Source organism: Erithacus rubecula, assembly GCF_903797595.1.
Source record: "Erithacus rubecula genome assembly, chromosome: 23".
Taxonomy (NCBI): Eukaryota; Metazoa; Chordata; class Aves; order Passeriformes; family Muscicapidae; genus Erithacus; species Erithacus rubecula.
In genome coordinates, this window is record NC_136675.1 from 4,140,346 (window position 1) to 4,275,881 (window position 135,536).

The 135,536-nt window shown below is 48.4% G+C and overlaps 1 protein-coding gene across 1 annotated transcript; it reads left to right on the plus strand.

Annotated features, from left to right (window-relative positions):
• Nucleotides 1-9,428: 9,428 nt before the first annotated feature.
• On the plus strand, nucleotides 9,429-115,945 carry GRIK3 (glutamate ionotropic receptor kainate type subunit 3). Its single transcript, XM_079325591.1, has 16 exons — nucleotides 9,429-9,846; nucleotides 68,166-68,342; nucleotides 69,113-69,370; nucleotides 70,595-70,776; nucleotides 74,049-74,102; nucleotides 78,257-78,430; nucleotides 81,953-82,096; nucleotides 84,268-84,375; nucleotides 87,891-88,004; nucleotides 90,896-91,099; nucleotides 98,894-99,117; nucleotides 104,400-104,518; nucleotides 106,265-106,482; nucleotides 112,687-112,909; nucleotides 113,480-113,730; nucleotides 115,593-115,945. The coding sequence occupies exons 1-16, from the start codon at nucleotides 9,732-9,734 to the stop codon at nucleotides 115,785-115,787; spliced, it is 2,760 nt and encodes a 919-aa protein (XP_079181717.1). The 5' UTR covers nucleotides 9,429-9,731; the 3' UTR covers nucleotides 115,788-115,945.
• The last annotated feature ends 19,591 nt before the right edge of the window (nucleotides 115,946-135,536 follow it).

A 135,536-nucleotide genomic window follows, 5' to 3' on the forward strand; every position in this document is an offset into this window, starting at 1 on the left:
TTCTCATGAGCCTCCAGAGAGGCTCCTCCAAAGAGTTTATATTTATTGAAGGGCCTCCAAGGTACATTTAGGGCAGAAAAAGCCCCTCAGGGGCCACACCCAAAATGGACAGTGGCTCACAGGCTTTCACACTTTTATAAGTTTGGTCCATTTGCATATTGGGGGTTAATCTTTCAATTCCAGCTTCAGGTAATGAAGTCATTCACCCCAAGTTTGCTCCCCCAACTCACTTTTGTTTCCATCTCTCAGGGCCTGAGGCAGTGAGGTGTCCTTGATTCCCAGCCTGAAGAGGAATTGTTGTGTCTGCCCAAAATGGGAGAGCAGCAGCTCACACTGGATATGGAGTTTAGAGTTACACACTAAAGAACTGCAGGATTTCAAATAGATGAAGAATAGAAAAACTAAAATCTTAAAGCATCACGGGGGTCCTGGGGGTCACTCTGCCTTCCCCAGCCCCTTCCCCAGTGCTCTGCAGCACCTCCAGCCAGAGCTGGGCTGCTCTCTCTCTCTGCCTGCTCCTCATTCAGCCTCTGAAGTGTAAAGCCTTATTAAACTTGTCCTCAGTCACTCCAGAGTGGCAGACGAGGCTGCCACGCTCCGCCAGCCACTGATTTATTAGTCACTTCTGCAAGACTTTAATCTACTCGAGGGTTTTTCCTTCTCTTTTCCCAATTCATAAATGGGTATCTTTATATTTAATCTCTAGTCAAACTACTCTGTACTTGACCTTTAAACTGCTACATGAGGGTGTGTAATTGCCTCTCTCCAGGCCACATCTGCCCACAGGAAGTGGCTGAGCCCCTGGAGAGCAGAGCTGGGATATTTTGCTCACCCCCACTTTCATAGTTCACTAAAATATTATATGAGAATTGTGATGGTTTTCCTGGAAAGAGATATATTCACTGATAGTCAATGCAGAAAGGCACCTGACTCCCCTGGTGTCCTAGCTGGGATGTAGAAATAAGTGCTGAAGGATCAATTACGTGGGATTTAGCCCTTCATTTATTAAAAAACAGCCACCCAGCCCCAGTCCAGCACCAACCTCCCCCCATTCCAGGACAGAGTGGACATCACACCCCCAGCTGAGCCTTGGATGCAATGAAATGCTTTGGGGATAAAAACAAAAAAATTAAAATTGTGCAGAACACATAGAATTTCAGCAAGACCTTACTCTCCCTTCCCTCAGGGAATGCTTATAAACCAAAAATAGTTATGCAAAATTATGCTTTTTTTTTGCTTTTATACTGTAAAAAGCTAACACAAACTGCTTCTCTGTGTACAAATACTTTAAATATTGGGTGCTTACTGGACACAGTTCTTGCTTTTCCTTTAAATTTGAAAAATGCAAACGCCTCCCATGGAAAAATTATGGAAATAAACCAGGAAGAGAGGCTTGTTATTTTTCCAAGGGATTTTCACACCAAGTTTCAATATGCAAGTCACGCTCCCACCATGGAGGGCTGTGCACAGATACAATCTAGTGAAGATTTTGTGTGCACTGTGTAAAATAAAGCCACATCAGCTTCATTTTGCTTGTGCTAAGAGCTGCTTAAATGTATTATTCTTCTGCCTCATCACCAAACAGAAACAACACATAGAAACAGCAGCAAAATTAGATTAAGGGATTTAGCTTCCAATTTAGAGCCACGAGAAGAAAATGTCCTGTAAGAGGCACCTCTGCTGGGGGATCTTTGAGTTCTGCACTGCCAAAAGGAAACATCTGGAAATGGTTTAAAAAAAAACCAAAACCACACCCTCAGCTTGGCCTGAGGCACATCATCTTCCAGCCTCTCCTCCCCAGGGATGTCAGCAGCTGCCCAAGGTGCTCAGTGGCACCAAGTGCTGGAGGGAAAGGTGTTTCCCAAAAGCAGCAGCCATCCCTGGCAGCCTGTCAGTCCCCAGTGTCACTGGTGTGACTTGGGAGAAGCAGGAAAACCAGAGTGCAGCACATTTTTAAAAACCAGTTTGTTTTCCATCTCTTGAAAATGATTTTCCCTGTTTTCCTGTCACTATTAAAATGCCAAATAAACATCAGATTAAAAAAAAATATATATAAAGAGCAGCATTTCTTTCTTCCTGTGAATAGTAATACACATGGGAAGCCTCCCACATTCCCCTTTCAATCTGCAAATCCCCATGTGCTGCAAAATCTCCTTCCCATGGGAAAGAATGTGAACTTGCTCATTGCTAGCTAAGATGAAAAGTGTCAAAATTAACCTGGTGCCCAGACAGTGGCAGCTGGGAATAAAAGGGCTTTAACTGATACAATGGTCTGGTTTAGGAGGAGTCTCACAGCAGCTTAAAGCAAGGCCACTGGAAATCCATGCTCCAGAGGTTTCTCACATCCCATGATCTGAGCTGGGAGGGAAGAACTGGCTGATGGAGAGGTTCTCCTGCTCCCAGACTGCCCAAGGTTTCACTGTTTGGCCACAAACAAGCCTGGAATACCAAGCAGGGATGTATTTAGGGGTGGGTTTCTGCACACCCCTAGTGCCCATCAGACCTGCAGGGTCTGTGCTTGTCACTGCCCATGGCAGCAGAGACCAGGCACTGTCCTGGGAATTGCTATTTCATTATCCAGGCAGGACAGTGGGAAATGTGAGCTCTGGAAATCTTACAGAGACTGGTGTTTGAAGCTGAAATTGTGGGAGATGGTTGCAGGTAAGGACAGGCAGTTTGGTGCCAGATGAGCACAAGGATCAGCCCAGCCCCTGAGTCACCTCAGGGCAGGACATGGCACCTCCTCCTGCTCTCCCTCACCCTGCCCAAAGCTGGGACCCTTCCATAGCTCAGGCTCAGGTCATTTTCCTCCAGCAGACACAGAATTTTTGCCTCCACACATTTAACACTCCTCAGGATTCCACAGAATCTCCTGTGGCCAGCACCCACTGCCATGGCAGAGCTCTTTCTCCAAACTCCCTTCTCAAGGCAGGGATCCCCACACATCAGACCAGGTTTTATTCCCAGTAGGTACAGCCAGATCTATCCACAGCTTCTCACCCAACATTTAAACTTCCTCTGAACAGGCTAGAACAACCAAGAAATTTGCTGTGAATTGGAAACAGGCCAGAATTTGCAGTGATTGGGCAAAACAACTGGCTGCAGCTGGCCAAATTAATTCCCAGCATAATTCCACTGAAGTGGAATTTAACAGGCATTTGAAATAATGTGATCTTTTCTTGCCCTTTGCATGTGTAGAAGTAAAAAAAAAAAAAAAAAAAAAAAGGTACTAACAACTCATTCCCAATCTTTGCATGGGTAATTAGCCATGTGGGGAGCAAAGAGCCCCGTGCACTCCCGAGCTGGCAGGTGCCCAACCTTCTGCTCTGCCAGTTGGTACCTTTGTTCAGGAGAAAAAGGAGCTGCCCTGGCTGGGTCTGCACAATGGACACGGGCTGAGGCTGGCAGGTCACAAACACGTCACGTGAAAGCTGAGCAGAGCACCAGGGGCACTCCAAGTTTCTTTGTAAACTGGTTCCATGCAAAGATAATAGCGAGCAGAGGCTAATTCTGCAGTCTCTAATTTTCTTGTCTGACTAAGCAGGCATAATTTACACCCATCAGTTGCAAATGGCTTCTCCCACCAATCCTAAAGATAGAGGACTTTTTTTCTTTTAAAGGGGACTTTTTTATTAAAGGGAAAAAAAAAATAGAAAAAACATGATTTCCTACCTCTGCAGAAAGAAGATGAAAAACACATGCAAAGGCTGTCTGACACAAATATGTATTTTCACTCAGCTAGTTCAAAGGTATCATCTTGCAGCCCAGAAAAAGGAGACCTTGATAGAACCAACTGGCCAAAACAGTTTCTTCTGTCAGATGTGAACACAGGGGGTGATGAAGACAATAATTTGAACTGGTCTTACTTAGTCATTTGCTCCCTGTTGCCCTTTTCAGCCTGTATGACACACTGCAATTGTACAAATTCAGCTCTGCTGCACCAGGCTGACAATCAGCTGGGATGCACGTGGCTCCATTCCACAAACCCTGGGGGATCTGTCACCACTCAGGTGCCAGGACAGCTCAGTCCCTGCTCACATCACATCCAGAAAGGCCAGGCAGGTCTCTGCATCCTCCCATGGTCACCATCCTGGGGTGACTCTGTCCATTGGGAAGTGTCTGGTCCAGACTCCCAGAGCACCAGCCCATCTCCAGATTCAGACCAAGGTCCCTCCAAAGGAAGGGGTGACAAAGGGGCAGTGCCAGGAGTGCCCTGTGAGTGTCTGGCTGCACAGAGAGCTGGCAGGGATGGAGTTGCTCCAGTGCCAGGGTGGCTGAACAATCTCCACAAACTCCCACCTCCCAACACCACCCAGGGGTCCCACATCCCCCTGTGCCCTGCCAGGGGGGAGCAGCCACACCTGCAAGGTCTGAGATCCCTGCTGGTGCAGAGACCCTGCTGGGTCTGAGCCAGGTGTGTGACACCCTGTGAGCCTGCAGGGCACCACAGGACAGGGCAGTCTGCACCGTAACTGATTACAGATAATAATTCACAGCCTGTGTTGTCTCATTCAAAGAGGCTCAGTTGGCCTCGGTTACACCAGCTCCAGGCAGGGAAGGCTGGTAAAATTCTCTGGCCGTTGTTTGAAGGGTCGTGCACTCCAACACAGCTCTTGTCTCACCCCGTGTCTGCTTGGCTGGAAAGACGCTGTGGAAGGAATCGGTGCTGCAAATACCACCGGGGGAAGGAAGAGCCAATTCTCATTTCCTGCTAGCCTGGGGACATCGGGCACAAAATCTCGTAGCATCCTCCACCAGCTCTGGTGCTGCTGGGACCCGCCGGGTCGCAGCTGCCGCTGCTGCGGGATGGGGTTTGCACGGTGGGGGCGATGCCAACGCCCCAGAGAGCAGCGACAGCGCCTTTTGATCAGCTCAGGCACACGGGCCCCACGCGGGGCTCTGATCCCAGCTTCCTGCAGCCCCGGGCCCCCGCAGCCAGCCCAGCCAAGGAAAGGAGTGCCGCACTTGCTCCCGGCCCCCTTCCCACTCTCCCGTCGCTGCTCTCGCTTTGACAGGAGCTCGCGTTCTCCTGACTTTCACAATAATATATTCAGCAGAACTGGATACATTTCAAACCAGCTATTATACCACAGTATGTTCCAACACAAATATATGCAGCGTAGTGCAGCAACAATTCTTGCGCGAGTATCGCGCAGATTGCAGAAACCCCGCATTTCCCCGCCCGCCCCGGACAGAGCAGCCACACCGCCGCAGCGGGAATCAATTAGAGGATAAACTTCATAAAAATCCAAGTGGGAAACCCCCCCACCTTCAAATTTTTGTGTTTATTTGGCATTAGCTGCCCAGCGTCACAGCACAGAGGTTCGCAGCAGCTCGCCCTGCGCTGGCCCCACAGAGGTGCCGCTGCCTCCATCCCAACCCCAAAAACCCTGCCCGTGCTGCAGGCAGGGCACGACAAACACATTCCATTCCAGATGGAATGCCGAGTGGGAAGTGGGGATCTCTCCTCTTCCCTCCTCTTCACAACAAACAAAATGGAACACAAATCGCAGTGAATTTGCGGGGGCAAATGTGGATAGTCGGTGTTTGCTTTTACACGAGCTGCTGGAGCGTGGTGGTGGCGTCACCCCGGCTCATCCCGGTCCATCCCGGCTCGTCCCGGCTCAATCCCGGCTCCTGGCACGGGGTTAAAGCCTCTCCCAGGAGCAGGCACCGAGCAGACCCAAACTCCCCGGGCAAAGCCGCTTCTCCCTGCAGCTCTGCCGAGCCCAGCCCTCAGCGCTCCTCAGTGCCATCACAGCTCCCAGATGATCACAGCCAAAGGAATCCTCCTTACACCATCTAAACTTGCCATTTAAACCGGGAAATCCGCCGTGGCAGAGCTGCAGGAGCCAGAATTAACCAGAGTGTTGGAGTGCGGGATGAGACCGGGGAGAAAGGAAAGGAGGGATCCTTCATGATGGACCTGAAATCACAGGCTTCAATTCAATTTAGCAACCCATCAATCAAGCTGTGGGTGTCACAGCGAAGGGCCGGAGCTGGGACGGTTTCAGTAGAGGGCACTCAAGTCCCAGAAATCTGCATTTCCCAGGTATATTCCCTCGGATGCTTTAGGAGCCGACTTGAGCACATGAATCTCGGTAATGCGAGCACTGAGCCTCATAACTCAGATTGATTGTGGTTCTATTAGACCTGATGCATATAAATCTAAACAAAACACATGTGGATGGAGCTAATTCGAACGAATCAGTTTAGATACCATTACAGAAATAAAGAGAAGGCTCTTTTTCTTCATTAGTATTGAAAAATGCTATAGCTATAGAAATGCTTATGTCTCTTTCTGCCAGGTTCATAGCTCTGCTGCTGCTCTAAAGCATTAGTCTGATTTGAAAATGTCTTTTGTCAATCAGCGTTTTCCTCCAGATATTAATAATCTCAACACTATTTTCTATTTTTGCAAATGGTTCCTTTCATACTCAAAAATAAGAAGTCTTTACATCAGTGACTTGAGAACACCCATAAACCTACAGCTTTATTTGTAGGTGAAAGGACTGAAATATTTATGTATAGAAAACTCACATAGGATGTACACAATTCTGAATCAGATCTGTGTAATACCTGGAGCTCTAAATACTACAAATATTTATTGTAAAAACAGCAGCACGAAAAAATATATCCAAATACCTTCACAACAAACTCAAAATAAAAAATCGACTTCTCCTCACTGGTACACTATGTTCACAAGTTATAAATACACCAGAGTTTGCATTAATTGATACACTCTTAAATGATGAATTACCACATTAAAGCTATTTTCACAGCACTTATGAACTGGGCAAACATCTTGTATTTTTAGCATCGCTGTTACAAGTTGTCCAAAGCCAAAGCCCTTCTGCTACCTTTGATTATCCTTCAAGGCAGAGCCAAAGATTCCTGATGAGAATCCTGACTCAGCTTGGTGTAAATCCCACTCCCAAGGCCCAGCATCCACAGGGCAGCACTCACCTGTGCAGCAGCACTGAGCCAGAGCTCTGGGCTCATGAGGAGCTCTATCAACCTTCCAGGTCCTTTGTCCAGCCATCCTGTCTGTGCTGTAATTATCCATCACAGCCTGGCTCCTGCTCCAGTGAGACTGGCCTGGTGGCTGAAGGTCATTGCTCACAGGTCTGGGCCCATGCAGCCACTCCATGGGCATCAGGTGAAATTGAGTCTTTGGTCAGGGTAAAAAAACCCCAATCAGATATGGTGCAACACCTAAAAGAAGATTTAAAAATGCCCTCTCAGGGTGCTGCCCAGACAGAGGAGCATTGCCAAGTGAGGGATGGGCTGGGGGCAGTGTTGGAATCTGGGAGTGCAAAGGAAGGGAGGCTCAGCTGTGCTGGGCTGTTCTGCTGAACACCTCAGCTTGCTTTGGGAAGGAGAAGCCATGCAAAGCCCAGTCAGGAGACAATCATGCCTCTGCCTGTGCCCAAACTCGACTGCTGTGGTAATTTTGGTTCCTGTCCTGCCCTCTCTGACCTACATGCATGAGACAAGGACTGTCTGTGACCTCCACACACCCATCTGTCACCAATCAAATAATGTAATGCAAAATAAACTATTTGTGCTGTCCCTGCAGTAGGATCAGTGGCTGAAGCTGAGGTTGGAGTTTTATCATGCCTGGTATCAACAGAAAGATAGGAAGCAACATCCCAAACTAACAGAATATTTCCTCCCAGTTACAGTTTAATTTAAACACTCCACAAAATTAAACCTCTTCTCCGTGTGCTGGAGTCTGCAAAGAGCAGAGAACAGCCACAGCTGAAACAGCCCTTTTTACCTGCTCCCTCCCAATAGCTTTGTGGGGCTTTTTTATCTCCAGGTGCAAAGAGCCACCAGGTTGTGACATTTAATTTTATAGCAAGTTCACAGAAACATCTGTCCTTCGCTTAAGCAGTATGTAAAGAAATTTTCTTCCGTGCCCTTTTGCTAAATCTTACCCATTTTGGTGTCAGGAGGGATAAAAATATCGCTAACACGAGCCACTCTTTTCTGTAACCATCTTTGGCACAGGCAGGAAGGTTCAGGCTGGGATTGGGAGCTGGCCCTGCCCACAGCCAACACCAGCAGCCCTTCCTCTGAGACAGAGCAGGGCTTGGGGGAGGCTGAGCAGCCCCTCTGCCCCTCTGGCTCCGTGCTCAGGTGTTCCCCCCACCGTGGCACGGTGCTGAGAGCCCAGGCCAATGTCAGCAGCCCCTTCCCATTGCCCCAGCAAGGCACCAGTGACACCGCAGCATCTCTGGGAGGGGCTGGTCCTGCCCCGGGTGTGTAGATCTGCCAGAGACTCTTCCAGTTTTTCCTTCTGATTCTGTGTTGATGACGGCTGTCACATTCCCTGGCCAGTCCCTCATCGCTGTTCCTGCACAAGCAGCCAGAGCACAGACACCCCTGCAATGGGCACGCAGGGAATCCCTCGCCTGTCCATCTCTCTGCAGCTGTCCCGTACTCGCTGCCTGCTGGCAAAGGCGACACCCAGCAACTTCTCCTTGAGTTGTAGATCAGTAATGACTCGTAGTGTTCCTCCTGCAGTCCACACACCCGGAGGCTGCTCCGGGATGGGTCTCTGGAGCAGAGTGCAGGACGGCCATCAGAATTTCTCCCAGCACGCCGAGCTCGCTGCTGGGGAAAGCGACGGGCAAAGAAAATTAAAAAGACGAACCGATACAGAGTAATAGTATATTTGTAGGAAAATTAAAGATTTGCTCTTCAGCTGTTCCAGGCTGGAGTTAGCAGACAGCTGGCAAATGGGAACGATTGGAAATGATGGAATAGTTCAAATTATTTAAATGAGAAAAAAAGAAATTCGCCCTAGCCTAGCCTAGCACGTTGACAAAGCAGCTCCCGGTCCGTGGCATGGGCAGCCCTTTGTCTCTGTCACCGAGGTCATTAAACTCTCGGCTGCGGAGCGCGGGCCGGGCGCCCGTCGCGGTACCGCAGCTGCAGCGGCCCCGGCCCCGGCCGGCCCCGGCCCCAGCCCCAAACCCCCAGCCCCAGCCCCAAACCCCCCACCCCGCCTCTGCCGGCGCCTGCCGGCGGGGACACCAGGGCGCCCGGGGTCATAAGGGACCCCCGAGAGCTTTGGGGACACCGGGCACCCCGCCATCTGCGGGATACAGGTCCGTCGGGGGCAGAGGGAACAGGAACATCCAGCGCTGCCGGGACCCCCGGGACCCCCGTGGCATCGCCCCCCGTCCCGCGGTGCCACCGAGGGTCCCGCCCCGCGCCCGCCGGCGCTGCCCTCGCCCCGGGGGAGCGGGCGGGTGCCGGTGCGTGCCGGGCTGTGTCGGGGTGTCAGCGGCGTGTCAGTGTGCCGGGCTGTGTGCCGGGGTGTGTGTCGGGGGTGTGTGTCAGGGGGTGTGAGTGTGTCGGTGTGTGCACGCTCCACTCCGGGGCTTTGCGCGAGCCGCGCATCAGCGGTAGGAGGGGACAGAGCCGTTCCTGGGGCGCACCGGCAGCCCCGGCTCCGCAGGTGCCGCCCGACCGGCACCGGCACCGCACGGCTCGGCCCGGAGCGGAACGGCCCGGCTCGGCTCGGCTCGGCTGGGCGCGGAAGGGAGCGGCCGGAGCTGCGGCTGCCGCGGGACGGGCCGGCGCGGCCGCTCTAAGATGTGCCATGAGCCGCCCGGCCCCGGCGCCGAGCGGCCGCTCCGCCTGAGCCCCGGGCAGCAGCCGCCCCAATCCCCGCTGCCCCTGGGGCCGTAGGGCCGCGCCGGCCCGCGCCCTCCCCAACGATGCCCCATCTCTGGCCGGCGCTCCGCCGCGTCCTCTGGGAATACTGGGCAGCGCTCCTGCTCGGCGGCTTCTGGGGACAGAGCTCGCACGGGATGCCGCATGTCATCCGGATCGGTAAGCGCCGGCGGCGGCGGCGGCGGGAGAACTTCGGGGCCGGGGCGGAGAGCGCGCTGCCCGGGGGATGCGGTACCCGGGCTGCGGGATGCGCTGTCCGATGCCGGGATGGAGGCTCCCCCGGCGAGGGGTGCCCTGGCCGGGGCTGGGGACGCGCTGCCTGGTGCCGGGAGGAAGGCTGTGTCCCAGAAGGAGCGGGCAGAGCTCTCGGAGAGAGCAGCAGCCCCGGGCGAGGTGCGATCGGGGTGCTGGGCACCTTGCGAGGAGGAGAGGAGAATGCTGTCCTCTGGAGAGTGAGGTGCTGATTTCCCGGAGAAGGGGAACGTTTTGCTCTCCGAGAGGGCGAATGCTTTGCCTCTGGAGAGGGAGGATGCTGAACCCCCAAAGACGGGGGATGCCGAGCACCCAGAGAGGGGGGATGTTGATTCCCTGGAGAAGGAGGATTTTTGCTCACAGAGATGGGGGATGCCGAGCTCCCGGAGAGGGGGGATGCTGAGCTTGGAGGAGGAGGGCTGCGGTACCCGGTGCGAGGAAGGCTGTTGAGCCTGCGGCAATAGGGTGCTGTGCAGAGGCGCTTTGACCCAGGGCTGGATGTGCCCAGCACAAGGGACAGACAGCCCGGAGGGGGCCCGCGGCACCGAGTCCCACTGCCTGGAGGATGCCAGTGGGCTGGCTCCGCTGCAGCTGCTGCTGAGGACCAGGCGTGTTTCATTAAATTGCTGAGGTTCTGGGGAAAATTAATTTTTAATAATGTTACATAAAGTAATTGCACAGATAACATCCTGGGAATGAGTCTGCGATCTTTCTTTTTCTAATTAAACGAGATAGTTGTTTTAATCATGTCATGTAAAGAACGGCGCTGGTTTCTGTTACATCCCATGCACTTTGCCATTGGTACACATTCCTAGGGATTTGCTGTCTGCCCACTAAAAATTACAAGGACGGGTTTACCTTTTGAGGGTTCGAATTTTAACTTAGAGAAACCAGTGAAAACTGAATAGATTTTTGAATAATTTTTACTGTGGGGAAAAAAAAGGGTCTTACTTATGCCAGTGCACAGCAGCAATATGAAAGCCAGAATGAGAAAAATGCTGGTCCTGAGGGACAGGTGCTTTTTGAAGAGAAACACTGTCACCTCCAGCACAGCTCGGAGTGGCTGCATGGCCCAGATCATCTCATGGACAAGGACTTGATTCCTGCAGAGTGAGCATCTGGTCTCGCCCAGACTTCTGTGAATGGGGACGCTCCAGGCAGATGTTATCCCGTGCACATTGTAGTGCCAGAAATATTGGTGGAAAAGGTTAATGGATCTGCCTTCGGGGCTCGGGGCCCTGGCGGCTGCTGAACTTTCACCAGAGCCAAGCTGCTTAGTATGCTCAACCTCCTCCTGGAACAGCTGGAAATGTTTTGTGCCACACAAACGCACTCCCAGGAACGCTCCGCTGCTGCTGACAGGGCGCGCTGGGCTCCGCCAGTCCCACTGCAGGAGCGGGGAGGAGGCGTCCTGCTCCCAGCGCTCCCCCCCCGTCTGTCACCAGCCTGTCCCCACCAAGAGCACCGCAGTGCTGTGGCGGAGTTTCCCCCCCGGCAGGTGCCAGCGCTCGGATCCGCTTTGGGACCGTGACCGTGTGCGGGGGAGCTGTCGCAGCTGGGCTGCCGAGCTGCCTCCTGCCTTCGGCTTGGCAGCAGCGGGCCCGATTCTTGGTGGCCAAAGCCACCAGAGGCACCAGAGGCGGCTGCTGCCAGGCTGTGGCTCCGAGGAGGAGGGCAGGGGCAACTGCGGCTGGGGCAGATGCTGGCGGCGGAACGCTGGGGCTGGCGGGTGCTGAGACTCCAGGGAATACCCGCCTGCCTCATGGGGGATATTCAGACTCAGGAGTATCCCTGGGGGCTCTGTGGAAATGTTTAACCTCGACTCTCAGTGCCTCAGTTGTCCTGAAAATGGAATTTCTAGGCTCAAAGCAATGCACAAAAGGACGGAGGAGATTTCAATGCAGACACTGCTGCCAACCCTCCACGAAAGCACTTGGGTCTGCTGCAGCTCTGCCTCCCTTCAGCGGGCAGGAGGGTGGGCAGCCAGGAAGGCGGGGAGGGAGGGAAGAAAGGAGGGATGGAGGCAGGCAGGGATGGAGGGATGGAGGCAGGGAGGGATGGGGCAGAGAGGGAGGGATGGAGGGAGGGATGGAGGCAGACAGGGAGGGATGGAGGCAGTGGAGCAGGAAGGGAAGAAGATTGCCCGCTGCAGGAGCACAGCTGTGCCACTGGCACTGCCGTGCCTTCCACAGGAACGGTCTCGCTTTACCTGCTGAGAAATCCCACAACTGTCAGCCCCTCATCGAGCCAGCTCCTTGATCAGTAAAATAAGAAACTTAAAAGATTAGAAAAAGGCTTTAATCGGGGCTGCAGGGAGATCTGTGTTTACCTTCACTCTCAGCTAAAACTGGCATCATTTTGTGACCTCTTTTTCAGCCCACTGGAAAACTGCAGCTTCTTGCCCTGCATTAATTTGTGCAAAGCTGCCCTGGCTTTCAAGTAATTATTTTAATTATTAGGTTATGCCAAGAAGTGAAGAACACTTAAGTAACTATTGGTTTAGCGCTGAAAATCAAACCAGAGAGAGAGAGAGAGCAGGTAACTTCTCAAAGCTCTATTTTTTCCCTGTGAAGCTGACTATTGAAATAAATACAGGGAAAGATTTTTAAGAAAGGGAAGGAAAAGCCAAAAGCACTCTTTCTTTCACCAGTAAAATATAAATATTTAATCTACACATCTAAGCATAATCTATACATGCACCCGTACAAAGAAAATCTGTGCCTTGTTACTGGATGGGTTTTTTAAAGCAGGAGTTTGTGTCTGAATCTTATTCAACAGCTGCTCGGTTATTACGCAATCTGTTAAATATTTGAAAATGCCGTATCAGAAAACACCACCCGGAGCTGCTCCAAGTGCTTAATTCAGCTCGGAGTGACTCTGGAATAGCGAGAAGGGCGGCGGTGTGAGGAGCTGCCCGTGTTTACCCCGGGGAGGGACCCTGCGCTGCTGCCTCACTGCGGCTGAGCTCCGGGAGAACACACCTGGTGTGAAGAGCTGAGCATTCGCAATATCGTGCCCCTCGTAGCTGAAAGGAGTGAGAGTGAGGTGGTTACGGCACCGCCGAGAGCCCATTTGTCGAACCTTTCACTTGGATTAAAAAAGCGATGGTTTTTAGGAGCGTCCTTCAACGACAGACAGCCTGATGCCATTTTGTAGAGCTGATGGCACCATCCCTAACAAAGCAGGGCGGGATGGCTGGGATGGGTGGCGCAGGTAGAGCAGGACTGGCGGCTCCAGCAGTCCCTTCCCAGCCTCCTGCTTTGCTGAAGTACCATCAGAAATGACCCCGAGTGATTATTTTGAGAGATGATGTTAATGAGACACACTTGCAGATCAGATGCCCGTGGTTGAGATCAGTAAATTGCAGACCCTCAGGGCAGGGAGCAGAGCTGGGTTTGGGGGTTCCTGAGTGGGTTTGCACTCAGGTGCTGCTGAGAAGGTGACACCATAACCACGGTGCCCTGCTGCCATCACTGCCTTTGGCCACCAACTCCTCCAGGAGTGCAGCTGAAGTGGCACCTGCCCCCCTCTGTGGGCAAGGGGACAGGCAGGGTCCCAGCCCACGCTGCCCTTGGGTCACCCCAACCCCAGCTGTGTGCCCCTCTGCAGGAGGAGCGTGCTGGGCCAGCACAATGAACCCAATTCATTTTCCTTGCTGCATTTTAAAGGACATCACCTCCATGTCTGGGTCCTCATTTTTTTGCTAGGTTTTTCACTAAGGTTCTATTCTGCTGATATTTGTGGCAATAATACCACTTCAGGCTTGTCTGACAGCCCTACTCCTGTATCTCTGAAGTTGCTGTGAGCAGGATCAGTCTCCAGCAAAGCTTTTAAACAAACAACCCTGCATGAGGAATTTATCGGATTTTATTTCTTGTAGTGTCTTTCTAAGCTCTGTTTGCATAGAGAAGGGGTCAGGCCATTGATTGTTTGTATGATTTGCAAGTAACACAGAAAATACAATCAAATTGAATTCTGTGTGAGAAAAATATCATTGATTATTTTATACAAATACATAGAAAACAAATTCTGTGGATAATTATCCTGCTCTGTGTGATTGGCTTTTCTGAGGCTTATTATGCCTGTCAGGAACTTTATTTTGCAACCACCTTCCCACACTCTGCAAATGAAGTTGCATTTTTAAAAATAAAGGCAGAAACAGGCTTTTCCAGGCTGAAAAAGCAGCACTCAAGGGCTGGGAGCTGCACAGCCATGGGGGACATGAATGCTGGAGTGGGAATCCTCAGAAAGGCAGCTTGAGAGCTTTTCTGCTCAGCTCGTGCCTGGTGAACAGAGTGGCCAGGGTTCTTTGGGGAGGCTGGCAGGGGATGGCACCAGGGCGTTTTTAAATCACTGCTGTGATTTTGTAGCTTCTCTTGCCTTTCCTTGGGCATTTCTGTGACCGTGCACCCACTGCTCAAGCATTTAACGGTTGATAAAGTTATTTCAGGTCATGAGACGCTTTGTGTGTCAGATAACACATTCTGATAATTTCAGCAGGATAGGAGGGCGGCAGTGTAAATTGTTTGGTGGTAAATGACTTCTGAATACATTTGAATAACAATGTTAACTCTTTATCGAAGAATAGTCTAATTATTTGATCTTGGCATTCTCTTGAGAACTTCATACAGGAAATTAAGATCAAACCACATAGCAGAAAAGAATAGACTCTCATTTATCACGAGGCAGGAGAGACACCAGATCAGACAGCTCGGTGCTGGGCTGCTGCCTCGGGCACTTGGACAGCGCTGGGGCTGGAGGCAGCAGGGGATGGGCACAGCTTGGGGGTGAGGGAGCCTGAATGGGCACTGAGAGAGGAGGATGCTCATAACCTGACACCGGGACATACTGATACACACTGGGACACAGTGACACAGCCCGGGACACAGTGACACACACAGGGACACAGTGACACACACAGGGACACAGTGACGGACACAGTGACACACACAGGGACACACTGATACACACTGGGACACAGTGACACAGCCCGGGACACAGTGACACACACAGGGACACAGTGACACAGCCCGGGACATAGTAACACACACTGGGACACACTGGGACACATTGTCACACACCGGGACACACTGACACAGTCCAGGACACAGTGGCACACACCGGGACACAGTGACACAGCCCGGGACACAGTGACACACACTGGGACACAGTGACACAGCTCGGGACACAGTAACACACATTGGGACTCACTGGGACACACAGGGACACACTGACACAGCCCAGGACACACTGACACAACACTGGGACACAGTGACACACGCAGGGACACAATGACACAGCTCGGGACACAGTGGCACACATTGGAACACCCTGACACACACCAGGGCACACTGAGACATCCCGGGAAACACAGAGACACTGGGACACACTGACACAGCTCGGGACACAGTGACACACACCGGGACACAGTGACACACACCGGGACACACTGAGACATCCCGGGACACAGTGACACAGCTCGGGACACAGTGACACACACCGGGACACAGTGGCACACATTGGGACACAGTGATACACACTGGGACACAGTGACACACACCGGGACACAGTGACACAGCCCGGGACACACTGAGACATCCTGAGACACAGTGACACACACTGGGACACAATGACACAGCTCGGGACACAGTGATACACACTGGGACACAGTGGCACACATTGGGGCACAGTGAGACACTGGGACACACAGACACTGGGACACACCGACACGCACCCGTGGCAAGGCAGCCACCTCTCGCACTGCAGTGTCACATCTGGTTTTATAACCCGCAGGTGCAAATTTCCCTCTATGAACTCAATCTCTCCATCTCTGATGCTTTTATTAATGACACCAAGCAGAGGTTGATTTGTGAAAAGGCTCCTGCCAAGCAAGGAGCAGCACTAAAGTCATTCTGTCTCCGGCAAGCCCGGCTCCCTTTCTCTCCGGGAAACGAAGCTCTCCGTGGGCACAGAGCAGCAGTTGAGTGAATTAGCGCTCGGGAGGAAACCCAGCTCCCCCGGCTGGCTCCGAGCCGGGCCCGCATCGGCAGAGGGCAGTGCCCCGCCGCGGCTCCGCACCCGCTCCGCACCGGCCCGCGGCTCTGCCCGGGGACCTGCGCTGCTGGAGCGCCTCGTATCAAACCCGCGCTACAAACCCGCCCGGAGCGGTGTTTATAGCCGGCATTAAGCTTCCTAATCCTGTGTTATGTGCCAGAAATGTCCACCGGTTTCGCCATCTCCTTCCTCTCCTCTTGGCTGCAGCTTTAACGCGATGCTGCTTAGGCGGCTTTTCCCTTTGCGCACAGAGGACGGGCGTGGAAGTCTCTGGGAAAGGCAGATAGTGGAGCTGAAAGCACCAGAGCCATGGGCGAGTGGGATAGAGGAAATGTTGAAAGGAACCGAGGGCTGAAGGAGAGGATAAGATCTACAGCAGTGCTGCCGGAGGGAATAGATGTGGAACTCAAGTGCTGTGTCCCTTGGAGAACCCAGCTTGGTTCGCCAGGCAGGGATTGTCTCAGCATGGGCCGATGCAGAGGGGATCAAATGGGTTGGGGACTCCTGCATTGGTACATTGATTCGTGTTCTTAGCAGTGAAAACAGGGATGATGTGCTGCTATTTCTCTCTTGTAATAAAGGCTAAAATAGATGCAGGTCCTTAGCACAAGCGAGAGCTCTTAAAGCAGGTGGAGGGCTCAACTCATTGCTTTTTCTTTGTTCCTGCACCAGCTTTTCTTTGTGTTTGCATTTGTTAACCCCTTGTTAAGTCCTTCTCTCACCCCCCTCGCTGTGCTGCCCCCGGGGAACCCACAGCTTCACTGCTCAGGTTTGCACCGTGAGACCACGCCAGCATTACCTGGTTCCTTGTGCTTTAAATCTGCAGTGAGGCACTGACCAGGAACACACAAATATGGATGTGACTGCTCTGTTATTTCTGGCAGGGAAGATGATCAGGAAAGCGTGGTTCAGCTGCAAACGGCTGAGGAGAGCGTGGGGTACCCCTGCGTCAGAGGCAACCCCAGCGCTGCTCTGAGCTTCCCCCACACTGCTCAGCTCTGCAGCACTGCCAGGAAGAGAGGGAAGCAGACACCAGCCTTGGCCACCACACAGTATCTGTATTATTTAATACTTTGGTCCAGTCCTCGTTAGACTTCAGCTTTATTGCTGTGCCGCAGCCAACAAGCAGCACCCCACTATGTGGGGTCAGATTTAGGGAATAAAAATCAGAATTGGGAGCTAGTAAAGGAACGACTGGCACATTCTGCATCAGCTTCTTGTGCCTGGGACATTCAGCAGAGCAGTATGACCTGGAAAGCAGCAGGGGGGACTGGACTTCCAAAGGCACGGGTGGCACGATTAGAGAAGTTTTTAAGCAGACAGATAAACCAGCTAATACCAAAGGCACAACCAAATATTTAAAATTACAAAAGTGTTCCGATAAATTATTGCACTTTGCTCATTGCTCTTGGAAACTGGGCATCCCCTCTAAGGGGTACCCTGGGACTGGAGCACTCAGTGCTTTTGAGACAGATTCCAGTTTCATCCTTGGCACCTGCAAGCAGCAGCTTCAGGAGCATCAGCGGTGGCCCTGCAGCAGCCGGGTGGAAACGGTGGTTTCTGCCTCCAGTAAGAACTGGGATGAGCCACTGGCTGCTCTGACAGAAGCCACCGGGCGCTCATTAGCTGGTAATGAGATCTGATGGCTGCAGCACGTCCTTTGTTCACACTGGGGACTTGGAGGTGAGCAGATCTCTGAACTCACCAGCTCCCAGGTGAGTAGGAATGTACAGCATTCCCAAAATAACAGGGCTGTACTTACTGCAGATTCCAAAGTCGATTAGAGACAGGGAAGTGTACGGTGAGAGAACCAGCATTGCCGTGGGCGGCTCCCCCACTCTAATGAATAGACGGCTGTCAGCTCGCACTTTTCTCCCAGGATGAAACAGTAAATAAAATCTGGTAAAACCCACAAATTTAGCTGAGTTACGGCTGTCTATTGGGACTGAAGTGTTAGACTTGCTGGTTAGGTTTGCAGTGAATTCAAAGCTCTCTGAGGGAAGTCACCGCAGTGATTTTAAATTCCACCCCCTGTGAGACACCGTGCCTGCCTGGGCACATGGGCTGAGGGGGATTTTTCCTGGCTGCAGCAGAAGTTTTATGTTGGGAGCAGGGTGGATTTTGTTCTGAATGGAACAAACATCCACAGCACCTGCTCAGCAGAGGATACAAGGCTGGATGTCAGAATCCCAGAATGGTTTGGGTCGGAAGGGGCATCAAAGCTCATTTCATTCCACACCCCTGCCATGAGTATGGACACCTTCCACTATCCCAGGCTGCTCCAAGCTTATCCAGCCTGGCCTTGGACACATCCAGGGTGGGGCTCATGTCACTGCAGGGCTCTGTCAGATCACCCTGCCCACTGCTGGAACAGCCCCTGATCCACGAGAGGGATGCTCCCTTCCTAGAGAGCCTTGGGACAGACACCACTTCTTTAGCACAGAAGTCCACAACGATTTTCTTTTTACCAGATGTGCAGCAAAAGGTACATCATAATTAACCTTAAAAACTTAAGCTTTTTCTTTGCCTGTATGAGATGGATTTATAATATTTCCTCTTTCTTTTTTAACACTGGATTCTTAGCACAGACAGCGATTTATTGAACAATCAATTTCCTTATCTACGTAACACATTCAAGTCATCCATCAACACCAGATAATCAATCCAGTTCAGGATTTTAAGTGTATATATGTATACTTGTATATATATTTTCCTGCTGTACTGCTGTCAGGCCAAGTAATGTCTCCCTTTCTTCGCTCCTTTCCCAGTGACTTTTGTTTATGATGTGTAAAAGAAACCCCCGACGTTATATTACACCTTGTAAGTTTTACGGTACTTGAGAGGTTTATGTGCTATGAATGTAAAGGGCAATGCAATAACACAAAGGGCAGCGAGACATTTTTAAGCTCAGAAGGATATACACAGAGCTGAGGAGATAAATCTGGGTGGATAATCGTCCCACTGTGTGTCTCCTATTTATGAGAGGGAAAGACATTCACTGCAAATCATGCTTCAGGTCACTTGTGCCCCAGTCTCTGCTCTGTGCTGCATTATTGGCTGCTGTAACTGCCCTTAATCTGCTCTGGGATCTCTGTCCTGGTTTGGAGCCGTGTCCAGGCACAGCAGAGGGGGCTCAGCCCAGGTGGGATGTGGTTCCCCATCACAGGAGTGGTACTTAGTTCTTGTGCAGCTCAGGGACTGGGGTGCGTGGAAGATGATGTGTCTGTCCTCCCTGAGTTGGGAACGAGCTGTAGGAGGAAATAAGAGGAGTCACAGCTGCCAAGTCTGGAGCTTATGGGTGGTTTAGCCTGGGTTCAGCCTCCCACAGTCTGGGTGTTTGCTGCAGGAAACTGTTTGGAGAACAGGTCTGGGAACTTCAGCAAACACTGTTACTGCAAAGAGAGGAACTTCTCAGGGGCACTCAGATCTCTGAAACAACCAAGCCATGAATCTCTCTCAAATGTGAATATTTAGAATTCAGCATTTGCAATTAGCATTAGAATTGGAGACAAAATGCCATTACTTTCAGAGGTCAAGATAAGTTGCATACAAAGGTCACTGTTCCATGTGCTTCATTCAAAATCCAATTTGTTTTGTGGGCTTATGATGGCAGAAACGCTGATGATTTGCTATTGCCACATGTTAGGTACTTTCTGTGCACAGATTTTGCCTTTATTACTTCTAGTTTTAACTGTCTGGCACAGAGAAAGGATTTTCCTGCTTTGAACCATCTCATCAAAAGTTATGAACTTACCTTTCAGCTGAGACTGAAAACTTGGTGATGTGGCAGAGCTCCTTGGAGCTCCCAGCAGCAGGAGCTGGTGGCCAGTGTCCTGCTCCCCATGGTGACAGCAGCTCCCAGAATGTCCCTGGAAGGGAGGAGGGCAGAAGAACCTGCAGGAAAATCCTCTGGACCCCTCCCATCCAAAAATTTCTGCAGAGCCCAGCAGCTCCTGCAGCTCCAGGTGCCAACACCAGTGATGTTTGTTTCAGCAGTAATGCTGTTACCATTTTAAGCTGAACCAGGGACTAGTAAAAAGGAGATTCTTGGTTTAAATCTCTGGTCTATAAAATCTTAAGGACCTGCTCTTTCTTTATAGGGAAAGAAAACCATTTTCTTCCTCATTTTATGCGCTTTTCTTCTTGAGATTTTTTTATTTCTGCAAAAGCAGTTTTTGTCATCTTTGCTTGGATGAAATTCAAAATGAGACCCCGGATGTTTTGCTTCAGGGTGGTGTCGTAATTTGGTTTATAATATTTGAAGGGAAATAGGACCTGTAGTTTTCTTTCCTATTCATCTACATCACAGTGAAAGGGTTGTCCAGAATGGGTGTTGCATGATCTTAGATGAAGCCAATAATATTTTTAAAAAATGTAGGGCTTGTCTCTGCACAGTTTACCAAATTCCCTTTAGGTTAAAGTTACAAATAAAGTGTTGAATACAGGAAATTCTCTGTTCTTTGAGCAGCTACCTTCTACCCTGTAGTGCAAAGTGCAATAATTGGTGTATTCCAATAGCCAGAACTGACTTTGGAAATTACTTTGCCCATCTATTTATAAAAGATTAATAAATAAAATAGTTAGAGCCATCTTTACTTAATTTTCTAAGACATTAATGCAGTGTTTTTTATTTGAGTGATTTTCTTTTCTGCAGTGTAACTTCATCTATGAAATGTGGCAGTTTCAGTTGCTGGATCCATTTCCTCCAGCTGAAGGGAGAGCAATAGCACACAACACCAGAATCCAGCCTGAGCTGCAAATCCTCCTCTTTACATTTTGGATTTGCATTTATTTTACGATTTTCACTCCCTTTCCTTCTCTCTCTTACTCCAAGGATTACTCACATACACTTGGTGTGAAGAAACAACTTATCCTTAAGGATGAGCCACCACCAAACCCTGTGATCCTTCCTCAGGAATGACCCTGGCAGGTGTGACCTCACTCCCTCTGTGACTTTAATCTCAGATGCTGAACTCCCCTCCTCATCCCTGGCCCTCCAAAGTGGGGGAAGAGATGAACACAGTTGAAATCCTGAACAAGCTGTACTTCCTGGTATTTTAAGAAAATGCTGAATTTTAAGAAAATGCAGAGTTTCCTCAGCAGCTGGATGGGATTTTTGCTTATCCCCAGTGCTTGGGAACAGAACCCTCAGAATGTTCCCAGCTTCCTGAAGATCCTGTGAGGTGCCACCAGCCTGGGTGACAGCACTGGTGACACTGAGCACCCACACTGACCTCACCACCACATGCACATGAGTTAAATTAAAGTTTCCCCCAAGCCTGGTGACCATCAATATTTAGTGCTGGCCCAGGCACCTGCTCTCTGTATTTTGCGTTGTTATGGCCATTCTGTGTGGTTACACAACTCTTGGTGTTTTGTGAGTGTTTGTGGGGAAACCCATTTCCATATGAATTATGGAAGTTGATACCAACAGGGCTGTAATTCGTAAATTGTTCTGACAGCAACATTTTGTAACAGAACAGAGAGAAACCAGGGTAATAAAACTTGCCATTAAGGGAGTGGACTTGTGAGTCCTAGAAAGAAATCTTGTCCAAGGATTATTTATGATCATTGCACACCAGAATGTGTTTTTGCATTTTTATTGCTGGCAAATTACTTGTAAACCCACCAGGGAGCTAATGATTTTTCCTCTGAGGCCATGCAACTTCATTTTGGTTTATACACATCCATTTCTGTGACCAGTTACGCTGTCACCTTTGATTTATATTAACAATAATTATTTCAAAATAGCCTGGGTGTTAAAGGGTTAACTATCCTTTGACTCCAGCTGACAAAATCTGCAGGACAGTGATTCCAAAGGAGAAAGGAGGTGCCTGGGCAGGTTTTCCCTGTATCACTGTAATGGTGCTAACTACCTCTAATGGGGAGCACAGATTATTTATGTTCTTGTGCAGCTTCTCATTAATTTTTCAGAGCTCCTGCTTTGAACAGTTCTGACTCCTTGGTTCCTTCATTAGCATCACCTTTTCACCAGTGCAGAGCAGTGGAGGTGACACTTCAGGAAGGAGCATTTCAGTTCAGGCTGCTCTACAGGGGGAGGGCAGAGCAGGAAGCTGTGGGCAGGAAGATTTTAGTGAGGATTTAGTCTCCCCAGCAGTGGCTGGTGCAGGGGCTCAGTGGCCTGAGCCTGCCTGGTGGCTCCCATCACTCAGGGCTGGCTGTTTGTGCTCAGCATCCCTGCACACCCTGCAGTGTCCCAGCCCCAGTGGCTTTTCCAGCATCACTGAGGGGTCCCTGTGTTCAGAACCATCATTTCTGCTGCCACCCTGCCAGCCAGGCTGAAATTGGCTGTGCCCCCTGTTGTGTCCTGTCCCCCTCTGTGCCACTGCACAGGACAGCAACTTTTACCTGCTTGTTCCTCGGGATGCTCCAGTCATTCCCAGCAGGAACCTCCAGGCTGCTCAAGATCTGCCTTACAAAGGTTAAAGGAGCACCAAATGTTTCCTTTCTGTGGCTTCCAGGGTGATGACTCCTCTTCTTTTTTGTGATGTGCAACCTTGGACAGACTTTTCTGGTGCAACAGATGCAAGAGCTGCCTCCAGGGATGGCTCAGTGGTGCCCATGCAGTGTTGTCAGTCCAGCTGGCATTCCCTGGGCACATATAGCAAATAGATTAAGATGTTTGTTAGGTTTTAGGGGTCATGGGACATTTGTACATTCATTAAAAGCTCACTAATTGCGTTTTTGATCGTAACACAGGATTTTGTTGGAGACAAATTTCCTTCATGGATTTTTCAAAGCTCTATTTTTAGAGAAATATTTTTTGATCTGTTGTTGGCTCCTCTTCTGCTCTATTACAGACTCCCTGCATGGCTTTGAACAAATGACTTTGCTCTTCTGTGCCTTAATTCTGTACTTGCAAAATAGGGCTGAGCACACTACCAGCTCCTCTGGGCTGTGGAAATGGGAAGGGTTTAAAGCCTGCAGATTCAGTAGAAGAGCTTGCCACACCCAGAAGGATCTTTGAGGCAAAACAAACAGATATGAGCAGCACAACCCTATTACCAGTGAAATACTGAGATTATAGCCCGGGAGTGTCTGACAGGAGCAATTCTGGGGAAAAAGAGAGTATCCTAAATACACTTAACTGCTTATTTAATGTAGATTTTAAAAGTTATTTATCAAAATTTAGCAACTGTTTACTCAATCTGAGACTGGAAAGCCTTTAAAACATACTCTTAATAATCCCTTCGTATTTAACTAATGTACAATAGTGTGTGCTATTACATTGCAATTACATCCTATTTGAGACACTTAATTAAAAGGGAGGCTGTAATAAGCTCCCAATTGTTTGGATCCTCAGCCAGACCCACATGATGGAGGGCTCTGCCTGTCAGCAGGTGCCAAGAATATTCTGGAATGACACAGAGGCAGCTTGGAGCTGGGTCTGTGTGGGGCTGGGACTGTGTGGAGCAGTGTCCTGGTTTGGAGGACAGGTGTCTGCCAATAAAGGCAGGAGCTTCTCTTTGAAACCTTCTCTTGAACCCCCTTCCTCCAAATTATTATTTTGAAATTAAGGGGTTCTCAGGCAAAGATATGGGAATTAGGAATAACAGTTCTTTACTAGGAAAATTAAAATAGAAATGCAGTATTACAAAGAACAATCCCAAAACACTGCCAGAGTCAGAATCCAAGCTGACACCCGTCAGTCAGTCAGGGTGGTGGCACAGTCCCATTCAATGGTGGCTGCATTCTCCTGCAGTGGCAGATGTGGTTCAGCTGGAGCAGTGCTCCTGGAGAAGGTGCAGTTTCCTCTGAAGCTCCAGGGATGATGTGGAAAGGTCTGGCTTTCCTCTGGAATCCAGTGGAAAGAAGGTCCCTTGGTGTCCAAAATCTCAGTTTTTATCTGGGTAGGAAAGGCTTGGCTCCTGCCCTGGCTGGAGCATCTCCCAGTGGGATGATGGAATTTTATCAGTCATGCACTGGGACTCACTGGCCATGAACAGGAGATATCTCCTGGAGGGAGGATGGGCTGTGGGAAGATAAAGATGATTGCCCAGCTGGTTTAAAGATGGCCCATTAGCAGATAATGTGTGCCAGGAGATAAAGATCACTGCCACACCCAGTTTTAAACAATGGCCCATTAACAGGAGATAATTCCCACAGAGATAAGAATCACTGCCACACCCAGTTTTAAACAATGACCCATTAACAGGAGATATCTCCTGGAGGGAGAATGGGCTGTGGAAAGATAAAGATGATTGCACCAGCTGGTTTAAAGATGGGCCATTAGCAGATAATGTGTGCCAGGAGATCAGGGTCACTGCCCCACCCGGGTTTAACAGATAGGACAGAATACACATTGCTGGCCACATCAACCCAACACAGGCTGGGTCTGTGTGGGGCTGGGTCTGTGTGGGGCTGGGTCTGTGTAGGGCTGGGTCTGTGTGGGGCTGGATCAGCAGGGTCATGACCCCACAGCTCTCTCAGGCCTTGGGCACTGCTCCCACTCCATCTGGGATTGCTTCAGTCCTGGGATGCTCAGGGAGAGAGGTTGGACCATGGATCCTTTGTGCTTCTGGATTCCAGAGCTCCCCAGGACTGGAAGGTCAAGGGTGCTCCTCAGCAGCAGCTGCCCAGCACAGCAGCTCTGGCTTCATCACTGCATGGGAACCAGCACCAGGCCCTTCTCTGCAGGATCCACCCCCAGCTTTGGCCAGAAGTTCTGATGTGTTAGAGCAGCCTTGGAGGGGCGCCAAAGCCAAAATGATGCGTGATGTTCATGGGAGCCTTGGGAACCCTGCTCTGCCACCTCCCTGCTGGGTGCCTGAGCAGCACATGGTGTGCCCTGCCCTGCCCTGGCCTGTCCCACAGCTGGAAATCATAAATCTGGCACATAGTGCCATGCTGGTATGGTTATCCTGCCAGGCTGCCACAGGCAGGCTCTGTGGAAGAGCTCTCAGACATCTGTCTGCAGCCAGCTGCTTGCCATCCCAACAAGTGACTGCTCTGCTTCTCTTAAATAAAAAATAACAACCCAAGCCCCCTTTAATTCAACCCTGCTTGAAATCAGAAGTGACAACAGCTTTGTGCTTGCTCCATGGTGGAATATGAAGTTAATTTGTAAAAGTGATTCTTTTGCTTTTAATTTATCAGCCTGAGATTCAAAACTGAGGAGCACAGGGACCCCACAAGGCACGCCTGAATCTTTCAGGAGTGGAGCTTGCTTATTCAAGTGCTTAAATATAACTCCTAATTGTGTGGCTGATCTTATAGTACAGTACAAGGAAGGCAGGATGAGAGATCCTTCTGCTCCTGGGTCACTGTCCAGGCCCTCATTGTGGCGCCTGTGCACTCTTCTCCTACAGAGAACTCCTAAAACAAGTACAGAGGGATCTGTGTGTGGAGCTCTTTGGGTTTTGCAGAGGATTTCGAGGCCAGCCTGGGTTTATGAGCTGCCCATGATGCCAGTGCACAGTGTATCATAAAAACCCCATTTTCCCCTCTCAGCTCTGCAGTTTATTTTGTTCGAGTCTAAATCTAATAACAGATCCACAGAGGTGTTGGCAGGGAATGGTCCCAGTCCTGGGAGTGGTGACTGGTGCAGGCACATCAGAAATCCAGGACAGCAGCCCTTCCCTCCCAGGAATGGGCTGGAGGAGGCTGCTCCCCAGGGGTTTTGGTTAGGAAAGGAAGGATGCTTCAAAGTGAAAGGGAGACAGAAACCTCCAGGTGTTTTTTGCTGTTCCAAGTGCTTTAAAATGATGTTTAGTTTTCATGTATGGGTAATTACATACACTTGGGTGGCATTTAATGCCAGCCACTGATGGATGCTCTATAATCCTATAGAGAGAGAACACGTTTGTTTTCTGAGGCTAACTGCACACAATCTGTTATTGTGTGATGTTGAACACTTTGAGGGTTGGTGCCTTTCAGTGTTGAGCATAAAAGCCAGGCCTCCCTGACAATAACCCCCATTAATCAGGCTCCCCCCATCCCCAAGCCTCGGAGACCACGACGTCTTCTTTGTCTGCCAAAGCCTGCCAGGATTCCAGAGTGAAAAACCTCCCACCGTTCTCCTGCTCTTTCATTTCTGCTTTATTTGGTTTAAACAGGAAAATAGCCTCCAAGCACAGTTCCCACTGCTTTAGCTGCATCTCCACACATTTCTTTTAAACTAACTGGCAGCTTTTGGTGGGAAGGAGAAGCAGCTGCAACTTGCTGGGAGCGGGGGAACTTCACTTCCAGAGGATTCAGCTCCTTTTGTTTTCAACAAGAGCTGTTGAGTGCTCAGAGCTTAAAAAAATATGGCCACTCATTCAGGCTCCTGAAACGTGGATTCAGGGGAGAGGTGCTCTGCAGGCTCTCCAGAGGGCTGGAATTAGCAATGAAGATCCCTCAGAGCCCCACCTGTGCTTGGCCACACTTCCACAAACTCCCATGGAAACTGAAATTTTGGTGCTTCAGCTCGAGTTTTCATCACTGTTGGAGTCCTCAGCTGTGCTGTTTGATATGTCCCAAATTCCCCAGCTCCTCTGAGTGGATGGGAATGACAGAAGGAGAGGACACAGCCTTAAGCTGCACCAAGGGAAGTTTAGGTTAGATGTTGGAAAAAAAAAAATCACTGAAAGAGTGATTGGGCAATGGAATTGTCTGCCCAGGGAAGGGGTGGAGTCACCATCCCTGGACATGTTTAAAAAGAGACTGGACTCAGTGCCCTGGTTTAGCTGATAAGGAGGTGTTAGGTCACAGGCTGGGCTAGGTGATTCTAGATGGCTTTTCCAACCTGGTGATTCTGTGATTCTGACATTCATTCTGTCATTCTGTGATGCAGGACCACTCCAAAGTGAGCCTGTTTTACTGAGCTGCTGAACTATGCCAGGGTTTTCAGACTCTTCCTGAGTGGAATCACTGCAGGGCCAGGCTGAGCTGGGGAAGCAGCTTCAGTGCACTGAAGGGAACAGGAATTTTGAAGGAGCAGGACCACAGGGCTGGGGAAAGGAGTGTCAGTCACCTGGCTGGGGAAGGGGGTTTGAGGACAGAAGAGTGTTCCAGGATGGCTCATCCTTTTCCCTTGGGCAGCTCCAGTGGGGATGTGCAGTGTCCCAGCTTGGCCAGAGCAGCATAGCCAAGCCCCTGGGGCCAGCCAGATTCCCTCAGGGCAGGAGAGGCCATGGCTTTGTGCTGCTCCACAAGGATTTAAAGCACTTTGGAAAAAGCCAAAACAGGCAAGAAAAGCCAGCCAAACTTGGACTGCAGCTGGACACTTTGGTCTCGAGCAGTGTGTGACCTTGACCCCATCCAAGCTGTATTTTCCTCCTGAAGTCAGTCCCTGCCTGTCCTTGATGGGCAGTTTCTCAGTGGAGAAAAGACTCTCTGAGCTGCCAGCCAAAATAAACCTAATTGTTGCATTGTGTCTGAGCAACTCTGAAAGTTGCCAGTAACAGCTATCTCAGACCATCACAATCAACATAATTTTAGTCTTAATTGCTAAGTATTGCTGTAGAAAGACTGGTTGTCTTTCTGCTCCAAGTCCTTGCAGTTGCTCTCCCAGGTTTCAAGATGCAGAGAAAGTTTTTGGGTTGTTTTTTTGTTTTTTTTTCTCTCTCCACACTACGTTTCAAATGCTTCATTGTCAAACTGGTTAAAAGCCCTTATTTATAAAACGTGTGCGTCTCTTTCAGCTTAACTGAAAAGGCATTAAAATAACTGCAGCTGTGGAAAGAATAATTACAGCGAGATTTTGTCAAGGACTCTCTTGTCTGATGTTGCCATCTGTGACATGGTGAATGCAAAGATCATTTGAAACATAGGCGGTTAATGTAGAGAATAATTTCAGAGCTTTCGATATTTATGGTAAATTATTTAACTTTATTGTTTGGTTTTATGGCCTCATTATTCTGTGTCGTAGGGATCTCTGCTTTTTGTGTTGTTCTGCACTTCGATTTCCACTTTGTGAAGAAAAGAACCCTGCAGTAAAAGTAACACTTCACACATTTCAGGAATGTTTCAAGGAGACATCATACTAATCAGATTATTTTCATGCACCTCAATATCATCCTTTGATGCCTTTAAAAAAAAAAAAAACTGCAGAGAAAGATCTTCTTATTGACCAGGTGTTAATAGTCAGTCCTTCAGGCATGGGCAGTGACAGGAGCTGGTAAACATTAGAGTGTTGCATTAATTTTCTCTTGTCTCTCAGAATATTATTCTGAGACTCCCTCTGAGAGGACATTGCTGCCTTATTTCCTTCAACAACCCCTGACCGGCCAAATTAGGAACAGACTGTCGCACTGGAAATGAGTAATTGGCTGCCAGAGACACAGAAAAGGGGACTTGGCTTGCCCAGGACTGGCTGCTCTGTGCACAGGGCTCATGTTGAGCCAAGCTCATGGGCTGGTTAATTAAAGCAGGGCATGGCCAGGCTGTGGGGTGGCTCCAGGGTGGGCACTGCCAGCTCCCCCTGTTCCTCCAGCCCCAGCTGGGTGTGTCCTGTGCCACCTGCATGTCCTGTCCTGAGCAGGGTGGGGAAAACAGCCCTGGGAGTGTTCCCTGTGCATATCCAGGGAAAACAGCCCTGGGAGTGTTCCTTTGTATGCCCAGGAAAACACCCCTGGGAGTGTTCCCTGTGTATGTCCACGGAAAACAGCCCTGGGAGTGTTCCCTTGTATGTCCAGGGAAACAGCCCTGGGAGTGTTCTCTGTGTATGTCCAGGGAAAACACCCCTTAGAGTGTTCCCTGTGCATATCCAGGAAAACAGCCCTGCGAGTGTTCCCTGTGCATATCCAGGAAAACAGCCCTGCGAGTGTTCCCTGAGTATATCCAGGTAAAACAGCCCTGGGAGTGTTCCCTGTGCATATCCAGGAAAACAGCCCTGGGAATGTTCCCTGTGTATATCCAGGAAAACAGCCCTGGGAATGTTCCCTTGTATGCCCAGTGTGCAGCTCCTCCACTCTGCTCTGAGGAAGGTGTGAACAGCTCTTTCCAGGGAGGGTGACTGTGATGGGGTGAGGGTTGATGCCTTTCTGGGACTGCCTAATAACAGAGGGCAGACAAAATTAAGAGGAAAAAAAACCCAACAGTTTATTTATATTTATTGAAGGCCTTCAGGTGCATTTTAGGCAGAAAAATCTCCCCGGGACTGCACCAAAATGGACAATGGGTCACGGGTTTTTCAACTTTATAAGTTTGGTTCATTTGTATATTGGGGGTTAATCTTCCAATTACAAGCTCAGTTAATGAAGTAATTTACCCCACAGTTTGCTCCCCAACTCAACTTTTGTTTCCAGCTCCATGGTGTGGTGGTGGCAGTCCTGGGCAGCTGCTTTGGAGAACGTGGAGCAGAACTGGGGAGGGATTAGGAGCCATCTGTGTGCCCCTGCAGAAGAGTCTTCCCACCAGCCTGCCCTCTGCAGCTGCTCAACATCTGGATCTCTGTCTGGCTCTGCTCTTGCTGTGGCACCACAGCCTGAGCACCCAGAGCAGCTCCACCTTCCCCATGGGTCACTGGGAAGGGGCACAGCTGCTCTGCCCTGCAGACACACCTGTGTCTCCTGGAGATGGCTGTGGGCAGTTCTGGAAACACCTGAGGGAGCTGAAATGCTGCAGGAGGTGGGAGGGGAAGGTCAGGAGCCTGCAGTGCACAGATGTGCAGCAGCAAGTGTGCAGAAACCTGGGCTCAGTGCAGCCAGCAGGGCAGAGGTGGCAAATCCAGTTGCTGTGAGTTTTCTACAAGGGGAATTAAATTGGGAACATATGTGTGGGTCAGGGACTAGTAGAGAAAAAACCAGGTAACATTTATTTTCCAATCTATAATACAGCCCTGGGACAATTCCCTGTTTGCCCTCAGCCACTCAGGAGTACAAGAATCCCTCAGGAGTTTCTCTTCAGCTTCACTTCCCACCTCAGGCTGTACAGGAGGCTTTGCCACATTTAGTTCAATTTTTCACATTTCTGTACCTAAAATTAGACGCTGTGCTCCATCCATGCACTCCTGGAGTTCCCAGCTCTAGGGAGGTCAATGTGCAAATGTCTGCAAGCACATGAAGAAATATTTAAAGAACAACATTTGCAAGCCCCTGGATGCCAGACACTGCCAGGTGTTCCTTTATTTAGAAGAAAAGTAAGTTTGTGTACGCAGGTGGTTTATGCTATTTAGTAAATTTTGGTAATTTGTCTATCCCTGGTAACTTACTTTGCAAAACAATGCAGCTCATTTTGGAAACAAATGAAGCAAATGGAGTCAGAACTGTGCAGCTGATGAAACACAGGCAGTAGTCAGGATAAAACAGTTCCCTAGTGGTGATTTTTCCTTCCCTCTGAGCAGTGATAGTTTATAAGTAGCATGTCAGAGAGTGAGAGCTCCCTGTCCAGCTCAGCCCTAGGTGAGGCAGAACCTGGTCCTGCAGGGCTCAGGTCTCACCAGCTGGGGGTAGAGCCAAAAAACACCAGTGGGAACAGGAAAACACTGGAGCTCCAAGACAGCCTCAGGTACTGACAGCAGGAGAATCATCTTTGGGTTTCCTGATTCCTCCAAGACTGACAGTTTTACTGGTGGGAATGTAAAGGCCCCAGAAACCTCTCCATGGCAGTGATGTGGCTCATCCAACTTGTGTTTCTCTTGCTCTGCATTGTCAGGATATGTGAGGTGAAAGCTTTCCCCCTTTGCAAGCAGCTCTTTGGACAGATGGACACAGGAACCAGGAGCCAGCCATGGTTTGTGTGCATAAGGAAATCCCTGTGCAGAGTTTGCTTTGGCTCTGAGGAGATGGAGCAGAAGGGACAATGTGAATGCATCAGGTGAAGCACAAGGGCCAATCCTGCACGTAGGAGATAAGATCAGAAACTTTTCTACACCCTCATTTTGCACCCTGGGCTGAGGTTTGTGCACAGCCACTGTCTCAGCCCCTGAGGTACAACAGGCTGGTTTTGCCAGGATGCTGTTGAAAGCTCTGAGAGGCAAAGCCTTTCTCCAGGGACCCCAGAGCCTGGCCCCAGGGGTCTCTGCCAGCAGCACCAGCTCCCTTTGTCCATACATTTCTTTTCATAAATGGCCAAGCCCTGGAGACAGGAACCACAGGAACCCCAGGTTTGTGAGGCTGGTGCTGACACACAGGGAGTTTTTCAGCTCTGTGCAGCTGCAGTGGAAATCATGTGCAGAAATCTCTGGGTGTGTAGCCAGTACTTACATCACTCACAGGTCCCTGTACCTGGGGGACAGACAGGAGTCCCTGCTCTGCCATTCCTGGCTACACAAGGTGTGCTGACAACACTGCTGGAGGAAATTAAACATTTCAGTTCTTCTGTTCTCTCTGGGTGTGATGTTCTAGCTTGACACAATGGGAGCTGGGAGGGTGTGGGGATCATACAGCCCTGAAACAGCCCTGAAAACACACTGGCTAAAAGTGACTCTGCCCACACCCATCTGCAATGGTACAGTGGCACAGGGAGGGCAGGATGACATTGTGCCACTCATGGTCTCATGCTCTGCCCAGGACATTTACAGCAAAGAGCACAGGGGGTGGGTGCTGCAAAACAGGCAAAGGACTGTCGACAACCTGTGCCCCCTCTGCCTCCCTGCCCCAGCTGTGGACAGAATCCCAATGCCACTCCACAGTCAGGGAATCCATCCAGAATCTGGGGCTGCTGGCCCAGTTAGCACCCAAAAACAGGCAGGAAAAGCCCTGCACTGTCCGTGTAAGCAGAGTCCTCATGCTCCTTTGGTTTCTTTTCCTCTGGCTTCTCATACTTGTTAACCTCAAAATTAACATTCATAATGCAGAAGCACATTGGAACATGCCTTCCAAGACTCACAGACATTCCTGTTATGTCAGGATTAATCACAAGGGATAATTAGAGTATTAATGAAATAATTATAACATTATGACTCTAATAACCAAATTCATGGATATTAGCTTTTGAGAAAAGACAAATAGAAGAACCAGAGAAGTTTTGATGGATGCCTCCAGCTGAATTTTTTAACTTTGCATTTTTGATTTAAAACTCACAAACATCTCCTACACTGAGACAACTCTCCATAATCTGAAGGGGTGAGGTAGGGTTGGAATGATGGGGCTGGTGGCTCCTGCAGAATGCTGAGCATCCCAGGATGAAGGAGTGCTGAGGACCCTGATTGCTCCTGCACCAAAAATCCCCATGGCTGGGCATGGAGGGGAGCCAGAGCTGCTGGAATGGTGGAGCAGGCACCTACAGAGTGATTTGCTCATGTGGCAGTGCCAGTGCTCCTGCTCTGCTCTGTGCATCCACCACCTCCCACCAGCTGGGAAATGCCTGGCAGGTCCAGCTGGAGGCCAGGTCTGAGCTCAGCCAGCTCAGCTCCGTGGACACCAGGCTCTGGCAGCATCTCCTGCCTCAGGTGTTACCCTCCTCTGAGAAAATGGAGATTTTCCTCTGCCTGGAGGATGTGATTATTGTATCTGACAGACCCCTGAGTGCAGCCAGGCTTAGCTTGTCCTACAGCACAGCTGCTGTTCTCCAGGGATCCAAACCCTGGTGGTCAGGGCTCCTTGGAGCCCAGGAGGTTTCTGTGGCACTAATGTATGCTCAGCCTCTCTCCTGAATTCTGTGTCATGCTACAGAGGAATAAATGAATTCATTAAAGAATTATGCAATTGCAAATGTTTAAAAATACCAAGTACATGCATTTCTGGGAGCCTACACAGCACAGCCCTGTGAGGGGCTGGATGGGGATTGGCACATGTTCTCAGGGAAGGGAGCAGAAAGCACAGAAAGTGCTGCTGGGAATGCAAACTCAGGTGCTCAGTGCTCTGCACACACTCAGCACAGGCAGGGCACTAAAAGTGCAATGAAATCTAAAATACACAGACTAAGCAATTTCATCTTTCCAATAAGCAATATTAATTCTAGATAATAAATTGGGATTTTTATCATATGATCCCTGGATGATTTAGAGTACAGCCAGACTTATATAAATATTGAATAGTTCCTCTCTCAGGCAACAAAAGAAGAAGCTCCTTTTGGTAGCTGGAAGCAGTTCCCATGATCTGGGGAAGGAATCATCTCAGTGTGAACTGCTAATATTCCATACTCTTATCTAACCTGGTATCTGCCCTTGCAGTCTACATATGCTTGGGGGAGCTTTATTATCACTCAGTTCCAAAAAGAGACAAGACTTGGGGAGCAGTTACACATGATGCTGCCTGTCTGGGCTCCCATGGGCACAGCCCATGTCCCTGCACACCCTGGCTCAGTGCACACCCTGCAGCAGCCTCAGCTTTGTCCTGATGTGCCATTCTCCAGCCCCCTGACTGGAGAATACATTACACCACTTTAATCCCAGAATTTCTTCGTAATATTAAATGATAAGAATTTTTTTTTTTGCAGAGTTCTGACAAAGCAGTCAAAATCCAGTTGCAAATGCTCTGCTGTTTATTGATAGCTCCATAATACAGGCGAGGTAGGATGCCAGACAGCTGCATTTCCTGGCATTTAAAAAGAATTCACTGTAATGTATTGTAATGCATTAGCATAATAATTGGTAAGCATTCGCAGATGAATAGTTTACTGACTGATAGATTTTGTACAGAAACTGTGAAGGTTACATGGAGGGTGAAAACATTTCACTGTGTCAATGAACATACTTAATTTTTCTGGAAGTGCTATTTAAATTGTGCGGCGCTGGGACATTAGCATAACAAAGACACAAGGCTGGAGTTTGTGCCGCTATGGGGAACACTGCCCTGCCGGCTCCGGCAGGTGACCCGTGACAGATGGGCTGGAGCACTCCCGAACCTGGCACCGGCACGGACACAGCCCTGCGGGCTGCAGCTGCCACTCCTCCCGTCCTTGACACCTCCTGTCCCTGATCTCCTCCTCCTGTCCTTGATCTCCTCCTGTCCCTGATCTTCTCCTCCCGTCCTTGACACCTCCTGTCCCTGATCTCCTCCTCCTATCCTTGATCTCCCTCCTGTCCCTGATCTTCTCCTTCTGTCCCTGATCTTCTCCTCCCGTCCTTGATCTCCCTCCTGTCCCTGATCTTCTCTCTCCTGTCCCTGGTCTTGTCCCTTCTGTCCCTGCACTTCTCCTCCTGTCCCTGCCCTTCTCTCTCCTGTCCCTGATCTTCTCTCTCCTGTCCCTGGTCTTGTCCCTCCTGTCCCCACACTTCTCCCTCCTTTCCCTGCACTTCTCCTCCTGTCCCTGCCTTCTCATCTTCAGTCCCTGCCCATCTCCCTCCTGTTCCTGTCCTTCTCCCTCCCTTCCCTCCCGTTTGCCTCCCTTCCCCTCTCTCTTCCCTTGTCCCTCCTGTCCCTGTACTACCTCCCTCCTGTCCTTGCTCCTCTCCCTCCGTCCCTGAGCAGGTCCTCTGCTGACGCCTGGCCCTTCTCCTTCCGGTCCCTGCCCTTTTTCCCGTTCCCTCTCTCCTGCACGTCTCCTCTCCTTCCCTGCCCGTCTCCCCTCCTGTTCCCTGCACTTCCTCCTGCCGCCATCCGACTTCCTTCCCTCCTGGCCCCAGCCCTTCTCCTCACCTCAAATCCCTTTGCGGCTAGCTCTCTTCCCTTCCCCCTTCTTCCCTTCCTTCCCTTCCTCCTTCCCTCCCTTCCTTCCCTTCCCTTCCCTTCCCTTCCTTCCCGTCCCTTCCTTCCCTTCCCGTCCCTTCCCTGCCCTTCCCTTCCCATTCCCTTCCCTTCCGTCCCTTCCCTTCCCTTCCCTTTCCCTTCCCTTCCCTTCCCTTTGCCCTTCCCTTCCCTTCCCTTCCATTCCTCCTTCCCGTTCCTTCCCTCCCTTCCCTTCCCTTCCCTTCCCTTCCCGTCCTTCCTTCCCTTCCCTTCCTTCCCTTGTCCTCCTGTCCCTGACCTTCCTCCCTCCATCCCTGTGTGGTTTTTCTCTCCTCTCCATCTCTTGCTCTCGCCAGGTGACAGGGTTTGGATCCTCTGGTTTGCTCCAAGTCTGATGAGCAGCTCCTGAGGGAGCTGGGGGACTCAGCCTGGAGAAAAAGAGGTTCAGGGGAGACCTTCTGTCTCTAAAACTCCCTGGCAGGAGGGGATAGACAGGTGGGGATCAGCTTAGGGACAAGGGACAGAACAAGTGGAAACATCAAGGTCCTCCAAAGGAGGGTCAGACTGGACATCAGGATGAATTTCTTCATGGAAAGGGTGATCAAGCATTGGAAGGGCACTTCCCAGGGTGTTTGGAGTCCCCACTCCTGGACATGTCCAAAAAATGATGGGATGTGGCACTCAGTGCTCTGGGCTGGGTGACAAAGTGGGGACAGGGCACAGCTTGGACTGGACACTCTTGGAGAGCTTTTCCAGCCTCTGTGACCCTGGATTCTGTTCTGGCACCTGGCAGTGGGCTGGGCAGTGCTCTGTGCTTGGTGGCAGCCCCTGCTCCTGACCCTGTGGGACCCACAGCTCCTGCCCTGTGTCCCCAGAGCCACCAACAAACTTTGCTCTCAGAGCTGATCTGAGGAGCCCGAAGCTCACCTTTGGGCAGGTGCAGGACCAAGCTGAGCAGCACCAGGAGGGTTTGAGCTCAGGGGAAGAGGAAAGATGCAGAAAAGCAGCTTTAAACACACATGGAGGGCTGTGAGTGTGTCTGTGCTGCTCCTGTCAGGGCACAGGCACCTGCTAATGGACAAAACATCATCTCAGACTGGCAGGTCTTGAAAAGCTTGCACTAACTCCCAAGTTTTCTCTGGGTCTTCTGAGGTCTTGGGCATGAACAGACATCACCTGGGTCCCCTGGAGAAATGCACATTTCTGAATAATTCACAGCCTTTGGCTGCTGTCTCAGTCTCCTCCCTGTTGTACCACAGACAATCACAGTGACAACTCTGCAACCAACTCAGAGAAAAGCAGAAGCTAATTAGAAGGGGCAGAGCTGGATTTTTTTGGACAGAAAGTTTATGGAAAACATTTAAAATCAGATTTCCACTTGCCATTGTATATGTTAATCCCACTGGCATCTAGAATAAATTGGAAAAAACAGATGTGAGGAGGAATGAAATGTTGCAACATGGGAGAAGACAAAGATTTTATCTCCACTGGCAGGTGGTGGGATATCAGACACACCTGCAGACCTTGACTGCTGGGGGATCCCAAACTGCTTTACCACAGGTAAATGTTCATCTCCAGAGCAGGGATTTCTTAAATCAAAGGAACTTTTTGTCCAGGTGATACACCCAAAAAATCTTCCTCATCATTAATCATCTGAGCTGTAGTTTCTACTAGAAACAAAAAGATTTTAAGTGTTCTAGGATCTCATCTGAAAGCCTCATGGACAGGTACAGTTGTACAGGTACATCATGAACTGTGGAACAGTTCATTTCTTCCAGAAATGAAAGGATGAATCAAACCTTATTTATAGGGATCTTTTATCTTAACATTGTGGCTTTTACTTTTTCTTCCCGGAAGTTGCTGTGGCATAAGGGGAGAAGCTGCAAACAGGATTTGTACTTAAATTCAACATTTGTCATCAACAAATGTAGATTTTAAAAACCACTTTAAAACATGAAACACATGGGATATAAATAATGGATTAAGAAAATGTTCCTAGAGGTAAGAATATATAATTTTTAGAAGAGGTTCCTTTTTAAGAACAGGAATATTTAGGATTTTGGGGAAAGAAAGGCTCTGATAAGGAGTCTACAGACAGATAGCTGAATCCCAACCAGACCCTTCTTCCCTTGAAAAAGGCATATTAAACAATTAAACAACTCTTCCTCCTGGTATTTTAACTGTGAATCTTCTTCTTGATGAGCTGTACACAAACATGACCCATTCAACTACCTGAGTCTAACTGGAAATAAGGAAATGGAAATGCAGTTTATAGTAACAGATTTCTTCTGACTTTACAGCTGCAATGTGTTTCATTAACACTTCTGCAGCAATTTGCACTATTAGGGACACATTTGCTTCCAGGAAGATGAGAGAAAATGCAGCAGTGTAAGGATGGAATCACCACTGAGTCCCACAGGAGCTGTGGATGGAGGTCTCTTGGCAGGAACTGTGCTCCCAATGATGCTTTTTTATTTTTCATCTATTTGAAACCTTGCAATTCTTTAGTGTATAACTCCAGACTCCATATCCAGTGTGAGCTGCTGCTCTCCCATTTTGGGCAGACACAACAATTCCTCTCCAGGCTGGGAATCAAGGACACCTCACTGCCTCAAGCCCTGAGAGATGGAAACAAAAGTGAGTTGGGGGAGCAAACTTGGGGTAAATGACTTCATTACCTGAAGCTTGAATTGGAATATTAACCCTCAATGTGCAAATGGACCAAACTTATAAAATGTGAAAATCTGTGGCCCATTGTCCATTTGGGTGTATCCCCTGGGAGGTTTTGTCTGCCCTAAATGCACCTGAGCCCCTTCAATAAATATAAATAAACTGCTTTTTATTCCCTTAATTTTGTCTGGCCTCTGTTTATAGGTAGCCCCAATAAAGCATCACCCTCAGCATCACCAAACAGGGCAAAACCCCACAAAACAGGCTTGACACATCCAGCCTGTGTGGGATGGAGGTGGCAGTGGGTCCCACAGTCACACACCCCAGCTCAGAGTTATTTTTGGGCAACATTTCTAAAAGTATGTCAAAAATTACTCTGAGAAAAAATATTTTTATTTTCATTCTTTCTTACACATTTTCTGCATCTGTAATATAACATTGCCATTCCTTCATGTCTCTTAATAATTTCACTACATTTTTTGATGTGAGGGAAGAAGAGATAACACTTTCCTCAGAACATTCCAGAGGAGCATTGCTCTGAATCACATCTCTCACAAGACCCAACACTTCTGTGCTCTACCAAAGGAACTTCAGGCTCCTTGTGCTCAGTAGAGATTTCCAAGGAGCTCAAAGCCCAGTAGAAACAGGGCCAGGATCTTTTGGGCTGTTTGGTGCTGCTGCCTCACCCCTGGCCCTGCTTGCAGCATTAAGTGATGCAATATAAATAATTATACTTAAAGCTGCACATTACATTTTAAAAGAAATAATATTGTGAGATGATTTGTTCCAGAAACACTTCCTTATTCCTGGATACAGCTTCCAGTGAAGGAATAAAATTTGCCCCCAGGAAGGGAAATGATGGAAGTAACTGGAGTCCTCCCAGTCTGGGTTTGCTGAGGCTCTGGGGGAACTGGGGCTTTCCCCAAGGGGCGGAGATCTTACAGATTGCTTGAGTAACTATAAAAATTTCATTTTCTAGCTGGGAACTGTCTTTGGAAAAGGGCTTGATGGCAAATGGGAAAGGAACAAAAGCACAGGGCCAAAGGGAGTCTCAGGGTGCTGAGCAGGATGGTACAGGATGTGTAAAGGGACTGCAACTCCAGAGGGAAAAAAACACATCCTGTCACCAACAACACCATTAAATTTTACTTCTGCCTCTTTAAAGAATCTATTATTTATTCCTGTTCAGATATATTTAATAATTAGCTGAAAAGAAAGCTAGCAGCAGATGGAGACATTCCTGGGGACAATTTCAGTGCTGAATGTTTCATGATGTACAAATGTAACTTGCAGCCCTTTGCTTCAAACAGAAGGGGGTTGCAGAAAATGTGGGAGGTGGAAATACATTTTTTAAAGTACTGTTTGTTTAGCAAATAAATTGTATTTTATTAAAACCACAAATTTTTAAGGCGTCCTGAGGAGCATGTTAAAAATCCATGTTAGCATCTTGGTGTTTTACACCAGATGATAGCAGATCATTCCCAGGAATGAAAATGATTCTAATCCCTGGATAATGCAGACAAAATCCTGAGTGCAGCTGTGAGTGGGTTTGCCTATGACAGCAGCACTTCCTCCTCACAGGAAATCCCTGCAATTTCAGGAGAGTGGGCACTTCTTCTAATTTTAAACACACAGCTCATGATATTTTGAATTCAGATGAAGACCCCTGGTGGGGTGGTCTTTGCTCCAGGCTGGACTCATCATTCCTGAACAGAAAACATGATTCCAGTAATTTTTTTTATTAGAGAGGGGTGGACTTTGCACAATCAAGCCTCAGTGAAGATGCATGAATGGTCCCCAATCTAGGAAAAACCCACAGTTTTCAGTCCATTGCTTCAAAATTACTGGGGAATGATATGAAGAGGGAGCTCCACCTCCTGCTATGTCCCCTCTGCAGTTTTTAATGAAAATACATGCTTTCTTTCTCAAAATTTAACAGACTTTCCTCCTTTCCCTATTGCATTAAAAATCCCCTCAATTTTGAATTTTCCAAGTTTGAATTCTGTCAATGTTGTAAACATAATTTGCCAAACCCACTGATGGTCTGTGACGGCAGAGGGGTACAAACAGCCAGGATCTCTGAGCCCTCCAGAAGTGCCACAGCTGGGGGAGGAGAACAGGTCTGGGGATCCTGAGCATTCCAACAGGAACTTGTCTGGTGCTGGGAGCAGGGTCTCTGGCTCCCTGGCTGCAGACAGACCCCCTGGGGTGGCACTGATTCCTCAGGATTTCAGCCTTTATATTTTTCCTGTACTGTGTTAGTGCACAGCTCTAAACTCCATATAGAGTGTAGTTAACTGTCTCACATTTAGGTCAGACAAAACAATTCCTCCTGAGATCCAAAGATCCCCAAAAAAGTATAAGCAAAAGTGAATTGTGGAGGAGCAAATTGGGGGTATCTGACTTCATTACCTGAAGCTGCAATTGGAAATTAACCCCTGATATATAAATGGACCAAACTTTCATCTGCCTGAAAAACTCATGACCACCACCCATTATGGGTGTAGCCCCTTGGGGAGTTTTTGTCTGCCCTTAAAGAGCCTGAAGGCCCTCCATTGTTGCATTTCACAGTTTTGGTTTACATTTTGCACTGAAATGGTTTCTCCCATAATCTGTTATATGGTTTAACCCTTTCCCTCTCCCCTTTTCCCCCTGGCTGTGATCCAGAGTTCCTCCAGCCCTCACCCTAAGTTTGAAATTCCCCAAGTTTCCCTTGCTCGTTCTCTCTTTCCCTGGACCTCTTCAGGAATAAAGCTTGGACTGTCCAGGAAGAAGAGCCTCTTTTGGTTTTTATCTCATTCCTGCAGGATTCCAAGCCTCCTACTGATGCTGAGCTGGACTAGAAGCCAGAGAGGGGCACAGGGAATCACTGCAGTTGGTGCCCAACGTGGGGCTTTCACAAAAGTTAGAAACCCTCATGAGTGGCTGGAGTGCCATTTAACAAATATATCTGCTTTTATTCTTTAACTTTGGCTGGCCTCTGTTTGTAGATAAGCCCCAAAAAAGCATCAGCAGCATCCTTTGCCCAACACATGGCAGCGCTGCCAGACCTGCCCAGGGCATCCACTGCCACATGTCACACTGGCTGGGGATGAGTTAGTGCCCTCAGCACTGAGAACATCCTAGAAAAGCAGAGTGTGGACTCTGGGAAGTCGTTTTGACACTTGGCTGCCCCCATTAATACTGGTTAATAAATGCCCCCTTGGTAGGAGGAGATGGTATTTCATTGCAAAAGTAAAAAATAATAATGAGGGAAAGTGCTATCTCAGCTTGCTGCATAAACAGCTCAAATAAGCAATATGCAGGCGTATCATTTGGAACCCAGATTAATAATTTCTGTTCTGAGTGGTGGTAGCTGGCCTGATTTATTGTGGTGATGGTGTTACGGCCTCAGACTTTATTGTCCTTTAAATTATACTGCAGTCTATACAGGAGGCAGACAGGGATCTAAATCAAGTGTTATTGCCTGTAAATTTGGAAACAAATAGTAGTTTTCCCCCCTTTAAATCACTGAGTTTGTGTGTTTTATAAGGTGAACGTTACGACTTTTTATGGGACTGAAGATTTTGTTTCCCCACCTCTCTCTCCCAGAGCACAGAGCCCATCCCCAGCCCTGCCACTGCCTCTTCTCCATTCCCTGCACTCAGCTCTGCACCTTTGGGATTTCTGCTCAAGGAGGTGTTTTCCCCACAGCTCAAAGCCACTCTGGGGTGGCCAGGCAGGTGCTCACTGTGGTTCTCCTCCTGAAGTGGAGGGGAACCAACCTCAGCACCTGTGTGCATTGACATTAACACTGTTTTTGCATAAAGCAAACCCACTGTGGGTGCCTGCTGGTAGGATGGGCTCCAGGTGCCTGGGGGTGGAGTAGCCCAGGGTGGAGCTACCTGGGAAGAGGGTGGGTGAAGCTGTGCCTCCCCCCAAGCTGTCAGACCACAATTCACTGTCAGGCACTGCTGGCTGCTTGTGGGTTTGCCACCTCACACCTGGATGTCAGATCAGACTGTTTCTGCTGTGCCTTTTGGTGCTGCTCAGTGTGTTCACAGTGTCCCTGTCTGTTTGCTCCCTGGGAGAATGGAAACCAGGGGAAAGGCAGGGACCACCCATGGCAGAGCCAGCACAGGGACAGAGAGAGGCTCTGACAGCAGAAGGATCTTGTCACAGAGGGGCTCTACAAGCTCAGGCAAAAGGCAGTCGTGGCTGTGAACAGCTCCTGGGGCTGTAAATAGCTGAGAGGAAGAAAGGAGGGACAGGGGAGGAGAGGGAGGGTGGGAGCCTTGTGATGCAGATGGAGGGAAGAGTGGCTGGAGTGTGGTTACCAAGGGACAGCATATGGCACATTACAAACCCCTCCTTCTTCCCAAAGCACAGCATTCCAGCTCAGCTCAGCGGGAACTGGGCAGATCCCTCCTCACTCAGCCAGGGATTGGGGGATCTCTGTCCTGCATGGCAGGAGCCTGGACAGTTACAGGGAAAAGACAGGGCAGGGACACTCGGAGTCCCCAGCCTGTGGTTAGAGCCATGGGCTGAGGACTCAGAGCATTTTCACACATCAGTTATGTCTGTGATGCTGCTTGCAGACCTGGTGATGATGTATTGCCCTGCCCTCCTCTCAGGCAAGAAGAAAAATGGGGTAGGCAAAATGTTTCTGTATCTGTAGGCTTGGAACAAATCACTTTTATGTTACCAGAGCAGCTGTAAGCATTAGGGAATCCTGGTGGCCTGAAAGAGCTGCTAAAGAAAACCCTCCTGAGCTGCTGTGACACTCAGTGGAGATGCTGGGTGTGACCATGGGCCAGCTGGGCACAGGGGACCCTGTGGCCACCCTGTGAGGTCACTGGCAGGCACTGGCACTGCTGGGATAGGAAACAAGGGGAGAATCCTCCCTTTCCCACTGATTCTGTTAACAAACAGATTTGTAGTAATGCCTCTCCTGTTCAGCACAGCACAAGCCAAAGCCTTGCATGTAAATAAACATGACAAAAGACTTTCCTGTCACATCTGCATATTTTAGTTGAGCAAAGGTCTGAGTTACACATGAATGCAATGGCCTTAAACTGCAAAATCCTGCTCAGTGACCTTTCCTGATCTCTTCAGTGCTCAGTGCCCTCATGGAAGAGAAACATCTGTACCTTAGCATATAAAGTTCCTGAGACTTCTCCAGGTATTCATTGCCCCTGTAATACTTTCAGGCAATTCAGCAGCTTCTCACCCATGCTGTGCTTCAGCAGAGAAGCAGCTCCAGAGAGCTGAGCAGCCCCCTGAGCTGAGCCACATGCAGAGGCAGCACAGGCAGTTGGCCTCACTAGTCTGTGTTCTGAAGTAGAGATTTGTACTCAAGAGCTGCAAAAAAGGTGTCAGATTCCACCTTTCCAAGCTGTCAGTGCCCTACCATGTCCTTACACAGGTAAAAACAATGCTAAGAGCCCCAGCTTGGATGAGGCAGCCTGTGCCTCACCTCCCCTCATCTGCCTCTTTGTTCAGGCTCTCAGAACGATGACACAGACACTATCGAGGCTGAACTTGAAATGACAGCCAAGTTTGGAGCCCCTGCCTTTTGAGTGGGCTCATAAATTCAGCATCTCATGATTTACTTTTTTCCTTTTGAGATCTATAAAAAGCAGAGTGCGCCGTGCCCCAGCGGGGCACAGGCACCAGAATGGTGCCATTGTGAGAGCAATGTCCCCTGGCTCCTATTTTTAAACAACCTCCTGGAGTCCCTCTGCCCACGTTCTGGTGAAAGCACTCCACAGCTTAACAGGTTTGACATTTTCATTTCTGTTTTCCTTGAAACCCTTAACATCATCTGATTGAGCATTGCAGCTTGTTTGCATCCTGTTGCCTGCGAGTATCTATCACAAGCCCTGGCACTGGAAGCACGAGGCATGAGGCTGTGACAGAGATGTCCTGATGAAGTGAATGATGGCAGAAGAGCTGCTGCACCCCCCTCCCCGAGCTGTGCTCTCCTCACAGACCATTCTGTGGATCATTTGCTCTCTGCCTAATGGCTCCTGGCAGGTAGCACAAGAGCCTGTTTTTATTTCATGAGCGCTCCGAGGCTGCTGCGAGGGCTCCTGGGCTCTGTTCTGCCAGGAACACAACTTTGCACTTTTCTTCCATCAGCTGCTGCTGCAAGGGCATTACAGACCCTGTGCTGCTCTGTGCTACCCCTCAGCATCTCCTTGGGGGGTACAAGGGAAGGGAAGCTCAGCAGAGTCATCGCTGAGATGGAGTCTGTGCCAGGTGCCTTGCTCCCAGCCAAAGAGCTGCTGCTCTGTTATTAATACCCCTCACATCTACATATTCAGACATTAGCAACCTGCTCCTCACAGCTCTGCTCAGGTCTTGTCCCACAGCTCTAAAACATCCTGTTCCACAGGAGTCTGCAGATGTTACAGATCCAGATGTGGGCGAGGGAAGCTCGGCTGCCTTGTGCCACTGGAGACCACTAGAGACACAGCACTGCTCCTGCCCACAGGGACTGCCAGGATGGGGCCAAAACAGTACCCAGGTGCCCTCACAGCTGCACCTTGTCTCCCCTATAAATCCTGTTCTGCTCCTCCCCTTCCCTCAGCTTCAGCAAATCCATCCCAAACAAAGCCAGGGCTGCAGAGTCCCTGGCAAGCAAGGAGCTTTTCTAAGCCCCATTATGTGTTCAAAGGCACTGGACATCAGAAGGGCTGAGTGTCCCTTTCATTGCATAGCAACTAATCCTGACAAAATTATGATGATGATTGCCCAGTTTCAGAGCTGTGGATGCTTCCCCTGGAACAGCAGCACAGCAGAGGAGCAAACAGACCAGGCTGTGCCACCAGGGACAGGTCAGTGCTCCCTTCATGGGATGTCTGCTCTGTGTGCCAACACATCTGAGGGATCCATTCACCTCTGATCTATATTTTAACTTCTCGTCTTGTGAGCAGAGATTCAGATCTGGGTGTTCTGCCAGCCTTTGCCTCAGTTTTGCCAGGTTTGTACCTGGGCAGCCCCAGCAGGGATGGCACCTCAATGCCTGCACTCCCTTTTTCTTCCATTTTCTTGGGGGTGCAAAGCCTGGCAGGGTTCAAAGGACCCCCAGTGTCACAGCAGCACGCTGTCATCTCTGGAAACATGATTATAGCCAGGACTGAAAATTGCACAAAAATACCTCCCCAATGATGAAGATTGCAGGGAGGCTGGAAAATTACCTTTTTCATTATGTCTTAAAAACACTGCAATCTTAGCCTGTGTCTGAGATTCCAGGAACTGGTGTGTTGTTCAGAACAGCACTGGCAGAGCTGGTTTGCAGAGAGCAAAGCAAATGGAACCTTCTCTCAGCCAGCTACATCAGGACCCCTGTGACCACTCGTTTTAAATCCCAATACTCTGAATTCTCCATGGTTATTGAAAGCTTTCTGCAGCTCCCACTAAACGGCAGGAAATGCTGGAGGAGGTTTTAAAGAGGAGAAATTGGAGCCCAACAGATGCTTTTGCAGGCTCTCAGAGCTGCTCCACTGCCCTGGGGCTGGAGAGCACCCAGGACAAAGAACTGCACAGAGAAACCACAGGGAACAGTCTCACAGCTGGTAGCTCCTTGCTGGGTCTGTGTCCCCTCCAGGGTGCAGAGCACTGGGAAATGCAGACTGGTGGGTGTTGGGAAGCATGAACCAGGAAAACCTTACAAATATAAATGCTTAGATTTTGAGAATATAGAAAACATAAGCAAAATTGAAATGAAGGCCGTCTTTGAGATACATAACCTCAGTTACGAAATAACTAGAAGACAATAGGATGGCCAGCTGAAAGTAATCCCCTCTTGATAGAACAATGCCTTCTGCTGGAGAGCAGCTCCAAAAGTCAGAGAAGACCCTGTTAGGGTCCAAAGAGTAGTTATTAGAGTTTAAAGTATAACACACTATGGTAATGTAATGATTCTTATGGGCTGTATGTAAATGCTATAGAATTTATATCTCGTGTTAGATTGGTTAGTGGAAATTAGAATATTCATCATAGAAGAAGATTTATTGTATTGTGAATGGGAAATCTCTCTCTTGCTCTTACTGCTACCACCCCTCTCTTGCCTCACTCTCTTACTTCTTTCTCTTACCCCCATTCTCTCTCTGTCCTACTCTGGACTGTGGCTGGCAGCCCTTAGCAGGACTCTGTATCCCACACCCTCACAATAAACTGCAAGGGCTGCCCCGAGGTCTGGGTGATGTCCAGGAGCAGGGCTAATCCCAACAAAATGTGTAAAAACTCAAGGGGTTGGGAGAGAGCAGCATGAGGGAGGGGAGAGCAGAATGAACCCGTTAATGTAGGCTTGGCACAGCTGACAGCAAAGGCAATTAGTGAAGCATTTAGCAGTAGTGTAAGGCTGCTGCACACATTTCCATGGAAAACAGTTGTCAAATAAATCTGGCTTTGCTCCCTGGTGAGGTTTGGGATTCAGGTGATACAGCCTCTCTTATCCAGTGCTGGAGCTCAGTGTTAGAATGAGTCTGGCCCAGGTGAATGGCATAAATCAGTGTGAGAAGCTGTTTGGGAGGATGGTGAGTGTCACAAAAAACTGGGGAGGTGCAGCCTAGGGGTCTGAAGGGGCAGATTTTGCTTTTCTAATTTTAGGGGGAAAAAGAAAATAAAATCATTGTACCACTAACTCCAAACCCTCCTAAGAAATGACATCACCTTGGAGCAGCCCAGGAGACCTCACACAATTCTGGGAGCAAGGGGGGTTGTCTCTGCATTTTACGGTGGGAAGGAAGTGCCAGCACCAACCATGGCTTTGGACATCAAAACAAGAAATTGTATTCTGGCAGAAAAGGCACTCAAGGGCTGTTTTCCTCCACTTTATGTAGTTTAATCATTCTTCCCCCTACCCCAACCATTCCCATCACTGGGAAGTAACACATCCCAGCCCTCCCTGCACCAAGAACTCCAAACAATGCACAGCCTTTAGTGGGCTGTGAGCAAAACAGGAGCAGCACATTTGTGAGGCACTTACTGGTGCTGCTATAAAAAGCATTTCCCATGAAGTGTGCTAGTGTGGCACAGCTGCTCGGGTCACCACTGGTGCTCCAGACACACTTCCTCTGCCTGAATCAATTTTTTGTGTCATTTTTAGCATGCAGTGAATCTTATTTCTTGCAACAGTATAACAGTAGGGCACTAAATAATCGCATTAGGGGAGGTGAGAACAGATGCATCTTGTTTTTGAAAACATTATTTCCAATTGAATCAGCCCAGTGAATTCATGCTCAGATGTTCTGTGCTGTAGGGGCACTTAATAATAAAAGTTCCTTTCACTTGCTTTTCCAGGGCACAAATCTAATACATGACTCTCAAAGTCTGGTCACTATTGAATTTACACTGGCTTTTGTCCTGGCTATCAAAAGCAACAAAGTGGCCCAACTTGAGCAATTCGAGTTCCTCTCTCAGCCAGACAGCCATGCACATCTGCACAAAATTTAGAAGGTTTCACTTTGGTTTATAGAAGCCAAACTCTTTCAGACCAAGGGTGATGTTGGAGTCAGTGAGTTGAGGATCTCTGAATTTTTCAGAGAGAAATCGGAGTGCAGGGGTTGAATTAAAGCCTTTGAATGGATTGAAGTATATTAAGCCACTCACAGGTAGAGGTGTAAGTTTAATTTTAGGATAAGTCAGTCAGTAAGTTTTAGTATGAGCTCTAATGCTTTTAGTAAGTAAAAAGTTTAGATACCAAAGTAAAAGTGTGAGTTCTACTGAAGGCTGAAAAACATATTAATGTTTTTAGTAGAGGCTCCAAGACCATGGTTGTAGACAGTACTTAGACATAACAGAGCTATAGTAAAAATATTGCTTGTATTTTTTAGATAAAACAAAATAAGTCATATACATAGTGTATACGTAACTTAGTGTGTTAAGAAATTAGAATTCTAATAAGTTAAAAAAGTAGTGGTCCAAGTTTGTGTCTTAACTTGTTAAAAAGATCCTATATAAAAGCATGTATTGAAGAGAGTTGGTGCTTTTGCCATTTGTTTTTTGCCATGGCTTTTTCTGCTTTTCTGCCATTGCTTTTTGCTTTTGTTCACCATCAACACTCAAGAAGAAGACAGGAACTGCCACACCAGGACCTCCAGAAACAGGTTCTGCTTCTATTTGGGGCTCTAAACCAAAACTTAGCATGGACTTTGATGTCTGTGACTGTGCCTTTTGAGAGTGATGTGCTTCTGCAATAAATAACCTTTTAGCAGCTATTAGCTGCTTTGCTCATTTTGTAAGATAATCTGACAAAGTTGGTGCCCAAAGCCTGGAGGTTGTAACCTCACATTTGGTGCCCTGTGTCCTCACTCATAACCTCACAGGCAATAACCCAGAGATGCTGCCAAGGGATGAGGGTCCTGGCTGGAGCCAGCAATGGTCAGTGGTGGCTCCGGGCTGGGCAGCACCGAGCAGGACCTGGCTCTGCTCACCAGGCTCAGTCCCTGCAGGGAAAAGTGGTTTTCATTCTGTCAGAATGAAGTAAACACCACCCCTCTGGCTGAAGTGGAAAGGCTCAGAGCAACGTGCACAAAAAGCCTTTTTCAGCTGAGTTTCTGAAGATGCAGCATTTGAAGTTGGCGTCTCCGATGAGTCCTGTGGCAGCTGAGCACCTGTGATTACGTGCTTTCATTAGGTTTTTGTGTTAATTGAAAATGGTTTTGAAAGGCAGGGAGTGTTGTTGTGCCACAGCCTCGGTGACCTCAGCAAGGTCTGAAAAAAGGAGCTCTTTGCTTTGAAGAACCCAGGCAAGAGAAGTCTGGCGCCGAGATGCTCAGAAAATTTGTTCTATTATTATTTTAGGAGCAGAACAAACAGATTTGGCACCAGTAACAGAGAGCCTGGCCTAGGTCAGTGTTTCTTTTTCCATTCCCACAGGATCCTGCACAGGCATCTCCCAGCACTGCCAAATGCTGAGGGGCTCCAGGTACCCAGAGAGGCACCGCAGTGCCTCCGTTCAGGACAAGTTCTGACTGGAGCTGAAAAGGCTTTAGAAAGATTTCCTCCCTCATTTTCCCTGGCTGGAGAGCTGCACTGAGTCAAGCTTGCTGAGAGTGATTCAAGCCTAGGTTTTACCCTTTCAAACACCTGCATTTCTTACTTACTTAGCAGGATGCATCCAAAAAGAACTCGGTGAAGACGCAGGGTTTCAAGCAGAAATCAAGTAAAAGCTATCATACAATTTTGCTCTGATGGGAGGCAAATACAGAGTAATTTGAGCTGAATTTTCCTTTAAGTTTCTTCAGAAATGAAACCTGAAATGGCAAGGAGCATGAGGGAAATTGCTCCTTTGTATCCCTGGGAGCTGAAATTGCTGAGCACTGCAGAGCTTCACCAAATCCCCTTATTCAGGACACACTCCTGCAGCATTGGCAGACAGGACAGAGATTTGAGAATGTCACAAGCAGCACCATGAGCAGACAGGAGCTCTTTTCTATCCATATTTGAATATTCTCAATGTAAACCTGTTTTGGTTTTTTTTTTAAATTAATCTGCTTGCCACATATATGCCATGCAGACAGATAAGGAATAATGTGTCCAGCACAAGGTAATTCTTCATCATGTGAACCCCTATATCCACAGACAACCTGCAGCTGAGCAAATTAAGCCTATGCAGGCTCCAGAAATACCTATTTGGTCATTCAGCAGAGCAGAGAACATGCACTGGGCAACCTCTGAGGAGTTCAGCCTTTTGACTGTCATGAGATGACACAGTCAGGGGTTGGTGACCATTCCTGCAGCACATTTGAAAACTGTCTAGCACAAAACTGACTCTGAGTCAGCACAGCAAAGTTTCTCCTCCCTTAAGATGGGCGTGGGAAGGCTGTGGTAGACATCCACAGGCTTTCTGCAGGTCAAGGCTGGGGTGGGATTTATGTCTCTCATAGGGTTGGGAAGCAAAACTCATCTGGTCTTTGGTCACTGCTGACTGCACTGTGCTGGGGCACAAGGTCACTCACACACACTATGCATCTGCTGGGCATTTTAAAGAATGCACTTTAAAAATTAAGGCATGAAAGTGCCTGCAAATCTAAGATAACCCACACCACGTACGTGCCAGTGGAGTTTGAGAGCAGGCTCAACAAATAATGGAGCATCTGTTTGCAAAAAGCAGACAAAGGGAATAATCAGGCCCGTGCTTATTTTTATATCATAATTCACTGCTGGAGTGTGAGTGTCTGTGGCTGGACTCCTGATAAGCAGCAGACAGGCAGGACGTGGTGACCAGCTGGTGCTGCTGGCAGGGCTGCCTGCACTGCAGCAGGATGGAGCAGGACAGGAGGGGAAACCACAGCAGCTCTGGGGAGAGGAGGGAAGAGCAGGCACTGAGCCACAGCCCTGGAGCACAGCTGGGGTCACTGTGACACTCCATGGGTGGTGCTGGACCCCACACTGCTGTACCACAGGATGCCATGACCATTTTTTGCCTTTTCTTCTATATTATATTTATATTAAATATAAATATATTATATTTATTATATTTTCTTTGATGAATTCTCAGTGCCCCTAACATGCATACTTGTAATTCCTTAAGTCTAATAATTTAGCATATTCTGTTAGGCTAGAAGACCAAATATCCTAAAGGCCTTGCAGTTGGAGGGTGGAAAGCCCCACACTATCTTCAAAAATCAAGGTTCCCTCTAAAATACATTCTATCAGCTAGGATTAGGCCCATTGAGGGCGGAATACTTCAAAACAGGAGGATATCACACTATTCATTCAAGCCTCTCATTGGGGCATCTTTGTTAGATATGCTGATTTACAATTCCATAAAATTCTATCACGTGTGTGCATTTCAGCTCTCTCCACCTTGATGAAGTCTTGCACCATAAAGATCCTTATTTAACACCAAGATAAAAACCCTTTATCCTTTAACCATGCCTGGCTCTTGATTTTAAGACCAAGGGAAAGGCACCACCCAGCCTGCTGTTCCCCTCACTGGGGCTGCTGTGCCAAGGCTCACAGCCCCTCCACACTGAGGGCACACAGGAAACCAAAGAGACAGAAAACCAAAGCACTGCCAGAGAGAAGAAAAACGACCCAAATGTAAGTGACAAGTGTTGTTTGAATAGGAAACAGTGTCTCACTGAACTCTGCACATAAAATGAGTGGAGAGAGTGGGAAATGTCTGAAGCAATTTGCAGGAGTTTATTGAATCCCCACAGGGAGCTCCAGATGGTTTGTGCGGCCAGTGTGGCTTTTGTTGCTCATGCAAAAGCTGCCCTGAGTTTTCAGGAGTGTTTGTGGTGGCAGCAGTGTTTGCTTTCCCCTCTCCCTCCCTGCACAGACAGGGGGATTCTCTTCCCTCTGTCCTCCCCACTGTCACCACCAGCACTGGATAAGGGGGACGTGCTGTCCCTGTGCAGAACACTGCTGTTCCTCCCCTTTTCCCTGCTCTTTGGGAGCCCTCAGACCTGCACTTCTGTTTTTCATGATGCTTAAAATGTTTTAGTGGGCTCTGTAATGGGACAATCTGTTGTCATCAGGCTGTTCCAGCAGGTTTGTAGGCACAATAATCCTCTGGCACAGTATTTCCCCAGGGGGATGAGATCCACAGGGCTGCTCCTGACTCCTGTTGTAGTTTCCTGTGACAGCACGACCTCAGGTACAAACCTCCACCCTGTCCCCCAGCTGAATCTCCCACCAGTTTAAAGGCATCAGGTTTAAACCTACAAGATTCCCACTCAGTTCTGTCATGTACAATAGAGCCATCCTCTGCAAATCCTTCCCTGGGCTCAATTTCCATGTTCTCTTCACCTCAAGTTGAAGAACAAGAGCCAGATATTCAGCTGGTGGAGAGCAAATGACTTTCAAGACTGGGGGAGGCAGCAGCTCTGAGGCTCTGTGACCTTGCAAACAACCTCCAAGGCAGAGAGAAGTCCTGGATCAATTATACATCCAAGTACTCTTTCCTTCAGTTTCTGATCAGCCCCCACCATATGCTGTGCTCTCACTGCATTCTACCTAGAGTAGGAAGAAAAGTATTTGAGGTTTGGGTTTTTTTCAGTCGTGCATTTTTAATTGGGCTATAAATTCCACTTTGTTGTGTTCTAGAATGTTATTTTTATTTTCCAATAGAACTGTCTCTTCTTTGATGAGGGCAGAGATTTATTACCCAATTTCCAGCTTTATGTCTCCCTTTTGGTCTGTTCTTTTAGATGTTTCCTAGTTATACAAACAATCCCTTTTCACCATCTTTTTATAGTTGAATTTCCTCAAGTCCTTGTTTCTGCACTACTCATTAATACCCACTTCTTTTACTCAGCCTCCTCAGGATTCATCCTGGATCCATCCACAATCCTACATTTCCATTTGATATCTTCTTGAGGATGTCTCCAAGCTTTCCATAATTACACAAGATACTGTCATTGAGCAGGGTGATGTTACAGTGATTTTATGGCTCTGTTTATGCTCTGTCCCCCTGCCCAAACCTTGCACAGAATTACTAAAAGGCCATTGCATGTGTTTATTTCTACACATCCATGGAGAATGTCACATCACACCCTTCACTCCAGCCTCTGGTTGTTGGGAGGTGAAGCCACAGCCTCTTGCCCATGAGCCTGTAAGGAGCCTGCACCAGTGACTGGTGTTTTAACTGAGTTTGTGAAACGGAAGGAAAACGGAGCCAAAGTTAATTTAAGCACAAATACGCTGTAACCTGCTAATTAAACCAACTCCCTGGTGCTCTGCCCTAAAATACCTCCTCATTAACAGGCACGAGCAGCAAGGCAGAGGGACACAAGTAGGACACAGCTGTGCCTTGGCAGAGGTGTCTCCTGGCTGGGACACTCCCAGCCCAGCATGGGCAGGGCATGGAGACCTTGGGTACCTGCCCTGCACACCTGAACTGCCTGGGCACCCTGGGAGTGGTTGGATGCCGCTGGGAACCAGGGGAAAAGCAGCCTTGAAGCCTTGAGTTCCTCAGGCTGCACAAAGACAAGAAATTATAGCAATGATCATGTACCTGCAGGGTGTGAGAGCCATGAGAGTGTCTGGTGAGATTTTGCAGAAAGCATGTTTTCAAAGAAGTGTTGCCTGCTTGGACCAATGAGTCTTTTCTCTTCTGTTCTGCATGTACTGCCCTATATATGTCTAGTATTTCTTTAAATAAAGCTCTCTTTTTTTTGCTTCTCCATTACACCAGGAACTATGTTACATTATCCTTTTCCCTGCTCTCCTATAGCCTAAAATGCAGCAATGGGCACAGCTCTGCTTCTCCCCATGGCCACAGCAAAGCCCAGCAGATGTTGGGTGCTGGCCACACTGCAGCCAAAACACAGCCCAGGGCTGGGCTGGTGGGTGAGGTGACTCCAAGGGGCAATTCAGGTTTTAATTCCAGCCCCTGCATTGGCTACAGGGCTCAGATTTTGACCTTTCTGCACGGGATTGCTGTGTTTATCTAAGCAAAGCCTTTTTTGCTTCTAAACTAAAGAACCAACCCACATCCCTCACTATTATTCCAGTCTATTTATACAAAGTGTAGCTCTGTGCAGACTTGAAAGGTCACAGGAAAACCTAGGGAGTGAGTTGGCACCATCAGTTCTAATACTCCTTTGACATTGGGAAGATTCCCTGTACTAAGCCAGGAAAAGGCACAGTTATTACTGTCTGATTCTACTTCAAAAATGAAAATTTGCAGAAAGATCCAGAAGAGAGAAGTCTCCCACCTTCCTCTGGAAAAGTGTTTCCAGTGGGGGCGGGTGAGCAGCAAGAGGAGGAGAAAAGTTCAGGAAGGCATTTGTGTTTATCCCTTTAGCTCCACAGACAAGCCCCATGCTCCTCTGTGACCTTTCACTTGCACTCATCCTGCAGAGCCAGACCTTTGTGTACCTTTGTTTCAGCATTTCAAAGCAGGGATTATTTGAAGAACACCCAAGGAAAAAAAAAGTTTCTAATATTCATGCAATATACCCTGTAAGAATATGTTTCGAAATGTACTTGAGCAGGATGAACAATCCCTGCCTGGATGAGTTCTGGGAGCAAAAGCTAAAAATAAAAATTATTAACAGTAAAATCTGTGAAGGACAAAGCAGCACCTGAGCACACTGATGAGTGTGGCCCTTCCTGCACTCACAGCTGTGACTGCCACCCCTCTGAGCAGAGCCACCAGCCCGTGGGACATGGCTTGGCTTCCCCAGCAGAGCCATGAGTGGCACAGGAGAGCCACAGCATCCTCAGCAGACAAAGCCACATGTGTGACACAGGAGCTGTGGCCCCCAAACCCCTGTGGTGTCAGGATGAGCTGGGAGTGCTGCCACCCATCCAAGGGAATGAGGGTGGGGTCAGTTCTGACCAACTCCATTATTCACCCTTCCAGTGGATGCTATTGACCAGCTGCAGGTGCCAAAGAGACTCACTTGGCTGCCCATGGGATTTGTGTCTGGATTACTCTACTGGAGGAAATAAAGAGTGGTGGGTTTCCTTGGGTGAGGAGAGAAGGGAGAGACAAAACTCAGTCTGAAACCCATTCAGTTGTTTTAGCAGCACATTAATGAATGGAGCTCAGAGCAGGTCTTGTGAGCAAAGGAAGCCCAGTCAGAATAAACAGTTCCACATGCTAATCCAGCCAGGGTTTCCTGTCTCCATCTCCAAGGGGACTGCAGGATCATTGCTGCATTAAGGCTCAGCTGAACAAAGCTGGAGGAACAGAGGTTGAAGCTGTGGGGTTTTGGTTTCATCAATCCTGACATCTCTGAGATAACACATAATTTTCATCTCCATTTGAAAGTATTAATAAAAATTTGTTAGTTCAGCATGAACGCTTTGGGAAGAACCTCCCAAATCCACAAAACTGAACAAAGAGCTTGAATGCACTGAAATACACTCCTGCTTATTGGAGAGAAGCATTTTATTACTGCAGGATGGGAAAGGATCACACCTGGAGCTCCAGCCAGCACTGGCTCCCTCACACTGATGCCTTATGTTTTAGTTTTCGTATTTTTAGATTCTGTATTGCCTTAGTGTATAACTCTGAACTTTGTATAAAGTATTAGCAAGTTCTCACAGTTTATTCAGACAAAATAATCTTTTTCCAGCCTGAGAACCAAGGACACTGCTGCAGCTTCAGGTCCAAAAAGCATAATGGGCATGATGGATGGGACAGCATGCCCTGGAGCTGTAATTGCACAATTAACCCCAACATGGAAATGGACCAAAACTTATAAAAGTGTGAAAACTCGTGACCAGTCATCCATCTTGAGTCCATCTTGGGTGGAACCACAGTCAGGCTCTTCTATTGCCCAAGGTGTATCCTTTAAAGGCTTTTAATGAATCCCCACTTTATTCTTTTAGCATTGCCTCTGTTCCAGGTCAGCCTCTCACAGGCATCAAAACCTGCCAGGAGGGAGAGGATCCACACGGTGCCAAGATCACTGCTGATCTTGGGCTGAGAATCATCCAGCTGGGCCTTCACCCTATTGCCTGCAGGCTCCAAAAGTCACATCCCTTCTCCTTTTGCCTTCTAGCTGGTGTCTGGCTTTTCTTTTTGCTGAAGAAAGCAAAAAAAAAAAAAAAAAAGAAAAAAAAAAGAAAAGCTGGAGGATTCTCTTCCTCCTACAAAGGCGAGCGAAGCGCTGAGCGGGTTGGGTTATCCCAACTCATTGTCTGTGAGATGTGACCTAGGTCAGGCCTTGAAGTGTTTCCATAAACAGTGTTTAAGAAGTGAAATAATTCACACAGCATTTCTTGCAAGTGTTTGCCTGACAGGCACCTGAGCAAAGCCTGTAGTTCCAGGGTGCTGCCTGCTCTGGGTTTGGCAAGGTCACCTCCATGTGTGGGGCACACCTGAGCTGCTGCTCACCTGCTCCCAGGGCAAGGGCAGCAGTGAGGGCTGCAAGGACAGAGCCCAACTTACTCATGGTTTATTTTCAGGTCTTTTCTTCAATGCTGATACATTTCAGCATCCAGGCTCACCACAGGAGCAGGGATACCACCACTGATTCCCAGTGCTGCCTCATACATCCTCATTATTACTGATGCCTTTTTGGGTTTACCTGAAAACAGAGGCCAGACAGAATTCAGAGAGAATAAAATTCAAAGAGAATAAAAGCAGATATATTTAATGAAGGGCCTTCAGGGACATTGAGGGCAGATGAAGCCCCTCCAAGGGCTACACCAAAAATGAACCATGGTCATGAGTTTTTCAGACAGATATAAGTTTGATCCACTTACATATCTATGGTTAATCCTCCAATTACAGGTAATTAAGTAATTTACCCCAGTTTGCTCCCCCTCAACTCACTTTTGTTTGTACTTTTCTGACCTGAGACTGAATATCAGGCCTAGAAGGATTGTTTTGTCTGACCAAAATGTGAAGACAGTAACTAACACTCTATATGGAGTTTAGAGTTACACACTACTGAAGTACAGGATTTGAAAAATATAAAAGCTAAAATCTTAAAGCATCATTACAGCCCCAGGATGTTACTGGTGGATTTTAGCTAAGGGAGTCCCACAAAGGGGGGGAACTGCACACACTCACCCTGGCAGATCAATAGAAGCTGTAGGAGGGCACAGATCAAGGCAAGAGGATGCAATTTGAAAGCCCTGTGCCCCCTGCCCAGCCCCCTTGCTCGGATTTTGCTAGGACTCACATGTTTGCAGCAGCTTAATTCTGGATATTGCAGAGGACAAGTGGCAGTGACCCAACACTTCATCTAATCAGATTCACGTGCAGCAGCCCAGCACAGTCCCACTTACTGCTGGGCCAGAAGATGCTAGAAGCATCTTTTGCAAATAGCCTTTAAATATATTACACGCCTCAAGAAGAAAGTGCTGCAGGAGCCAGTGGCTTGGCACTGCAGCAGGGGGTGTCTGCAGCATCCTCTCCACATTTGCTTTCACATGGACAGCTCCACTTATTAATCTTGGGTTTTGTCACTTAACTCTGAAACTGAAGAAATTACTCAAGTTCTGCAGCAGTTACCTGTAAATTAGAGGAAATTCAGGGATGCTGTCCCTGATTCCAATCCAAGGTCGAGGCAGGGGGCAGTGACCCCATGGAGTTGTTCCCTGTCTGCTCATCCCACACACAGGATGAGGAGGAGGAGGAATTGTTTTGCCCAACTTGCTGTGGTTTCCCCCCAGACAATCTGCTTACTGTACAGCCCTTGTGAGAGGAGGATGCCAGATCATGTTCACTGATTTATAAATAGAGTGGGAAATAGGAACCCTTCACTCCTCAGTTTTCCTGTCAGAAATCTCTCCCTTCAATATGCTTTTTAATTAAAGTCAAATTCAGCTCAACTGCACACTCAGCTCCTTTTGAAGCTCCCACTCAGCAGTGTCCCTTTTTCTCAAGTTTCTTCAAACCATTTTCCCATTGAATTCATGCTACTCCCAGTTCACAGCTCCCAGCTTAAACCATTACAAAGGAAATACTGACACACCTAAAATGTAAGAAAAAGAAATGGCAGAAAAAAAAAACACTATTCCAGAAAAAAAAAGAAAAAAAGAAAGTGTTTTATTTCAATCAGTAGATCCATTAACCCTTCCAGAGACCTGCCTGCTCCCTGGAGCAGTTTGCTCATTGGTGCTAACGAGGCATGAGTTATTGCTCATGTTTATTATAGGTAGATGTATCCCATTAATTAGCTCTGCATGAATCAATGGAAGCCACTGAATACATAATCCTGGATAATTCATAACACTGGAGCAGAGGAAACAGAGTCCTTAGCGTTAAGTGAACAGTGATCATGATGATGAATCTGAGAATTCCACAAAACATCAGGGCTCTGGGGTTGGTGTGAGTAGTGGCAGGGTCAGGTCAGTGCTGAGCTGCCAGTGGCACGGTGACATCCACTGTGACAAGGGACAAAGGGCTGTGTCAATGACTAACACTCAGTTTTAACTGCATTTGGATCTCTTAATAAAGCTTCCCTCTTCCACCTCCTCTAGAATTAGAATGTTTTTCTAATTCCCCCTTTTCTGCTCTACCAACTAATAATTTATCCATTTTAATTTGTGATTCATTGTGTTTAGTCATAATAATGAATATTCAGCTTCATTAGCAGATACTTGGTTCTGTTCCTACTCAGACATTCAGCTCTGCCAGTGTGGCAGCTGGATCACTGGCAGAGGATCCCTCTGGCAATGGGGTCACTGGCAATGGGGTCATTGACAGTGGAATCATTGGCAGTGGATCCCTTTGACAATGGGGTCATTGACAGGGGGATCATTGGCAGTGGATCCCTTTGACAATGGGGTCATTAACAGTGGAATCATTGACAGTGGATCCCTTTGACAATGGGGTCATTGACAGGGGGATCATTGGCAGTGGATCCCTTTAGCAATGGGGTCACTGGCAGTGGGGTCATTGACAGTGAGATCTCTGGCAGTGGATCCTTCTGGCAATGGATCCCTTTGGCAATGGAATTGTTGACAGTGGATTCCCCTAGCAGTGGATCCCTGTGACAGTGGGGTTATTGGCAGCTGGATCATTGGCAGAGGATCCCTCTGGAAGTGGGGTCACTGGGAGTGGATCCCTTTGGCAGTGGGGTCATTGGCAGTGGGGTCATTGGCAGTGGGGTCATTGACAGTGGATCCCTTTGGCAATGGGGTCATTGACAGTGGATCCCTCTGTCAGTGGATCCTTCTGGCAATGGATTCCCCTAGCAGTGGATCCCTGTGGCAGTGGGATCATTGGCAGTAGATCCTTTTGGCAGTGGATCCCTTTGGCAGTGAGATCTCTGCCAGTGGGATCTCTGCCAGTGAATGCCTTTGGCAGTGGGGTCACCAGGAGTGGATCCCTCTGGCACTGGGATCCCTTTGGCAGTGAGATCATTGGCAGTGGGATCTCTGGCAGTGGATCCCTTTGGCAGTGGGTTCTCTGGCAGTGGGATCTCTGGCAGTGGATCCCTTTGGCAGTGGGATCTCTGGCAGTGGATCCCTTTGGCAGTGGGTTCTCTGGCAGTGGACAGGGACCCCTGGGCAGTGTGTCTGGGGGCAGCAGGGCACCTAGAAAAGGGACAGGGACCCCTGGGCTGCAACGTGCTCAGGCCATGGCACCAGCACAGCCCCACCTCATCCACTCCTCCATGGGCAGCTGTTCCTCTGTGAAACTGGGGTTTTTAAAAGCTGGGTTTGGTCATTTAAGGAATGTGGAATTCCTTTGGAGCCCTGCTGCCAGGCAGGTCCAGCACGTCCCTTCACATCCCCTGTTCTGTGTGTGGCTGTTTGTAAACCAGGAGTACAGATGACAGGAAAATAATGAAAGCATTTTTCAGAGCAGATCCTTCTGTCATTTCCTTTTTAGTTTTTTTTCTTTCTTTCATTCCCTGGAATAAAGTGCTGCTTTTAAGCCAGCAAATCTTTCAGCTGTAATTACCCTGGGCATTCAGAATTGAAAATTAAGAAATGGGAGGGGAGGGTTAAAACAAAGTGAGGGAAATTAACCATTCATAAAATATATTGAAGATTGTAGGTTTCAAAAATGTCCTCCCCAGGCAGATTTTCCCACTATAGAAGATTTCAGTCAAGGTAGATTGGGAAGGAATTTGTAAAAAATTGTGAGCTTTTATTCTCACAGGTCCCAGTGTGGGCCCCTGTGCTGGTCCACACCTCCTGTGCCCAGCAAGTGTCACACCTGGGAAAAGTCTGTTTTTTCCCCTCTGCTTAACAACATTAAAATATTCAAATAGGAAGAGGAAAAGGCAAAATCAGTTTCTGGATCTCCCAATTACACCTTTGGCTGCCCCAAGCACCAGCAGCAGGGGCAGGTCAATCCCACAGAGCCTCACACTTCCTCTGCATCCCACACTTCTGGAGTCTGTGGAAATCTATTACAGACCTTTGATCTCTTCCTGCAAAAAGGATTTTCTGAGGAGAGAAGATGGGATTAAGCAGAAACAATTTTCCCAGGGCACTGTGTGGGGATTTTTTTTTTTCCTTCTCTGCTTTCTTTTAAACAGAAGATGCCAACAGCAAAGATCCTCACAAGGCTTTGGGACTGTCAGCTCCTGAATGGAATCCATACCATCAGTCAAATTTAGCAGCTATCAGGAGCAAATACTCAGCATGTGGCACAAAAATCTTGTAAAATGGAACTGTTAAATATTTAGGGCAGATGACAAAACAATATGTCATAATATTTGCAGAACTGCATTTGCCATTCAATGCCTCATCTTAGTCAAGGTCCCAATTTTTGGAAGCATCAATGCAAGAGTGAGAAACAAGTTGGCTGTCAGTGTTTGAACACACAGGAAAACAGGATTTAATGTTGGTTTCTTAAGTCTAATATATGCTACATGCCAGGTGGGTATTAACATTTATTAGCTGCATCTTAGCAATGAATACTGGAGAATAATTTAATTAATATGCAATAATTGGCATTTTAATTTAGCTTGGCAGGTCTATGTGTGGCCAATGGGCTCTCCTAGTGCAGAGCTCTAATATTTGCAAAATCCAGTTTACCTGGGAAGACTTTTTTTTTTCCCCAAAAAAAGTGGGTTTGGTTTCCAACATGCTGTATTCAGTTTACAGAATTTTCAAAAATGAAACAGTTGGACACAGTTTGTACTCGGATAAATGGGAAGAGCAGTCACCTGTTCCCACCTGCTTAGTGGGAGCTCTGCAGGGGAGTGTGTATAGGGGGACACGGGGCCAGCCCTCAGGAGAGAGAAATCCAGAGTATTTTATCTCCTTTGTCAGAAGCCTGGTCAGTCCTGGCACGAGGTGGGATTTATGTTGCAGTGTGGCCTCACTCCCTGCTCTGTACCTAGCCCCCAAACCTCTCCCCAGGGCAATAAAACACCACAGAAAACACAAAAAATACAGAAATACAGAAAATTCACTTCCAGCTGTGCCAGCTCAACCCTGCATTACACATCTGCAATCATTTGAAGCTTTCAAATCCTTTTTGTCCCCATATATTTCAGTGTCACCCGTGCACTCAGCCCCAAGCACTGCCATAAAAGTGACATTTGAGTGTGCCTGATTTATCCTGCCATGGGTGATTCCCAGGACACACCTGCTGGGTTTAGGCTGTTTTGGTGAGGTTTTGGGGAGAAGGGGGCATTGCTCAGAGCAGGAGGGCAGGGATGGGCATGGGGGGACTGGTGGCACAGTCCAGCCCAGCTCCCTGGCAGTGGTGTGGCAGAGAGTGGAATTAACACCATGGGTTAATTCTGGGCAGCTCACACACAAATCTGAACTGGTAAATACTCCCAGATACCTGGTGAGGTGTCCCACAGACAGAACAAGATAAGCACAAAGCTGCCAAATCTCCCTTGTGCAGAGAAATAAGACACTCAGAGCCTGTGGGAGCCTTTCCCAGCCAGTGTTGAGGGCTGTGGTGGGACTGGGTGTCACTGGGACATCAGCCCCTAGGAGAATTCTGCAACTCCACAGTCACTTTGGGAGATTTGCATTTCCTGTGAGCTAAATATTGGGTAAATTAAAAGTTTTGTGGCATTTTCCTTGCCTTTATCTTGATGCTAATCTGTTCCTCTGAGATTACGATACTGCTTTCTTTTTTTTTTTTTTAATTAATTGAGCTTGCTTAGGAAAAAAAAAAAAGCCCATTTTATTTTAATCATGTATTATGCAAATCAGAAATTTAAATATCATTAAGAAATCTGTTGCTAACTTAATTTATTTCTGCTGTAGCAGCACGGAAGGCGTTTGATCTCAGATTAGCGCTTTGATCCGCTCCTGCGGTCGGGGTCGCGCTCCCTAAACGCTCCTCCTCAGATGCCACACGTGCAACACCACAACAGCTTGTTCAAAGCATGGCAGAAATGCTGCCAATTAGGGCAAAGGAGGAGGGTTTGCAATGAGGAGAAGTGGGGGAGTCTCAGTATCAGGATGGATGGTTTTTGGGACAAATTCAAGCATTCTGTATAAGCTGGACTTAAAGTTGCTGTTTATTGTGAGGGTGTGGGTATAGAAAGTCCTGCTAAGGGCTGCCAGCCACAGCCCTGAGAATGGGGGTAAGGGAAAGAGAAGAGCAGGAGAGGAAAAGCAAGAGGAAGAGTAGGAGGAGTAAGAGTAAGAGTAAGAGTAAGAGTAAGAGTAAGAGTAAGAGTAAGAGTAAGAGTAAGAGTAAGAGTAAGAGTAAGAGTGAGATTTCCCATTTACAATACAATAAATCTTCTTCTGTGATGAATATTCTAATTTCCACTAACCAATCTAACACGAGATACAAATTCTATAGCATTTACATACAGCCTATAAGAATCATTACATTACCATAGTGTGTTATACTTTAAAAATTACTCTTTGGACCCTAGCAGGGTCTTCTCTGACCTTTGGAGCTGCTCTCCAGCAGAAGGCATTGTTCTATTAAGGGGGGATTACTTTTAGTTGGACATCCTATTGTCTTCTAGTTATTTATTAACTGAGGTTTGGTATTTTAATTTCGCTTTTGGTTTCTATATTTTCAGAATCTAAGCAATCATATTTGTAAGGTTTTCTTGGTTCATCCTTCCCAACAGAGAAGTTTGTTTCTGGGAGCTGAAGCCTGTTCTGCTGTGTCCTGGCCTGTGGGGATGAGCGGTGCCAGGATGCAACAGGTCATCCCTAGGAGCAGTGACAAACCTTTCCAGACCTTCCCTATCTGCTGTTCATTAAAAACACAACCTGCCATGTTCCATTAATTCCCCATTTAGTGTGAGTAAAGTGCTGATACATACATTTTAGCTCCAGTGGTTTTAATCAGTTAATTTAACCAGAAGCATTAATAATGTATTGCTTTGCCACTTGACTGCTCATCTGTTAAGCAGCTTATACATAGAAGAATGTCACCCCCTGTGACATGAAGTGCCTAATTCAGAGCAAATGAAATAGGATTTTGCATATTGAATACCAAAATTAGAAAAGAAGGAGACACCGTCTCCTGGGAATGGATCAACCTGCTGTGATGGGATTTCTGTCCTGGCAGGTGGGAAATCCCTCCTTGTGGGACACACTCACACTTGGAGTATCTGATTTTCTGCTTGAATTCATTCTCTTGGCATTACTCAGCAAGTACCTGGCTCTGCCTCCTGCTGCACCATGTGGTGGAATCCGAGTCATGGGAATGTGTCTCTGCCCATCAGCTCCTCCACCAGCCACTGTGGGGTCCCAGGGACACCCCCAGAGTGACCAGGGGGGTGACAGTGGGACTGTTCCCACTCAGGTTTGGCACGGTGATGCAGGGTCACAGCAGCTGGAATAGAAATATTCCTGGTCTCATTTGAGGGTTTTTTGGGACAGCAAACTCCTGGACAACACTTGGGGGATCTTCCATCCCACTGTGCCTCTGTCCTCTGAGCTCACAGGGGATTCGAGCTCCATTCAACATCCTAAGGATGCTGGGCAGCAAATCCAGTCAGGTGTGCTGGGGAATTCAGGAACACCCAAACCCAAGCCCAGAGGGGCTGTGCTCAGCCCCTGCTTGGCACCATTTCTCTGTAGGGTATTGTGGACACAGGAAAAGCTCCTGGATGGGCAGGTATGTCATGGGCTGCACCACCCCCATGCAACTGGGCAAAAGCAGGTGGAAATGCCTCAGACCTGAGAGCCAGGGAAGCTGCCAGGGTGGGAGCAGCTCAGGGACAGGCTGGTGCCTTTTTAATTTATGCAAAAGAGGCACACAGTGAGCACAGGCAGTGTGTGAGCACAATCCAGACACAGCAGTGCTGAGGTCAATCCTCTCCCCACATTTCAGGCAGATCCTGCTCTGGGTTTTCAGCAATCAGCACCCAGAGTGAGGAGCTCCCGTGGGCAGGGCCAGCTCAGCCCCCAGCCCTGCACAGGGGCTCTGCTGTGTGATGAAGCCTGAAATTGCTTTGGATCCGTGGCTGTGCTGCATCACATTAGGCAGCAGCACGCTGAAGTGACAGGGCCAGTGCATGATCAGCAGCACTTGAAGGGGGTCAGGGACAGGGACTCACATCCTGCTGCTCTGTCAAACCCCAGAACCCACTGACAGACCACGGGAATTATTTCCAGCTCCTTCCCAGAAGGTTTGTTTCAATCAGTTTGCAAGTTGTGCTGGCTGGGCACATCCAGGATGCTGCCAGCTGAAACACAGGGTTGGATGGGGCTGGGGCAGGGGGATCCCCTGCACCTCTCTGGCAGCCAGGGCTCCCCAGGAGTAACAAGGGCTGGTGGGAACCCCTGGCACTGCTTTCCTCACTCATCAGTTCATAGGGTGGGGTTGTTTCTGTTTGGGGATCAGCTGGCATCACCACCAGACCTGGGGTTCTGCTCCATGCCAGGCTGAGCACAGGACCAGCTCCTTGGAGCACACTCGTGGAGGATTTCACAGCAACAGCTTCTCAGGGGAAGGTGCAAGGAGGGATTTCTTGTGAATAAATCTGTCATTGCTTTCCCTTTTTGTTTTGATGATATTTATTGCCTTCTGGATTTCCCTGCTCTCTCTGCATCCTTGTTATAGCACCTGAGACTGCCACAGTCCCCCAGGATGGGCAGGCTCTGGGAGCTGAAGCCCATTCCCAGCCACAACCTCGTGCTCCAGGGAATTTTATTTCACTTCCCAGCAGTGTTATTTCATTTCTCTATATAATGCTGCACTATAAACAGCAACTCTCAGAGGACCTGGGCCATGACAGTGAGATTTTCCCCACTGGACTTGTCAGCCAAGCAGCAGTGTCAGGTTCTCCAAGCCTTTCCAGGGAGGCAGCTCTGTGAGGAAGACTCTCCATTCTCTGCCTCAGGGACTTGTGGAGCAGCATCTGCAAGAAAAGGCATTAAATCCTATGTACCTGTCCTCATCAGCCCATTTGCTAATACTGTCCCCAAAACAGTGATTTGTCCTCAGAAGAGGGCAAATCCCATACCTCAGCAAAAACATTTTATAACCTCAGAGAACAAAAACCCTCAAGAACCACAGCTGTGGGCAGGGAAGGGCTGTGAGAGGGAACAGGAGCTGCTGTGTCCCTGAGGAGCTCTGCTGGCTCCATCCTCAGTAAGAGCTGTCTCAAACCAGGTATTTCTTCCCGGATGTCACATGGAAAGAGGCTGTCAGAGCTGTCTGAATGTGTGAACAACACTGTCAGCGGGGGAGAGAAGAGTGTTATCAGAAATAGTTGTTCTTCAAAGCTAAATAACTCCGTGATTTATAAGGAGTAGAGATAAGAGATCACACCACACGCTGAGGGCTGCTGGAATTTTCTTTCTGAGAATGAAGCTGTTTGTTTTGGTAAAAAAGCAAAAGAGGGGGAAAAAGAAAACCTAAAATACTTTGACTTTCTTGACTTAGCTCTTGACAAAGCTAAAAATACCTGCACTGGCACTGAGCCCATGCAGCCATGTCCCAGGATCACTGGAGTAGTGGAGGAAGGTTCCCAGCCCATTGTCCAAGTGTTTTTCAGCTCCATCCTGGGGCCACTCCCAAGCTCTTCCAGCACCATGCCAGGGGACAGAAGAATTCAGTGCAGAGAGACTTGGCCATGTTCTGATTGCCATCACAGAGGTTTTAGGTGTTTTGTGATCCAGGTTTTACCCTGAAGAGAAGCCTAAGTTCTGCTACTCCAAGTGAAGCCCTCTGTGGTTTTCAGCCAAACTTCCCCCTGTGCCAGGCCAGGCTCCTTCTGCCTGCCCAGCCCCACTATTCCTCTTCTGGTCTAGGCATTTGCTCTGGAATCTCATTTCAGATTTTGAAAACTCACCTTAGCAGCAGTGTCGAGGTCATAAAATAAAACAACATAAACCAGTCAGACATGAGGTTGATTGTAATTAGTGTGTTTTCCCATGTGCTGGCTGACATTCTCCAGAGAGCAATTAGTCTGCTTTAAGAGTAAAAGACAACTGAATAATTATTTAACCTGCCTGGGATTGATTTTAAAATCCAAGAAGTCAGATACAATAATGGATGACTTCATCAAAAATTATGTAAAATAAGTAATAAAGGTTGAAAGCCTTCATCAACAGCTCGTGTGAGGCATCTTCTACAAGGCTGACTCCCAGCCTTGGGCACCAAATCCCCCCCAAACATGGCATAAAAAAGAAGGTTCTCAGGGGGAAATATCTATGCAAACAAAGTCAACCTGAAGTGTTAATTTCAGCGTGTGTTGAACAGCACATGGTGCTGCAGTGGGGAGCCCCTGGGCTCTATTGACTGGTTAAGGAGCAGCACACATAAATCAGGCAGCAAATCCTCTCCCAGACCTCAGGAGGATGTCACAAAGCAGGACAGACCTGGTCACAGCCATCTTTTATCTCCCTGCCAAGCCACAGGAGGGGAAGGAAGAAGGAATGAGAAGCTGAGACCTGCCCAGACAGAAAAACACCCCAGAGTGGTCACAAAACATTGGAACTGCTATCCAAAATATGGCAGAGGTTTAGAGAGGGACAGCAACACTGAAGAAGCTTCAGTTGTACTCCACTGGGTGGGATTTTTTGATATGTTGTGTATAAAAGTGGAGACTGCTTGGTTGTGAGCTTTTCACACCCATTGACTCTCGTTTGTGAGAGTGAAGCCAGAGGAGATTTCTGCCCAAGGCCTGTGTGGGATCACTTGGATGGAGCTGCCTACAGTTGCCCAGCCCTGTTCCTCCATCTCTCCTGCTGAGGCTTGCAGGGGACCCCTGGGTCCCCCAGCCCAGCCATCAGCCAGCTGATGTCACATCCCTTGTGCTCTCAGTGCCACGAGCTGAGCGTCTCCATTTTGCTCAAATGGAAGAACTTCAACAATTATTTTCATAATTAGCTGGCTTTGCAAATTAATGCCAGTTATGCTGTGTAATCATGATGAAGATTATGCATTAATCAGCTGTTTCAAGCCAGTTATTAGGCTCTTTAAATAATGATGGGAATGAACATCTCTGAAGGAGTGGCTCCCAGCCAAGAGGGATGTGAGGATCCAAGGGGATGTGCCATGAATCCTGCACAGATCTGGCATCAGGTGCTCCCAGTCTCCCCAGTTTCTGAGCAAAGACCAGGCTGGGGCATGCAGTGACTCCTGAGCAACTGTAGCAGATTCCCAATGTCCCAGAGTATTCCTGGTGTGTTTTCCAATGGGAAACACCTCCCTGCTGCCTGTCAGCTCTCTCATTTTTCCTGTCCAAAAGGCTATTATATCCAGCTGGATGTCTGGAATGAGAATTTACTTAGGATCAAACATTAATAATCCACATATCCAGCCCTTCTATATTCTGTTACAGTAGGACATGCTCCAAGGCAACCCTGAAAGTGCTGGACATGGAGAAAGCTGAATGCCAGCTAGTGGGCAACCAACATAACATTAACCAGCTATCACTTCAGGACCATGCTAGAAAGCAAAAAATCCCTGGCTAAATAGTCTGGACAGTGAAGCTTTGAACAGGAGGGTGGAGAGAATCTCACACTCATTTTAGTTTTGTTTATTCTGTCTGATTTAATATTATAGATGAACTTTCTTCTACCCTAAGAAACTTGCACTGAGCTGCCAGCATCTGCAAACTTTGATGTGGATGAATACTTTTCTTTGCATCCATCCAAACCCAAATGTTTTGTCATAATCCAGTGAGAATGAGGCATGTGGACAGTTCTGCCACACTCCTGCCTACGCTGCTCAGCATCCTGGAATGAAAACCTGCCCATGAGTGACTGGCTGGAAATCACGTGGGACTGAAACCACGCTCCAGAATGAGCATCCAGCCTCTCCCTTCCTTTATTCTTCTGCCTATTACCAAAATTAGCAATGAGTTCAATGTTTTCTTCTAGCAGAGACGTGCAGGGAACAGCTCAAACTTTTTTCTTGTCTGTGAATGTAAATTAATTCCCACACTCACTTCACAACTGGGGACACGGATGCACAAAGATTGCAGAGGAAGAGGATGAAAGGGACTTGTCACCATCAAGGGGAGCAGAAAGTCAGAGACCTTTTGTAAATCCTTCTTTCCTTGCTGAGAACAACACCTCCAACCATCCAAGCATGGCTCTGGTCACATTCCTAGGAGGACACCCAGAGCACGGCCATCAGCCAAGCTGTCAGCCTGGCTCTGGCCAAACTGGAACTCCTGGTTAACACCAAACTGCCACAAAACTATAGAAAATGTGCTCTGGCTGCTGGAGAAGGATTCATGGCATTGCCTGAAAGCCAGGAGGGCTGAGCAGACATCTGTTGTCTACAACAAAATATTTGAGGACTATCTTAAATTGAAGAGGAAGATTTTCCTTCTGCTAATGAAGCCTGAGACCATCTGTTACCAATTGTACTTGCTTATTTCGCTCATCCATTAATTATTTTGGTTTTCTTTTGAATAAGATAGAGCAAGGTTTGTGTCTTTCTGTGGGGGATACAGGGTGGCTCCTGCATCTCAGAGACAAGGACACATGATTACATAACCCATGCCTGCTCCAAGTCACTCCAATTAGAGTGGCTGTCAGTGGGAACTGAGGACAAGACTCACAGACACGGAGCCAAGAAACCCAGGGATGCTGTGACATGAGCTTGTTGCCCTTGGGGAGGTGTAATGGCATTAACAACATTTGTACACAGGAAAGCTTCATCTGAGATGTGCACTACTGAGCAGAGGAGCTGTAGGGTAGGCAAATCCCGAAGTCTCTGCTGGTCTGAATTAAAAACTTGGAGAACTAAACATGAGGAACAATAAAAAAGGAGAGGGGTACTGAAAATGGCACTGAAAATAACCAGCAGCAGCTCTGCCCTGCCTGTCTCTTGTGTGAGGACCTCTTGTGATGAGGCAGGAGGATTTCAGGAGGAGGGCAGTGCCAGTTTTGTGCCCAGTAACTCCTCATGGCACAGACCTGGAGCCTCCCTGCAGATGGGCAATAAGCCTGTCCACCTCCCATGGTCTGCTCCTAAAGTTTTATGGGAAGCCACTTATCTGGCTCGTAAAAATATTCCAAAACTTTAAACCACCTCTTATTTCCCCACAAAGCTGCCACCCTGAGTATTCCCATAGACCAGGATATAAGAAAAACCCAATCCTTCTTGTCTTCATTTCAGTACAGGGTGGGTCCTCGAGCAATCCCTGCTCCACCTGCAAACCTTCCAAGAGTCTTCTCACCCTTGCTGCATGAGTTTGTGAAACAAACTATGGCTCAAAGGTGGGATTTTCTGTGTTGCAGGAGGAATTTTTGAGTATGCAGATGGCCCCAACACGCAGGTGATGAGTGCTGAGGAACAAGCCTTCCGATTCTCCGCCAACATCATTAACAGGAACAGAACTCTGCTGCCCAACACAACCCTCACCTATGACATCCAGAGGATACACTTCCACGACAGCTTTGAAGCAACTAAGAAAGGTAAGAGCAGAGCAAACTTCTGAGCAGCTTTGTGGACATTTATTCAGCGTGAGAAAGGTCTGGTTTCAAGAACCAGCAGCTTGTTCTGTCCTGCTCTCACCAGTGATCTGGATGAGAACTCCTGCTGGAGCTCACCTTCCTGAGGCATTTTAATACAAGGGGAACAAGTACCTTTTTTTCCCTCTGAAAACCTCACAGAACTCCTTTCAGCGTTTGCTCTAATCCTGAGTAAAGGTCTGGAGGCCATGCCTGTGTTTGTGTCGCTGCATCCCTGGCAGTGCTCACATCCATCACATGGATGTTCTGTTCCCTTAATAACAGTCACTTTTGATTACTGGATAACAGCAGCACACTTGAATTGCTGAAGGGGAGGGACTGCTCAACAAAGGCTGTGAGCTGCTGACCTGTGGGCTCGTGGAGTTTGATTCTGGTTGGGGACAAAGGAAACCTGCTGACTGAGCTGGCAGCTTTGGAGGGACATCACCAGGAGGGAGCTAAGTGCTCCCAGCCAGCCAGGTGACCCCCCTGTCCCTTTTTAGATGGTTTTGTGGTGGAGGCTCCTTCAGAGGAGCATGGAACTCCTCTGTGCCTCTACCACCAGTCCAGACCTACCTGGCATAGCTCATCCTCTCTCTCTGTGCTTCACCACTGCTGTAATCACCCAATATCAGTGCTGGGTCAGTGCCCAGGTGTGTCTGGGCTGTGCTCAGGGCTGCCCCATGCTTACCCCCCCCCCAGGCTTTGCTGACATCCCTCACTTCCCCCTCCAGCCTGTGACCAGCTCGCCCTGGGGGTGGTTGCAATATTTGGACCTTCCCAAGGCTCCTGTACCAACGCTGTGCAGTCCATCTGCAATGCCCTGGAGGTGCCCCACATACAGCTCCGATGGAAGCATCACCCCTTGGACAACAAGGACACTTTCTATGTCAACCTGTATCCTGACTATGCTTCCCTGAGCCACGCCATCCTGGACCTAGTGCAGTACCTGAAGTGGAGGTCAGCCACAGTGGTGTACGACGACAGCACAGGTGGGTAAAGGAGCTCAGAGGAGGAATCCTGGAGATTTTCTGTCCTGGGGGAACTTTTCCAATGAACCCTCTCAAGATGATGCCCTGTGCAGTGCAGGGTTCCCAGGAGTTCTGGACAGTGCTGTGGGCATCTTTGGGAGGTTTTGAAGCATTTTATTCACAAAGCTCTGTAAGTGGGGCAGTGAGCTGGCAAAGGGTCGTGGTGGGGTTCATTGACATGGGGTGACCATCTCAGCCTGGCTCTTCTGGCACTTTGCAACAGAAAAGCTCCTGTCCACAGCTGCCATGGAGGGAGCAGCTCCCAGCTAAAACCAAAAGCAGTTCTGGAAAGTTTTTTGTTTTCTGGATAATTCTGTAACACAGAGCTGGCAAAGTTCTTTGCGTAAGGAAAGCTGTTGATGGTTAAACAAAGCAAAGCACTGCACAGCTCTAGATATAGACCCCCCCCCAAAAAAAACAAAAGCCACATTGGATAGCCTGTCCAACCTAATTTCACTAAACAAAATGGTTTCTTTAGGGGAGGGCTGATGAGAACACAGTTTGACATTCCTGTTTTGCAAATGTGGGTCACAGTATGTTCCCTTCGTGGCATATTCTAATGTGTTCCTTCTATGCAAAGGGACACGCTTCTCTCTTCCCCCTTGCAATAGTCATCTGCTGAAATTCTCCTTGCAACACCAGATCCCAATAATTCCTGCTCAGCTGCATCCACCATGGCTCTGTGCCTTGTGCAGGAAACAGAGATGAATTCTGAGGGTAGCAGGAAGTTACGAGTTGTGATTAAGTGTTACGATCTCCACGACTCATAAATCCAAGCATATATTCATTTTTGCCTTTTGCTGCTGTGCATGGTAAATATGCAGATTTTAATTTGTTGTGCAGCTGATTATCACACCCTGTCCTTTTTCAAGGGCACATCTGCTTAAGAAAATTTTTTTGTGATCCCAGAGGTGTCTGAGGTTAGGACCAACCTGCTGTTCTCCCTTTCCCACCCAGTGCAGGGTGGATGCTCTACTGGATGCAGTGGTGGCAGGAACCACCAGGAAAAGCCATTTTGCCCTAAAAGAGCTCTTCTTGAGGGTTGATGGTGTTTGTGTGCCACCTTTGTTCTGGTCCCCATTAGCAATGGCCGTTTAGGGAGGGATGGAAGAAGAAGAAGGGGAGCCCTGAGGTGGGGAAAGCAGAGCTGTAACCTGCAGATTTGTGTCTGTGTGACACCCAAAGGCCTCATCAGGCTGCAGGAGCTCATCATGGCCCCGTCCCGCTACAACATCCGCCTGAAGATCCGCCAGCTCCCGCTGGACACGGACGACGCGCGGCCGCTGCTCAAGGAGATGAAGAGGGGCAGGGAGTTCCGCATCATCTTCGACTGCAGCCACCTGATGGCAGCTCAGATCCTCAAGCAGGTGAGCAGCAAGGCAAAAAGTGCCTGCTGAGGAGCCCGTGGCTGTGGGGTGGCCCTAATGAAAAGTGAGCCCGCCTTGGGGTGCAGCGTCCCCTTGGGAGACAATACACAGCCATCCTAAAAGCTACAGCCTGTCCATCCTTCAAAGAACACTGCTGGATTCCTGGAGACTGCAGCATTTTGGCTGAAAAACTGGCAGTAACAAACTGTGGCTGTGGGTGAGAATGAACAAATGTTACAGGAGGGGAAGGGGCTGTGCCAAATGCAATGCCCAGGCTGGTGCTGGGCTGTTCTGTGGCTCTCCCTGCAGCTGCACAGCCCCAGCCTTCCTCCCTCTTCCCCCTTCCTCCTCCATCCCAGCCAGGAGGGATGGCATCCTCTGTCCCTTCCCCAGCACTGTCTGCAATTCTTGGACTTTAAGCCAGATGTCAGTGATTTTCCATTCATTTGGGCTCCCTCCTTCCTTCCTCCACACGTTCCTCCTTGCTGCTCACCCCAGCTCCTCCTCATTCCCGAGTGCTTTTGGGTTTCAGGGTCAATATGAGACAAAGGCCCTCACAGAGATGCTAAAAACCAGCCCTGAAAGTGCTGCTCCTATCAGCCCAGCACAACACCACCACCCAGATTAAATAAATCCCCAAAGGGATGAGAAGAGTGAGCACAAGGCACGAGACTTCTCGATGCAAAATGAAGGGAAGTGCTCAGGCAACTTGGAAAGCCTGGGAGGGATTATTATGGAAAGCAATAGAAGGGGTTTATTGTCTCCTGCCAGTTATTTTCCCGTGCTGGTTGTGTTTGGTGCTGCTCACTTATTATGCAGTTTATTATAGTTTATTGTGCCATCTGCTCAGCTCATCACTGCCGGTGCAGAGTGAGGAAGATGGAGGAGAGGGGGGACCAGGGGAGACAAGTCTCTCTAAGTCCTTCTGGCTGGGTTTCTCTGTGTGTGTGTTGGGCTTTTGTCAGGACCTGGAGCCATGGATTTCAGCTTAGCAATACAAAATAATCTTTACTCAGGGAAGTACTGGAGTATTTTCAGAGTCTGGGAAGTTGCACAAACTCAAACCAGAGCCTGTGTGGTCTCTGCATGCCTGGCCACTCTGGTTTGTAACATCAGGCAGGTTTGGAGCAGTGTACCACGACCTGCAGGTCACCCACATCTGCTGAAGATTAGGAGGTTTAGGAACCTCATATTTTCCTCACTTTTCTACCTGTAGCAAGAAATGCATGTCTAGAGGTGCCACCTACATTTGTGAAATAGCTCTTTTCCACTGAAAGTATGAGCTAGGCAAAGCCATCTCCTGAAGGAGGGGAATCTGCTCCCCAGAGACTCAAGGTTCCACAGCACAGCACTGATCATCTGGGCAGTTTTTTTAAACTGGAGTAGTAAAAATCCCCATGGATTAGTAATCCATGAGCAACACCACATAAACCAGCACTACTGTACAGATGAGACTGTCACCTACTACTCCAGCCTGTCTCCCCTGAGTGACCAGACATTATTTTGTCCTCTTGGAAAACAAATAATTGTAGAAACCTATCAGAGAGTGAGCCCTGTTTGTGAGGCTTTCCCAGGTTCTCTGGCCTTCCTCAGTTTTGGTCCCTTGTTATCACCCCAGGTCTGTGCCCTGCTCTGTCCCAAGCAGCTCTGCAGGGCACAGCTGTGCCTGCCAGCTCTGACTGAACTCCTGCTCTCATTGTGGCCACTGCCTGTGGCTTATCCACCAGGATGATCATTTATTCATTTCCCCACAAACCCAGATGCATCCTGCCCCAGGCTGCCAGTGCTGGGAAGCTGAATCTTCCTTCTGACAGCGAGTCTGGGCTCCTCAGCTATAGCCAGAATGATCCAGCTGTAGAACATGAACTGCATCTCATTATTGGCTCCAGATTGGCTCCCCATCACAAACTGATGCTTCCCGTACTGAGGTGCCATTCCCTGCTCCAGCTTTTTGAAACAGAGTGTGCAGGAGGGAGAGAGCTGCACTGCAGCCCCTGGATCCACTGGCCAGGGACTGGAGGACAGTGAATGGCCACAGGGAAAACCCCCAGGCTTCCTAAAAGATACTTCCAGAGCAGGAAACCTGAGGTGAAATCACACTCTAGAGTCACAACATCTAGGCTTGCAATCCAGATCTTTTCCTTTCCCCTTGTTTTTTTGACATCTCACTTCTTTTCAGATTGTCACTTCCTTCCTCGGAGGAAAATTCCGCCCTAGTAATTTTAGCAGAAACCAAGGGAAGCAAACATTTCCTGGGGGGACTTGAAGTCACTTTCCCATCAGTGGGGATTTTAAAGTGCTCTTGCATGTGTTTTCTCCAGTAAACACACTCACATAGCCAGCATCCCAGCCAAACCCACAGGAATCCTCCTGCCACCAGCCACCAGCTTCAAGGTGACCTTTCTCATGGAGTGAAATGTGCTCCCCCCACATTATCAAGGGTCTGGATGTGGTCATCCAGCCCCTTCAGCCCATGGATGTCCTCTGAAAGAGCTTCCAGGACAGCCTGTTCTCTCCAGTGCTCAGTTATGCAAATCCCAGCAATCTGCAGGAGCATCCTCCGTGTAGGGGCTGGCAGGGAATCTCAATCTTTGCTGGCCAAGGGCTCTCAGGACCATGATCTCCACAAATTGAAGGACAGGGGATGTTCCCACTCCCCATCCTTGTGCCTGCACCCTCACTGTCCCCCTTCCAAACCAGACCCTGAGTTAGGATTGTGCTCAGCAGGGAGGGACAGAGGCAGGAGCTCCATGTGCTCTCTGCACAGATGGGACTGAAGGTGGGGATGCAGAGCTCCAGAATCACACGTGTCAGAAATCCAAACCCTTCCAGCTGGCTCATTAGCCACTGCAGGGATGTGGCACTGTAAGAACAGGTTATTTATGGCCACTCTGCACAGGTTTATGTGGGGTTGCTCAGTGTTTGGTGTTGGAGAAGGGCTGTGGCCCTGCACCATGAGTGAAGTGCCACAGTGCCCTGGCACACCCAGGACACCCAGAAATGCCACCAGCCCTCAGGAGAGCTGGACACTGAGGCTTTGCCATGATTTCAGAATGGTTTGAGGAGCACAGCTCTGCTCAGTTCAGCACCTGAGCATGTGCCTCTTGCTGGCTGAGCATGGCTGAGCTGCTCCATGACCTCAATCCTGAGTCCAGCCCTGGTGTTTCCAATTTTCCTGCCACATTTCCCTACAAGCTCTGTGTTTTATGTTGCATAACTGTTGTTATATTCTTGTTTCCCTTTACTAACCCCTTTTCCTTACTCTCCTTAAGGCTATGGCAATGGGGATGATGACAGAATATTACCACTTCATCTTCACCACTCTGGTAAAGTATCTGGCTTTGCACACCCCTTGTACACTCCCTGATGGGGGGGTGGGATGTGAGGGGGCAGCTGGAGCAGGGGGGTGGGATGGGGGTCTGACCCTGGCCTGCACTGCAGTGGGGTGGGAAACAAGGAATTGGGAGATCTGGGAGCCCAGGAGGAGAGGGCAGGGCTGGACTCAGCTGCAGGTCAGGGTCAGAGCCCTGGCTCTGCCTCCTCTGCTCTGCAGCACTGCCCAGGTGCTTTGCCTGAAGATGTCACTTCTTCCTTCCCCCACCCTTAGGTCACTCCTTTGGAGTGCTCAGCTCTGGGCTCTGGTTTTATTTTCCCTCCCAGTCATTTTGATGTCGGTGTGGCTGCCACTCACTGAGCACAGGGAGAGTCAAGGCTGCAGCCACCACCCAGGGTTTGCTGTGACCCTGATGCAGCAAGAGCTGGGGATGAGCACCCAGGAGCTCTCTGGAGCCAGGAGCAGCCCTGCTGTCCAAGCTTCAGCCCTGGTTTATCTTGTAGGAGGAGAGCTCAGCCTGACATTAACTCCCCTCTGTTAAACACGGGCCAGTTCCTCTCTGACTCTGGGAGGCTTTTGGCTTTCCTGGCAGGGTCACTTTTTTCTCCATTTAAGATGCTATTGTCTAGTCTACTGTTAAATTTTGTGTGATTTTGAAAACCCAATTTATCTTTTTGCCTTTAGGAAAGAAACACACTAAACTAACCCTTAAAAACTACAAAATTTATTTTTCAAATGCAAATGACATTTTAATTACCCCTGCTGCCATTATCTATTCCAGGCAGCTTTAAGCATTTCCCAGATAACCTCCTATTAATCAGCCCCAGCTGAGCCTGGAGTACATTTCATGTGTAGGTACAGCCTGGAGGTGGGAAAAGAGGAATTATAATAAATTAATAGATAAGCAATCACAATTAATGCCACTTTCCTGAAATAACAGTTATATCATGGGAAAGATATTTTAATCTGTCATTCCTTAAGGCAATGTTTTCCTAGCTTGCAATGCCTGTGCTTCAGCTTCCCCAGTACGAGACCCATGGGGTGCTAATGAATTAGTCTATTATGTTATACTGAATGTTTCTAAAAGGTCCCCAGTCAATACTGAGCACAGTGTATCAACACTTGGCATGAAATGCTTCAACATTTTGCTAGGCAGCACGACTACAGTTCACCGACTCCAGCATGAAGAGCCCCATCAGCCTTTTCCATCACAGGAGGAGGAGGAGGGTCTCTGATGAGTGCTGGTCTCTGTCACACACAGATTTTACACCCAAAGCCCCTGCAGGGAGAGCTCAGAGCTCCACTCTTGTGGGGGTGTCTCAGCACTCTGTAAAATGGGGCACCCCAGGGCAGAACTGTGGGGACTCCTCACCCATGGGCAGCAGAAAACAGGGATTCCCTTCCTGGACCACCTTTCCAGCCTCCCACTGAGGATGTGGGATGCACTGAGATCACTGCTCAGCATTGCTGCCACCAGCAGGGAGCCCAGGCTGGCTGAACTGGGGAAGGGGGAGAGCATCACAGGAACACAATTTAGGGTGGAGGGGAGAATTAATCTGCAGCACAAAAAATAATGAGTGAAAGGGGATGTAGATGAGGTGGAAAATAGAACCAGATGTTTCAATTTGTGGCTGTGCAGGAGCAGAAAATCCAGAAGAAACTGATCTGATGATTCCTATCCACACCTCCCCACGTCCTGACACTCAGCTGGTATTCTGAATTATCCTCTGATTCCTGGAGGTGATAAATCAGGCTTCAGCTGAGATTTAAACTGCAGCCAAGGAGGGGGCCTGATGGGAGGTTGGTTTCTATAGGAACTTGGTTAAAGGAAAGGTCAGTGGGGAGCAGCAGGGCAGGGACAGCACCCAAAATACCAGTGGGACCTGAGAGGTGGCCAGGGCTGGTGGTTTGACAGATCAGAGACCAGGGGTCTGGAGCTCAGGGATCTGATTTGTCACATGCAGTCACATTCTGAGCAGTAAATCATCAGCTTTTGCAACAAAAATTATCTCTTCACAACAATTTCTGGAATACAAACTGAAGGGTGTGATTAAAAAGAAGGAACAGACCCATTCCAGCAGGTCAGGCACAGAATTGCTGTCCCCCCTCCCAGCCAGAGTCATGAGCACCTGTCTGAGGTCAAACCACTGTATTTGCCCTTAGCTCCCTGAAGTCATTTAAAAGCCAACATTGTGGCTTGGTTTTCACAGTGCACTTTAACAGAACGTGCAGGCTTGCACTTGCAATTTTTCAGGGTTAAAAAAACAGCCCAAAAACCTGAGTCCCAATTGCCATTGTAGGGTGATTAATGATTTGGTCCCTGCTGCACCTGCAGATTTGAGCACTGCATCCATCAGCAGTGAGCCCTGGGGCTGCAGAGGTTGGGGCAAGGCTTACAGAAAAGATCAAACCCCCAAAGCTTATTAAAGCAAAACAGCCACAAAACCCTCACTGCCCCACGGAGAAGGATGTCTCAGTTGCTGGTGAGTGCTGCTGTGCTTTGCTTAGGGAAGCAGGTTTGGGATTCCCCCTGTGCAGATGGGTGCTGTAGCTGGGTGTAGCTGCACCAGCACAGCCCCTCACAGAGCACAGAGCAGCCCCAGCACAGCCACAGCACCTCATCCCATACTGAAAATCCCTTTGATCAGCCCTGGGGAGAGCAGTGAATGTCACAGATTCACCCCCACGCTCCACTGCAGACGACTCGTGGTGCTGCCTTTGCACCTCCCCACATCCACAGTGCCACGAAACACTGGCAGAAATCGTTCAGGAAAAATGCTGATGAAATATGTCCCACCCAGCAAATGGTTCCCATTAACCAAGCCACCCCTGGCTGCCATCCCACCACGTTCCCTCGGGTGAGCTGCTTGGCTTTGGGGAGCAGATCAGCTGCCACACGCCCCTGGCACGCTGTCTAACCCCAAACTCACCCCTGAAGCTGATATTCAGACACGTGGAGAGCCAAGAGCTGCCCCATAGCAGCTTTCCCAGTGCCCCCAGTGCTCTCCCAGTGCCTCCAGTGCTCCCAGTGCCCCCAGTGCTCCCAGTTTCCCCAGTGCTCCCAGTGCCCCCAGTGCTCTCCCAGTGCCCCCAGTGCCCCAGTGCCCCCAGTGCCCCAGTGTTCTCAGTGCTCCCAGGTCTCCCAGTGCCGCCAGTGCTCTTCCAGTGCTCCCAGTGCCCCCAGCGCTCCCCCAGTTCTCCCAGTGCTCCCAGTGCTCCCAGTTTCCCCAGTGCTCATCCAGTGCTCCCAGTGCTCCTCCAGTGTTCCCAGTGCCCCCAGTGTTCCCAGTGCCCCCAGTGTTCCCAGTGCTGTCAGTGCTCCCAGTGTTCCCAGTGCTTCCAGTGTTCCCAGTGTTCCCAGTGTTCCCAGTGCTCCCAGTGCCCCCAGTGCTCCCAGTGCTCCCAGTGCTCCCAGTGTTCCCAGTGCTCCCAGTGCTCCCAGTGTTCCCAGTGCTCCCAGTGCTCCCAGTGCTCCCAGTGCTCCCAGTGTTCCCAGTGCCCCCAGTGCGCCTCGCTGAGCGCTGCTCACAGGCCAGCAGCCAGCAGAGCTCAGCACTGCCTGGCTCTGGTTCTCACATCACATAAAGGGCACCCTCATTCATCTGCAGACTGTGTGGGCTGGTTGGAATGTCAAGAAATGCGTCTCAGTTCCTCTCTGGTAGTCTGCAAATTGGTGTTTTGCATTCAGAGCGACTCTGTCACCCGCAGCACCCTGTGGGTCTCAGCACTGCCAGCAATCCTCTGTGGAAAGGCCCATGGGAGCTTCAGACACAGAAACTCTGCCCTGTCCCCCCTCCCTGGGTCACAAATCTCTTTTTTCAGAGCCTCAGGCAGTGATTCTGCTTTTCTCCCCAAGTCCTCTCGCCTCTTTCATGCTGAGAACAAGTTCTTTGGTAGGAGTTCCCTTCTGCTGCGTGTGGGGAACCTGCACATACGGCACCCAAATTCCACCAACACCTCCAGCCCCCGGCAAGCAGCGACTGATGGCAGCAGACAGCACAATCCTTTAATTCCTGAGGGATCTGTACTCCCTCCCACCTCCTGTGGGCTCTGCTGTCTCACTCCAAACACAGACACCAACCGACGCAGAAAACTCAAACAAAACAAAGCTCAGCAAAATGTTTAAACCAATTTCTCTCTTTTAAGGATCTTTATGCATTAGACCTAGAACCATACCGCTACTCTGGGGTGAACCTGACCGGATTCCGGATCCTCAACGTGGAGAACCCACACGTGTCCTCCATCATTGAGAAGTGGTCCATGGAGAGGCTGCAGTCGGCGCCCAAGGCAGAGCTGGGGCTTCTGGACGGCGTGATGATGGTACAGGCACCTCAGGCAGGGCACAGGGCTCTGGAAAACAGGGCTGTGGGAGCCCTGGGTGTTCCCCTGGATGCCTCTAGACCCCCCTGGCAGGGGTCTCAGAGGACCCCTGTAAACTGGATTTAAGCCCCTGGGAAAAGTTACTGTCGTTGCAGGAAGAATTACAAGTCACAAAAAATAAGTAGAGTATAAATTAGGTTGTTAGAAGATAGAAAAGTGAATTTTTTAGAAATGTTTGTATTTGAAGCTAATATGGAGGATTTTGGGCGTGGCATGTCTTTTCTTTCTGCTTCTTCTTGCCATCAATGTTAAGTGCCAGGCTGGCATTATTGAATGGGTTTGGGACAGAGTTGGACAGTGTGATAAAATTGTCATGTATTGGATAGTAATTGTAAATATTAGACACGTAATTTATATTATAAAAGATAAGTCCTGCCCCAAGGACAGGCAGTGTGCCTTGGATCTCAAGCTGAACAGACCACTGTTAGCTAGAGAAAGAATTTCTTAGATAAGAAACAATAAACAACCTTGAAAACCTCAGAAAACAGCCTCCTGAATCTTTGGTGACCAGCTCAGAAAACCTAAACTTTAAACCACCTATATGTCCTGCTGTGTGGATCTCAGGCTCAGGAGACAGTGGCTCAGGGCAAGGTGGTAAGGAAGGCAGGAATAGTCATTAAGGCCTAAATATTACTATTTTTTTGGTTTTTGTACCAGTAACAACTCATCCCAGGTATCTGCACTGAGGTGCTTTCTTGCATTCTTTAATAACTGTCCCTCAAAGTCTGGGGTGAAGCCCACACCCCACTGCTGTGGTAACACTCCTGCTCAGGCAGATTTCCCAGCAGACAAGGACGTGTCCCAGAGGGCTCCAGCTGCCCCTGAGAGCAGCAGGACACTGACTCCCAGGGCTGGGAGCAGCACTGGGGCTGGACCAGGCACTTTGCCGAGATAGAGGCAGGGGAAAACTGCCAAAGCAATGCCCAGAGATGGGCTGTGCTGCAGTTTGATGACTCCTTTTAGGGTCTGATGGCAGCTCTGCTCTGCTGAGTTACTGCTCGGAAGGTACAGCACCTGCTCGCCCATCTGTCTTCCTTGCCAGGCTGTCTCTGACCCCCAGAACTGCTGACTGGCTCCCTCCTTCCCTCTCCCTTTAGATCTGCCAGAACCAGCCCTGCTAAGTGGCAAAGCCTCCCAGATTTTCACCTTGAAATGGGTCCTTAGGTGCCTCCTGTTGTGTTTGTTGTTAGGGGACAGACTCCCACTGTCCTGCAGGCTCCTGCCTGTCCCCACGCCTGAGCTCTCCTGCGCCTGCAGCAGGGCTCAGTCCCCAGCTCTGCCTCTCCTCCCAACCTCTCTTTGCTTTTTCTGAGGCATCCTTCCTTTGATTCCTGTTTGCCAGGTGTCCATCCAGTGGGGCCCTGGACTCAGCTGGGCATTGCAGTCTGTAATTCACCATGAAATTGCATGGACATATCCTTGCCCCCCCTTTCCTCTGCCCCAAACTCACCAGCCATCCCTGCTGAGGTCCATACCCACCCACAGATGCAGGTGGGGCTCCTGCTCTTCATGCTTGGCTGAAGAGGGAAGGGAAGGTCACAGGGATGGCTGCCAAGGCTGGAGGATTTTCTCCATGGCTACGTCCTGTTAGATGTTTGCTCGGTTATTTGCTGTATTATTTTGGTTTATTGTGGTTTATTATGCTGCTGATACACTCACATCTGTTTTGTGGCTCTGTGAAGCCAGCAAATAATGTATTTTCACTAGGAGGTCTTACCACATCAGAGCAAAAAATAAATCCGATTCTCCTGATCAGTGTTTGGATGTGAGATGGGGTATCTCAAATTGAATTTAAAATCATCACATTATATGGGGGGGGAGAAAAGTTCTCCCTAGTTCAGATCACTGAAATGCTAGAATATGTTACAAAGCCATGAGGTCCTGATTTTGGTGACAGCTTGTGTCATTTTTGGAAAACTGTGTGCCCACAAACATCTCTGTTTCTTATTTTCCCACGTATAAAATAGTGTGGAAAATATGTTCTCGTATAGTTTTTATTTTTTTTTTTTTACCACTCAGACAAAACAGACTCAATAAGAAAACTCTGTTACTACCTTCTACATTTAGAAGCTGTTGCCTCCCTCTTTGACACCACAGCAGGAACTGTGCAAGAAACAACCCGGGTAGTCACTCACAGACAAACAACACTTCCAGAATTGCTGATTTTAGACAGAACCCTGTGCCTTTAGTCTAAAAACCAAGAAATTATCAAGCAGGGAACACGGACAGAGCAACCCAGGGGTAACTCAGGGTGGATTCCACCTTTTCCTAAGACTGCCAGGGCCACCAAGGCTGTCACCTGTTGGAATCAGTGAGTTGGGGGATTCTCTGAATGCTTCAGGGAGGAATCAAAGTGCAATGATTGAATTAAACCTTTGGATGGATTGAAGCACATTAAGACACTCACACATAAAGTGGAAGTTTAAGTGTAAGTTTTATTATGAGCTCTGGTAACTGAAAGGTTTCAAATGCCAAAGTTGCACTGCGAGTTCTAGTGAAGAATGCAAAACATATTAATGTTTTCAGTAGAGGCTCCAAGACTGTAGTTGCAGACTACCCTAACCCTAACCCTAACCCTAACCCTAACCCTAGGTTGTTGTAGTCTACAGCTTAGACATAATAGAGTTATAGTAAGAATATTGCTTACATTTTTCAGATGGAGCAAGACAGGTCGTATGCATAGTTTATACGTAACCTGGTGTGCTAAGAAACTGGAATTCTAATAGGTTAAGGAGTGGTGATCTGAGCTTGCATCTCAGCTTGTTGGGAAGATTCTATATAAGAGTTTGTATTGGGGAGAGTTGGTGCTTTTTGACACTGCTTCTCACCAAGGGCTCTTGCCATTTGCTTTTATCATTGCTTTTTGCCATTGCTTTTTGCCATTGCTTTTTACCATTGCTTTTTGCTATTGCTTTTTACCATTGCTTTTGCCATTGCTTTTTACCATTGCTTTTTGCTATTGCTTTTTACCATTGCTTTTGCCATTGCTTTTTGCCATTTGCTTTTTGCCATTGGTTTTGACATTGCTTTTGCCATTGCTTTTTACCACTGCTTTTTACCATTGCTTTTTGCCATTTGCTTTTTGCCATTGGTTTTGACATTGCTTTTGCCATTGCTTTTTGCCATTGCTTTTTCCATTGCTTTTTGCCATTTGCCATTGCTTTTTACCACTGCTTTTTACCATTGCTTTTTACCATTGGTTTTGCCATTGCTTTTTGCCATTTGCTTTTTGCCATTGGTTTTGCCATTTGATTTTTGCCATCACTTTTCTTTTTGCCAATGCTTTTGCCATTGCTTTTACCGTTGCTTTTGCCATCGCTTTTCCTGTTTGCTTCTCAGACTGACGCGCTTTGTAATCAACAACCTTTTAGCAACTATCAGCTGCTTTGCTCGTTCAGGATAACTGAAGTTGGAGCCCAGAGCAGCGGAGGTCAATAACCTCAGGGTCCCTGTTCCCTCCAGACAGACGCTGCCCTGCTGTACGACGCGGTGCACGTGGTGTCCGTGTGCTACCAGCGCGCGCCGCAGATGACCGTCAACTCCCTGCAGTGCCACCGCCACAAGGCCTGGAGGTTCGGCGGCCGCTTCATGAACTTCATCAAAGAGGTAAAACACGTTTTATTTTACTATAAACGCTCCCCGTGAGCGGCTTCATGCCCTGTAGTGAGTCGGGAGTATCCCTGAATTCTTCAGGGAGGGAACAGAGTGCAGGGATTGAATTAAAGCCTGCGCGTGGATTGAAGTATATTAAGCCACTCACAGGTAGAGGTGTAAGTTTAAGTTTTAGAATAAGTCAGTAAGTTTTAGTTTGAGCTCTAATGCTTTTAGTAAGTGAAAGGTTTAGATGCCAAAGTAGAAGTGCGAGTTCTAGTGAAGGTTAAAAAACATGTTAATGTTTTCAGCAGAGGCTCCAGGACCACATCTGTAGACAGTACTTAGACATAACAGAGCTATAGTAAGAATATTGCTTACATTTTTCAGATAGAGCAAGACAGGTCGTATGCGTAGTCTATACATAACCTGGTGTGTTAACAAACTGGAATTCTAATAGGTTAAGGAGTGGTGGTCAGGTTTTCATCTTAGCTGGTTGGGAAGATTCTATATGAGTATGTATTGGGAAGAGTTGGTGCTTTTTGCCATTGCTTTTTGCCGTTTACTTTTACCATTTGCTCTTGCCATTTGCTTTTGCCGTTGCCTTTCTTTTTGCTTTTGAGACTGATGTGCTTTGTAATAAATTATCTTTTAGCAGCTATTAGCTGCTTTGCTCATTTAAGATAACCCAACAAAGTTGGTGCCTAGAGCACCAGAGGTCATAACCTCACATTTGGTGCCTCGTGTCTAGTATCTCACTCATAACCTCACAATGCCTGAAATAAATCTGAAACCCTTCAACAAATACAACTCCTTTTTATTTCCTTAATTTAGTCTGGCCTCAGTTTTCAGGCAGCCCAAAAAGACATCACAGGCTGAGCGCGCAGCTGTGTTTGCTCCAGACATTCCGTGTTTTCCTCGGCTCCCAGGGGGCTCCCTGAGTTGTGTGTCCCATAGGCAAACCACCTGCACGCCCAAATGAGCAAACACGAGCCTCCCCAGGACTCCAGGGTGGCGAGGCTGGGAGCAGGCTGTCACTGCTCCTCAGGAATTAATGAGGCAGAGCCAGAGGAGCGTATTTACTGGGAGAAAAGCCAGTTATTCCCCCCTGAGAATACATTATGCCACCTTGATCACACTGGAATACTTCAAGCTCCCCCACCCATAAAGGAAACACGTTTCCCAGTGAGCAGCCTGCTCAGGGGAGAGAGCCTGAGGCTCAGCTCCCCACTGCTGGGATCCTGCTGAGCAGCACACTGCAGCAGCCTGGCATTCCTACGGGAGCATCCTCCTCAGGACAGGGCTGCAGCACAGCCAGCACTGTGCCCAGGCATCAGGCACCTCACTGGCCCCCAGCTCCTGCTCTGCAGCCACACAGCACCGGGGACTGGGGGTTCTATTGCTTCCTAAATCAGAGATTCATTCTAGGAGTGCTGCAAAGTGAACAGTGGGAAAGAAATTGAATTACGGGAGGGGTTTTTTTGTGTAATTGAATTGAGGCATCTTTACCCCAAACTCTTGGTCCCAGTCAGACCAGGCTGTTCAAGACCTCAGTAAGCCAAACACTGAAAAATCTGTGGGATGTCCTCAGTCTGAGTGAGCATCTGCCCTGTTCTTATGCTGTACAAACTGCAGCAAGGCACCAGCAGCACATGAGCCCAGACTCCTGTGCCTGTTCCCAAACCTCAGATCTTGCTTACATGAACACGTTCTTGGCCTCTTCTGCTCCACTTTCCCTCTGGAAGGACAGAGGGAAGCACTCCTAACATTTAAGCTTCCACACACCTTGGAAGCACCAGTAAGTTCGTGCACAAAGGGATTTTTTCTGGCTGGAGCAGTCTCAGAGCCAGCTCCCTGCAGCCAGCATTTATCAGCACTACAAGGATAAACGCAGCACACAAGGATGCTGTGATAAATGCAAGTGCTTTTCTACTGAGTCATCACGTCCTGCAACAGCTGGTGAGCACAAAAGGTGCGAACAGAAATTGTAGCAAGGACTGCAAGAGAGTTAAGGAAATCTCCAGCTCCGTCTGCAGTCTGAGCAGTGACGGAGGGATTATTAATTAATCAGGCTCTTTAGGGAGAAAGAACCAGCATAAGGACTAATTAAAAGAACATATAGTGGAGGGCAAAAGATTATTTATGATACTAAGTAACAGCCCTGCTACTTTTTCTCCCTTGCACAGGCCCAATGGGAAGGATTAACAGGACGCATTGTCTTTAATAAAACCAGTGGTTTACGGACAGATTTTGATTTGGATATCATCAGTCTCAAAGAAGATGGCCTTGAGAAGGTAGGCAGGGTTTGTTTTATCTGCATGTGGCTGAGGATAATGCTGGTGCTCAGCAACACAGAAATGGTTGGTGCTGTATCGATTCCAGGTTTCTGGGGTTTATATAAAAGGATATTCACTTTGTGGGATTTCTCAGATCCTTTTCCATGCTCAGCCATGACTCACTCGCCCTGAAGCCAGTGCGTGGGATTACAGATTGCAGAAGTGCTTGTGGCACTTTCCTGGGATAGTGGAGGCTAAAGAAACTTTCTGAGCATCCATTAACCCCTCCCTGCCCTAAACAGGCAGGAATTACTCCTGTCCCACTCCCTCTTGTTGGCCTGGCTCACAAACTCTCAGCTCTTCTCCGAGAAGACCACAGCTGTGGAGATCATCATCTGTACTCATTTCCCACTATGAAATTGCCCAAGGCTGGGAATAGCCCCATTTTACTACAGCCTGGAACTGGCAGGAAGATACACTGGGTGTTTTGTTTATTATATGAGGGACAATGAGCCTGGTTGGGGATGTCATGAGGGTCAAGAGCATGAAGGCTGCAGCCTTGTGTCCTCCAAATTAGTGCAGATCTTCTCCAGGCACAATAAAACCATGCTGATGTGCAAATATGATCCCAGGTGTGCTTGGGGACTTAATTTCCTTCTCTTCAATTACTTAAAAAAAAAAAAAGAAAAAAAAATTAGAAGGCAGCATGCACATCCTTAAAGCCCTGAGAATGCAGGATTTTAGGTGAGATCAGTTGATGACAAACAGAGCAGCGAGTGGCCAGGGCTCAGGGAGCTGAGATTTCCAAGAAATTCTATGATTCTGCCTACTCTGTGAGCAGCTCTGCGTCCCTGCTCTGCTACAGGTGTCTGTCACCTGTAGAGGAGGGATTTGGCAGGGCAGCAAGGAGCTTTCTAGAGCAGGGTCTGCTTTGCGGCAGGTACCAGGTGCCCGTGGCAGCCAGCACGGTGCTGGCTCTGTCCCCCTGGGCAGGGTGACAGCTTCTGAGCCCACGGGACACCTGGCTGGCAGCAGGGAGGGATTTCAATTACCTGAAATTGAAATCCCGTGCATGGCCCCGGAGCAGAGGGAATTAATCACTCAGCACAGGGAGGCAGCCCCAGGGCTGGAGGCAGCCGTGGATCAATTCTCTGTTTGGAGAATGAGGCTCCCAGGATCCTCAGTTTGTTTTTCCTGGGCTTTGGAATGAATGGCTGCCACACTTGCCCACCACAGTGCCTCAGGTAACACAGCTCAAGGTCAGCACAGCCCTCTCCTGCTGGGGAGGTTTTGGTGTCAAATACGGAATAAAGAAAACATTTCAAATCAACCCTGTGACCTTCAGTCTCGGCGTGGTTGGGAAAGGCAGGACAGAGCTCAAGGTGCCTTGCAAGAACTGAGCAGCAGCTGACCTTTGTAGCCTTATTTTTTTTACAAAATACTTTGTTTATACAGCCTAACCTGAAAACAACAACACATCTTTTTGAAGCCCAGCAGCAGCGACACGCTGCTGGAGAGATGTGTTGGGCAGGTAATAGAGAACGTGCCAGCCTTTGATACCACATGAATCCAAATGTCTAAGCACAGCCACAGTATCACCTGTCAAAGCAACACCCCTCAGGTGTGCTGAGCAGAGCTGGCACCAGCTGGAGTTATTGCAGTTCTCTGTCACATCCAGCCCACTGGAAGCTGCCAAACCCTGCACACCCCATCAACTTTTGTCTCCAATAATTCACAGATTTCACAGTTCCCACCATTATTTTTCTGAAAGCTTCATGTCAGCTCCAGAAGGGTTTTAAAGTATCGATGTCAAATCTCTGTTGAAGCCTGAGTTGTGTCAATAGTTAATCTGAACTAACAAAATGCCAAACCACAAACAAATCCCAGCTGGATTGTGCATTATGTATCACAGCTTATGTTTGTTGAGCTTTAGGATTGAACCCCTTATCCTCATAGCTCCTGGATGTTCCAGGGATTACAGGAGTATTACCAAATCCTAATTACATATGGCTTGACTATCTGACTCACACAGTTCTCTTAAAGCACGTTTTCCTTTTTCTTCCTTTTTTAATATTTTAAACTGATTAATTCAGTCTTAAGTGCCATGTATTTAATTTTCTTAAAGAGAACATCGCAAGGCAGACATGATTGGGGCTGCAGTGCAGTAAACTGGGGCCTCTTGGACTTGCTTTTTTCCCATCAACAATAATAATAATTTTTGACATTGCAGCTGTTGTGTGATCCAAGGCAGAGATGGGAGATCGCTTCGGTTTTACCTGAAATATTTAAAACCTTTCACAAAGTTCATGGAAACTCTTCTAGAATTTATGACAATTTTTTTTTTTGCCAGGCAGCATTGCTCATTACAAAGTCTCTTTTTGGGGATGCAGTAAAACCAAGTTCTCCCCTTGGACTGCTGAAGAGGCTGAGGAATCTTAAAAACAGCAATAAATAAAAGATGGGAAGCTGCTGGCTCCCTGGTGGATTGAGCTGGCTGCCTTTGGCTTCTCTCTGAGTCCCACCTTGCAGTTTGACCCTACAGATGGATCATTCTGTTCCCATTTCCATGTGGGGCTTGTTTTTTTCTCACTGTCAGGCTGGCTCTGTGGCCATCCTGCTCCATTTGCTGGCAGCACTCCCACATTCCTCCAGCTTTCCTGACATTTTATCTCACTGTCACAGTCCTTCAGCCACTCCTGCCTTCAAAGTTTGTCCCAAAGCCTCCCCTGCTCCGTGGAGATCAGGTTAACAGGCTTAGCCTCGCCCAGATGACTTCTTAAAATAGAGACATGTTTTGCCATTTCTGGATCAATAGACTTCATTAAAGTCTAATAATTCATTAAATTTGACAGCTTGAGAAAACAGAGCACCTGAAATAGAGCTGATGTGCCTGTGCCATGCCTGGGCAGGGCTGCTGCCACCCCCTCCTCCAGGTTTGCAGTGAGGACTGAGACCCTCCCATTGCAGGGATTGCCCAAAGGGAGAGCCAGGGCCCTGCCAAGAGTTATGTTAGAACGCTCCAGGTGATTTTCCACAGCACAGAGAGCAGGAATGGTCCCTATCAGGGATCTGCAGAGCTGGTCAAGCTACTTTTAATTCCCTCACCAAAGCAAATTGGTGGGGAAATGGAAAAGAAAGGAAATGGACTCAGATTTGTGGTTATTTTTCTTTTGTTGTGCTTTATCCTTGCCCAGATTTGACTCTTTAGCATGATTTGATTGTTGCTCTATGAGGTGCCTTTGCAAATTGTTCATTCATTCAGCCCCTAAATTCCAGTCCCCAGAGTCTTCATCCACTGCAGCAGCACAGGGACAGTGGAACATGTGCCACTGGACTGACCTGCAGCTGAAAGATTATTCCATGGTTTTTCATGGAACATGGTAATTCCAGTTTTGCTGCAGACAAGAGAAGGAATTCCCCTTTTCCAGGTTAGTAGGAAGCGAGTGAGGAATGTAAGGTGGGGATTAAGGAATGCAGGTAGGGACTGAGGGATTTGGGATGGGGGCTCACTATGTTGGTTTGGTCCCTTTCAGGTTGGAGCATGGAGCCCTTCGGATGGTTTGAACATCACAGAAATCTCCAAAGGACGAGGGCCCAATGTCACGGACTCGCTGAGCAACAGATCTCTGATTGTCACCACTGTGCTGGTAGGAGACTGCAGGCCTGTCCTTGCCCTTCCCCATGTACCCCAGGGATATCCAATATCTCTGAAAGCTCACAGCACCCCAGTACAGATCTGCTGGAGGAGGCTCTGCACGTGGTCAGGGCTCATGGGGCACCCAGTGCCCGTGTGCCTGAAGGGTGACCTGCAACACCCCCGGTGCCAGCACCCCTGAGCAGGCTGCCAGCCCCCATGGAGTGGCCAGCAAGGCTGGCACAGGCCAATGGGAACCACAGCAGTCCCATTAAATGGTGACTGCATCCTCCTGCAGTGGCAGATGTGGTTCAGCTGGAGCAGTGCTCCTGGAGAAGGTGCAGTTTTTATCTGGGTAGGAAATGTTTGGCTCCTCCCCTGGCTGGAGCATCTCCCAGTGGGATGATCTAATTTTATCAGTTATGCACTGGGACTCAATGGCCATGAACAGGAGATATCTCCTGGAGGGAGGATGGGTTGTGGAAAAGATAAAGATGATTGCCCCAGCTGGTTTAAAGATGGCCCATTAGCAGATAATGTGTGCCAGGAGATAAAGATCACTGCCACACCCAGTTTTAAACAATGGCCCATTAACAGGAGATGATTCCCACAGAAATAAGAATCACTGCCACACCCAGTTTTAAACAATGACCCATTAACAGGAGATATCTCCTGGAGGGAGGATGGGCTGTGGGAAAGATAAAGATGATTGCCCCAGCTGGTTTAAAGATGGCCTATTAGCAGAGGATATCTCCCATGGAGATAAGGGTCACTGTCCCACCAGGCTTCAGCTGATGATGATAGAATACACATTTCTGGTCACATCCTGTGTTGCAACCCAAGGCACCTCAAAGGCCATGGTGCAATGCCAAAGGGGCAGGAGGGGACTGTCACCCATCTGCCTTTGACAGGCTGTTGAAAGGCAACATTTCCACCTCACATACAAATTACGTAAAGCACAGGGTGATATCAGTTCCCATTAATTGTGCCACTCCATGGGCCTGCACACATGCCACGGGCTTTCCAACTCAGAACCACAGCTGTCCTGGATCCCTGTGCCTAGGGGAGCAGGAAATGTGCTCAGACCTGAGTTCTGCAGTACTTACACTGCATATGCTGGAGTCCAAAATGTAAAATGCAACCCTAGATGTTATTTGCATTTGCAACACCCCTTTGTAGTTCTGCACTGCTGTAAATGACGAGAGAAGAGCCATAGGAGGAGCCTTTAAAAGAAAAAGCTTGAAAGGTTGTTTTTTCCCTTTTTGCTCTTATTGCAGTGACTTGTTGGAAGAGAAATATTACCCCAGCAGCCAGTGCCGCTCTCCCCAAGCAATATGGGAACTGTGAAGTTATGAAATTGAGGGCACCTTCACTGAGAAATCGATTAGCAAACTGAGAGAGCTTGTGAATTGGATGTCTGGCTATTTTCAGTAATAAATTGTGAAATAGTCCGTGAATAAGTGGTTCACAGAGTTCAGAATTACCCCCTAGGAAATGTTTGAGACCTGGAGATACATTACTGAAGCGAGTGGCGTCCTAATGTTCAGTGCTTCGGCTGTTAAATATGTATGTAATCCCTACAGCGCTTCCCAAAATTAATAGTGCTTTATGGCTGCTCTGGAGCTGGCGTATTTATATCCAGATCCATAGATTCAGCTGATTCACAAACAAAGCACTAATTCCAGAGCAGAGAGCCGAGGAGGCGGCGGGGGAGAGCAGGATTGAGCCGAGCTGCGTGTGCCAAGTTAAACTCCATGGGCGTGATGTGATCAGCTGGGCTTCAGAACTCTGCAAATGTCTGCTGCACATCCCCTCCTGACCCTGCTGCTGGGCCAAAGGAGCCCTCCCTGCCCCTCAGAGGGGGCACAGAGCTGGGCACAGACCAGCACCACCAGCTCCAGGCTGGCACAGCCCCACCTGAGCCCCCTCCTCAAAGCACCCCCGGGCAGGGCACCCATGTCCCACCAAACCACTGTGACAGGGCTCTAACGTGGGCTACAGACCTGCCCTCCCACCTCTTCAAGCCCCCCATGCCTGAACAAAATCATAGAGGGAGTTTACCAGCACAAAGTCCCTCACCTTCCCTTGCTGGCCACCCCACAGCAAGGACAGCAGCCCTGCAGACACCCCCAGTTTGAGCTAGGGACTCGCTGTGGGTACCTCACTCTCCTCTTTCCTCCCATCTCTTGCCTGCTGCCCACCACCTTTTCCCATTTCCATCTGTCCTCCACACATTTTCCCCTCAGGCTCCCCAGTGTTTCTTGTCCTTGGTGGCTGCCCAAGCCTGAGAGGCACCAAGGGATGCTGGACTTCACTGTGTGGCTTCCCTTGCCAGCCCCTGCTCGAGGGGAAGGATGTACAGGTCACTGCATTAACTCCTGACCCCTGTGCTCAGCTCTTCTGTGGTTCAGACACCTCCATCTCCCCCAGGCAGCCAAAAGTGCAGCACAAAGTTTCCCTGGGCAGTAGCAGGGCCTCATGTCCATCAGGTGTTGCCAACACAGAGGAGTGTCAGTGAGCTGAGTGTGAGGTTTTGGGGTGCCCCAGTCATGCACAGCTCCCTCACCCTGAATTTCACCCACTAGCACCACTGTGGTGAATGGAAGCTACAGAGTGCAGGGCTTGGGGGTGAGTTTGTCCTCCCCCTCTCTCACTGTTTCTAACACTTCATTTTCAGAGCATGAAATGGTTATTTTTCTCCCTGAAATCCTACCAAATGGAAAACAGTTGGCCGCTCAGAAGAGACAAAATTAAATTTTGTGGGGTAAACAAGGTTGCTAATTAGCTGATGCGCTGTGCAAAGTTAATTTACTCCCAACATGTCACAGTGCCAGCCCAGCCTGGTGGCTCAGGCTGACCTGCAGAGGTGGTCCTGAGTGGTGACTTTTTGCTTTCCCTGTGCAGGAGGAGCCCTTTGTGATGTTCCGCAAGTCAGACACGGCGCTGTTCGGGAATGATCGCTTCGAGGGTTACTGCATCGACCTGCTGAAGGAGCTGGCCATCATCCTGGGCTTCTCCTACGAGATCCGCCTGGTGGAGGACGGCAAATACGGGGCGCAGGATGAGAAGGGACAGTGGAATGGAATGATCAAGGAGCTCATCGACCATGTGAGTGAGCCGGGGACGGCTGACGAGGGTTGGCTGTGCCAGGCTGTGCCAGACTGTGTCAGACTGTGCCCAGGCTGTGCCAGACTGTGCCCAGGCTGTGCCAGACTGTGCCAGGCTGTGCCAGGTTGGGCCCAGGCTGTCCCTGGGTGGGACAGGTGGCATTTCTCACTGGCCCACAATATCCACAGCGAGCTCCTGGCCCTGCCTGGCTCCATGTCACACGGGTTGACAGAGGAATGTCCCTGTGTCTGGCTCTTCCAAGTATCGATTTGAAATTCCTGAAATTTGAAATCCCAGCCCAGAAATGGGCTCTGAGGCTCCAGGCACAGCCTCTGCCACAGTGGGATATAGGCTGGGCTTGTGATGAGGGAAGAGGCTCCCCCTGGGCCCAGGGGTGTCCTGGGCTGGCAGACTGAGCTGCTCTCACCCCCAATGACAAACATGGGCAAGGGCACAGCACCAATGCAGCTTGGGGACCCCAGGCATGTCCCAGCCACGGCCCAGTCCATGGGAGATGTCCAGACTGCAGAAGCAGGTGTGCAGCACACGGTTTAATATTTTATTTTCTATGAGAGCAACTTATTTTCTACAATCTGCTGGGACTCAGAGCTCCCTCTGCCACACAGCAGCTGAGCTTCTCTTTCCTCAGCCACTTGCAAAAGCCCATTAATCCCCAGGGAACCTGTTGCAGCAGCTTTGCTCCCGCAGCCGCCAAAACGTCACCGAGTCGGAAACTGCCGCTCGCGGCGGCCAGAGGTTGCTCAGTTTCCTAATTAGATATCTTGCCTCCAGCACATCCTGTGATCCCAAGGGCCCAGTTATGGAGGTGAGGAAAGCTGGTGTTTTTATGAATGTCTGATTCCCAGAGAAGAAGAGCTAAGGACAAAAAGAATCCCTGCTCTCTGCAGCGCAGGCCACAGCGCAGGCAATGCAGGGCGCTCTCCTCTTGAGCATCCTGCTCAAGTGGGGCAGCCCTTGACCACCTCCAGGTCCTGGCTGCATCCTGAATCCACAGCCTAAGCAGCAAAGACACAATAATAATCCCCTGTAGAGCTGTGATGCTCTTACCATTCATTGGAGAGGAATGAGTTTGCTGGGTGAGTCACTGTGGTGTGTGGAGAGTCAAGCACAGGCTGGGACTGATGAATGGCTCAGGAGCTGGGCTGGGCTTCCAGAGCTGCCTTCTCTGCCCTAAATGACATTGGACAAGTAGCTTCTGTGCACTGCTTCCTCCATCTGTAAAATGCAGATTATAATGATTATGTCCCTTATAGAGACAAAGTGATGCTTAATCAGTTTGTGGCGAGTGCTGCTGCCCTCGGCTCTTGGCCCAGGGAGCAGGAGAGCAGCAAGGGCAGGCAAGGACAGCCCTGGGGAGCAGGACACAGCCTCATGGGGGACATTCCACCAGCTCTGCAAACCTGCCTTGGTGCTTTTCCTTCTGGAAAACTCAGTGCAGCTCAAAACACAGATTTTAGAGCCTGTTACACAACAGACCTGCCGAGTCAGAGTGGCAGTGTCCCAGTGGAAGGCACTGGTGCTTTGCTGCTCTGAGTGATGTGTGTGACACAGATCAGAGCTGACTTTGAGCAGTGCCTGCACCCCTGGGCAGAGCCCCTGGGACACAGCTCCTCTGTCCAGCCCTGCTCTTGGGTGCTGTGGAGCTCTCACTGCTGCTGGGAGTCAGCTCTGGAGCTCTCACTGCACTGCAGGTCTTGCAAGGAGCAAATCCCTCCAAAGGGAATAGAAGCCAGGCAGCCATCCCATCCAAACTGTGTCATTTCCAGTGTCCTGCATGTCCTGCAAGACCCCACATGGCTCCCAGGAGGCTTCAGCCATTTCCAGAGCTGTGCTCAGCTAATTGACAGAGGCAAGAAGGAGGTTTGGGGAGCATCCTCATTAAAAACCACAAAATTCATGGTCAAACCTGCATTGTAGTCTTTCTTGGATAACTATTTATAAAGCAAATCAACACATAGCAGTAGGAAAGAGCCAAACCTCCTCTTCTTGAAAGTTGTGCTCTTAACACTGAGGTGCAGTTCTGTGCTGTGTCCTGCACAGCTCAGCAGGGACACTGCCCAGGCCCCACATGAAGCCATTAATTCCTTTATCTGCATGCCTTTGCTTTTTATAGCAGTGTTTATGTCAAGCCTTAGAAAGTGAAATTGCAACCAGATGGGCCCTTCCCCAGCAGCATCTTCCCATGGTGTGGGGAAAGGCACAGCCCATGGACACTGCAACAGCCAAGATCCAGCTTATTTCCCACCCAGGAGGAAAAGTGTTCAAGACAAAATTCAAATCAAGTTGGAGTGATGAAAACAGGGCTGCCCACATCCAGAGTGTGACACCTGTGTTCAACATCTTCTCCTCATAAGCAAATTGGAATAATTCAGGTGGGAGCATAAAGCAGGCGGGATTTTGTGAGGTCCAAATACCCAGGACAGGATTAATTCAGTGCAGAAAGTCATTGCATTGCTGAAGACTCACTCAGCTCAGGAGATGGAGCCCCTGGACTGCTGTGACACAGGTGGGCTGAGCTGGTGTGGGCTCCCTGAATGACCTGTGCAGAGCAGGGAGTGCTCCTGGGGGCAGTGAGGGGCTAAAATGGTGATTCTTGCTGCTCAGACAGCCTGGGGGCTGTGGAAGTGACAGATTCTGCATGCCAGGGTTCAGCCAACTCAGCCTGAGCTGAAATTTGGAGAGGAGGAGATGGGCAAAGCAAGGGGCACCTGTCCCTTGGGATGGAGATGCCACTCAGAGGAGCTGGGTGAGGGTGGCTGCATGATAGGAGTGTTTGGGTGACAAGATGCTGTCATCAAGTGGGTAAATCCCCAAAAGCTGGCAGCCCAGAGGTAAATCCCATGCTGGGACAGGTGTTTACACGCTGAGCACTCCGGGCTTGTTGCAGCCACGAATCCTCCCCCTCCTCTCTCTCTGATCCAGACATGCCTGGCCACAGGCAGGGATGCCTCAGGCTATGATCCTTTGTAAAATCCCTGTGTTTCTAGTCTGGCCTTGAGCATAAACAGGAAAAGCAACAGCAATCAGAGCAGCCACAGCACGACCCTGTGCGCCAGTCCCCAGCAGCAGGGGCAGAGACAGCATCCTCCTGCAGCTCAGTGCAGCAGCCCTGCCCTGCTGCCTTTCATCTGCTGCTCACCCTCAGCACAAATACTGCCTGTTTGGAGGAGTTCAGGTCATTCTCTGGAGAAGCAGCCTCTCTCCTCACCACAATCCACTGCTCATTGTCACCCCTCTGGCCGTTCCTGCAGAGGAGCCTTGATCAGAAGGGTCCAGAGAGCAGAACTCAGGTATTCAGGGAGGTCTGGGGAGCCCAGAGGAGCTCCTGAGCCCTTTATTCATAACCTGACAACTGCCAAACCTCCTCCTTTCAGCAACAGTGAGCTGCTATTGATGTTTATTCATAGAAATTATTACTGATACAAGCAAAGCTCCACTGCACACCGTGGCCCATCCGTTCTGATTTATAAATTCCAGTTGTCTGGCAAAGCAATGCCTGCAAATCTTCCCTATTGTTTGTGGGCAGAATCCCATAAAGCCAGCAGAATGAGTTGTTCTGGACATTTTGCACAAACTTGTTCACAAATAAAACTTGTCTTCTGCTGCAACAGTGCACATCACATTGCCATTCAATCTGAAACTTCAGGTGGGAATAAAAGAGATGTGGCAAATACTGGGGTTTCTAATGGAAATCCCTGCCAGTGGTAACTGTAGAGGAGTTGTAATATCCATCCTTAGGGACGATTCCTGACAGTTGATTTAACAATTCCATAGCAAGTGGGCATTTACTGACAGTAAATTCTGGCAGAAATACATATTGCACCACACTGCCAGCTCCCCATTAATGCTCCTGAACTGGTGATGTTTTCTCTCAAGTGTCATGGACTGGGCTTCATTTAGATGCCACTGGGCCAGGGATAAAGAAGAAACTATTTCACTGGATGAAGGGTCCTCAACCTTTTGTTTAGACAGTGCAGAACCTCAGTGTTGGGGACAGGATGGAAATAAGACAGAACAGTTTTTCCTTTTGTGCTCAGATCATTGTTGGGCGGATTAATCACTGGATCATAGTCAGGGATCCAGATGAAGGATCTGTATATTGGGAGGCTGAGTTCTCTGTGACCCTGCCCCTTGCTGGTTCACCTGCCAGGAATCCATAGGAGAGGGTTTGTCTCTTACATTCTCACCAGAATCCTCCAGCCATCACATCCCTCAGGTACAATTAATGGCAGTTCCAACTCTGGAGATCTTCCTTAAAGTGAAGATTATAAAAGCCCCAACAGGACCTCGTGGCCCTCATTCCTCCCCTTCAGCTCAGCTAGGTTTTTCCTGCTGACATCTGTTCTTAATTCACCCCCAATATTTAATAAATCCATCCACAAAAAATATGCTAAATTAGGATTGAGGTTGCAGGAGCAGTTGTTAAGAACTGAAATCAGAGAGTTAACACTGACCCTGCTCTCTTTGAGCATCCAGGCTCCCAGTGACTGCTTCCCTGTCCCTGGGCAGGCACAGGGCTCTCACAGGGCACTGCCACCCCTTCCCCAGCAGCAGCCCCTCCTCTCTGAGCCATCAGAGCCCTGCTGCCTCAGCTGTGCCTGTCCCTGCATCCCCCAGGACACCAGGGCTGCTCTGCTGCAGGGAGAGGTGCAGGGGGATGCAGGATGAGCCTGGAGGGGACAGGGAGCAGGAGCAGGGCACAGCAGCCAGGCAAGGAGGGGAGGAAGCAGAGATGGGACCCAAGGCAGAAGCAAGAGGGACCAAGGGATGACAGAGCTGATGTTGCCAGACATGGATAACAATTAAATCAGTAAAACACACACACACACTATTTCTGTCTCTCAGGCAACACACATGATTAGTTTATGTAAATACCTAACACAGATTGGCAAAATAAGCACAGAGACAGCTTATTTTGCTGAATAAATATTTGTCTGGGTGCTTATGTTGTTGGTGGGCTCTGCCATGACCAGTCACTGCCCACGAGTTGGCTCTGGCCAAGTTCAGGCACTGCAGGATTCCCACAAGAGCTGTCCTGACCCACAGGCCACATTTCCCTGATAAGTGAGAACTTGGAGATAAGACTTGGCATTTCTGATGAAAGCTGAATATCTCTGCAGTGAATCCAATCATCCCTGAGCTGAGCACCCAGTGAACTCACGGCTGTTCCATCCAAGTGAAACACTGGCTGGGTGAATGAGGAGATCCAAACCCTTGGAGGTGTGTTGGGGAAGTGTCTGCATTTGATGTGTAGCTGCCTTGGCAGAATTCATCTTTTTGGCCTCAATTCAGCAGAACACTTAAGAACAGGCACAAGACTTGGAAGGTTTGTGAGCTCCAGTTAAAACAGAGGTGTAGGCTTAAGTGGTTTTGCTGGACAAGGGTCTTTAAGCCACTGGCACTTGCTCTAATTCCTCATTTTTAATAAAACTCACCTGACTGTAACAGCACAAGAGTCAGGGCTGACTAAAGGAAGCAGCCAGAATCTGGTAATTGACTACCCAGTTTGGAATGTCAGAGCACGACAAATCAAAGCTTCACCCTTGGTGGGTTTGATTTAGATCCTCTCTGTCAGCAAACCCTTAATTAGAGGCCACCTTCAGAAAAATCTGCATTGATAAAAAGGATGTGGAAGTGCTGCCTCTAATTGCTCAGGACACACCCCAGCCCAGGCTCCTGGATCTGTGTTCTGTCCTGCCTGAATGTGACATTCCCTGCAAGGACACAGGGCTGGGAGCCCAGCACAGGAGCTGCTGGAGTGACACAGTAAAATTTAATGTCTCCACAAAAAGCAGTTGGATCCCTGAGCATCCATGCAGATTTCTCTCTCTTTATTTCCTGTGGCAAAGCACAAACTCCAGGCCATTCTTTAGCTCTGTGTCATTCTGACAAATTTGGCAGAGAATCCCTCAGCCTGGCCATTGCCAGCGAGCTCTGACCACAGAACATTTGCTGCCTCCTTCAGAAAATCCCATAGCCAAATCCTCCAACACCTTCTTTGCTTTTCCCTGGTGAGTCAGGACACCCACACACAAGTGATGGAGGAAGGAAAATGCTGCATTTTTTCTGCCATTTCTGCAGAACTTGTGACTGTGGGGAGCACTGTGCCAAAATATCCAGGTATGCTGTAAGGTGGTGGGAGCAGCCAAGCTCCAAACCTGCCAGGATGATCCCAAGGATGCAGAACATCCCCACCTGAGGCTGGGCAGCCACCAATGCCCATCCACTTCCAGCCCCCTTCAACTTTTCTGTCCCTGTCACCACAACCACAGCTGGCACAATGGGCTCACTGGGAAAATGCTGCTCCCATTTTCCACAGGTTTTGACAAATGCCAGTGATTGAAATGGGCTCTTCCTGTACCAGGCTGATGTGAAAATGTATTTCCATTTGGAAAGTGAGAAGGAAACCAGCCTGGGCGCAGCTGGAGAACCACGTTAGAGCAAAAATAAATCATTTTTACTTGTGTTACATGATTCCTGAAGGCCTCTGTTCAGCTCTAAAGCTGCTCTTGTTGGAGGGGAGTCCCTTACACACACACACATAAATGGAAAAAAGCTCATGAAGAGACTCTTCCTAGAGTAGAACACCCAGATTCCTCTATTTATAAATATTGCACTGACTTCCATCACAGATTGGCAAGGCCAAATGAAACCATTAGTACAACCTTTACCCCCAGCACAAGCCAGGGATCTGCTCTGGTTCCTACAGATCCCCCAGTTCCTGCTGAAGCAAAGTATGTTCTAGCCAGTATTGATTTAAAGTCCATGAATAATGACAAATCTACTGTATCTCTAGGTAATTATCACTCATGGGTAATTTAGAATTTTAATTTTCAGAACCAGATGTTAAATAAATCTCTCCCGGGCTCCTGGTATGGGGGGAGGTTTCTGCTCAACTCAGAGCTGTGATTTATGTGTCTGTGTTTCCTCAGAAGTTCACAATCCCAAAGAATGATTTGCAAAGCTCAAGCAAGGCTGGTGATATTGAGGAAACTTTAAAAGTATTTACTTGTGGCTTTTAAAAACCTGGATGAATGTTTAATGAGAGGCATGAACTCAGCTCTTGACCAACAGAAAGAAGGTGTATGTCACTCCCTGAACTAGCACAGAGATTAGTAAATAATAGAGATAATAGAAACAAGCACAATTCACCCTGGTAGTCCATGCTCACACCAATATTAATTATTGTTATATAAGAATTAAACTGGGCCCATTATCCTGGACTTTCTGGTATCCCAAATCCTTCACCCTGCTCCATGCCCATACCAATATTAATTATTGTTATATATTAATTAGGGTAGGATCATTATCCTGTTCCTCACCCCAGTAATGCTCCATGCTCACACCAATTTTAATTATGGTTATATAACAATTAAACTGGGCCTGGTCTCTATTTGGTTGTATTGTATTTTACAGTGAACATGATACCCCAACATCTGCATTTCACAGCAAACATGATACCCCCAACATCTGTATTTCACAGCAAACACCATGTCCCAAACATCTGTATTTTATAGAACTGTGCCCCCAACATCTGTATTTCACAGCAAACACTGTGCCCCCAACATCTGTATTTTACAGAACTGTGTCCCCAACATCTGTATTTCACAGCAAATGTGCACCAATGTCCAACAGGAGGGGAAACCCCAGGGCTGCATTTTGGGGGTTTTTGGCCTCTTCCTGCCTTGTGGGAGCTGTGGTGCCCCCGAGGGGATGGGAGCACCTTGGTTTGTAACTCCTCCCTTCCCCCTGCCTGTGTCCCTCCCTTTGCAGAAAGCTGACCTGGCCGTGGCTCCTCTGACCATCACTCATGTCCGGGAGAAAGCCATCGACTTCTCCAAGCCCTTCATGACCCTGGGGGTCAGCATCCTCTACAGGAAGCCCAACGGGACCAACCCCAGTGTCTTCTCCTTCCTCAACCCTCTCTCTCCTGACATCTGGATGTACATCCTGCTGGCCTACCTGGGGGTCAGCTGTGTGCTTTTTGTCATAGCCAGGTAAGGGCTGCAGCACCAAATCCTTGTCACCACTGAGATCCCCTCTGCTCCATCACCATGGGCTGGCTGCTTGTTCTCACATGCTCACAGTATGGAAAAATTTTTAAATGGACTTTTTTTCATGGTTCCAGAAATTTTGCAGCCTTTCCATCTTGTCAGCACCTCCAGGTGCATGAAGAGTAGTTCTGTTCTGTATTATTGTCCATTCATGGTCCTGTTTGGTCACTGCTCACCTTTCCCAGCCTCTCTGGGTCCTGAGCTCCCATTTCCCACACCATTTTCCATTTCTGTCCCTGATCCCTCCACCAGTTAAGCTCAAACCCTTCCCTGTATCAAAAGAATGGAGAAGCCATTGCCACGGCTCAGACAATGTCTGTTTACAAAATTAATATGCATCTAATTATCATGTTTAAATCCTCTATGTTTAAAGGCAGAATTTGCATACATTTGCATGTCTTGTTAATTCCACAGGGCCTTTGATGAGACACAGTCCAGGGCTGCTCTCAATCCATGATCACACCTTTGCAAATCAAAACAAAGCACTTGCCCCCTCCTGCAGGCAGCTGCCCTCCATGACCACACACAGCCCTCAGTGGAATATTTTGCATAAACACCATGTCCAGAAAGATTCCTCAGCCCACTCTGCAGCTTGATGCTCATCTCTCACTATTTCCAGCTGAATTTATACTGGTGGGGATTTCAGAGCCCTCCCTGCTGCCTTGGTCTGGGGGTCCATGTAGCCCCTCTTCCTCTGCTGTGCTGCACCTTCCTGGGAGCATCCATCAGAAACCTTCCTCCCTCATCCACTGACATCAGAGAGCCAAAGAAAAGCTCAGATACAGAACTGGAGCAAGCAGATTCCATTGACCCCAATGGTGCAACAAATCCACAATTTTCAGCATCCCTCAGGCCCACTGGGGGCATTTAGAGCAGATTTCCTGTGTTCACTCTGTCATATCCTAATTACACAGAGCAGCAGAGTGAGCTGGGCGTGAGTGCTGTGAGCACCTGCAGTGCTCACATTAGGAACTTGGTTTTTTTCAGCTCATAATGCCCAGATCCAGCCTAAATGGTCCAGACTCACTTTCAAAGCAAGTTAAACGTGCATGGTGAGGCAAGTTGGTGTTCTGGTCCCTCCTCTGCAGGGGGGCAGAGCTGGACATTGTGTTTTCCTATCAGAGGACATGGATCCAGACTGCAGCTGCAATTGCTCTCCCCCCTTGTCTGTGCCATTCCTCCTCACCCAAGGGTGTCAGAGATATCCAGGTGCTGTCAGCAGCACAAGACTCTCCTCTGGGAAAATGGACCCAAGGTAATGATGAGCAGGAGAATGCTGTGATGGCTGATAAAAGCCCTTGGCTGTCTGTCCCTGCCATCCAGGCAGGGCACAGCTGAGTGGGCTCTGCTCCCACAGCACCACTGGCTCTGATGGCACCAGGCTGCTCATGTGCCCTGCAGTGACAATTCAAACACCACTTTACATTTATGAGCTTATTTTTCGCTGCTCATAATGGCCAGATCCAGCCCAAATTGTCCAGATCCCACTTTCAAAGCATGTTAAATGTGCAAATTGTATCTGCACATGAAACACTGCAGAAAGGCTGCAGGAAATGCTTTTCCTTTTTCCTTTCCTTTCCTTTCCTTTCCTTTCCTTTCCTTTTCCTTTCCTTTCCTTTCCTTTCCTTTCCTTTCCTTTCCTTTCCTTTCCTTCCTTTCCTTTTCCTTTCCTTTTCCTTTCCTTTCCTTTCCTTTCCTTTCCTTTCCTTTCCTTTCCTTTCCTTTCCTTTCCTTTCCTTTCCTTTCCTTCCTTTCCTTTTCCTTTCCTTTCCTTTCCTTCTTCCTTTCCTTCTCCTTTCCTTCCTTTCCTTTCCTTTCCTTTCCTTTCCTTTCCTTTCCTTTCCTTTCCTTGTGAAATCTCTGTCACCACTTTGCACAAACAGGGACGTTTGTCCAAGCACAGCCTTGGCTTTTGGTTGATGTTGAGGGGTGAAAACCTGAAGAACTGTGGCTTTGTCTCAGGTTTTATTCTGAAATGAACCTCAGCATCCCCCTACATCACACCAGTTATGATGTAATAGAACAATTTTTCCCTATCAGGCTATTTTTTTTTTTGGACTAAATTCAACACATAAATACTGCAATTGCAGTTTCTTTTTCATGCTTTGCTCCTGACATTTCTTCTGTCATCCTATTCTTTCAAAGAACGCCGAGTATTCAGAGTAATTAAAATTCTGCAGGAATAGTCTTTTAACACATAGAGATGGAAAGCCAGAGATTTCACAGGGAAAATATTTATTGCATTCAGAAGTAATGGAAACAATATCTGCTTTTGACCCCAGCAAGGCCTCTGAAATCCAATTCTCATAAGAAAACCACAATCATAATAGAAAAGCCTTAATTCAGAAACATGAGTCTTCTGAACTAGGCACCAGAGCCCTCTGCTCATGCCATAACTATAGGTCAATGCCACTTAAAACAGACTCAGGAACTATTTAGAGGCAGGCAAAGGATGGATTTGGTCCATCTGTCATTTTAATCAGTGTTTCTTTGCTGTTGATGGAACCTCTGCTCCCATCCCCAGCCCCCAGAGAGCCATCAACACTGACTGCCCCCACAGGTGAGGCTGGCCTGTCCCTGTCCCACAGCCTCCAAATGACACCAAACCCCTCTGGCTGGGGACAGGGTGGGTGGGTTTCATCTTCATCCTAACTGCAGCCAGGACTGGCTCATCCATTGGAAATTCTCTGGAGACGCAATTTAGACTCAAAAGTATTTTGTGTCAGATCTTTTACACTTCTTCAAAATGCTTCAATTTCCCTGCCGAAATAACTGCCAAAAGAGACAGGAGAATGATCCTAGTTTTTGATGAAATATTTCCGAGCCCACTGTGCATGTGAGGGTGAGGGAAGCCATCCACAGAGAATCCTGAGCTCCCCCACTTGGATTTGAGCTCCACGGGGTCAATGAGCTCCTCTCCATCCTTCCCTCATTTCCTCTTGCTTCCACTAATGGTTTCTCTGCTCAAGCACTGGAGGCTGTTGCTGCTTTGCAGATTTCTGAATATTTCTCTGTCATTTGAGCTGAACCAGTTGGTTTTTGCTCAGACCTTGAAGTTCTCCAGCATGTCATCTTGCCAGGCTCATTGATCTCACCCATTCCCTTTCTTTCTCATAGTCTTTCATTGGCAGCCCAAGGAAGTTTTAATCTAATTTCTGAACTGTGGGTTTACCTGACAAAAAGGACCAAGACACCATCCTTTATCCACCTCAGAATCTATAGCAAGTTCCAAGGAATTAGCAGCACATAAAGCCAGATCCGAGTTCAGCCTGGTTCTCGTTTCCTTGCTGATTTCCTCTGGTTTAGAGAGCAGAGGAGGGTGAGCAGCAAGAACAGCCCAACCATTACTGGATGAACAAGCAGCAGTGTCAGGGTGAAGCCTGAGCAGGACTGTGGTTCCACACCCCAAACCCAGCCCAGGGAACAATCCCAGCTGTGGGAAGGTGAGATAAGCCAGGCAGGAAAGGACAGGTCACTTGAAGGTGAAAAACAGAAGCAAAAAGTGGCAGAGCTGTGCCCAGGGTAATCTTTTTCAAGATGGGCTGTGCCTTGTCCATCCTCAGGGATGGTTTTGCCCTTGGAGCCCTCCCAGGCTTGGAGCACTGACATGTGCATTGGTTTCAGTGCCAGGAGGTTCCTGGCAGAGAGCTGGGACCCTTCTCCAAGCAAATCCAACTGTCTGAGTGAGGGGAATTGAGCCACAAACCATCTCCTTGGGTGGTGGGTCTGGTGGGGAATTACAGAGGGAAACGTCTCCTGATACAGGCTGTGGGCTGGGCTTTGAGAAGGGGCTGTTGTGAATCTCCAGGGATTCCAGAAGGAAGCAGAGATGATAATTAATGCCTGGTTCAAAAGCAATTATACCAATCATGTTTTTAATTTAATCTCTGCAAAATTTGGGACTCTCAGAAGATGTAAATAAACAGCTCTAAAAATATTAACATCTCTCCTGTTGAGCATCCTCCCCAGATCCCAGCTAAACGAGCTCATTCCCAGCACTGCTTGCCTGCCAGTCTTGGGCAGAATTTGCAGAAATATTCACAGGAAATCCCCTCAGTCTTGCTCAAGAGCTGCAGGGCTCCATGGAAATGCATCCCCACAGGGAATAAGTTTCTCCCACTGCCCTGCACAGGGCCAAGTGAGGCAGCAATCCACAATGAGCTGCCACCACATCCCAGTGTTCTGCCAGTGCCCTGACTGGGCCAAATTCCTGTTTGTCAGGATGCTGGAAGATTCTACCTCTCAGTGACCTAAATCCCACCCTGATTCCCATGTGCATTGGTGGGAGAATCTCCTGAAGTACCAGTTTGTCCCTGCTCTTGCTGCAGAATCACCGAGGCTTCTCCCCTTAGTCAATCAAAAATGCCATTTCCCCCCATATTTTTGAACTTTTGCATACAAAAGGTTTTCTTTCATGGACCCCATTCCATTCCATCCCATTCCATTCCATTCCATTCCATTCCATTCCATTCCATTCCATTCCACCCTCATGTGCTCCAGGTGCTGTTGTAGGACACAATATTGAAGAGATGCTCCAAAGGCTCTGGGGAAGCCACCTGAAACACTTTAGGAGGACTTGGCTTCCCAGTCTCTGCTTTCCAGAAAGCAGGACACAGACTTGCAGCTGTGTGGGTGATTTGGGCAGAATTTGTCTTTTTCTCTACAAAGCTGTGCACCAGAGGTTTGGCAGCCCCTGCACAGCAGCACCAAAGGCACTGAGACTCCATTTTCCAGTTCCTTTAGGGTCATGTCCTGCCACATCCCAATTAACTGATGCCTTGAGATTTTAGCAATTACACTTTTCAGATCCTGTACTGCATTAGTGCATGACTCTAAATTCCTTATAAAGTCTGAGTTACTGTCTTCACATTTTGGTCAGAGAAAACAATCCCTCTACACCTGAGATCTAAGAACACCCTACAGCCTCAGGTGCCAAAAATTGTAAACAGAAGTGAGTTGGGGGAGCAAACTGGGGGTATATTACTTCATCACCTGAAGCTGTAATTGGAGGATTAACCCCTGATATGTAAGTGGAGCAAACTTGTATCAGTCTGAAAAATTCGTGACCACCGCTTATCTTGGGTGCAGCCTCTTTGGCTGCCCAGGGTGTATCTCTTGAAAGCCTTTAATAAATCCTCACTTTTATTCTCCTAATCTTGTCCAGGCTGTTTTAGGCAGCCACTCCAAGGTCTCCTAACGAGCTCCTGTTCCCCTGTGTGCCCCAGGTTCAGCCCATACGAGTGGTACGACGCCCACCCCTGCAACCCGGGCTCGGACATCGTGGAGAACAACTTCACCCTCCTCAACAGCTTCTGGTTTGGGATGGGAGCACTGATGCAGCAAGGTAGAGTGGCACCCACCTGCTCTAAGGGCTTTTTAATTTAGAATTTGTTTTGGTGGCACCTCCTGGCCCCTGAGCACACACCCAGGGTGCTCTGAGGAGGAGCAATGCCTTCATCTCTCTCAGCTGCTTCATTCTCCCACATCCCACTGACTGCAAATTCCTATTTCTGTTAATTCCAACCACCTGCTCAGTTTCAGGAACTCTGACCTGGCTCTCTCTCTTCTAAATCCAGAGTGTCTTGCCCCCATTTTTCCCCTCCCCTGGTCATTCTGAGATGCCCTGGAGCTCCCCCAGCTCAGCACAAATGCAAGGAGCTGCCCTGGGAGCCTCTGGCCAGCAGAGCTGCCAGTGGCACTGGTGTGAGCCACCACGGTCACAGGCACCTCAGAAATGGGATATGGATGGGATTACATTCCTGTGTGTGAATGGAATAGAGAGATGGAGTGAATAGAGCAAATCTGTTCAGGAGGCAGCAGGGGGGGAGCTTGGGAGCAGCTCTAAGGAACGAAATTCAGCTGTGATCTAATTGCAGAAAATCCAGGAATAGAAATAAGTGGAAAATGTCAAACATTTGTCACACTTTAATTTACCGTGTATCAGTGGTTATAGCCAGACAGCAAAGGAGGCACAGCCTGGGCTCAGTGGCAGCACAGAGCTCCTGCTCCAGCTCCACTGCTGCCTGGAATAGAGATTCCTCCTGGATCCTGGCTGCCCTCATGGACACTGACAGTTCCCAGCAAGAGGCTTTAGCAGGATGAATCATCCCTCTTATCAGATGCTGATAAATGAAAAGAACTATATTCTTTTTAACTCAATTCTGCATCTGAGAAGAAAAATATTTCAAAGCCAGGCTGATGTCACAGCATCCAATGCATCAAAGGGCCGGAGATGGAAGAGGGAAGAAGCAGAATCTTGAGGAGAACCAAAGCACCCTCAATATCCAGGACTCCTCCTCTTCCTGGAGTCTCCTTGCTGCACTCTGAAGGGAGGAAAACTACACCCCATGCTCTGCTTTGATGGCACTGCTGCTTAAAATTGCTTTGCAAAGCCCAATCTTTGTTGCACATTCCAGGCTGATAAATCCTCTGAGCACAGCTGTTTCAAACCCAAAGCTCTAGCCTGGCTTTAAAAGGTGTTTTGGGTGATTACAAAAATAGCACAACCCATTTAGCCCTTCATGTCTGCTCAATAAAAGTCATTTCAGACCCACTACACCTTTTATGCTGTAACATCTCCTGCTTCCCCACTTCTGACTGGCATTCAAAGCCCTGGACCCTGATAGTTCCTTTCTCTCTGTGTTTGATTTTTTTAAAACCTTGTGTATTTGAACACACTCCCCAGAGTGAGTCTTTTGAAAATAATCTGTATAAAAGCAAAGCCCTTTTTAAATGGCAGAACAAAACACTCATAAAAGTTCATAAATAACTTGCTATTTAAATCTCATAAAAGCAGCCCAGTTAATTACTTCAGTTTGGATGTTTCCTGTAAATTGGGCACTGTACCAGAGGTCAGTAATCAAGGAAGAGGGTTTTTCTGCAAATGCTACAAAAACCCCACTGATGTCCTCACATGCAAGATGTCTGGATAATTTGCCTCAAAACCAGTTGGCTTTAATTGCATAGCTGTAACAGTTTTGACAGCAAAACCTGATCACATATATACATGTATATAAAATGTACATATGGATGCATTAAATGGGTTCTGTGCCTGTATTTTCTCTCCCTTCCTCCCCCTCTGCCACCCCAGGCTCAGAGCTGATGCCTAAAGCCCTGTCTACACGGATCATTGGTGGCATATGGTGGTTCTTCACCCTGATTATCATCTCGTCCTACACGGCCAACCTTGCAGCCTTCCTGACAGTGGAGAGGATGGAATCCCCCATCGACTCTGCAGATGACTTGGCAAAGCAGACAAAAATAGAGTATGGAGCAGTGAAGGATGGAGCTACCATGACCTTCTTCAAGGTGAGACCAGGCAGAGATGCCAGTGGGAGCCAGGATGAAAATCCAAAGGCAGAAAATTCCCGAGCTGCCCCTGCTGCTCCTTCCACTGCAGCTTCTTTCATCTCACATCCTGATTGTCACTCACCTGAGCCCCACCAAGCCTAAATCCCCCTCCCTGTTGTTAACTGGAGTCACAGTGACAAAATTTAACTTGTTTTACAGTTTTGCAGGCTCTACCTAATCTTGACTCACACACCCTAAACCACAGCATGTGCCAAGGTGGAGAAAAATCTTACATTCCCTAAAGCATCTTCCCAATTTCTACATCTGACCCATCCAGCTTCTTCCTTGCTTCTGCCAGCACAGAGCCCCCAGGCTGATCCAGCCATTCTTCAGGGACAGAGGAGAGCCCAAATTAACCCACAGCTGGACAGATGTTGCAAAGTGCCCTTCCTGACCAGTATTTTTTACAGCTGAAATATCTTTCTTGTCCTTCAGGTATTCATATTAATGTAATCCAGTTTTATTAACCTCTGAGATCCAGGGCAAGGTAACACTACCAGTGCATCACAATCCAATTGCATTAATTTCTTCTATTTAAAGTATAATTAAATTCAGAAGTCAGTCAGATTCCACCGTGGCTTCAAAAATAGAAAGAAACTGAGAGATGTAAAATGACCTTTAAAACCACTGCTGGCCTGTAAAAACCCAGTTTAAAAAGAGAGAGAATAAAGGGATAAAAATGAGGGGTGATTAAGGAATTATCACCCTGGCAAGGAAAGAGGCCCAAAAGAAGATTCCAGGCTCTGGGTCAGGAATGGGAGCTGGCTCCCCCCCACCTCTGGCTCCTTCCCCCTCCACCACCCAAAATGCAGAAGGAAATACATGGGATTAACACAGCTCAGCTTTACCAGGCAGGTTGTGCCTGGTGCTGCAAGATTTGAGCAGGCACAGGGTGATGGCAGCTTGACATGTTCTCAGTGGTTTAATTGGCAAGACTCATTAAAGGAACCCAATAAGCTGGATTTTAATAATAGAGAGAGCATTGCTCCCGTGCAACTTCTCTTGGCTCTGATCTGGCAGAGGAGCCACTGTGCTCCCCAAATCTGTGTCCTGGCTCTGACAGGCAGCAGCAGAGGTTGATAAAGAGCCACAGAGGGGCTGGTTTGATCTTTAATGATCCTGGGGATGCCCAGTTTGCCTCCTGCCATGGAGCTGGTCCATGCATTCTGTCCATGGCACAGCCAGGTGCAGGGTGGTGTCTTCCAAAGCTTTATAAACCTGGAGCAGGCAGCAGGGAAAGGCAGGCTGTAACTGTGCTTTAACTGCTCTTTCCAATACGACTTTTATACGGGAATAAAAGGAAACTGTCTCTTTTAACAATCATCAGGACACAGTATATTTATTGCTTCATATCATTATCCATCAGAATCATACTTCAGGCTCCTAACAGCCTTGGCATGGTTTATTGATGCAGAGTATTTTCCTTTTCCTTTTTATTATCCCAGTTGCATGGAGATGAATTCTCAGGAGTGTCCCCTCTGACAAGGGTTTCCATTACTGAGCACCCACGTGGGATGCTCTGCTCACTTGTCCTTTGTGTACAGAGGGACGTGGCAGAGACAGAATTTGTCCCAGCCCCCTGCAAGGTCCTTGCAGGGTAATTCCTGCAGTGATTTTGGTTCAGCTGCTCTGTCCATGGGGACACCTGTAACAGCACAGAGCTCCAGGTGTCAGCTGAGGATCCAGGATCTCACCTGCTGTTCTTGGCCCAAATTGCTGCCTGGCTCCTTGCATGGCTGTTCCCAAAGCCATTCCCTCACAGCAAGGTCTCACTCCTCCATCTCTCCCTGTTCAATCAGCTGCAAGCTGCACACTCCAAACTAAGCTGAGCACACCCTGCAGCCCTTCTGCCAGTGCCCATCCTGCTCCAGGCTGGATCCCCCAGGAATGCAGGAGAGCAGCACCCCAGGCTGATCTTAGGGAGCAGTGGACAATGGGAGAAGAGAAAGGATGCACGCTGTTCCATGAGGTTGTTCCCAAAGCAATGGCCAGTTCTGCCTGAGAGCTTGTGCAGAACTCACCAGAGACACTGCAGAAGATCCCAGTGGAACCAAGACCCCTCTGGGACAGCCCCACAGCAATGGATGCTCTCCCACCAATTTTGGCCCCATGCAGCAGGGCAAACCAGCCACAGCAAATGGGAAGAGAGAGTTTTACCAACCATACTGGCAGATTTTGACTTTATGAAAAGAACTTTTGAGAAGTTGTTTATTCCCTGGCAATGCAGATTGAGTTACAGGAATAAACACGAATCAATTAATTTAGGAACAGCATCCAGAGTTCATTATAACTCATAAATCCTTCCCATCCTGCAGAGGATGCTGCCTCTCTGAATGGGAGGCCAGGTCTTTGGAGTCTGGGTGTGAGTGTGTGTATGTACACAGATACCCACTCTTACAGAAATGTTAAATCCTCAAGGCTAAGTATCTTCAGTTGGTGGAAATCAATTTATTTTTTCATACAGGCTGGAATTGAAAAATCTTAAGCCTGAAAGTTCCTTTCTTGCCAATTTGGCTGATAAAAAAGCGAATATGTCTTGGCAAGATGCCTCGTAGGGGCTCCTCTAAACGATTCCATTAATTGATTTGGGTGACTGGCCCTGCAGAGCTGCTTATTAAAGGTGCCTTCTGAGCTGTGACTCTGAAGAATGAACTCAGAGGCGTTCCTGGTGTCACTGTGCTGGGAGGGGCTGGCACTCAGCTCTCACACACACATCTCATTTAGCACTAACTCAGGGTGATTAGCATGCAGAGCACAGCAGAAGAGATTCTGGTGCTGTTTATCCTGAGCAAATCAAGCTCCACTCTCGTGAGCTGGAGGGAGAGATGTGGGCAGGAGTGGGGCTCGATCCCACTGTGGCATCAACCCTTGATAATTAGCAATATCTCAATTATTCCTGATGTCTCAGAGCTCCTGACATGGGAAATTCTCTGCCAGAGGCAGCCAGTGTCAGACCATTCATCTTCATGCTTCAGAGCACCCAAGCAGCTCCTCCTCATCTACCTTTGGCAGCAAAGTTGTCACTGAGAGGGACCTGGGGGCCCTCTGGAGGATGTGGGGGCACAGGGGGGTCCCTTTACTCACAAACAACTCAGATAAGTTTTTTCTAAGTAACCCATGACATTAAATGGTGAATCTCTTGAGAAGAAATTTACACCCAGCCACAGCACAGCAAATACCAAATCAGACCTGTAACACCAGAAATTATTTTTTAAGGTAAACTATGGTTCAGGGGTCTAGCATAATAAAATGTACACACAAATAGAGAACACAAAAAAGTCAGCAAAATAAACACAATGTAAGGCATTCTTTATTACTAAATCACTACTAAGATGGTTTTGCTTATTTCTTTGGTGTTGTCCTGGCTGGTGGCATCCAAATTCCCATCCATAAGCAAAGCCTTTGCAATGTAGCCCAAGTATTTGAGAGGAGAAAAGGGTGAAATTAACTTTTTCTTCAACCACAAAAAATGTTGTGTGGCTTAACTGGGTGTGAGCTGGAGCAGGGAGGCTCCTACCCTCGCTGCTGCTGCAATTTGGGATCATGACTGACATGGCTCTCACAGCTGCTTCCAGGATTTTAGCAAATGATCAGCCTGTGAGGGCTGTGCTGGGAATTAATTTTCCCTTGCAAAAGTAGTTGTTATTAGGTTGTAGAGCCTGGGTCTGCCCTGACCTGGGCTGGGTGTGAGCTGCCCTGGCAGCACCAATGCTCTCCTGGAGGGACCCCCAGCTCATCTCCCCTGCTGGGTCTCCCCCTGTGCCCTGATCTCTGTTCCTGCTGCTCACCAGGCACGAGTGGCAGTGACCAGCAGCCCCATCCTCCTGGCCAGCCCTTGCCCAGGTGTGGCCCAGCTGGAGCAGTGCTGGACCCCTGGCAGGGCACAGCCAGCACTGACAAATCTGGGCTCTTCCTGGCACCCCAAACACAATTAAGTGCCTTCAAGCTGGTCAGGAGCAGTGATTTAAGAGAAGAAGAGAAATGTGGTTTTTCTCTTCCATGGAGCCCTGTCTCATGTAATTTCAGTTGTCTGAAGAGGTCCAGTGCCTCATGCAAGTCCCATTTGCTTCACTAAATGCAGCCTATTGATTTTTTGCCAGTTTATTTTGCTCCGTGCTCTAAACTGGGAGAACACTGACATTAAAAACTCTGTGTCAACACCCAAGGAGCATTAAATGCAGAAAGAGAAGAAGAGAGAGGGAAAGCCAAGGAACCCAGAGGCCTCTGATGTGAACTATATAAATGTTAAACAAGTCCTTATCAGCCAGCTGAGCACACGATTCATTTCAATTACCCATTGTAATGTACAGATATTTAATAATCCTTTTGGAGGCTACATTTCTTGCTGCTCTTTGAGGTTTGATAGATGCCACAAATCTACCTTACAGGCACTGGTCCAGATTTTCAAGCAAGGGAGATAATCCTGCCTCTTGAATGAAGTTTGCTCCAGCACATCCACTGCTGAGCATTCATCAAGTGGATTATAACGAGCACAAGGTTTAATGGAGAAAAAAATGAATCCCTGAGTATTTCAGTGAGGAGAAGGGGCCCACAGGGTTAAAGGCAGAAGGAATAGCCTTTGTTTGAACAGCACTTCATTACCCAGCTTTGGGGTGATGAGCTTTTGTTTAACTTTTGCTAAACATGCTGAAATAAAGGAGGTGGATGGGCAGAGCATTTGGAATACGAAGCATTACAAGGGACATCCAGCTCCCTCACCATAATTCATGATGGTTTTATCAGAAGAAGCTGTGCTGGCACATTTTGGGTGATGCTGAAAGAATGAGGGGGAGCTGTGGCAGCAGCAGTTGGGCTGGGCTGGGGCTCCATCTCCTGCTTCCTCCTGGAAGGACAGAGACCTGTGGAGAGATAAACGACAGAGCTGAAGGCACAGCTCTGCTGCAGCGACTCCTGGTGCAGCTGCTGAGAGGCCACCCTTGTTCCAGGCACAGCACAGGGACTCACCTGCCCTCTGACTTACCAGACAGCTCCAGGCTCACCCAGAACACAGTGGAGGAGAAGGTTTGGCTGGCTAAGCTGCCTCTTACGAAATAAAAAGGCAAAAACAGATCTAGGAAAAACAAGAAATTGGGCAGAAAAGAAGAATGTTGCATAAAAGAGCTGGCAGCAGTGGGAGCAGAAACCTCAATATCAAAGTGTTCACTATCAAATAATGAAGCCTCAGTACCAAAGGGCTGTTCCAGGGCTCATCAGAGGGAGAAGCATTGACCCACAGGAGAACTGGAACCAGCAAAGGGGCAGGAGGACACTGCTCTGCCTGTCTGGGAAATATTCCTAAACTAAAGCCACTTCTGGCCAGCAGTCCCTTCCCATGGCAGGGAGAGGAGCAGGATGAACTTCAAGGTCTTTCCCAACCCAAACCATTCTGTGATTCTGTGATTCTGTGACTTCTGTGATGACTGACAGAAACAACTCAGAAGGTGCTCGTAGATAAATGGTACTTTTCAAATGTTATGGCAAGTCGTCAAATAACCATATTTCCTCTCACTCAACACATTTTCCAGAAGGAAAAAAACCATTCACATGAATAGCAAGCTAGAAAACATATTCTTTCCTTTTCAACAGAATGTCTGCTGATAGTGAAAGAATATCCATGTTTATTTTTAGCCGTAAGACAATCTTCCTGAATATCTCTGTGCTTCTGTTTACGTGGGTACGTTAAATCTGTTTGGCAATTGCACATATCTCAGAGGAGACATGTTTCCTTGCCATGCTTGAGGAAAGACAAAAATATAATAGTGCGTAGAGAAAACCACATCCTCCAAAACTCTCTTTGTTCTCCCTGCACGCAGAAACATCACAGGGTAAACAAATTGTGGTTAGGAAGTGAACACATTTTAGCAGATCTGCCAGTGGCCTGGGAGATGAGGGGGCCTGCAGGGCTTTGGGCAGGGTCTCAGGACATGAGGCACGTGCACAGTGGGATGTTTGCAGCAACCCTTGTCTCTCTTTGAGGCAACATAAATCCAAACAATGTTGGGCAGTGAAGGCGTTTAAGACATAGTCAAATTCATGGTTGCTCTATTGTATGATCTGTTCTCAACTATTATTATTATTATTAACTAAAAAGATACCATCTTTCAGCAAATGGAGAATTCATTCTTATTTTTTGGGGGCTGGGCGGGGGTATCGTTTTTCCAGAAATCCAAAATTTCCACGTTTGAAAAAATGTGGGCTTTCATGAGCAGCAAACCCACGGCACTGGTCAAGAACAACGAGGAGGGGATCCAGCGAACCCTGACGGCGGATTACGCGCTGCTGATGGAATCCACCACCATCGAGTACATCACCCAGAGGAACTGCAACCTCACCCAGATCGGGGGGCTCATCGACACCAAAGGCTACGGCATTGGGACACCCATGGGTGAGTGGCAGCTCTGCACTGGGGACCCTGAGAAGGGCTGGTTAGCACAAATTCAGCAGTGTGGACACTGCTGGAGGCTCGTGGGGACCATAATCTGGGTTTTCCCAAGGTTGTTGACTTTTCTCAGCTCCAGCTTGGATCTTTTCCAGGCTGGGGATTTTTCTCAGAGACAAAACAAGGGAAAGTAGAAAGAAAACACAGATACCTGGTGTTGATCACTGAGCTTTGTGAGTGTCTCGTGATATTTTGCAGAGAGCATGTTTTCAAAGAGGTGTTGCCTTCTTGGACCAATGAGTCTTTTCTACTTTGTTTTTCACAATCTCCCTTATATAAATGCCATGGCATTTCAATAAATCACTCCTTCTTGCTGCTTGGAAGAGGAATCGTATTGCTATATTCTTTTGAAACTTCCCAGCCTCACAGTGACACAACAGAGCAACGAATTTCCAAATACCAAACTTCACACTCTCTGCATGGAAGAGAGGTCTGAACTGCTCAGCCCAAGACAGGCACCTTCCCTGCTTGGTGGGATTTTTGTCCCTCTGTGTATAACAGTGTTCCCATCCCCAGGGTCGCCGTACAGGGACAAGATCACCATCGCCATCCTGCAGCTGCAGGAGGAGGACAAGCTCCACGTCATGAAGGAGAAGTGGTGGCGGGGGAATGGCTGCCCTGAGGATGAGAACAAGGAGGCCAGTGCTCTGGGCATCCAGAACATCGGGGGGATCTTCATCGTGCTGGCAGCAGGGCTGGTGCTGTCTGTCTTCGTGGCCATGGTGGAGTTCATCTACAAGCTGCGCAAAACGGCGGAGCGCGAGCAGGTACTGAGGGATTCCCTCTGGTTCTCTGACTCCACTTAGCCCAGCCATGGAGGGCTGTGCAGGGTGACCCTAGAGACAGGCAGGGGGCAGAGGGATCCAACCTGGCAGCCCTAAAACACCATCCCCAGAGGATCACTGGTCTGTCCCTTTGACAGTCTCCACTCAGGGGAAAGTCACGTCTGCTCTGATCAGGGTCATCTGCAGCCAGACCAGGACACATTGGTAAGGCAGTGTAGAGCAAGCTGACAAATAAATCGCTAAAATATAGACAGAATTCCCTAGGATGGGTTTTTCTCAACTGTTGCATCCACTTGAAATCACCTTGCATGTTCCAGGTGTGACTATCCATGCCTTCTCCCCAGTCCCATTCAAGCAGGAACAAGTCAGGGCCCTCCAGGAAGCCTCTCACTGTCTTGTCAGCTCTGCCACACTCACAAACGCTGCCCATCAGTGGCTGATCAACGTTCAGGAAACAACAGAACTGCTTTTGTGTTCTTCCTCTTCCCTGGGTGTCCCGCTGCAGTAAGTGGAACATGCACTTGTGTGCATGACCAGAAATCAAAACCAGCTGCCCTCGTGAGGGACCAGACAGAGAAAGGAAAGCTGCCCAGTGATGGGAGGGTCAGACCCATCCGAGCCCCCTGCAGGGATCACACAGCACAGACCTCCAGCTCTGCCTTTGTGCAGGATTAGCATGTCACAGTCACAGTCCCTGCCCAGGGAGAGGGGTCAGCCAGGTGCCCACACAGCCTTGCAGAGCACAGCCAACACCTGAAACAGCCCCAGAAACCCTGTGCTCACCCTCTGCTGAACCCTTCCAGCCCCACTGCTCCCCCCTGGGCAGCAGAACACGGCAGGAGTAACACAGCATTCCTGCTGATGCCTTGGAGTGGCTGCCTAAAAAAGGCTAGACAAAATTAAGAGAATAAAAGCAGGTATTTATTGAAGGCCTTCAATAGCTACACCTTGGGCTGTCAAGAAGCCTCTGAGGGGCTGCACCCAAGATGTGAGATGGTCACAAGTTTTTCAGACAGATATAAGTCTGGTACATTTATATATTAAGAGTTAACCCTCCAATTACAGCTTCAGGTAATGAAGAAATATACCCCCAGTTTGCTCCCCACCCCAATTAACTTTTGTTTATACTTTTTGGAGTCTGAGACAGCGAGGTGTCATTGAGTCCCGGGCCTGGAGAGGAACTGTTTTGTCTGAATAAAATGGGAGAACAGCATCTGACAGGCTATGGAGCTTTACAGTTAGAATTGCAAGATTGTGACTGCTTGGGCTTGGGGTTTGCCCCATGCTGCTACAACAAGCCTGGATAAGATGTTCCATAAGATGTTCTGCCTGGTGTCTCAGGCAGATTTCAGCCACAAGGTACTTGGATGCAAGCAATGCCTGGAGTTTAGGCCATCAGCTCATTGTGATTTCTGCTCAGCTTGCAAAGTTCCTTCTTGGCCAGCAGAGAAAGAGACCGAGAAAGCTGCATGGACACTTTATTTCTTCCATGAAGGGGTCCAGGCAGCAATCCAAATATATAAAGTACTGAGGGGGCTTTTGTAGGGTCAGGGTGCCTTAGAAACAGACCAATAGTATAGGGGATTTGTGAAACTGACCAACCACTAGAGATTTTAGGTAAAAAGTGACCTATGGGATCAAAAGGGACCAGTTAAATCACAAAGAGATAAAGCAGGGGTTTGCAGAGGGGGTGAAATATTTCTAGCATTATTAATTCTAAGGAGCAATTCCTTATCTAAAGGATGATTTTCCAGGCAGGCCCTATCAGGGTTTACAAACAGAATTACAAATAGAGGGAAAATACCAAAGCTAAAACCCTAAGGCATCATCCCCTCTGTCCCCAGCGCTCCTTCTGCAGCGCCATGGCCGACGAGATCCGGCTGTCCCTCACCTGCCAGCGCCGGGTCAAGCACAAGCCCCAGCCCCCCGTGATGGTGAAGACGGACGCCGTGATCAACATGCACACCTTCAACGACCGCCGGCTGCCCGGCAAGGACAGCATGACCTGCAGCAGCGGGCTGGCACCTGTGTTCCCCTAGGGAATGGCAGCGGGGGGGTGGGAGGGAAGGAGTTGCTGCAGACAAGGCTGGACGCACCCTTAAGTAGGGAAGGATAGATTAAAAAACAAGAGAAAAATAACCAAGAAAAAAAAATAATAATAAAAAGCCTGGTTTGTTCATTTCAAGAACAAGGCCTTTGCAATGCAGCTGCATCCGTCACCGCAGAGGAGCCAGAACTTCCAAGCACGGACAGTAACGTGGGTCTTGGGGCTTTTTGCGTTTGTTTTGTTACTTTTCATTCCTTTTTTTTTTTTAAATGCTTCGATCCTCCAGGCCTCATGGAGTCCAAGCACCACCCAGGAGTGTGATGTTTACACACCGAGAGCAGGCAGAGGATTGAGGGGGTGAGGAGGAGCCCCGAGCGCGGCTCCATCAGCACGGCAATAAACAGGAACACTCAGCCAGGGCTGAGCCCTGCCCCTCACCAACACACACAGCACATTTTGGACACTCTGGGAAAGGGAGAGGCACTGGGATGGCTGGGGCAGTGCCTGTCCCCACAGCAGCTCGCGGTGGCCGGCACCTCGCAGCTGTGCTGGCCGCAGCCACCCGCACAGGGACATCCCCCCTGGAGCCTGGTGGCAGGAGGGGACACACCTTCCTCAGCAGATCCAGGGCAGCCAGCTGGGCAGAGGATGGTGAGGCTGAAATGGACCCAAGCTCCAGGTCGAGGAGGGCACAGCGTGGCACACACAGGACCTTCTGCTCCGCCAAGTGACAGCACGCACCAAACTCCAGCCCAAGCCCAGGGTGACACCGTGATCTCCAGGTCCTCAGCTCTGTCTCTGCTCTTCCTGCAAAGCTCAGTCTCTCCTGAAGAGAAACATGGAAGCAACCAGGTCCACAGGCTCCAGCAGCAGCAGGAGCAGAGCTGCTTCCAAGAGCCAAAAATGCCAATTTCTGTGAAATTCAGCAGTGCTGAACTGCAGCTCCACACTGGGAGGGGACTGTGGTTTAGGACAACTGGTTTAGAGACACTGGTTTAGGACTTACTGCTCTCCATGGCATCAAGGACCTGAAAGATGGATCTCAGCCAGGGCTGACGTGGGAGGAGCAGAGCCAAGTCTGGGATTACTCCTGCTCTGGCCACAAACTGCCACTCCTCAGGCAGCCTCTCCATGGGATTTAAGCAAACACACACTAAAATGTTTTTTAGGAAATCTTCCATGAATTGTCTTCTTATTTTCAGGTTGCTTAATGCAGAAGGTTGGTCCTGCAGATGAATTTAGGCATAATTACCAAAGACCCAGCAGTGTTACCTAAGGTAACACTTGAGTAAAATCCCGCAGGCAGCCAGTGGGACACTGTGGATTCATTCACAAAATTAAACAAATGGAAATTCCTCTGCCCACTGTAACCCAGAATGTCACACACGTGATGCAAAGGTGCTTAAAATCTCTGATTTAAATGCTGGTGGTGTAGAAAACAATACCACCCTTCCCCTGCAGGATAAGAGGGACAGTGACCTGCTGCAGGACCCCACCTGTGTGGAGGGCAGGTGGGGCAGGGATGGAGCAGCCAGAGCCCCAGCTCTGCACCCAGAGCCTCTCTCTGTGCCATGGGTGCAGCAGGTGCTGAGGCCACCACAGGAACTGAACTGACCCCATCCACCCTCCCATGCTGCACAGGATTCTGGAAAGTTTATGCTCACCCACAGGAACAAACCTGTCTGTAGCTGATTTTGGATTTTCGCCCACCTGTTCCTCTCTGTGCTCAGCTGGGAAGGTTGTCTCGAGCTGAGCAGAATTAGAAGATTTATTCAAGGGGGAAGAGCTGCTCCCCCAGCCCATCCTGGAACACAGTTTGTCCTTATTTTGCTTTTTCTATGATGTAAAGAAACAACAGAGTGACCCCAAACAAAATCAGGTGATTTGTCATACTTGGACTCAAGTAAAGATATGCAAAGAATTTACATTCATTTTCACCTTTTCATAAAAACCATGAAAAATTAGGGATGAAAGCTGCCAATGAAATGGGCACCAGATTCTTAATAGTTTGCTGCTTGAATACCTCAAGCAGAGGACAGACTAAAGTGTGGGGCAGCTTCCCAAAGCTAATGACATGCTTTCTGTATTCCTTTGCAAATCCTTAGGCTTGTCAGAGTAGTAGATTTTATGTTTTCCTTGCAGATTTCTAAGCTCTAAAAAGAAACAGCAGAGATGAAAACAAAGCCTGAAATTGGTTTTAAATGTCCAGAGAGTAAAATACCACAGAAATCAGCATTCGTTTTGCTTCTTGGCAGAGTTTTAAAAAATAAATAAATATTTCTAATACCACAAACCCAATTAATTTATTGACACCAGCCTGATTTGGTTTTACTCACAAATGTGACAGCTGAGCATCTGGAGCTACTGGTGTACTGACAGCCAGATCAAACCCTGCAGATGAATCTTTTCCATCCCTACACCCCTAAATCAGCCACGAGCTGCAGCCAAATTCCTGCATCTATTTGATGGCTTTGTGTCGAAGGTTTTGATCATTGGAACGCTTGACATCCAATAAGGGAATGTTCTGCAGAGCCCAAAACAAGGCAGAGGAGCTGCTGGGACCCAGCTTGGTGCAGACCCTTCCCCCTGGCCCCGCTCACTGTGACCCGAGAGGACAATCTCAGCCCTCAGCCCTTCCTGGGGACCAGGGCAGCACCCAGGAGAGCTCCCAGAGCCTCCCCGTGTGCTCCTGGTGCCACAGCCCAAAGCCATGTGTGTCCATGCCAGAGGAGGAGCAGCCAGCCCAGTGTGTCACAGCCACGTGTTGGGACACTTGGGGAGGGACAGACCAAGCCTCAAAACCTTCTGTGAGCATCCACGACCTGGTTGGGAATATCAACAACTCACATCTGAAATCATCTGGCTTCCAACATTTAACTCAGTTCCTTTCTTCACTTGGACTGGAAAACTGAGGAGGAAATGCAGAAAAAGCAGGTTTGGGTTGTTAAACTGTTAAATCTAAAGTGTTGTCACCTTGGCTCACTGTCCCCTCATCACTTGCTTTTTTGCTCCAGCTCTCCTGTGACACAGAGCAGGGGCAGCCTGCAGCTTCCCTGGGGAGGATTTTCAGTTTGGAGCCACCCAACAGCACGTGGCAGGTGTGATGTGGAGGGGACACACTCACAGAGAGGTGGAATATGCAAAGGGGAGCCAGCTCCAGCTCTGGGCACCCACTGCTCTGCCTGGGTGCTGGCACAGAGGCTCTCTGGCAGGTCACAGCAAAGGGACTTGGTGGATCCTGGTGGCTTCACCCAGTGTTCACCCCAACACCAAGTGACTGTGGGGTGTGACATCCCCAGAGTGCTCGGGGCTGGCAGGGCAGGGGCATCCCCAGGCATTGGCATCACGAGCCCTCTGCTCTGTACCTTACTTTGACATGTTTCTCAAAAAAAAAAAAAAAAAAAAAAAAAAAAAAAAAAAAAAAACAGAATAGAAAAGAGTGGGAAAAAGGAAAAAATATTCTCCGTGACATTCAGGGGATTTTCCTTTGTGGACATGCAGAATTTCTATGAATATAGTTTTTTGTAAACATTTTGTAACAATTTTGGTTTCATAGTAACTGTGTTACTTGCTGATCATTCTAGGCCGATGTAAATAAAATTTCCAAAAAATAAAAAAAAAGAAAAAAAAGAAAAAAATTCTGATTATTTTCCTTTTTAAGACACTGTGATATATCAAAGTGCACAGTTTGCTGTATGAAGTAATATGGTTTTAAATTTTAAATAAATAATTTCTAGAAAATAATGAAGTTTATGCCTGTTTATACTCAACATCTCCCTTTCTCCTTGCTCAGATTCTGTCCCAAACTCACCTTGTTTAACAATATCCCAACTTTATCAGCCATACAGCCAGAGATGATAAAACCAGTGATGATAAACTGAACCCAAACACCTGGGAAGTGCTGCTGGTGCTGCTCACCAAAGGGGTTTTGGCACTTTTGGGGCAGAGGTGATGATCTTGAGCACAAGACATGCAGAGGAAGGAAAGGCTCAAATTTTGGCCAGAGAGAGGGAAAAGACAATGAGGCTCAGACAGTGCAGCTCTACCACAGCTTGATATCAGACAGGTAATTAAGCCTGGAAATTCCATGAGGAGCATCCACAGGAGCTCTCTCCCATCGTGGTTTGCCTGGGGGCTGCCTGAGCTTTCCATCACAGAGAGGAGCTGCAGCCCTGGCGAGGCCAGGCTCATAAAAGCTCTGCTTGCCTCTTCCCTCCCGTGTAAGACAGAAATCTTATTAGCCCTAAAAGCTGAGAGCACCCTAAAGGCCAGTGTTTATTAGTCTAAACCTTTATGACTGCTTTATTCTATCAAGGCAGGGAGGAGAGCTCTGCTGTTCCTGGGGTGGGAGCAGCGAGCGTGGATGGAGCTGAGCCCTTCCTGCAGAGATAAAACAAACCCCAAAAGTGGAGGTACAGCCCTGGGAGAGGCTTCAGGGGCACAGCCCACCCTGCACACTGAGAAATAAAGACAATTCCTCCCCACTTTCATTCTTTTTAAGGGTCACCCTCAAAAATCTTTCCCATCTCTCTCTGCTTGAGCCCCCATAAAAGCAAAGCTTTGACGCTGGCACCAAGGGGGGATCAGCAGAGCCGAGCCCAGCCTCACTTTTATGCTCTGAACCCTGATCAATATGCAGAGAACACAGCAAAAAAGAAGAAGGAAAAAAACGTAAAAGCAGCGGATGCTTTTGCAAAGCTGCTTCTGCATCACTTAGCATGGGAGACCTTCTCTGGAGCAAAATCCCTCCCCACGTGCTGAGGGAGCTGCAGCTCCCAGCTGGAGGACAGCAGGGGCAGGACAGGGCAGCACCAGCTGACCCTGCATGACAAACCCCCGGCTGAGGCAGGAACACCAGGAATTGTCAACATAAATCGTTATCAGCAATAACGCCAGGCAGCAATTAACCTTGTCAGTCACAGCTCACCCTTTACTGGCTGTGACCCACCGCCTCGGAGCTGCCAATCACCTCCCCATGAATAATGAATGAGACAAGAGATTTCACTCATAAAGCAGCAGTTCAGTTCCCTTTGAGCACCAATTAATCCCTCTGGGCAAAATATGGAGGAAATTGGGAAATGGTGGGAGGTGTCTGCCCACCCTCCCACCTCCCAGTCCCAGCCAGGCACCTTCAGACATTTTAGGTTTTCAGCCCAGCAGAGAGCAATTTTTAACCTGGATTTCTTCCAGCAAAATCCCATTTCAAAGCAGTAATTGTACATCTGCAAGCAAGTGTTTTGCTGACCCTGGGTGTCAGTGCTCTGATACATCCCTGTGCCCTCTCACAGGGACAGCAGTTGACGTGGGCCACCCTGACCCCCTCTGTGTGCACTCTGGCTCTCCATGAACACCAACCCCTTCCTTCTCCCCAAACCAAAAACATCTCTGCCACTCAGGGAGGACTCAGGCAAGTTTGAACCTGAATGTTTACATGGGTAAAATACACTTGATTTCTTTAATGGGAATTTAGGGGTGTAACAGAGGGAGTGATGGGAGCAGGAAATCCTTTGTCTCCTCTAGTGCCTCCCAGAGTGGGTTGGGCAGGACAGTCCCTGCACAGGACAAGAACTGTGTTTGCATCACTACTACAAGGCCCAAACCACAATGAAAATGGGGAGCAGCACCTGCATGAAACAACTTTTTATTTAATAGTATCCTTGCCTGTCCAGCATCCTTTCAGGATCTTCCTGAGATTTTCACAAGTGCATTATCTCATCCCAACCCAGCTTACTGAGCATGACAGGTTGATCCCAGCTCCTGTCACCTCCATCTCTGCATCCACAGATGAGGAATTGAAATGACTCACAGCACAGCCAGGAGCTGTAGGACCTCCTCCAGAGACCCCTCCATTATTCTACTTTCCAGAAGGAGCAGAATGGGAGGTGGCCCCTGCAGAAACAGAAAGTGATGCCAGTGGGAAGTGGAGCCCAGCAGAAAGGTGAATAGCACAAAAAGAAACCTGCCCTGAGCCTCCAGACACAGCCAGGATCCAAACTGGACTGTGATATTTGAAAATTAAAATAGAAATGCAGTATTACAAAGAACAATCCCAAAACACTGCCAGAGTCAGAATCCAAGCTGACACCCGTCAGTCAGTCAGGGTGGTGGCAGCAGTCCCATTCCATGGTGGCTGCATCCTCCTGCAGTGGCAGATGTGGTTCAGCTGGAGCAGTGCTCCTGGAGAAGGTGCAGTTTCCTCTGAAGCTCCAGGGATGATGTGGGAAGGTCTGGCTTTCCTCTGGAATCCAGTGGAAAGAAGGTACCTTGGTGTCCAAAATCTCAGTTTTTCTCAGGGAAGGAAATGTTTGTCTCCTCCCCCTGGCTGGAGCATCTCCCAGTGGGATGATGGAATTTTATCAGTCATGCACTGGGACTCAATGGCCATGAACAGGAGATATCTTCTGGAGGGAGGATGGGCTGTGGGAAAGATAAAGATGATTGCCCCAGCTGGTTTAAAGATGGCCCATTAGCAGATAATGTGTGCCAGGAGATCAGGGGCACTGCCACACCCAGTTTTAAACAATGGTCAATTAGCAGGAGATATCTCCCACAGAGATAAGAATCACTGCCACACCCAGTTTTAAACAATGACCCATTAACAGGAGACATCTCCTGGAGGGAGGATGGGCTGTGGGAAGATAAAGATGATTGCCCCAGCTGGTTTAAAGATGGCCCATTAGCAGATAATGTGATAAGGTGATAAGGGTCACTGCCCCACCTGGTTTCAACAGATGGTGACAGAATACACCTTTCTGGCCACATCAACCCAACACACAGAGCTCCAAGAAGTGCTTGTGGGGAGCTGGGCACAGGCGAGCTGCAGAGATGGGTTGGGAGCAGAGAAGCATCAAGCAGGAGCTGTCGGTGCTCAGGGACATCTCAGAGCTGAGAGCCTGAGCAATCTGCAGGGGCAGACAAGGTGCTGACACCTTTTATTTTAAGTAGTATCGATGGTGCTATTTAGCACACTCTGAGCACACTGAAAGCATCAGCTTAGTAAACAAGAACTCTTTTGGCAGCGGGGAGGTGACATATGGGCTCTGGATATAATGTGCCTTGAAATGGTTGTCGTAAATTAGCAAAGTGACTGTGACACAGGTAACACCTCGGAGCCCAGAGACTGCAGGGCAGAGGGGAGGAGCAGCTCTGGAGAGGTTTCTTTTCATGGGCTTGAAAGGAAGGCAGGAGGGACCAGAGCACAGTCCCCAGCAGAAGGGAAAAGGGCAGCATTAGAGGAGGGAAGGGGGCACAGAGCAGAGCAGAGGGTTGGAAAATCTCTGCAGAAAATACAGAAACATGCTGCAGAAAGATTTGTGTCACAGACCATCCCAGTCTCTCAGGCTTTTTACCCTTCAGCACTAGTTGTCTTATTTTCATCCTCCCCTGCTGCCCAGAATCTCTCTCCCTGTTCTCCATGCATGCTGTGTGCTCACATAATGGCTTTTTTTTTTTTCATTAATGTGTTTATCTTGCTCCCTGTGCTTTGTTGGATGCACCATTTGCTGCTCCTTTATAGCAAAGTGTCTGCAGCACCTCAGGAGCCAGTTTTGCTCGGGGAAGTTGAGGCTGGTACTGGCACTGTGGCACTGAGGGGTTGTGAACCATGGAGATTGGCACCATTTTTACAATTCCCATAGCACAGCACAAGCAAATGCAGTTCCCAACACCCCAGGGCCCATACCTTGGGGAGAGTGACCTACCTGGGAGTACTCACCTGTTCCCTCTCAAGGGGACAAGCCCCAAGTCAGGAAAAATCCAAATGTTTTCATTTGAACAAAGGGAGAAAGTTTTTGCTCGGAGATGTTGTGGAAAGGGAACGAGTTTTATTCCAGGTATTTCAGGAATACTGCTCTCCCTTTCCATGGCCTTGCTAAAAGAGCTCTGAGAGATATAATTGAAGTGTTTAAGAAGCATCTGTCATTATTAAAACAAAGTTGCTTTGCAATTTTACTATTTCACTGCAGTTTCATTATCTCATGTAAATGAGCTGCTCTTCCCCTCTGTGGCTGGGCTGGAGGGAGAGGAGCCCCAGTGAGGGAATTTATTACCAGTTCTCACTCTTGAGATTATCAATTGCAAATGAAGGAGCATAAATACATCTTCTTTAGCTGCTTATGCCACATTAAGGAATGTGCTCCAAGCTAATGGCTTTGCCACTCTTGTCTCCTCAGACAGGAGCAGAGCATGGGGACACACACCATTCTTTTGGCTCACAGAAGCATAAGAGAGGCTGGAGAAGCCTGGGGTTGTTACTACAACACTGATCCCAATCCATCCTGCAGATCATGCAGCTACAATAGGTAATACAACTGGGATAGTTCGTCTTTTAGCAGGAATTCTGGTCCCCTGATGATCAGCAGCACAACCACCCCTCCAGCCCTGCTCACACTTGAGGCTTCAGGGTCTGTCCCTGCACATGGGGCTAATTTCCAGTTTCCCTTGCTGTACCAGTGCTTCCATGGCACAGAACTCTGTCTCCAAACCTCCCTGAGGCTGTCCCTGGATGGGGAGGGACTCACAAGCCCATGGAGCCAGCCCTGCTCCCCTCCTGACTGTAAATCCAGCAGCAGTGTCCGTGGGGCTGGCAGAGTCCAGCAGCTCTGGCCAGGGCTCCTGGGACCCCTGAGCCCCAGGGATCATCACCCAGCTGCTGCTGGGGAGGCTGGGACAGAGAGGGGTGGCTGCTGCAGTCTTTGTCCCACACAGAGCTACACAAGAGCACCAATCACCCAATTTAGGGATCCTTCAGCAGGACTGGGCTCAGGGACGTGGCTGAGCCACCACCTGCACTCACAGCCACTGTTTGTCATTCCCCAGCCTCCTCCTGTCACCATAGGCAAAAGGCAGTTCCTGGCACAGTAAAACACTGTCTCCAGGTGTTTGGCCAGGCTGCCACTGCCCAGGCCCACAGGCACAGAGGGGGTGCCAGGCTGTCCCTGTCCCCAGCATCACTGTTGGTCCCTCCACCTGCACAGGTCTCCCCAATGCTGGAACTGCATTTTCTTCAGAGCATTTCCATCAGAGAGGAGTAGTGGCTGATCCTGTGCAATCCCAAGCTGGCAGCCTGCACTCAGCCATCCATCAGGAGTGGGTAATTGATGCTATCAAGGGCCAGTTTATCCCAATCCAGGCAGCACTCGGCGCATCGGCATTCACCGCAGCCCGCTCCCCTGCCAGAGGGTGAGAAAACCTTATTATCTGCACAAACCCCTAATTCCAGCAAATTCGATTACCCAGGCAAATGGAACAACACAAACAAAACCGGCTGAGCTTCTGAGGGCTGAATCACTGGTTTGTGGGCTCAGTTATTTATTTCCAGCAGGATTTACAGCACTGGATTAGGGGCAGTTTGGACAGGGCAGCCTTTGGCACCTGCTCAGGCAAACACAAACCCTAATCATCCTAAAGCCTGAGCTCCAAATGCTCCTCAGAGGACCTGTCCCTTCCAGACTGGCTGCATGAGGCTTTTCCTCTCACTCTCATCTCCTCCAGCTCAGTTGCAAAGACAGGGCAGTTTTGCAGGTCTGAGTGCACCAGCTGGGACCTAAAGAACTATTAAAATGGTCATGAATGTTAAATACGAGATTTGGAAACCTTTTGAGTTTATTCTTACTCCTTGGAGGCTTTTTTCCCAGGAGATGTTGATCACTAGAAAGGCCCTGTAAACAAGTTCAGTCCTGAATGTTTTCTATCATGGTGTGATTGAGGTGGATGCTGCAGAACAGTCTCAGAAAATAAAGCTGGAATTTTTATTCCCCTGAAAGCTGAGGCCTGAGACACTCTGGACCAGCTCATTGATGGGCACAGGCCAGGTGACTTCTGTAGACAAGGACAAGAACTGAAATTTCAATTTTCACACCCAAGCAAGCAGTCAAGGCACTCCTATGAATTGAGCTCCCGAGCAAGGATGATGGATGAAGTAAACAATAGAGCTGTGTGGAAAGGGCAATGTTCTTGCTTGGGGGGGAATCACTTTCATTACAAACCCTCCAAAGAAAATTTAAAAACAATCTCAAATTGTTTAGATTTTCTCCAAATGTAGTAGTGAGAGAAGTGCCACTTTCTCTGGCAGGGCTGTGGAGACCCACAGATCCACAGTTCAACTTCTCAATGCAATCTCCTACCCCAAAAAGACCCAGATCCCACAGGAAACCATGGAACAGCATTCCTGCCAGCCAGCTGGGGCTCAGCAGGCTGCCTCTGCCCTCTGGCTTTCCCTGCACTCCCAGTTCCATCTCCCCAGGCTCCCTGTCTGAGCCCCTGCAATCCCAGCTGCAATCCCAGCCACTGGGGCTCCCAGCCTCCAAACAGGATCATCTGGAAATGCCCAGTTTATGTTCCACACTGGGGTATGTACAAAGTCCCTCCTGGGCCAGTGGCAGTGCTCTAATGAGCCCATCAATAAACCAGAGCAGCTGCTCTGAAAGAATTCAGCTGTTCCAAGATGGAAAAGTCCATTAAGTTTATTACATGAAATGCTGGACAGGGTTTAGACAGAGGATCACTGCCAGATTATATAAACTCCCAAAGACCTGCCAAATTAAGGAAGTGGGAGAGGGATTTCAAACCATCATTACCCCTGGAGGGAAGAGAACACCCATTTACCCACGGTTGCTACCAAGAAGCAACAAACTGGGTGATATTTGTGGAGCCAGTGCTGCTATTCTTTGGCTGGGTTAGAAGAATGGAGCTTTGAGATGAGAAGGGCTGGAGTAAAGACTTCTTAAAAGGTCACTCATGTGGGCAAAGGGACCTCAGAGAGCAGCCTCACAGGGACCATGGCTCTGAAAGTGTTCAGAGAAAAATATGGAAATTGGAGCTAATTTACCATATGACATGAAAATGCATGAAGTAAAGCAGGACCAGAAAACCAACATACAGTTACCTCGTACCACAGGGATACCAATTAATTACTGACTGCTTTGGTAACTGGGAAGTTTGAAATGTGATGATTTAACAAGCCACACAAAAGGCTTAAATGTTCTCAAGGCATCGATGAGGAAAAGTTCTACTTCATCTGTTCATAAACATGACAAACCATACAGAGGATTAATTAGCAGCAATTAGGAATTAATGAGTTCCTCTGTTAATGCTTCAGGAAAGGAGCACGTGCATTTAAAGGATCTCAGCCCAAACCACTGTCCCAGGAATAATTCCCACGACCTGCATCAATGCCTCATTGCTTCAGGAGAGCAGTGAGCAGGAGACACACTGAGAGATGCTCAATTAAATAAAAAACAAATGGAAAACTCAGTGGGGATAGTTGATGCACTCCAAGCTTGGAGACAGAGCCCAGCATGGAGCTGACCCAGAGTGGAGCACCCAGGCACCCCAGAATGGATCCTGGAGCAGGAGCCCAGCGTGCCCTGGACAATGTCTGCTCACACCTCCAGCCTCACCCAGGCAGGGGTGCCAATTCCTAGAGACCACCTGCTCCCTGAAATCATCACAGGGAATGGGAAGCAGTCAGCAAAAAAAGGCACTTGAGGCAAGGAAGAGGAGGAGGAGAAGGAGGAGGGCAAAAAGGAGGAGTGTAGAGATTGTTCCAGCCACTGGGGCACATCATCCATCTGCAGGAGGAGGTGCTGCAGGGATCCAAGGCAAGGCAGCTGCAGGGAGGAACCCAATCACACGACTCGGCATAAAGGCAGCAAAAAAAGATAAAATGCATCAAAGAAGTCAATTTTTAGGAAAAACTGAGCACTTGCCCTTGGAGCTGCCTGCCTGTTGATGCTGGTGGCTGGGCATTCAGACCACTGGTGTTTCTGCTCCAGATCAGCCCTTCCTGTGCTGGGAAACCCTGTTCTGGCAGCTCCAGCACCACTGCAGGAAGAGTGGGCATTTTCAGCAACTAGTTTTTATAACTAGCAAGATTCATCCATGGGGTAAAGATTCCCATCAAAACTAATAAATAAAAATCAAGCCTACATCTTATAAAAAAATCCTTTTCTTCCCACTCTGGGCCTGTAAATTCCCACAAAGCCAAGAAAAGAGAGAGCAATTTTTAAATGCTGCTCTGGCAATAAAATCCTGATCTCTCGCAAATGGAATTCGGAACACACAACATGGGGCCATACATTATCCTGCCCAAAAACTCCCTCAGGGGAAATGAGGTTATCAAAATTTGGAGAACCTAATGCAAACGCTGATCCTTTTCCAGTGCAAATGAACACCAGGCAGGTATGGGAATGGTATTTTCCTCTGCTGCAAGGAGGTTGGTTGGAATTTGAACTTGCTGAAATAGCCCCATCGCCTCTGATTTTTCATTCCTGCTGCAGGTGCTCCCCAGCACTCAGCATTTATTTATGGAAAGGTTCTTTCCATGCTGTGCTGCCCTTCCCATTACAATACAAATTACTGCAGAGTTCATGGGCAAGGTTCACAGAAACACTCGAGTTAAATTTGAAAATAATTCATAATACTGCAGGGGATTGGGAAGGATAATCCAAAACCTGGAGATTTGCAAATGAAACTCCCTCTCAAGGGGAATGTGTTTTCAGGAGTGTGGTGGGGAGGGCAAGAGGCAACATGGGGAGCCATGGATCCAGATCCAGTGGAGGATGAGCAGGCACTGCACGGGCAGGATGCTCTCGAGAGCCACAGTGCAAAGTGACAACTTCATAAAGTTTAGGATGAGAATTTAGAATTATGCCTCTTTTTCAGGTTTTTATAAGGTTTCTCACTGTAGGCTTGTCTTGGGTTCCAATACAGGATGTGGCCAGAAATACGTATTCTGTCACCATCTGTTGCAGCTGGGTGGGGCAGTGACCCTGATCTCCTGGCACACATTATCTGCTAATGGGCCATCTTTAAACCAGCTGGGCAATCATCTTTATCTTCCCACAGCCGATCCTCCCCCCAGGAGATATCTCCTGTTAATGGACCATTGTTTAAAACTGGGTGTGGCAGTGATTCTTATCTCTGTGGGAATTATCCCCTGTTAATGGGTCATTGTTTGAAAATGAGTGTGGCAGTGATCCTGATCTCCTGGCACACATTATCTGCTAAAGGGCCATCTTTAAACCAGCTGGGGCAATCATCTTTATCTTTCCCACAGCCCATCCTCCCTCCAGGAGATATCTCCTGTTCATGGCCATTGAGTCCCAGTGCATGACTGATAAAATTCCATCATCCCACTGGGAGATGCTCCAGCCAGGGGAGGAGCCAAGCCTTTCCTACCCAGACAAAATCTGAAATTTTGGACACCAAGGCACCTTCTTCCACTGGATTCCAGAGGAAAGCCAGACCTTTCCACACCATCCCTGGAGCTTCAGAGGAAACTGCACCTTCTCCAGGAGCACTGCTCCAGCTGAACCACATCTGCCACTGCAGGAGGATGCAGCCACCATTGAATGGGACTGTGCCACCACCCTGACTGACTGACTGTGTCAGCTTGGATTCTGACTCTGGCAGTGTTTTTGGGATTGTTCTTTGTAATACTGCATTTCTTTTTTAATTTTCCTAGTAAAGAACTGTTATTCCTAATTCCCATATCTTTGCCTGAGAGCCCCTTAATTCCAAAATTATAAATTTGGAGGGAGGGGGTTTACATTCTCCCTTTCAAAGAGAAACTTGGCAGACACCCGTCCTCCAAACCAGAACAAGGCTGACCTTGGTCTGACCAGAATCTCTCCAGAGGAAACCCAAGCCCTGTCCTGTACCATCACTGCTCCTTCTGCCCGTGCAGCCTCTGCATTTCCACGTCTCCAGTGGCTGCCAGGACCACATCAGGACCATCCTTACCCAGCTGTATTTTCAATTAGGGTCTGTTTTGCTTCTCCCTGCTCAGATGCCTGCTGGAAATGCCATGTCTCCCTCCGGGTGCCACAGCAGACTGACACAGCACTGCAGTGTTTATTTTCATCAGCCTAGACACGATTTACCATGTTCAGCAGAAGGAAACTCAGAGAAACACAACTGGATGAGCAGAACCCGAGCTGTAATTTCAGGAGTTTTCACCTCACAATCCAGCTGGGTGCACCCAGGATTTCACTGACAGGAGCTGCTGGATTTGCAGCAAATCACCCAGAACCTTTCTGAACTCTGCCTTGTGCAAATGGAAAGACCCAGCAATCAGAAGTGCTTATTCTCAGATAATTGTCATGGAAAACATCACTTATAAGACACTCAAATGATTTTTTACTTTTTCAACTAAAAAACGCTGTGGAGAAAATTGGAGAATGCTGGAAACACTAGAAAAATAAGAAAGAATGAAAAATACTTATCAAAGAAATTATTCAATCCTTGTGTTCTGCAGCAAAAGGAGACACAAGAATTGTCTGATGTGACTTTTTTAGACTGAAACATTATCAGCATGTTTCCCAGGCTTAAAACATTTCAGCATTAAGTCTGTCTGGATTTAATCAGAGAAAACTGAGAATCCCCCCAATTAAGGGATTCCCATAAGCAAAGGGGTTCAGAAACTCCTCCACCCCCAGGAATGACTTATTTTGTAGATTTACTTGTCAACAGCTTGTAACTCAACCAAAAACCTGAAAAGTATTTACCTTCCATTCCCCAGAACCTCATGAAAGCGATTTTATAGACATACTAAATATCTCCTTTAAATTATTATGAAGTGCAGTAAAGCACCATAAAACCATCAGTCACCAGTGGGAAATGAATTAAATTAAAGCTGGTTATGATTTACAGTGCAAGTTCCTGTCCAGCTGTTTAGGGGTTGTTATATCCCAAAATTAACTGTGCAGGAAAGCCAAATTTCAGGTGTAAGAGGAGGAATACCAGTAGCACTGATTTCTTGAGCAACAGAAACAGATCAAGGGAGTCCCCATGATAGTGCCAGGGGAAAAAAATGCAGATGAGGGAGGCTTTTAAGGATCCTGGTTAAAAACCAGTCCATTCCTAAACCTTTCTTGAATTTATTTTAGCCAGGAAAGATACGCAGATTTTTTTAGGAACCTCATGAAAACACTCATGAAAATCTGTGTTTCAGAGGAAATTAGTAACAAATTACATTTGTCAGGCTTTACTACTTCTCCTTGTTCACAATTAACGAGGCTTCATGTTAGCCCTAAAATATGGAATGATTTCTTCTGAAATCTCATAAGACACAGGAGACTTTTGGAATATCAATCCAATTCCTGCCTTCCTGAGACTTTAAATTAATCACACTGATTACAGCTTTATTTACTCACCAAGGCCTGCTTAGTCCCTCCTTTGTTGCTGTAAAAAGCTGGTTACTCTCTTTAATTGAGCTGCTTTAGTAAACCACAAGCATTCACACTAATTATTTTCCTTGATGAGAGTGGAGTTCCTAATTACTAAAGCTCCCTGAAATCTGTCATCTGACAAGGAACATTACAGTGGCACATGGGACAGTTCTGGGGTAGGAGACATGGAGCAGATGGTGGAGAAGGGAATGAGGAGCCAGCCCAGGGCTACATGGAACCAGGAACAAGAATTCCACCAAACCCTGCATTTCCAGAATACACAAATGTCAATGTCACTATATTTATAGTCTTCAAATGAAAGATTAATTTGATAAAGTGTTTCATGCACATCAAAACTATTTAATCGCTTGCATTGCTTTGTTGAAGACATTTGCCTTTTAAATTTAAATTTGGAGGAAAACTTTTTCAATTAACATTTTTTATTTCAATGAGCTAATTTTTCTCCATCCAATTCTAATGTGGCATTAAAAAAAAAAACAGAAACATTTGTTTTATCTAATGGAAAGTAAAGTGCCATTTGGTCAAAAAAGTCTGGGTTGCCATTTGGGCTAAAAAATAAGTGGTTTTAGTGGAACATTCCAAGTGGATACACATAGTTTTTAAGTTCAACCAGCAAAATAGAAACACTTATTTGCATGAAAATAATTGTATTAAAAACAGAATAAACAGAAATCTGTTTCCTGTTGGACATCCCACAGCCCAAGAAGGAGGTAGGGGACAGACAGAAGGACATCAGGAAGAAGCCTGGGCATGGAGGCACAAAAAAACCTTCACAATTATTTGCAAATCAAACTGGAAACAACTAAATCCAGGGAGTAGAGGGAAGGTTCACTGGGGCCTGAAATGACAGTGATACAGTCAGGGCAAGAATCAGGAGATCCAGCAGCTCCTGGATTTCTCATCCAGGTGCAGATTCAGCCCAGTCTTGTTTAACTCAGGAGAGGCACGTTCCCAGGTTGCAGCGACTCTGAGGCACTGTCAGGAGCTGGAAATATGTTGTACTTGCTTGTTCACATTATTTGTGTGTTTATTCTTCTTGGTGGCAGTTACACGGGTTTTGGGTCAGTCAGAGTGCTGTAAGTGCTTGGTGAATGGGATAGAACAGCCTCTGAGGCTAGTGATACACGTAAAATACCAGCATCTCATCTGTAGCTGAGCACATTAGCCAGGTCTCTTGCAGAATGGATCTGCTAACCAGATTAGATGCCATTTGAAATCTCTGGAGAGCACTCCTAAATACATTACAGGATTTGCATAACAACAGCCAGCTTAAGTAGCACACAGAAGGAACAGATGATGATCCACAAAACAAATCTGCATGTCTGAAAACTCCCTGCTCGCTGGTATTCATCCTGCACAGCATCACCCTCTGGTGTGTGTTCTGCACGAAGCCATCCCACATCCCAGCAAGCCAACAGCATCCTCTGACTTCATCTCCGTGGTGCAACAATAATCTTAAATGATGTCTCTTCCGGATTAATCAGCAGGGATGGGAGCCCACAGCTCCTCTGCACAGCCCAGGCAGAGTCAATGTGGACTCTGTGCAGTGTTAAATAATGGACAAGGGGATGGGATCCATCATGACACAGAGCCCTGTGTTGATGGAGAGGGCAAGGGAGCAGCCACAGCAGAACAGCACAGCTGGTGGGTGGTTCTGGAGAGCTGATGGCTTTGGAGGATCCCAGGACAGCTGTCATGACCAGGCTGTGACAGACTGGAGACTCAAGAGGAGCTCATCATGCCCTGTGCAAGAATTGCAGAGATTCATCAGGTCCATTCTGCATCTTCTCTCAGTGTTGAATGTTTTTAAGAGACTTACAGAGGGCTCATTTTGTTGGTTCAGAGAACACTGTGATCCTCTGACAGTCACTTAAATAAATCTTGTGTTGGTTCAGGAGGCACACCCTGAGCCTTGTACCATGGACAAGTGCCAAGGTGCAGAAGGTCTCAAGTCAGCAGCAGGTCCCAGCACAGAACAGCACAGCTGGGGACAGCTGGAAAACACATGGGGAAATGAGGGTCAGGCATTAGACAGCAGTGAGGGGCCCCAGAGCAGCTGCAGTGTGTGCCAGGCTGAGAATGAGCAGAATTTGAACAGAGCATAGGGAAGTGCCCCAGATTTTACCTGAGTGTCGATCAGTTCCACAAACACTACAATTATCTCCTCATCCTAAGGTGCAGCCTTCTTTTCAAGGATAATCCTACTAGAAAAGACAGTTTCACTGTGACAAATGGCCAGTTACATGCAATTACACATCTGCCCTTTTCCAGATGTGGCTGGAAAATTACACACTCAGCTCAGGGGCACAGCGGGGTGGCATCTCCAGCCCCACATCCTCCAGGACGAACAAAGAGTGAGGCTTTGATTGTCGTTGGATGCTGCTGGGAACCAGGGAAAAAGCAGCCTTGAAACCTTGCGTTTTTAGTCTCCACAAGGATAAGAAATTATAACAATGATTATGGACTGCAGGGTGTCAGAGCCGTCTGAGTGTCTGGTGATGTTTTGCAGAAAGCATGTTTTCAAAGAGGTGTTACCTTCTTGGACCAATGAGTCTTTTCTATTTTGTTTTTCACATACTACCCTATATAAAGTGTAATGTTTCTTTAATAAAGCTCTCTCTTTTGCTTCTCCATTGCACAAGAACTACTATCCTTTTCCCTGCTCTCCTATAGCCTAAAATGCAGCATTTGATAGCTCAGCACATCCCACAGAAAGGCTCAGGTCGTGCCTGCAGCCAGGAACATTTAAATGAGACTGCTCCCGTTCCAGTACACGGCTGCCTAAGTGCAGAGCTGCTATTTTGGGTAGACCCAGAGGAGTCCCTGGTGTATTGAGAGCTTTAAGAGCACTGTGGTGACGGGCAGTTTTGAGGAAACCTCAGCTGCAGAGCTCTTTACACAGATGTTTCAGCAGCACACAGAGCTGCAGGCTCCACATCAGGACCTTCTGATGGATCCAGGCCCAATTATCTGCCGAATGTTCTTCAGCTTTCCTCTGACCAGCGCTAATGGACCCACTTACGGCTACACATAAAAATTGGTCAGCGTTAAATTGGAAAAAATACTTCTTGCTGCATTCGTGGGTGGGGGCAGGGCCGGGCTGGAATAGCAGAGGGACAAAAGGAGCAGCAGGACTCGGCTGGATTGGCAGAGCATAAAGCAATGAAATGTGAGAACACTGCAAAAGCCACACTTGAAGTGACTATCAAACCGTGTTTACCAGGGAAACTGTGCAAGGGCTCCGGAACGCCCTTCCCCAGCAAGCACCCACGCAGCGCTGCAGGCGAACAAAGCAGAGACACAAAACAGATGGAGGAATCAGCAATGGAAGGGAACGCTTCCATCTCCCCTCCCAGCCAGAATAAGCACGTACAGGGGACACGGTTCTTTGTGCCAAGCAGCCCAAACCGAAGCGAACGCCTGCTCGTGCTCTCCGTGGTGATTCTAGCGCTGCCTGGGGCTGGAACAGCGAGCAGAGTTGTTGGATGACGTGGGATGCATCCACAGCCCTCTGCAGGAAGGTTCCTGCTGGCAGCTTGCATCTCTCTGCTCACAGGTATCTGCACTCGTGGCCAGGGCTGGCGAGGAGAGCTCCACACCCGCCCACACATCATGGTCCAGAGTGCAGGCCCCCGACTGAACCTTCATTTTTCTTCCTCTGAATTTTGTTTGGGATCTTCTTTGTGAATGTTTTGTTCAGATCTGATTTTACATAAGCTGGCCCAGTGTTTTCTGTTCCACCTCTGCTCCTCTGGCTCTGCCATTCCCTTTCTGCTGCTGCACTTCTTCACACCCAACCCCTTGCTCTTGCACGATGCTCTGAAGTTTCAGATTTCCCTGTTTGCCTCCTCATTCACATGACTGGAACACTTCCACCACAGTATGTTAAACTCTACAAAATCATCAGGATTTTGTGCACGTTGTTCCTGTAGTGCTGGGCCCAAAGGGGCCGAGTCTGTACCAGCCCCTGCAGGAGCTGTAATGGTGAGGAAAGAGGCTGCTAAAGAGAAAGTGCTTGTTCTGACAGTGCTTTAGACAACTGCCTCCTGCCAAATAATCCCACGTTGTTTTCCTGAAGTGCTTTTAAAACTGAAATAGCATTGAGTTAGAAAGCTCACAAATGGTATTTGAGACGTAAAGGGATGGAAATTAGCAGCTGATATGAATTTCCTGTGAGCAGTTCACGGAATCAGGTTTGACAGAACTTCTAATTCGTAAGATAAGTGTGTTCATGAACATTTCAGCTGCCAGGTCATGTCACAGCAAAGAAATAGGAATGCAGCAGGGTTTGAAACGAGCCAACTTTTGTTCAGGAGTCGAGGCAAGTGCAATAGGCAGACAGAGCTGAGTGAATAATGAATTTTTACTCGGGAACTGTCAGTTCGCTTTCTTCTCCAAATTGTCCTGGCTTCCTCCAGTTTATTCCTTACCAGAATAATGTGTGTGATGAAATATCAGCTGTAACTCACTGGAGAGCAGTCCCCTGACATCACAAACAGCTGCAGCTGAGTCCAGAGGCCATGAGATCCATCATGTCTCTGGCTGAATGA

Bases quoted from the DNA above. Each gene is read 5' to 3' on its own strand.
- GRIK3 (XM_079325591.1), top strand. From the start codon at position 9,732: ATGCCCCATCTCTGGCCGGCGCTCCGCCGCGTCCTCTGGGAATACTGG. The intron at 70,777-74,048 runs GTGAGCAGCAAG...ACTCTCCTTAAG, and splicing joins CAGCTCAGATCCTCAAGCAG to GCTATGGCAATGGGGATGAT. The intron at 104,519-106,264 runs GTAGAGTGGCAC...CTGCCACCCCAG, and splicing joins GGGAGCACTGATGCAGCAAG to GCTCAGAGCTGATGCCTAAA.